This window comes from Biomphalaria glabrata, chromosome 13 (genome assembly GCF_947242115.1).
Source record: "Biomphalaria glabrata chromosome 13, xgBioGlab47.1, whole genome shotgun sequence".
Lineage (NCBI taxonomy): Eukaryota > Metazoa > Mollusca > Gastropoda > Planorbidae > Biomphalaria > Biomphalaria glabrata.
Genome location: NC_074723.1, coordinates 27,751,162 through 27,865,042, shown reverse-complemented (window position 1 = coordinate 27,865,042; position 113,881 = coordinate 27,751,162). Strand labels below are relative to the sequence as shown.

General features: G+C 34.1%; 5 protein-coding genes across 12 annotated transcripts in view; 3 read left to right on the top strand and 2 right to left on the bottom strand.

Annotated features, from left to right (window-relative positions):
- LOC106052924 (prostatic spermine-binding protein-like) overlaps positions 1-5,199 on the bottom strand; it is a 38,841-nt gene extending 33,642 nt beyond the window's left edge. The window contains exons 1-2 of one of the 2 annotated variants that reach the window (XM_056008652.1): positions 5,049-5,199; positions 2,741-3,201 (exon numbers count right to left, since the gene is read on the bottom strand). In XM_056008652.1, coding sequence (XP_055864627.1) covers positions 2,741-3,201; positions 5,049-5,082 — 495 coding nt within the window. In that variant the 5' untranslated portion in view covers positions 5,083-5,199. Of the gene's footprint in view, positions 1-2,740; positions 3,202-4,440; positions 4,591-5,048 lie in introns of those variants that run through there. The other variant, XM_056008653.1, reaches the window with a different exon arrangement.
- A 14,802-nt stretch (positions 5,200-20,001) lies between these two features.
- LOC106052925 (uncharacterized) lies at positions 20,002-39,111 on the top strand. 3 transcript variants are annotated; one of them, XM_056007652.1, is made up of 12 exons: positions 20,002-20,102; positions 22,257-22,524; positions 23,503-23,674; positions 24,357-24,453; positions 25,864-26,008; positions 27,746-27,902; positions 29,702-29,872; positions 30,027-30,167; positions 30,798-30,911; positions 31,863-31,941; positions 33,949-34,078; positions 34,935-39,111. In XM_056007652.1, exons 2-12 carry the CDS (start codon positions 22,390-22,392, stop codon positions 35,022-35,024), a joined length of 1,431 nt encoding a protein of 476 aa, XP_055863627.1. In that variant the 5' UTR covers positions 20,002-20,102; positions 22,257-22,389; the 3' UTR covers positions 35,025-39,111. The 3 variants fall into 3 exon arrangements, with proteins under 3 accessions (XP_055863627.1, XP_055863626.1, XP_055863628.1); XM_056007651.1 differs by having other exon boundaries at positions 20,031-20,135; XM_056007653.1 differs by lacking the exon at positions 20,002-20,102 and adding an exon at positions 20,186-20,203.
- Positions 39,112-40,154: 1,043 nt separating this feature from the next.
- LOC106052922 (uncharacterized) lies at positions 40,155-61,612 on the bottom strand. Of its 2 annotated transcripts, XR_008774253.1 has the most exons (10): positions 61,480-61,612; positions 56,819-56,892; positions 56,270-56,478; positions 55,369-55,566; positions 54,561-54,764; positions 52,902-53,085; positions 49,507-49,688; positions 47,517-47,731; positions 40,874-46,061; positions 40,155-40,814 (listed from the first exon to the last, which is right to left on the bottom strand). XR_008774253.1 is itself a non-coding variant. In XM_056007650.1 (9 exons), the coding sequence occupies exons 3-9, from the start codon at positions 56,453-56,455 to the stop codon at positions 45,791-45,793; spliced, it is 1,440 nt and encodes a 479-aa protein (XP_055863625.1). In that variant the 5' UTR covers positions 56,456-56,478; positions 56,819-56,892; positions 61,480-61,612; the 3' UTR covers positions 40,155-45,790. The 2 variants fall into 2 exon arrangements, 1 of the variants encoding a protein (XP_055863625.1); XM_056007650.1 differs by having other exon boundaries at positions 40,155-46,061.
- Positions 61,613-61,677: 65 nt separating this feature from the next.
- On the top strand, positions 61,678-72,387 carry LOC106052926 (uncharacterized). The gene is made up of 8 exons (XM_013208389.2): positions 61,678-62,145; positions 66,790-66,924; positions 67,516-67,631; positions 68,852-68,887; positions 69,579-69,620; positions 70,315-70,410; positions 70,973-71,119; positions 72,226-72,387. Exons 1-8 carry the CDS (start codon positions 62,094-62,096, stop codon positions 72,286-72,288), a joined length of 687 nt encoding a protein of 228 aa, XP_013063843.2. The 5' UTR covers positions 61,678-62,093; the 3' UTR covers positions 72,289-72,387.
- Positions 72,388-82,955: 10,568 nt separating this feature from the next.
- LOC106062789 (GRB10-interacting GYF protein 2-like) lies at positions 82,956-110,253 on the top strand. 4 transcript variants are annotated; one of them, XM_056007556.1, is made up of 31 exons: positions 82,956-82,987; positions 85,979-86,079; positions 86,381-86,603; positions 88,619-88,736; positions 89,069-89,156; positions 89,275-89,438; positions 89,528-89,662; positions 90,249-90,334; positions 91,543-91,599; positions 92,421-92,664; positions 93,084-93,310; positions 93,447-93,552; positions 94,101-94,202; positions 94,340-94,404; positions 94,898-95,073; positions 99,049-99,216; positions 99,538-99,668; positions 101,837-101,955; positions 102,372-102,536; positions 102,711-102,976; positions 103,600-103,723; positions 104,590-104,658; positions 104,857-104,976; positions 105,694-105,779; positions 106,512-106,626; positions 107,076-107,224; positions 107,331-107,445; positions 107,807-107,900; positions 108,023-108,069; positions 109,274-109,396; positions 109,653-110,253. In XM_056007556.1, exons 2-31 carry the CDS (start codon positions 86,054-86,056, stop codon positions 109,878-109,880), a joined length of 3,936 nt encoding a protein of 1,311 aa, XP_055863531.1. In that variant the 5' UTR covers positions 82,956-82,987; positions 85,979-86,053; the 3' UTR covers positions 109,881-110,253. The 4 variants fall into 4 exon arrangements, with proteins under 4 accessions (XP_055863531.1, XP_055863530.1, XP_055863529.1 ...); XM_056007555.1 differs by lacking the exon at positions 82,956-82,987 and adding an exon at positions 83,118-83,237; XM_056007554.1 differs by lacking the exon at positions 82,956-82,987 and adding an exon at positions 83,406-83,517.
- The last annotated feature ends 3,628 nt before the right edge of the window (positions 110,254-113,881 follow it).

The following is a 113,881-nucleotide window of genomic DNA, read 5'->3' as shown; positions in this document are numbered from 1 at the left end:
AGTACTAACTTATTAAATAAGTCATTATAAGTAGAAGTATTATAATGAATATTGTATAGATCTAGATTGACAAGATTACAGATAGATCTATGGATAGATCTCTAGTTTAGTAGATTAAGTATAGAGTATAGTATACGTATTACAGTATTATTAGATCTATGTCTTATGTCTATATCTAATAATCTAATAATTTAAAAAAAAATTAGTCTTTATTAATATCTAGACTTTTTTCTAATAAAAACTGACTATAGGCATAGCATAGGCTAGACTCGGCAATCTAGTCTCAAGATAGAATCTATACTATTACTAGATCTATTCGATTTATATATATATATATATATATCTAGACTAGAATTAGATTATAGATCTAAATATACTAATGGAGAGATGATATGAGGTGTTAGCTAATAGCGATGCACAAGAAACAAACCTAGGTTTTTCTAAACTCTAATACTTGGTATGTAATAGTAAAACAGCACCTACCTAAATAAATCGTAACTAGCAATCAAAAACCTATATTTATTGTAGTATATATAGGTCTGTAGTTGTATTTTATATAGCCTTCGTAACTTCTTCTATAGAGAAATGACTTTTGTAATTTTTTTTTACTGAAAATTGGGCTATTCGTCTGACAGATATATAATTTTTATGTTCAGCAACAAACCCTATTAATAGATATTAGATATAGACATATGACATAGATCTAATAATACTGTAATACATTTACCATACTCTATACTTAATCAACTAGACCAGAGATATATCTATAGATCAATCTATTATCTAGTCCATCTAGATCTATACAATATTCATTATAATACTTCTACTTATTTATAAAGTTAGAAGGCCTACTTAGATTTAGATGATTAGATCTATTATAGTTTATTAATAGATTTACTTTTCAATGCCTAGACCTAATATAATTGCTATTGATATCTAATGACAGATTTTTTTAAAAATTGTAATAGGCCTACTAGATCTAGGTCTAGACTCTACTTAAATTTAGTCTAAAATAATGACTGTCTAAGATTCTAGATGATTGAGACTTTCACATATAGATTTTGTTAATAATACGGCATGTCGGCTGAAAGTAAGCAGTATACAAAGTATACATATATAAAGTGATTTTTTTTTGTAAAAAAAAATAGGTGCTGGTACTCAGTGATAGATTGCCTAACTTTCAACTACTAATAAATTAACAATTAACGTTGAAATACAAGAAAAGTAATAATTTTTCCCGACATTGAAAAAAGATGCCGGTACCCCGTACCGATGAGTACCGTAACAAAAATATATGTATATCTCAATCTTCTTTCATTTAACTTTTTTTTTTTTGGGGGGGGGTGGAGTTATTGCTACTTAATACATTAATACCGGATCGATTCATATAGGGCCTAAGAATACAAGCAGGATCTCGAGCATTGGATAACTTTATATTTTAAATACAAAGTTTTATGGAAGAGGCAATATATTAGTTGTTTGAAGTTTGTAACTTCTTAAATTCAGGCTAAAAATATCGAAGCCTACATTTTTACACTCATTTCTAAACAATTAGAAGAGATGGACTGACTCATAGTGTAGCTTGTGTACATCTGCAAAAACACAAACTCTTTTTGTAATCTTATCAGTGAGACTTTCAAAACTATTAAAACTATTTTTAAAAAATATTTAGTGATTATTTTTACTGTATAATTCTATTATTATTCCTTTTTAGAATAAGGATAAAAACAAAAATTTGCCATATGACTTTGTCTAACAGAAAAAAAATGAAACTTACGTCTATTTTTTAGTTACCTAGTAATATAAAATATATTGAACTAACACGTACATTTATCATAATTGCGATTTTTCGTTTATGAACATAGCATTATTTAGGACCAATATTTTAAAAAGGCTGCTTGGAGAAATCAGGTATACCTATTAGGAGAAAAACCCTTTTCTGAAGAAAAATTTAAGAACCTAGAACAGACACAAAATAGACAGTGACATTCAAAACAAACTAATATTCAAAATTGATTAGAGTAACACATTTTTAACTAATCATTTAAAGTTTAAAATCACTACAATTTTTTTCAACAATATTTTGTGTATGAAATTGTGTATCGGAAAATGCCGGGTACTTGAAATAAGCTAGTCCTAAAAAAACAACACAGATCTTGGGTAAAATACTTATCATATAAAGTAATGTAAATGTGTAGTTTAACGCGCTAGTTTCAGGTCTTTTCTTTTTATAGCCTCTATCGGGTTTGATCACAACTACCCGTATTATTGTGCAGAATTTTTTTTTCTATCAGGCACACTTAAAATTATAGCATAATAATGTCAGTTTAATTTAAAGAGAGAACTTAAAAATGCAAAGATATATAAGGAAAAAAGCCACTTCCGGCCCAATACTTTTTAATCAAAGAAACGAAACGGACTAGTCCTTCAAACCCTATTGGCCCAACATCATACCGGAAGACGTATGGTCCTTTCAAGATAGATGTTTTCTCGTTCTCTAGCCAAATTTAAATCTTTCTTTTTTTTTTTTTTTTTTACTTTGAATAAATGTAACAGTCAAACTAGAGTTTACCCAATGTGGCCAGATAGCTGGTAATTATTTTCCTAAAAATGTACATTAACTGTCAAATTCTTAGGAGGAGTTATCCAGATCCGAGTCTAAGTTTTTCTATACAGGTTATTGAGACTATGAAATTGCAAGCTGAATAGAGGAATTGTAAAGAAGAATAGAAAAATTTACCTTGTAGTTGTATCGACAATCTTTCTTCTTATCTGGATCATCGTTGTCATCGTCGTCATCATCTTCGTCATCATCTTCGTCCTCATCTTCATCATCATCGTCGTCATCATCTTCGTCCTCATCTTCATCATCATCGTCGTCATCATCTTCGTCCTCATCTTCATCATCATCGTCGTCATCATCTTCGTCCTCATCTTCATCATCATCGTCGTCATCATCGTCGTCATCATCATCATCGTCGTCATCATCGTCGTCATCATCGTCGTCATCATCGTCGTCATCATCATCATCGTCGTCATCATCATCATCGTCGTCATCATCATCGTCGTCATCATCGTCGTCATCCCCGTACTCATCCTCGTACTCATCATCGTCGTCATCATCGTAGTCGTGTAGACAATGGACGCTGACAAGAGTGACCAATACTAACACAACAATGACTGCTTTCATGTTTAGCTTACCTAAAAAGACAGAAACAAGATGAACGCATATTGTATATGTAGGTGATAGTTGTTACAACCTAAATCAACGGTTTCGTCTCTCTGAAGAGAATGTCTCACAACTGACTCTGCTCTGTTTCAGTACCACTTGGCCTCCTTCCTTGCCTCCGCGACTCCATTTGAGTCAGGGCTTAAGAATCTTGCAAAAGCCCTGGACAGAAACCCTGCTGTTTTGTGTAGTGCATACATGTCACCATACAGGTCGAGAATTTTGGGTTTCCCAGACCTGTCTAGACGGAGATCAGCAAGTCTGGGGCAGTCAAACAGAATATGATACACGATTTCCTCTTCTTCCCCGCAGCGAATCAAAACATGGCCATAGCCGTGAGAAGTATGAGCCAATATGACAGTGGCCTGTCCTGCACTGTGCTATAATAGCTTGCTCAGACCTGGACAGCCTACACCAAGGGGAAGTGCGGTCAGGGCGCCTCATGCACTCCCAGACTCCACGGGCTTTTTGGGCTTGTCCCAGCACTCAAAACACTTTTCTGTTTCTATTTTTTGTAATCTAGCCAGAGCTTGACGAAAACTCAGTCTGCTTGGTTGGTGGTGTTAGCACTCTCTGGTGGGCCAAGGTAAAGGGCTTTGCAAACCCTGTAGTGCAGTCTTTTAGTCAGAGACCACAATAATCTGTGTTGCCCTAAAATATCCCTGGCCGAGTTGAGAGTCAATGAATTTAAAGTCTTAATAGACTGCCAAGGCCTCCGCATCATAACTGCAAACACTACCACATGGTCCAAAGAAATCCGATGAAATCCCTTGCTATGGTAGGAAAGTTCTCGCCCACACAGAAGGTTCTCCCATCTCCACACAGCTGATTTATACAAAGAAAAATCTTTGTAAAATTTTTGACATCTTTCCGATGTTCCTTCAGAATTGAAGATAATTTACTTCCTATAGTCCAAGCCTCCCGCAGGACGACGGGGAGCGGGTACCATCGATAAGTTTCGAATGACAGTCCAGCGTGAAAAACCGCACGAAACAGGCAGATACAATGTGAGATCAGCGGCGTTGCAAGCTCTTCCAGAGAGTGGCACTGTGAGCTGAAATCTGACTTAAGGCCATAGGCTCTGTATTTTCCTCAGAGTTGACTCATCTTTGGGTACAGCCGCTAGGCATCAGAGGTTGGAATGCACAGTTTTCATTCTAATTTGATCCTAGACTTATCTTAAATATAAGAAAAGATTTTTTTTAAAATACCTGACAGCAGAAGCTACCTAGGCATGTGTGGTGAGTGCCAGACGGGGAGTCACCTTTTGAAGATAATCAAAATTTCCCCTAATTCAATATAAATCTCTTGAGGCCACCAATGTATCGGTCTGCATGTCAAAAGCCGATGTCAGCTCTATTGGTTAGTCACGAACGTTTCCCATAGACAATCAACTTCAACTGGCAGTCTGCAGGCAGCACGAAATAGGTGAGAGATTCGTGGCTGAAAATGACTATCCAGTACTGAAAGAAACTTTGTTTCCAATACGACCAATCTGTCTACTAGTGTTATTTGTTTCCCTCCACCTGGATCTGTGTCAATTGAAATGTGTACAGAATCTCAAATAAAGTTGTTTGCATTCATGTCAATGTTTTCCAATAAATAAAACACAAACACAGGCGCACACACACACACACACACGCACACACACTCACACTCACACACTCACACACACACACTCACACACTCACACACACACACACTCACACACACACTCACTCACACACACACTCACTCACACACACTCACACACATACATTAGAGTGAGAACATTTTAACAAGTAGAAAAGAGATATATTTTAGAAAAAAAATGACATACTTCTTTTTGGTAGAGTAGTCTTGAAACTGAACATTCAGTCCGCAATAACTGGAAAGACTTCAGGTTTTTATACACGAAGAGATGACGTATAACGTGAACTGTCAATGTGTTACCATGATGTTTAAGTCAATCAGTATCTACAGTAAAAAAAAATAGTCTTCAACTCACAATTGATGACCAGCATATTAGTAGCGCACAAATTAGCCAATGATATGGAATTTTTTATCATCTATATTTAGACAGATGTCAGATTAGATAGATAGATATATAGATAGATATATAGATATATATATAGATAGATAGATAGATAGATAGATAGATAGATAGATAGATAGATAGATAGATAGATAGATAGATAGATAGATATATATATATAGATAGATAGATAGATAGATAGATAGATAGATAGATAGATAGATAGATAGATAGATAGATAGATAGATAGATAGATAGATAGATAGATAGATAGATAGATAGATAGAATTGATCATCGGCGTAGCCCGGGAATTGGGGTTAAACCCTCCCAAGCACACACCGAAAAGAAATCCTCACTGCGGTTTGAAGTAGAATTTTGTGACTGATTTTTTGCTTTAATTTTTTTTGGTAAAATTTTAATATTAAACCATCATTTGCCCCAGAACAACCAAGGGGGTGTGTATTGACTTAAAAATCCCCTTCCAGGATATTTTTGCGGTTAAAACTCCCCCTCTTCTATAAAAAAAAAACAAAAAAATAAGGCAAACGACAATCCCACAATTCCAAGAGCATAGCCAGTGGGATTTGGAGTTTAAACCCCCTCCGAATTTTTTTCTATAAAACCCCCTCTTCAATATAAGACTAAAGAATACATCAGTCACCAGATTCTATGAGCGTAGCCAAGAGGGGTTTGCGTTTAAAAACCCCTTCAAATGGCTTCATGTTAAACCCCATCCAGAGGGTTTTGAGTTAAAATTCCCACCAGCGGGGTTATTAACTACAAACCACCATCTTCAATATTTCAGTTGGTTTTGAGCTAAAAATCCCCCTACAGATATTATTCTAAAACAAACTACAGTCACTAAATTCTATGAGCGTAGCTAATAGAGGTTTTGAGTTTGTTTAAAAAAAAAAAACTCCAGAGATTTTTTAGTTTACCCCCCCCCCCCCAACAAATGGTTTTGACGATAAACCTTCCGTTTTCGATATAGAATCTAAAGCAAACTACAGTCACCAAACTACAGTCACCAAACTACAGTCACCAAACTACAGTCACCAAACTACAGTCACCAAACTCCAAAAGAATAGCCAAGATAGGTTACACATTTCTACAAGTCGCTTTGCTCCATTATTAAAGTGCAGTGAATTGCATGGATGTCGCCAGCCGAAATGGAAAAAAACAAACTTTAGCTCAACAAAGACGTTAAGACGGATTTTAGGAGTCAGCTATAGAGATCGGATCTTAACTAAAGGAAATCCTATGCTGAACTGGGAGTCGACTACTTAGTGAGGTTGTGGCAAAGTGTCGCATGAGGTTTGCGGGACATGCCTCTGACAAAATGAAATGCGCATAGTAAGAGCTGCGATGACATGGAAGCCAATACGAGGAAAGTGCAAAAAGGGACGTCCTCGTATAACTTGGCGCCACACTCTCATGGAGGACCTCAGAACAGTGGATACCAGGTGGGAGGAGGCTTCAGACATTGCCAGTGGGAGGATCTATATCCTAAGTAAGAAAAGAGATTCTGTTTTTGAACTAAAACTTTTTAATAGCATGATAATGCACTGTATATACCTCAGAATATGCTTTTTTTTTTTGTTTTAGATACCAAAAATAGTGCCTTGCGGCGGGGCCACGAACTTCGCTGGGGGAGATCACAGCGCTCCCCCACACTCATTGCTGACAAGGGCGGGGTGTCTATAGTTTTTTTTTACTAACACCATAAAGATCCTATTCTAGGGTACAATAAACGACTTCCGAAAGAAAAAAATCCCCCCCCCCCCAAAAAAAAAACGCTCCCCGAAAAAAAATCCTGGCTACGCCATTGCTGGGTGGTTTTGTCATCGTGGACTATACACTACAGTAAACTGGGGGCAGGGAAGGTGTTGATTTTTTTTTCTTCTAGTTTGTTGTCCTAATGCTCTTATCTACATAGGCCTAACTTATAAGTCTACAAAAGTCTATTATCTACGCCCATGCAGGATTGTCTTGCCATCATGGACTAAACAGTACGCTGGGCAGGAAGATTGTGGATTATTTTTTTTTCAAGAGTTGGTCATCCTAATACTCTTATCTACATAAGGCCTTGCTTATAAGTCTAATAAAGTCTATTATCTATTATATGCTGCGGCGTCATCTAAGGTTTAAGCTATAAAAAGGATGTACTTGATGTTCTTGCAGCTAATAAATTATTGATTGCCGCACATGACTTGATTATAATCACTAAATATGGACCTAACACGCTTATCAGATTCCCACTATAAACAAACAGAAATGAAAAACCACCAAGAGACTTTAAACACATGACTTTAAACAACCCCATCATTTGGCATAGAAGCTTTTGGTTAAAAAAATGGTTAACAACATTTATAATGCTGCTACTTTCAAGTATTGGCTCCATCACTTCTACCAGCTTCTTACTTTACCAATCCTTCTTCGAATACAGACTGTGACTAAATAGTTTTTAATTGCATTTTGTTTACGGAATCTTTTAAACGCGAGTAAAAAAATGCTTCTGGAAATACAGCAACAGAAATATGGGAACATTTTAAGTCCACCATACAAAAGACTTCCCTGGACTTCTTAAGAAGAAAAATAAAATTACAAAACCAAATGATTGGTTCGACTCTAAATCATCTGTACCAGGAGTAGACTGGCTATATAGGCATTTTGGCAAATGCCCGGTGAGCCGGTACTCAAATGGGCCTAAAGGGTCTCAAGCATCGGCGTAGCCAGGGGAGGGGGGTTGGGGTTCAACCCCCCCCCCCGAAATGAAATCCCCCCTGCGGGGGGGGGGCGGAATTAAGTGACTGATTTTTGCTTTCATTTTGTTTATTTTAGGTGAGATTTTAATACTAAATCATCACTTAACACAGCACAGCCGATGGGATTTTGAGTTAAAAACCTTCTACCAGGGGAATTTGAATTTAAAACCCCCTACCAGGGGCTTTGAGTTTAAAAACCCCTATAAACAAAACCAAAAAAATGCAAACGACAATTCCAAATTCCAAGAAAACAGCTAAGGAAGATTTTAACTTTAAAACCGCCTCCAAAAATTACAATAAACCCCCTCTCAATATAAAAAAAAGCAAATTACACACTCACAATTCTATGAGCGTAGCCTAAGGGGTTTTAAGTTTAACCCCCCCCCCCCTCCAGTTGGAGTTTGAAGCTAAAAAGTACCTATTCAATATTTTTAAAAAATCTAATTACACACTATAAAATCTATGAGCGTAGCCAAAGGGGGTTTGAGTTTAAAACCCCCTGCCAGCGGGGTTTGAAGCTGAAAACTAGATCTTCAATATTTAAAAAAAAAGCAAATTACGCATTCAAAATGCTATGAGCGTAGCCAAAGGGGGTTTTGAGTTTAAATCCCCCTCCTCCAGATGGCTTTTTCTTTAATTTAAAACCCTCCAGATGGTTTTGAGTTTAAAATTCCCCTACAGAGCTTTTTGAGTTGGAAACCTCTCTCTTCAATATTATTTTAAAGCAAACTACAGTCACCAAATTCTATGATCGTAGCTAAATGGGGTTTTGAATTTAAAAAAAAAAAAAAACTCCTGAGATTTTTTAGTTTAAAACCCCTCAACAGATGATTTTGACGATAAAACTTTCCTTTTCGATATAAAATATAAAGCGAAATACAGGCATGTAATTCCAAGAGCGTATTTAAGAGATGTTACAAATTTCTACCAGTGACTTAGGCTCCATTAATAAAGTGTGAATAGTCCTATGCCGAAATTGAAAAACACTAAATGTGGCTCAACAAAGATGGCTAAGACAGATTTTAGGAGTCCGTTATAGAGATCGGGTCTAAATCAAATAAATCATATTGCCGAACCGGGAGTCGAACCCTTAGTAAGGTTGTGACAGAGCGTCGCATGAGGTTTTGCGGGACATGTTCTCCGACAAAATGAATTACGCATAATAAGAGTTGCGGAAACAGCCTGCCGGAAAATGCGCCGAACGGCGCGAGAGGGTCTAAGCCAGTAAGAATAGCACATAAGGTTTTTGAAATAAAACTTTTTAATAGCAAGATAATGCACTGTAGACACCTCAGAATATGCATTTTGTTGGCTTTCAATACCAGAAATAGTGCTAAGCGGCGCTCCCCCAGACCCCCTTGCTAGCAAGGGCGGGGAGTCTACAAGTTTTCCACTAATTCCAGGAAAAACCTATTCTAGGGCACAATAAACGTCTTCCGAAAGGGTTAGAATGTAATAAAGATTAATTATGTACAGACACTTATATATGTATAATTTTTTTCCGCGGATTCCCCCCCCCCCAAATCCCCCCCCCCGAAAAAAAATCCTGGCTACGCCCATGGTCTCATGAATGCCACTATGGCACACATAAAATAATTAAAGGTTTTATAATATTCTCTTATAAAAGGGGCTATATGAGCGTCAAGTTAAATACATATTTTACAGACTACCATGTAATACTAATTTAATCTAACACATTTTCAAAAATAATGTAATAGCATACATCCGTAGGCTTCATCCATTAGGGCCAACAAACATAGCGATTCGAAAGCTACACGAGTCTTATATTTCTTTTTAAAGATATAGAGCATGCATACAGTTATCGATACGTCATGAAAAACATAATGATTTTGATAACAGATAGGCATATAATTGGAGGCCCATCATATGATATACAATTTACGAAATGTTCTGTATAGAAATGCCTGGTCCGATTTTGATATCCAGTCTGCCCCTGATTTGTACTAGCAAATGTCATCAGAGCATAGAGAGTTGCACTCGCTACGTAGAAGGCGAAACCTACCCAACGCCACCTGTTAAATCTGAAAGAAGCAAGAGCCACTGTTCAAAGGACAGCAAGGATCTGTGCCAATGCCAATAATTACTGGGTAGAGCTCAGTGAAAATATTCAGCTCGAAGCTCAAGTGTGCAACGTAAGAGGGATGTATGAAGGAATAAAAAAGGCTGTCGGACCCTCCCAAAACAAGTCAGCACCTCTCAAATTAACCACTGGGGAAATTATCACAGACAAGTGCCAACAAATGTACAGATGAGTTGAACATTACTCTAAACTCTACGCCACAACAAGCGCAGTCTCTGCCTCAGCCCTTATGGCTATCATACAATTTCCCACAATGAATGATCTAGACGAAGTACCCACCCTAATAGACAACATGGCTGCCGGTATAGCAAAAGGATGCGATGTTATCCCCCCAAATCTAAAACAATTCAAACCTACACTAAGCCAATCTCTACACGAACTGCTCTGCAAATGTTGGCAAGAAGGTGCTGTGCCACAAGACCTGCGGGATGTACCCTGTACAAGAACAAATTTGACAGAAGCGAATGCAACAATTACAGGGGAATTTCCCTCCTAAGTATTGTAGGTTTTGCTCAAGTGATACTTGCCAGGCTACAAAAACTTGCTGATCGGGTCTATCCAGAATTACAATGCGGTTTTTGATAAGGGAGATTCATAATAGACATGATTTTCTTCATCCGTCAACTCAGGAAAAGTGCAGAGAGCAAATGATGTCTTTGTACATTGCATTCATTAACCTGACTAAGGCCTTTGATCTAGTCAGCAGAGATGGCTTCTTTGAAATTTTACAGATAATACGCTGTCCACTCAAGCTGCTAAATGTTATTGTCTCCTTTTACCAAAATATGATGGGTACTGTGCAGTTCAACGGTGCCTGCTCCGAAAGTTTCAGTATAAACAGTGGAGTTAAACAAGGATGTGTCCAGATAGAAAAAGTTAGGAAACTGAAAGGTTCTTATGTAATTACCTGCAAAATGACAAACTTCTAAAAAAAAAAACAACTCCTGGCCCCAACTCTCTTTGGAATACTATTTTCACTGCTAATCTATCTCCATTCCAGGTTTGATGGCAAACTCCTAAATATTGCTAGACTGATTGCCAAAACTAAAATCAGAACCACTCTCGTAAGAGATATGCTCTTCGCTGAGGATGTAGTGGTAGAGGCACACACACAAGAGGAGCTTCAGTCACTAATGTCCCGCTTCTCTCAGGGCAGTAAAGAGTGTGGCTTAACAATTAGCACGAAGAAAATAAATGTTATGGGACCACCTGCTACAGCACCACCCTCCATCCTTATATACGATAACAAGCTAGATATCGTACTCCACAATTCAAGATGCCCTGTTTTTAGAAGAGGAGATTTTAAAAAAACGCATTGACTCAGGTCAAGAGTTTGGGAAAACCTGAAGCTCACTACAGTGACCGAAATGGAAGTCTACAAGGCATGCGTTCTGAGTAAGCTACTGTATGGCAGTAAGTCGGGGTCACCTACTCAAAGCAAGAGAGAAAACTAAACTCATTCCGTTCGCAATGTCTCTGAAGGATCTCATGGAAAGAGTGTGCAATACTGAGATCCTTGCGGGTGGAGGACAATCGGATCCCGAAAGTCATTCTCTACGGACAACTCACGACTGGCTCAAGAAAAACTGTTTGCCCCACCTCCGTAATATGGATGTAATCAAACGGGACCTCAAATCAGTGAACATCAATACTGACCATTGGGAAGACATAGCCCTTGACCGCACTAGATAGAGAGAGACTGGCCAAGAAAGCTATGGACAGCGAAAAAACATGGGCCTCAGCTCTGGAAGAAAAACGTAACATGCGCAAAATGGCCAGCTCCGCTACCATCAAAGCGAAAGCCACCTTAACCTACGATATTTGTGGACAGGAGTGTCTCTCTGAAATAGGGCTCCACAGCCACATGAAAAAAATGTTTGAGATGAACCATAGTCGCTCTACGACTGGAGGAGGCCAACGAATAATAAGATTACTACACGCTCATATCTCCATATTATGTTGTATCATGCCTTCGTCATTTGTCGTTGTCTGCCGGACTAACAATATAATAACATCGGCTAAACTTTCGATGCGTAAAAGTGTTGTTGTTGTTGTTGTTGTTGTTTATTGTTGGAGATAGGGTAGTGGTTTTTGATAATTTTTAATTCATATCTTCTGATATTCTTGCTAAAAAATATTGAAAGCTGTCTTTTTATCTACCTGAGTGGACTACTTCGGCGGCTTATTCTGAGTTTTCTAACCTTGTTTTTTCAATAGGTTTGATGCACCAGACTGTTTATTTATCTATGCATTTTGCACAGATTTTTGTCTTTTTTTTGTCAAGACATAGATCTTCTTATAAGAACTGCACTGTGTCTCATATGACAAAATATATGGACGGCAAGACATAAAAGACCTAACATTTTACTTTAAACCTGATGTAGAAATCCAACGTTTCAAACTGTGAATTTTAAAGTCTGTTTCTACCTTCAATTGTTTTAGACACACATATATGGCATTTAAAAGTAAACAGTCTATATGTGACACAGACAAAAGCATTGATAGTGGAGGACAAATGGGTAGCGGCTCGAAGGTATCCCTTTCGAAGGATCTTTACATGCTTCAGATGTTCCTTTAGAATTGAAGATTATTACATACTGGCCCGAATTTCCCGACCAGTGTGCCAACTCCGATTACGCTACTAATTAAGAAGATGATTGCCTTCAATTTAATCATATCATTATAATAAGCATTATTTTGTCTTTTTTTAAAGAGCTGATATTAACTAACTACTCACACTAATCTTGTACAAGGAGGGCCTGCTTTGAGTATGTGGAGACCCTGATGCAATATGTTTGTGGAGAACCCTATACTTTTTCGAAAGCTTTAATTTAAAAAATACACATATTTGATTAATAATAATATTAATATCTAAAAGCAGAAGAAGAAATAAACAGAATACCTCTAAATTTAATCTTGTTTCCTCTTTAAAAATAATTAAATTATTTAATATGCATTAGTTCTTTTTTTTTAATGTGTATTTTGTATATTTGGTGGGAAGCGTGGTCGAGAGGCTAAGTGCGCTTGAACTTGGCTTGGCTCGGGCAGAGTTGTGTTTACTGAGCACCTAAAGGCAGCACGGAAAACCAACTCCTAGATACCCCCTCTCCCCCCCCCCCCCACCGGTCCACAAATGAGATTGGACCAAAAGCGCTCTGAGCATGCTATAAGCATGAAAGTAGCGCTATATAAAAGCTATAATAATAATTTTTGAATTAGTAGAGGTTTCAACACAGTGTTGACGCTCTGTCGTAAACTGGGAGCAGCTTTTGTATATTACGAGCACGCTACAATGGACACTTCTTAACCACAACAAATTTGCCACCGTAATCTAGTTCCTTCTGTCTCAGATTATGGTCATTTTGCACCCAGTTTAATCACTGGTTTAATTTCTTTTTGAGTGATATTACTAAACAAGCCGATTCGGGAGAGGCCAAGTTTGCAACAGTTTATGCAAATGAACGCTCCTTTTTTTTTTTTTAGGGTTATCTGATAGGGCAACTTTTTTCTTATTCCCTTGTCTATGTCAGATTTACTCCTTAAGCTCTCGGCGAGGTTCGTACCAGCACGAAAAGTCAGGGTAGGACTTGCTATATGGGCTTTCGGGCAAATGCCGGGTGGGCCGGTAGGGCCACAAAAAGGGTGGCATGAATACCAGTAAATTGTTTTAAGATTTTAAAATATTCTCTTTAAAAGCAACACTTTGAGCGTCGTGATTAAAAAAAAACAATACATCTTATTGACTTTTAAGTATAATACTAGTCTAAAGCATTATCGTAAATACCCTACATCCAGTTCTTCTAGTAGACGTCAGTTCCTTATACATAATAAACGATAAACAAGAAACTTATGGATCGGCGTTAGTGAGAATATATTCGGATGAATCTATAAAAGGACCAACAACAACGTTCCAAGTCCTATTGTTGACACATCCAGTCACATACGAATTGATTGGGTGGAGTTGTCATATGATCTGAGTTGGCCCAGCTACGAAGTCCTTTATAAATTACAATCTTGAACAGTGTAGCAATACGTTAATCAAAATGCTAAAGAAACAAAGAAGAAGGAGCAGTAAATAAGATACAATGCCGATTCTATGATAGCGCTTATCGGATTGTTTCAAAATCATCGAATAAATTATTCATATAGATAATTATTTTCAATACATTTTTAAACTTGACACAATGCTCTTGAGGACAGGTATAATTAGATGCCCATCATGTGGTATGAAATTTGTGGGCCGGATTGTACCCGGGCTGATTTAGTCCGCCATTGCGAACAGTATATATCTAAGCTGTCGGATCTAGCGCGATTTCCTCCTACAAACTTTTATAATATCTGTTGTCCTCAGATCTCACTTGCAGGCATCTCTTTACGTTACTTTTGTACGTTTCTTGGATGTTCTTATATATTTTCCATCTGGCATGTAGGCGACATGTCCAAGCCAGTCAAGCAAAAAGCAGAGATGCCGTGTATATAGTTCAGTTACAAAAGGTCCAGATTTGAAACGTAATGTCTCAATAAGAGGCACTTCATGCTGTTTAATTAATGCTTTTGGTGCAATTGACTCTCACTGCAATTAAGAAGAGTGCTCACTTTAAAGGCTTGAAGATTAGCATTTTGTTTACCTTGATTAGGTTAGTATTTTCCCAGACATGCTTAGAACAAAGCAGTTACAGTGGCATCTTATTGTTAAAGCATTGTTAAAGGCTTATGTAAGAGATGTACTAAAAAGGACAGCAGATCTTGTGAGAACGAATTTATCCTGAGTCGCATTATGGTTTTAGGGCAAGTAGATCTACAACAGATGTGATTTTCCCCTTGCTATAGCTACAAGAGAAGAATAGAGAATATTTTATTTTATATTTAGCTTTATCGTCTTTGAACTTGTTCGCAAAAGTTTTATGTTTGCAAGAGAAAATAAAATATCCAATTCAGATAAAGAAACTAGTGTCACCTTTTTATGAAAGCATGCAGGTCATTGTAGGCCTATAGCTTGACTATTCCGCCTCTATGCCATTGTCCATCGAGTATGGAGTAAAATTAAGGTATCTTCTTTCCTGTTGTAGTCGACAGCGCTTTTAAATCCATGGAAGATCGAGTATATATAGATCTAATGAATTTCTCTTGGCTTTACGAAAAGACGGCGTATTTAAATAGCTGCTTTTTGTCGAGGATGCAGCACTCATTTTCCACTGCAAGAAGGATTGCCAAGGCAGGTAAATGCTTTGACAAACAGCATGCCAAGTGTCAGCCTTACATTAAGTCTCACCAAGACTGAAATTCTGGCCCAACACGTCGCAGAAGTAGCAGTGGTAAGTATTGGAAATCACACTATTACAGTACTGCAGAAATTTACCTAGCTGGTATCAACTATTGCCAGAAACCTACATTTAGACCAGTGATTCCCAAAGTGTTCTATATAGACCCCCAGGGGTCTACAAGGACTTTCGAGGGTTCTACGGAAGTGAAAAATAAATAGGGGGTCTATGATAAGATAGTGTATTTTATTTAAGCATGACTTTAAATTTCAGTTTCTATGAACGATTTGTACCTTAGTTAATCCTTTGAATGTTAACCCTGTTAGTCGAATGATTTTTTTATTTTCAAATTTTAACATCTTATTTTAATTAGCTTAATTTTGTCTACGTAAAATGAATCTTGTACATGGCCGAGTCTAAAAAGAACTGTGTTGGTTATTAGAAATTCGGCTTCATTTTTCTTTGTGAAACAAACATTGGCATTTGTGCTTTTTATGCTATAAAGTTTAAAGTGATGTCTCTATGAAACCATTAAATCTGGAACATCACTGACTTTCGAACACTTTAAGTTCAGAATAGACCCACACTAGAACAAATGTTTGATTAGACATCACAAAAAAGACGTGAGCATCTTACAATACTTTATCAAACTCAAGAAAAATACACTATAAGCCAGCCATTGAAGAGGTTTAAAAACATGTTTTACATATTCCTAAATCTGATACTATGATCACTGTCACAGCTTTCCTATTATATATAGCTCTCTGACAACTACCTTCTTAATGCGTCTAGGTGTCCCGCGGTTCCGCTGTATTTATGGAATAAAACAATTAAACAACTAGATCAATACAGAAACTTTAATGATCTTTACGGCATATCCCACACAAGCTGGACTCTCTCTTACTTTCTGACAACAGACACACTTCCGGTCACTCGCGCATTTGTAAAAATAGATTATACATACATACACGCATTCATCCGTGACATCTCGCCCCTCCTAAAATTATAATCAATTTTTACAAAGATACCTAAATAACGCGATTATAAAACAAGTATAAAACATTAAAACACAATACAACAAAAATGTTTATTCGATAGGCCACAAAGGATCTGGGTATGCCACACAGGCGTTTATGTAGTCAAAAAGACTTGAACATAGTCTCAAAGATCTTGATCTAGTCACACAAACTTCGAGGTAGTCACATAGGTTTCAATGTAGTCACACAGACTTCAATGTAGTCACACACACTTCAATGTAATAGACACACAATCTATATTTAAGACACACAGTCTTAGTATAAGACACACAGTCTTAGTAGAAGACACAGTCTTAGTAGAAGACACACAGTATTGTGAAACAAAGTCTAAAGTGCTGAAGACACAAAGCCTTTGATCAAGCAACACATGCTTGTAAGAAGCAAAAAGACTTATCTCTATGATAAGCGTGACAGAATGTCCGCTACGACGTTTCCTTTACCCGGAATATGCTGCACTTCGAATTGAAAATCCTGAAGCATCAGTGCCCAGCGAGTTACCCTAGAATTCACCGACTTTTGTGTGTTTAAACAGCGTAAGGGTGCGTGAACTGTGCGGAGTACGAATCTTCTGCCCAACAGGTATCTGGCCAACTTGGTTACTGCCCAAACAACTGCTAAGCACTCTCTTTCTACGATGCTGTATCGTTGTTCTTCTGAAGACAACTTTCTACTGTCGTGCATAACGGAATGTAGAATGCCCTGTGATTCCTGTGCTAAGCATCCCCCGATAGCAACAGCGGATGCATCAGTAGCTAGTATGAATTCCTTCTGGCAGTCAGGTAGACGCAGGATCGGTTTCTCAGCAAATGCCTTCTTTATCTTCTGCAGCGATAATTCACAGTCATGTGACCATCTGATCACATTGGGTGCTCCCTTTCTGGTTTCTGATTGCTTTAAAGTTAATACAGATAGTAATGATCCTGTAATGATTCATTTTCGTCCTTCTCTGATTCATTAAATATCCCACAACTGAAACGAACTACTTCAGCATTACTTTCCTGTGGCTTTCCACCAAACTCAACATGTTGATGTGAAAAGTTTTCAGTTTTCCTCTCATGTTGATTTGGTAATCTACTGCAGTTATCTTTTTGACTTCTTGAAATGGCCCTTACCACTGAACAATCAATTTACTGTCTTTCCATGGGACTAGTACATACACAAGGCTTCCTCCTTGAAGTTTTCGAAGAGTTTTATTTCTGTTAACAATTGTTTTGTCTCTAGCTAACTGTGACTCTAATGCTTACTTGGCCAGTTGACATGTTGTTACCACTTTCTCTAATGCTTACTTTGCCAGTTGACATGTTGTTACCACTTTCTCTAATGCTTACTTTGCCAGTTGACATGTTGTTACCACTTTCTCTAATGCTTACTTTACAAGTTGACATGTTGTTACCACTTTCTCTAATGCTTACTTTACAAGTTGACATGTTGTTACCACTTTCTCTAATGCTTACTTTGCCAGTTGACATGTTGTTACCACTTTCTCTAATGCTTACTTTACAAGTTGACATGTTGTTACCACTTTCTCTAATGCTTACTTTACAAGTTGACATGTTGTTACCACTTTCTCTAATGCTTACTTTACAAGTTGACATGTTGTTACCACTTTCTCTAATGCTTACTTTACAAGTTGACATGTTGTTACCACTTTCTCTAATGCTTACTTTACAAGTTGACATGTTGTTACCACTTTCTCTCGGAGCTCGACGACATGTTGCTAGCTGGTTCTAGATTCATTATCAAGATTTTCTTTTGTCAACAAATCTTTCAACAAACTAAGTGGACCTTTCGGGTTTGCTCCATACAAGAATTCAAACGGTGAAAATCCTGTACTTTCTTGAGGAACTTCTCGGTAAGCAAAGAGAACTGCTGGGATGTACATGTCCCAGTCTGCTGGTCTGTCTAGTGCTGCTTTGCCTAATAATCCCGTCAAAGTCCCGTTCCACCTCTCGCAAACCGCATTGCTCTGGGGCCTGTAAGGCGTTGTGAAGATTTGACGAATCTCTAACTGTTTCAGAAACTGGTGTGTTAACTCGGATGTAAACTGAGTCCCTTGGTCACTTAGAATTTCTTCAAGGAATCCTAAGCGAGAGAAAATGTTGAACAACTCATGAGTTACATTTTCTGCAGTTATTGTGTTTAAAGCTTAACCAAGTTTGGTCCTCCTTTTGTTTCAATGCATAACTGGAGGATACATCTGACTCTGGCTGTTCGATCTGACTATGTAGGATCGGTTGTCCCATGTTATCTATCACACCAGATTTGTAATTTCTGACATTGCCACCTGTAGCTATCTGTGATGGCAGGCTCAGTTATGCCAGTTACGTTTCCTAGAATCAAGTCAGTTGCAGGTCTCTCCAACACACATGATTCAACTTTTCCAGATAAAAATGGCGTATCTGTGTCAATGACAGCTGTAGGATATTCTTCAATAGTTCCTTTTTTTTTTTTTTTTGTTGTTGTTGTTTAGTCAATTCGTGTAATATATATTACATTTTATTTTGCTTCATTTTATATGGATTAGAAATATGTAAGAAAAACACATTTGAAGTTAATGAATTTTCAAAAAATTTCAGGGGTCTACCGAAAACCGGAAAACATGGCAAAGGGTCTACGAGATGAAAAAAGTTTGGGAACCTCTGATTTAGACAATGAGGTGACAAAAAAAAAAAAAAAAGAATTGGAAAAGCTTCTGCAGAGATGGTTGTTAATAATTTGATTTAAAGTAGTGTTGCTAAAAAATGTAAAAAAACAAAATGTTCAAAAAAAAAAAAAAGGTAAAAATGTATGAAACTTTAAAAATGTTGAGACTTCCATAATCATTTTATTGATATTGTAGTAATTGAGCGTTTATTTCCCTTATATAAGTTTTTTTTTTTTTTGTGGGGTGGGGATTTAAAGTATTTTTTTTTTTACAATATCTCTATTTAAGTCAGAAACAGATGACCTTTACATTATCTGCCCTATAGACTACAAAGTCTGAAAGGGAAACTTTACTTCTTTTTTTTTCTTTTTTTACTATTTAAGTGGCTTTTTTTTTTTTTTTGACGGACACCTGCACGGCCTACAGATAATATGGGGGAGTTTTCCCCAGTGTGCTTGGCCTTTGGCCTCGCTTTTAACCCAATAGCGTCTTCAGATAGGCCTACAACTTTACAATTGTCATCGATAATATGTGGTAGCTGAAAATGCTAGAAAAATTTACATCTGCTTGGATCTTTCCCAGACAGAAACTTTATTCAGACAGGAAGATGGTGGTATTGGAAGCAATCTTCCATAGGTCTGGGGTTCAACTCAACTCCTATGGCTATTGCGAAAAAGTTCTATCTTAGCCTATATTATACAGACGTTACTTCAAAAAAGAAGATGATTACGTCCTATGCGTCTTGCATCTTATCATACATGTTAATCAATGACTTTAATTCTGCCAAGTCACAGACACAAACTAGACTCTAAATCTAAGCAGCCAATATTCTTCATAGACCAACATAGCTCGTATACCTAGGCCTAGACATACCGGTAAATAATCTAGGCTATATAGTTAGTTGTTTTTTGTTTTCTTTTTTTCAAAGGCATCCTGGCAGTATCTACGGAAGTAAACAAAACGCTTTGTTTTGTATAAACAAAGATGGCGACAATGTGAATGAAGAAATCTTGATCTAATTAATCTAATTCATAGACCAGACGCAGTGATGTAATTTTAAACTTAAACTATTCTCTACTAAAAGTTAGACAATATATAGTTATCTAGATCTAGTTGTTCTACTAATCTACTGCAAAGTCAAAGTCGACAAAGTAAATCTCCGATTATCTAGTCTACTCAACTCAGTTTACTCAGGACTGTCTAGTAGATCTATAAATATAATCATAATACTACTATACTTCAAAATATCATCTGTATTAGAAATGTATTAAATGAATAAACAAAAAACACAAACATTCAACACACATCTAATCATGCAAACATAAAATAAGTCTAAAAGTCTGTGTAGAAGTCACAATCCCAGTGACCTAATTTTGGTAGAATAAGTGTGTTCATATTTTTATTTTTTGTGTTCCTATTTATGCATTATTCGAAAACATCTTAATGATTTCATGTGAGGGGCTATGCCTGGGGATCTTAAAATTTAGTTAAAATGTTCATATAGAATTAAAATCTGAACTTATTGATGCCTAAATATAGTGACTGTCTGAAATAAATTATGGTGTCCGGAATCAAATAATCTGGGTCAAATATGTCTGAATTAAATGAAAACACATGGCCACTTTGACTTTAATATAATAACAAATATAGGTTAGGGGTACAAATATAAGTAGTCATCCTTATTCTCCTTAAACTAAAGAAGATTCTGATACTTCATTTTCTTTTCTATGTCAAACCATTGTCAAAAAATGAGATGTCAAAGTCAAACTTTGAAATTTTGGCCTGTAGGCTGTAGGCGTCCGAATAGCATAAACTACTCTAGATCTAGTATAGATTGTATAGAATAGTATAGATCTAGATAGATAGTGACTTTTTAGTGTCCTAGAAATTTTAGTCATATTATGATATATTCTATTTTATTTTTCTTAGTTGAACATCTAGATCTAGTTGAGTAGAAAATCTATATAATTTTATTATAATTAAATCTATCTTCATAGAGTCTATACAGTCTATCATCTTATTTTATATAATACAGACATTACTTCAAAAAAGAAGATGATTAGATCTATGACTACGTCCTACGCATCATGTATATATAGTCATGCATGTTAACCAATCATGACCAATGACTTAAATTCTGCTAAGTCACTGGTTTTCCTGGTTGGCTCAGGCAACCCATTCCATGCTCTAATAGAACTAGGGAAGAAGGAGCATTTGTACAAATGTGTCCTAGCATATATGGAACTAGGAAGCTGCCTTTATCTAGTTATAGTCAATATCTATATAGATTCTAGACTATCTAGACTTAGCAATTTTAAATTTTAAAATATTATATCCTATACTCTCAAGCGAGCAATTCTTGTATGTATATATATTTAAATAATATATATATATATATAATTTATTTTGAAAACGGCTCTAACGCCATAATGAATATACTAATAGCAATATTAAATTATTAAATGTCTGAACTTAACTATTAGTGAAGTTACACTGCAAATACTTTCTTCCAGCCAATAATAGTCTAATGGTTTTACGCAAAAGATGCAATTTAAAACGACATGACAGGAGCTGTGGTGTTTCTAGGTTGAAAAAGGACTTAAGAGACTTTCTATTTTATCACCTAATATAATTACATTTAGATTCAACAGATTACAAAAGCAACTCTTCAGATTGGTAGTCTTTACCCGTTCGTTCCATTTTCGTAAATTTTTAAAAATGTGATTCATTTTCAAGACATGAGTAAAGTTTACTTCATCTGCCCTGTGACCTGCTAAAACTGGAATGTAACTTTGCTTAAATTTAGTTTTTCATATGCCTGCTAATGCTATGCTGTTCTTGTTATTGCTGACTCCTTCTATAAAGACAATGCTAGAGTTTTAGGATGTTATTAAAACTTATTCATCATTTTAGATTTTAGAATACTATATTTGTGAATCTTTGTTGACATTGTTTATATGAGTAGCTTGAATGATTCCCCTTGACTAAGGGAGTATTGTGATGTTATATGTCATGTGTGTTAACACAGTGTGTAAATAAATTCACTCATGAATCTGGCGTTATAGTTTTGACGTTGTTTATGGTTATCAAGTGCAGCCTTTATAGTTTAACAATCTTCTCACAAAATGCCAGTAAATACATGCTCTATTGCCCTTTGTTATTGTAGGTATCTAATAAATACTCTATTGCCCTTTGTCATTGCAGGTATCTACTTCCAACCATGATGGCTGTGTCTGCTTCATTTCTTAGTGTCATGCATTTGTATGAATCAAAATATTCTTTGTGATAATGACTTAGACCTGCTCTTATAAATAACCATCTAAAGAAGAAAGACACAATGGAAGGTGACACTGTTGACAACGTTCAAGTTGTAATAGTGGACCCATCCAGAGTGAAAAAGTTAGGGAGTGGTGATAATTTGGATAACAATGAAACAGATGGAGGATCCCATGGACCAGATGATGCTGAGATGGTAAGAAATTCTATTTACAGTTTGGTTATAATGAATAATTTCTATAATTATGACTATTATACTGAATAGGAAAATATGTCCAGTTCAAGTATTATTTATGTTAAAAAATTGGTTAAATTTTAGGACAATGTCTCCAGTGCAGGAGATTCTTTTCCTTGTTTTACTTTTGTCAAAACATTATTTGAAAATTGTTGTTTACATCAAACATTAAACATTTAATTTGGTGGATTGCTGGCTTTTTGGACTGAAGGATGCAATAGCCAAAAAAAAAGAACTTTTATTATTCAAGGGCCAAAAAACTGTATAGTTCTGTAACCTTTCTCTGGGCTAAATATAGTTAGAAGATTGAGTAAGTTAGAAGATTTACTAAGTTATAAGACTGAGTAAGCTAGAAGACTTCGAAGAAATAGTTGAAATTATTAAGAGAGGAAGAGTCTACAGAGAAAGGTTGAACACAACTTCATGGTTTCTATAGCACGAACAAGAAAAAGGAGGGAAAAAATCTTCAGTGAGTGTAGTTCAAGATTGAGATTTGATTTTCCCTGACTGTAGTTCGGAATGTTATAGGTTAGCTGTTTGTTCTCTAAATATCTTTAAAAATAAAATAGACTGTAGATCAGTGTGTTAGAAGCTAGATTGTTTTTTCCTATCAGGTAAATATAGTTACATAAGTGTGACTCAAAGTGGTTTTAGATTGACATCAACAGTTAGGAGAAAAAAAATGCACAGGATATGCCCACATAGAGGGCAATCATAAAGAAGGAGCTACTGGATTGCAGATGTGTTAACACACCACAAGCAGGAAATGAATAAGTATCAGGGTGGACCTCTTAAATCCCATGGGAAGCCTGGAATTGAAAGGACATCTGTGAGATGTAAAATACCACCCCTCTCTTGTAAGTACATAGAGAAAAGTTTACTGATTTTATAATAATCATGTCTTAGTATTTGATAAAAATTGTTCTTTTTCTTATGTAGCACCTGCTCTCCCCTAAAGAAGAAATTCACCATTTGCATACTGACAACTCCAGAGAAGATCTAATTGGCCTTGCTCCAAAACGGCTTTGTCATGGCCAGTACTCAGAAATGCCATCACCACAGCACACTGTAAGGATGATGGAAGTAGAACCTGTTGAAGGAAGGGAATCAAGTAAGAACTGTGGAAATGGAATACATGTGCCATCTTTCTCTTAAAAGTTCAAATGTGTCCAGCCCACTCCCCTAAGCTAACCTAAATCACAAGCCATTTTTTTTGTAAGTGCAAGACTTTCTCAAATCATTAGCACTGATGCCATACAAAAAAGGAAATCTGAAAATGCTCTAGTTGATCTTTTAGTTTAATCTTTTTTAGTAGTGTATTCAGAAATAAATGCACCCAAGTGAAATAAAATCAAAGATTCTGACTTTTCCAAGTCAAATAAAATCAAAGATTCTGACTTTATCTAAGTCAATAAAATCAAAGATTTTGCCTTTAATTATAGAATTGAGATTAAAGCCATTACTTATTAGTAGTTCTTTTGATTATTTCTAATTGTCAGCCTGATGGCATATATATTTGATTCTTCCATTTTTCTAGCTAGTTATTCAAATATTCCATTATAATTATATCAATTTAGTACTTAACTTTATTATCATTTCTATTTGTGGTGTGGTTTACAATTCCAAGGTCTTCTTAATATTTTAAAATTAAACCATTAAGTATATTTGAGATCAACATCAAGATTAGATCAGACCAAAATGAAACATTAGAATGTTTTCTTGTGTGAAACAAATTTCTTTTTTTATTTCATTTCTTTTTTTTTTTTCTTATTCCATGATTTTGTGTCATACAGATATCAGTTTGAGCTGGAAAATGCCTTTGCATAAATTTAGTTCCAAAAAATCTGATAATCTTGGAGTTGAAATACAAAATGCTCCCAAAGGCATCAAGTAAGTGTCACTTTTTATCATCAAAATGTTATTTTTAGTGGTGAAACATCATATATTATAAACATACTATCAGTGCATGTCAGCATTAATATACAAACTGAACTCTGGAACAAAATGATCAAACTCATGCAGATTATTATGGTAGGATGAAAAGATATTGACTTACCACTTTGGCTTTTCTTCTTTCAGTACATGGGAAATGAAATAAAACGTTGCTTGTAAAGGTCAAATAGTACTGTCGGTTACAGAAATCTACTTGATCCAACTAGTTGTTGACATTTACTGTCTTCCTGTTTGTAACTAGTGCCAGTGAAATAAAAAGTTGATGACTAGTATTGAGGGGATTTTCAATGATGAAGACAATAGATTTTAGCAAAAGAAGATGGATTTTAATGAATTCTTTCCCTGCCTTTGACACAACATTTTTTGATTCACAGAAACCAAAGAAAAAAATCCATGGAAATATATTCTGAAAACTTAAATTAGCAAATCCAATAAGAATAATCACAAAAGTTTAAATCACATAAATGTAATTGTCAAGCCAAACTAGTAACATCAATGAAACAAACCAACTGTACTCTCTTTGACATCAGTATGTGCCCCAGACGTTTATTATTTACAAGCCTAGTGTCAACCAGATAACTCTCACGGAGACACTGTTGATCTAGTTATTTCTGGAGCGCAATGATGTCATAAGCAATTTTTTTGTAAATCAAATTTCTCATAATCAATTATGTCGTCCTAGCTACATTTTCAATACCGGTACTAGATTATGCCCCTTCATTCTGGCCTATTCTGATCCATGACATTGAGAAAGTATATTTGTTGTTGTTCTTTTGTATTTGCTGTTGTTAAAAGAAATTTTCTTTGTATTGAATCAAATCAATAAAATGTAGTTTGATAACAAGGCAATATTCTTGAGTATGACCATACACAATTCATTGTTAACAGATGATTTTTTGAGTTGAATCATATGGAGCCAAGACACTATTCATTGTTAACAGGAGATTTTTTGAGTTGAATCAAATGAAGTCAAGGCACTATTTGTTGTTAAAAGAAGATTTTTTGAGTTGAATTGAATGTAGTCAAGACACTATTCTGCCCTTCATGTATCTCCAGTTAGTTGCCCACAAAAAAAAAATGTCTACTATTTGAAGTCATTTCAAATCAATAAATTAATTCAGGAGCTGCCCTCTTGTTTCCATCTCCTCTCTTATCTCATTGGTTTGCTGATCCATTGGTTTGTGCTTTTGAATGAAGGCCATGGGCATGGGAGACTTGAAATAGTCAGCACAAGGTTTTGTTTTTGTATTTAGCCACTGCTGTTCTTAGCATTCCAAAGGAAGTTGTGCATTGAAACTTTACTTTATAACCAAATTGTCTTTAATTTAGTTGTGGCTTAACTTGCAGAGCATTTTACAAACGTCAAGATGAGCTAATACAAGCTTATGAAAACATGGCTACAGACTCCAAGATAGATGTTTTGTCTAGGGAAGCTCCAGCTCCTGGAGTTATCGTCACTCGACTGTCACAGATATCATTTGCTGCCAATTTGGTATGTCTTGTAGAAAAATGTTCATAAAATTTTTGTTTTCATCCCACATTTGTTTGATGGTGTCATATCAAGTCACAGAAGAAAAAAAACAGAAGTAAAATTTAAATCTATCTTTGTATTTTCTTAGAGGGGAAATTCAATATTCAATAAATTGTTGAATATTGTAAAGATGAAATCTAAATTCGCAAATGATAACATTGTACTTAACATGTCTTAATTAATGAGAATAAAATCATTGAATAAGGAAGAAATATTTTAGTAGTGTTTTAATGTAATAGATATAAGTCAAGACATCCAAAATTCTTTTTTTTTTTCACTACATGTAAAACGTTGTGCTTGTCCTATGCAGTGGCATCACTAGGGGTCGGTGTCACCCAGTGCGTTAAAAAATGAAATGCGATAAAAACTTTCATTGGTTTCTTTCTTTGTTCTTTTTGTTGAACCATAATAAATAGAATTAATTACCAACATTCATTGAATGCCTCATACAAGCCTTAAATGATTGTCAATTAAAAGAAACTATTGAATCAATTTTTCACAAAAAAAAAAGTTTTACTTTAACTCTTTCTCTCCGTAATTATTTTCCATGATCATTTTTCTCATTTATAGTTCACTTACCTGTTATGATTAAACTTCTATAACTTTTCTGTCAGAAATTATTTATTTAGTATAGAATTGAAGGAAAATTCATGCTCTTATTATATAATATAAATGAATGTTTATAAAAACCAAAGATTAATTTAATGTGGTCAAATCAACGATGGTATCATCAATTAGGAGAGAAAGAGTTAATGATAAAACATCACATTGATGTGATCATTTAATATTTAAAAGTTGTTAATAATGTTGTTTATGCTTTAGTAGTACTCAAATATGGAATAGCTACACTGCTGCTGCAAATACATCTATTATTTTCTACTACATAAACACATTTGCACATCTCTTTCTGCATTTAATGTTTTGGACACACACACACACAAATACATGTAGACAGAATACAGTGAAATATTTCAAGAAATAGAGTATGTATATTAAGTAGTCATACATATGTATGTAGCTACAGTTACCTATATTTTGTAAGTTTCTAAGTTTTGACAAAGTGCATGTTTTGTTCCACTTGGGGGTTTGAACCCTAGTGGGTGTCACCTGGTGCGAGCCGCTCCCCCCTAGTGAAACCACTGGTACTGTGTATATTTTTTAATGTGAAATGTTTGAACTTTTATTTGACTAAGAAGTTTTCAAATGTTTTCTAAGGATAACTTTGTTAATTAAAAAAAAAAAAAAAATGTTAGCACCTTTTTGTCTTGCCTACAAAAGCCATACCTTAGTATTGGCATTTGTTTTACCAAATTAGTCAATATGAACATTTTCACCACTGAAATTTCTTCTAGTAATTTCTTTAACTCAACATCCCATTTTTATATTTTTTTACAATTTCTTTAGTTAATTTATATTAATGATTGCTTTGTTTTTTTAAAGGTATTTTTTCTTATTTGTATCTGTGATTTGGTTTAACTAAAACTAATATTCTTAGTACATATTTTTATAAATGAATCTTACAGTAGACTGGTAATTAATTAATATTCAAATATATATATATTCATATTTCATATTAGATCTTAACACTTTTCTTACTCCTATTCCTATGTAATGAAGTGTGATGTTTACCTGTTATTTTAAAACTTAATCAGTTCCTATTCCTAATTAATGAAGTGTGATGTGTGATTTCCCTGCAAGGCACTGATGATTGCTAAAGCTGTTGCTGTTGGCATGTCCAATTCAATGTCTATCATATCCAGCCTTGTAGACTCTGTTGTGGACCTGTTGTCAGGACTGATCATTTGGTGGACCACTCATGCTATCAAAAAAAGCAGCATTTATGTCTATCCTGTTGGTAAGCTAGTCTGAACAATAATATAAGTTAGTTGGAAAAATAATCTTAACTGTCTGTTATGTAAAGTACTGGTATAAATACTAGCATTCTGTTATGTAAAGTACTGGTATAGATACTAGCAGTCTGTTATGTAAAGTACTGGTATAAATACTAGCAGTCTGTTATGTAAAGTACTGGTATGAATACTACCAGTCTGTTATGTAAAGTACTAATATAGATACTAGCAGTCTGTTATGTAAAGTATTGATATAAATACTAGCAGTCTGTTATGTAAAGTACTGGTATAGATACTGGCAGTCTGTTATTTAAAGTACTGGTATAAATACTAGCAGTCTGTTATGTTAAGTACTGGTATAAATACTAGCAGTCTGTTATGTTAAGTACTGGTAGTCTGTTATGTAAAGTACTGGTATAAATACTAGCAGTCTGTTATGTAATGTACTGATATAGATACTAGCAGTCTGTTATGTAAAGTACTGGCAGTCTGTTATGTAAAGTACTGATATAAATACTAGCAGTCTGTTATGTAAAGTACTGGTATAGATACTACCAGTCTGTTAAGTAAAGTACTGGTATGAATACTAGCAGTCTGTTAAGTAAAGTACTGGTATAGATACTAGCAGTCTGTTAAGTAAAGTACTGGTATAGATACTAGCAGTCTGTTAAGTAAAGTACTGGTATAGATACTAGCAGTCTGTTAAGTAAAGTACTGGTATAGATACTAGCAGTCTGTTAAGTAAAGTACTGGTATAGATACTAGCAGTCTGTTAAGTAAAGTACTGGTATAGATACTAGCAGTCTGTTAAGTAAAGTACTGGTATAGATACTAGCAGTCTGTTAAGTAAAGTACTGGTATAGATACTAGCAGTCTGTTAAGTAAAGTACTGGTATAGATACTAGCAGTCTGTTAAGTAAAGTACTGGTATAGATACTAGCAGTCTGTTAAGTAAAGTACTGGTATAGATACTAGCAGTCTGTTAAGTAAAGTACTGGTATAGATACTAGCAGTCTGTTAAGTAAAGTACTGGTATAGATACTAGCAGTCTGTTATGTAAAGTACTGGTATAGATACTAGCAGTCTGTTAAGTAAAGTACTGGTATAGATACTAGCAGTCTGTTAAGTAAAGTACTGGTATAGATACTAGCAGTCTGTTAAGTAAAGTACTGGTATAAATAAGGTAAGCAAAAAACAAAGTTTGAAAACTGTAACTTTACATATCACTAATATTTAATCAATTGTAAGCACTTGATGTTATATCAATCAATCATACCTTTTTTTTTTTTTTTTTTTTTTTTTTACAAGTTGCTTTTTAAGAACAAAAATCCATCAATTATATCTCTATTTTTAAAAGTTTCTTTAATTAAAACAATCGCTGAAGATAACATAAGTTTATGATTAAAATTTCTAATGGTAATGTCCTAGATTCCAAAGATTAAAGAGTAGTCTTTCACATAGCTATGCTAACCCAGTTGCAGCCTGCCTATATCTGAATGATAAAACATTTATTGGCAGTAGTGATTGTCAATATTTTGAATTAATTTAATAAAATTGAAACAATTGTAAGGTTTTTGTGGAAAACATCTACTGTTTATTGTAAAAAAAAAAAAAAAAAGTAAAAATACATTATAGCAATTGATTCTATCTGCATATAGTATTTCTGTATTGACCATGTAGAAATAACATTATCTTTGTTTTACATTGTATTACAAGTTTTTTTTTTTTTTTTTTCATTTTAATTTTAGTAAAGTTTAATTTAATACTTAGTTGAAAATCCAAAGTAATTTTTTTTCATTTACAGGTAGGTCACGCCTGGAACCAGTAGCAATCATTATATTGTCTGTCATTATGTCTTTGGCATCACTGGAAGTTTTGATCTCTTCTATCAAGAAAATAGTTGGCTTCAGCAGTAGCCTAGATGACATTGCTGTCTTTGACGTACCAACTTTGATCATTTCTTGTAGTATTATAGGTTGGTATTCAACTTGTATCTCTCATGGTCCTTATTACTATGTATCGCTGCTACACCCTTGCTAGTGGTATATTTGATTGATTGATGTTAATCTAAGACACTCTATCCCCAATAGAGCCCAAGCTGATAGTATCTGTTTCTTTTTGTTCACCAGTGACCAAGTTTGTATTAGCGCTTTCATTTTATCTTATCATGAAAAAAAAGAAGATACAGTCTGACCCTGTGGATGCATTAATTCAAGATCATCGTAATGACACCGTTTCAAATCTAGTTGCCATTGTTTGTGGATATCTGGGTGAGTGTTATTTGCTTCAGATTGTGTGTGTGTTTGTTAGGTAAAGTTCATTATCTAAGCCAAAGTTCATCTCAAATTATTTATAATACATTTCTTCAATAATAAATATCTACACTTCTTAAAGCATAATGAACATTAATGGTTGTAGAGTGCCTGACATCCCAGTAATGGCTAAAGATTTATAATTGGTTATTGTACTTACCCAGCTTCAAGACTTAAAGCTTTTGATTACAGTTATCAATTAGTGAAGCATGTCATTTATTTTCATAAATGTGTATGTGAATCTGTGTAATACTGTACAATATAAGTTATGCAGCCTTACGAACCTTAAAATGATTTTGATCAGGAATCAAGCATTTTATTTTTTCAGAACTAGCACTTCTAAACAAGTGTATACAGAGCATGGGAATATTTCTTTAGGACATTATTACATTACTCTTTATTTATCAGTGAGATCCACTGCATTTTAAACACAACTTTTAAGGATACTAAACACCACAATAACTTGTCCAGTGAGAACTATGGTGTTTTACATTTTTCTAATCTTTCTGACATAAATGAGTCTTATGTAGAATCGATACAGTACTTAACTTCTTGTAATGTAGTTATACTTAACTCTATTCTCCCCAGGATCCCGCCAGTTTGCTAACGAAGTAGGCTCACTAAATGTTGCTTACATAGATCCTGCTGGCGCCATTGTCATTGGATTGTACATTATTATAAGCTGGTGGAAAACAGGGATAGGTAGGCCACTTTTAAGTTATCAAAACAAAAAATAGAAATCACTTTCATGGTGAATGTATGCATGTAATACTAAGCTCTCATGTCTTCTGGCCAGGGAGAACTTGAGTTGAATATTATCCTATCTAGATACTAAATAAAAATGTTCAAATGTAATCTATTGGCCATGGCAGCTGAGTGGTATAATGCTTGAGGGGTCTTGACTTCAAATCCCTGTAAAGACTGGGATTTTAACTTCCAGATACCCCTAAATCCCTGACATAAGTTTTGAAAGTAATGGTGGTTGGTCAGTGTGCTGGCCTCATGATATCCTTGTTAATCATTGGCTATAGAAAGAGATGAGCTCTACACCCTCTCCTCCATAGGTCTGAAAGTGGTACCTCTACCTTTTTTTTTTTTTTTTTTTTTTTTTTTTTTTACTTTTACTTTATCTATATATAATAGAATTTACTTTTATAAAAATGTCCATTCTTCAAGTTTCATTCTCAAAATGGCTTTGTATTTGAATTCTTCAAGTTTCATTCTCAAATTGGCTTTGTATTTGCATTCTTCAAGCTTCATTCTCAAATTGGCTTTGTATTTGAATTCTTCAAGCTTCATTCTCAAATTGGCTTTGTATTTGAATTCTTCAATTTTCATTCTCGAATTGGCTTTGTATTTGAAGTCTTCATTCTCAAATTGGCTTTGTATTTTAATTCTTCAAGCTTCATTCTCAAATTGGCTTTGTATTTGAATTCTTCAAGCTTCATTCTCAAATTGGCTTTGTATTTGAATTCCTCCCCCAGCTTTTTATGAATCTCTTTAAGTCTCTCAGCATGTCTACTATTTTACTGACAGATTCTCAACACTTATGAGCAGTCTCTTGTTGACATACAAAGTCACACTTTCTTTTGTCCTGTGTGTGAAACAAAAGTCTTGAAATGAACTCCTTGTTATTTGTTTGCTTTTTTACAGCTCAGCTAAAGATGGTAGTGGGCTACACAGCTAATCCTGATTTCTTGAGTCAAATCACCTGGATCTCATTGAATCACAGGTAATACACATTCTAGATGCCTTATAGACAGCATGATCTGAAAGCAAGCTACTTTACTTTACCTAGAGCTCAAAGCTTATATCAACTCAATCTGTCTATCTAGGTGGAATCTTTTACACATTATTTCTCCCACTTCCCATTCTCAGATCAAGTTGAAACTCTGCACAATTATTCATTGTCAATGAAAACACATGAATCAATAAAAAAAACAAAACCTATTAGTTAACCCTTAAAATGCGTTTGGTAATTGAGCCTCTAAACATCAGAATTGTAATTCTATTTTGTATGCACTGAGTGTAAATCAGCTCAGCACTTTAAGGGTTAATCAATTACTCGTAATTAATTAATTTTGTTTTATATAGAAGATATACTAAGCTAAGGGGAGATGAGCCTTGTATAGAGATTTAGGTTGTTAGCTAAACATTTAAAACTACCAATAGTCTATCAAATGTACTATTTTTGCGGTATGTGACGTTATGGCGCCACCGTTTTGGCGCAAGATATAATTTGATGATAATTTAATAAGCACGTAGCGTTTATAACGTATTTATAGCGTATTTATTTCACTCTACCATAATATTGTATGTATAGTATGAATTCTAACACCATCCAGCGAATTGTTTTTTTTTTAAATATAAAGGTTTTGCTTATTTCATGTATATAGGCCTATAATAAGTCAGATTCGTGAATGGTAATGATATGCTATCCCCTCCCCTTTATTTATATGTGAGTTCTGCAAATCGCACTGGATGACATTTTTTTATTTTTTTCCAAAAGAAAATTTTTTTATTTGATATTAGTATAATACTTTCATATAACAAAAAACATGTTAACATCTAAAGCTTTATTACGCTGAATGATGACAATAACTCCACACATAGTTAAGATTAAACTCTAATGTGAATCCACCAATTTAAACTAACACTTGGGGCAACAATAGATAGAAACAAATTCATGACACTAAGATACTTTGAATAGATATATTTTGAGAAATTGGGTAGGGGAGATTTGGGTGACACATCTCGCATTGACCCAGGTATAGTTAAACAAAAGAAGATAAGACCAGCACCGAGCACTCGTCATTAGCGTCATGCATCTGGCAATCATCTCCTTCGGACTGGTTATTACCTGTGACACCTATCCCGCCCCACTCTCTTCTGCGCACAAGAAAATGATGTGAAACATAAACACACATTTACATGTAGTAAATGATAAGTCACATTGATTAATGGACTTGTTTTAGCTCACATAAAAAAAAGGCTTTCAGAGCAGATATAAAAATAATTACTCAAATATCATATATAATGTACGAAAGCTACTAATGTTTTTTGCTTAAAAATGTGTTTAAAAATGTATAACAAACAGATTTTTCCACTATTTTATACAGAGACAAACAAAATATATATTCTACCCCACCCCCGCTCCCACGAAAAAAAGTCTTAATAACTTAATAATTTTGACTATTTCATGCATGCATACTGTGAAGTATGGATGGCAGCCTGGTGTTGTGTAATGTTAGAGATTTAACAGTAATTAAATAACAAACTTAAATACCAAAAATAGCTGGCACAAATATTTCTTCTTCTGTATGTGAAAAATATGTCTTAACACTAAAACTCATACAAAACAGAGATATGCATAATTCTTTTAAAAGAAGTAATACAATAAACGTACATAATGTATTTCGCGCCAAAACGTCCCTTGCGCCAAAACGACCTTCGTGCCAAAAACGACGTCCTGCTTCACTGTTTTTGTAAGTATTTGAATAGCTCAGTGACTAGCACATCTGCTTTCCATCATGGAGGCATGAGAGTTTGAATTCAATCTCGAGCAACTTAAAAAAAACAAATTCTACTGAAGAGGCAGCCATTCACAACTGGTTTACAGAAAAGATTGGACCATAGTGCATTGAGCAAATTTATTATTGTTAGTCTATATCTATCCCAAGAATTGTTGCAATTTTGTTTTTATTTACTTGTTTTACTTGATGTTGGGTTTGTTCCCTAGTGCCAAGATTCTATGTATAGACACAGTGAGAGCTTTCCACTTTGGTTCCAAGTTTTTGGTAGAAGTAGATATTGTCCTGCAGGAAGACACTGTACTGCTGGAGTCTCATAACATTGGAGAAAGTTTGCAGGTACTTTATGCATGCTTATATGACCTTCTATTTTTATAAGTATTTGACTAGCTCAGTGGCTAGCACATCTGCTTTCCATCATGAAATTTTTTTCTATTTTGTCCTGGTTGAGACTTATAAATGATGAGACATAAATGACATGTAGATTTCCTTTACCTATCCCTTAGACTGTTGGACCCTTGTGGCTCCATGCAAGATTCGTTGACCGTCTTTCTCCATCCCTCTCTGTCTTTGGCCTTAGTAAGAACCTCTTTCAATGGCAGGCCTGTCCATGCAGATATTTACTTAAAACAAAAAAACAGAACTATTTAGACTTCTATTAATCTTATAAACCAAGTAGTTATCTTACAATTTAAGCCATTTCTGAGGAATACACATATGCACACACACTATAAGTAAATATTAAACTTTATAAATAATTCATTTTAATAATAATAAAAAAAATTATAATCTTTATTGTCCTTAAGGAAATTTGTCTTACAATTTGTGCATTACACCAAACAAAACATTATAACTATAAAAAAAACAAAATGTACATTCACAACAGACTCACTCATAATTTACATGTGAAAAGTTTATATCAGATTGTTTCTATCTAATGATTTGATTGCCAGGGGAACAAAAGAGTTTTGTGTCTGTTTGTCTTTGCTATTGGTGTCTTGTATCTCTTTTGTGATGGTAAAGTCACAGAATCCTGACCCAGAGGGTGATTTTCTATTTCTAGAATCTTTTTAGCTTTTTTATACATGTGTTAATAATAGTCTTGACTTTGGAAACATAACACTAAGAAATATGATTTTAGTGACTAAGGAAAAAAAAAAATTTAAACAGAATTTAACATGTGTGATCATTTTAGCAAAAACTTGAAAGCCTACCTCAAGTGGAGCGAGCGTTTGTACATGTGGACTATGAAGTGAGCCATAGACCTCAGGATGAACACAGATGAGCTGGGAGTTCTGTCCCCTGGACTTGGATACAAGTCAAGCTGTCTTTAGTTTTAGTCAACCCTGTAGTACAGATGTGTAGTTATTGTTGAATTGTTGTCTGTGGTTTTTCCTATAGTACATTAGCCTGGTAATCAACATTTAGCTGCACACTTAGTCCTAACATTATTTAACACTCTCTGTTGACTGTTGACGTTGTTGCTTTAACCTTTGAACTAATAAGTAAGTATTTGAACCCTCGAAACATTATTTTATTTGAACATACCCATTGCTTTTTATTTTATAACATTGTTTTGTATGAGAACCAAAAGAGGTAAATTTGTTGTTCTTTATTTGACTTTTACTTTTTATTTCAAGCAATATTTTTTTTTGACACATATACACTTTGATTGCACAAGGCTTTAATCCAAACTATTGTACAAGTGTTTTGCCTTTATTTTGTACTTGTTACTTATTGCCTTTTACCTTGACCCATTATTGGATGTAAGGATAACTATCTTTGTATTTCCAGAGTTCCCTTCCTGTGCTATCATTTACAACTAGTTCCAATAATCTACATTTAAAGCTTCTATTTAAATGAGTTGATAGATTATATCTATTGTAGCATTCAGTTATTCAGATTAAGTAAAGTAAAAACAATTCCCCTTTAAATTATAAATTATAGCTTTTATATAGCACTACTTTCATGCTTATATCATGCTCAGAGTGCTTTGGTCCAATCTCATTTGTGAACTAGTGGAGGGAGGGGGTATCTGGGAGAAGATTTTCCATGCTGCCTTTAGGTGCTCAGTAAACACAACTCTGCTAGAGTTGATTGTGGAACTTCGAGCCCCCTTTATAGGTAGTTCAAGCGTACTTGGCCTCTTGACCACGCTTCCCACCTTTTGATCTATTGGGTAGAATGATGTTAAAGTTATGTTTCTTTGGCCAACAGTTTTTTCACGAGCAGGGTGTCATGTGGCCAACACAACTCATGGGTGCCCTAAAAAATTCAGAAACTCAAAATCCCAGTCTTAACCAAGATTTGAACCCAGGACTCCAAGTTTGGAAGCCAAGCTCTTAACCACTCAGCCACCTCACCCCCTATTCTGTCAGTAAGCCATAGTAGAATTTGTTGCAATACAATGTTGTCCCCCCCAAATGGTTTGTCACCTCCCTTGGATCCTCTCCTTTCCTCTCCATAATGTTTTGTTGTTATGACTTGAACCCAAACTCTGTATGATTATAATTACTGCCTTCTGTTCCCCTGACATTCCAAACTGTTGGCTCTTGTTCTACTCCTGCTAATTGTGTCTCAAAATTGGAAAAAAAAAATGTTCTTTTATACCATTATTAAATTGTTCACATGTGACCAGATTTGTTGAGCATGTATTCTTATCCCTTTTTCTCTTTCCTCTGTCAATAGGGCGAAAACAAAAATGCAGCCTAAGTTTGACAAATAACATACAAGATATTCTGATAGAAAAATAGTTTGGTATGATTGAAGATAATAGAATGTAGTGTATGCAATGCAAACAATATATTTGTAATTAATTCATCATTAACAAAGAGCACTTTAGCAAAGTGATCAAGTATGTCTTTGTTATATGTAAAATTGGTAAGTCAACTGACTTTCTTGGGTAAACAAGAATTGGCTCTAATGCTGAGACAGTAGCAAAGGTCAATCACTAAGAGCAGCAGTCTTCTGTAACTGTTATGGTGTTTATCAAACAAAAATGTCACCATAACTAAAATTATCATATTTACAGTGTGCAACCTGTAGAATCCACCATTTTGTCAGTGTCTTTTATTGACAAATTTCTAAAAAGAAAAGATTCTTGTAGACAACAATATGTCATATATGAGTACAGTAACAATTTTAAGCAATAAGCAATGTTTTGTATGTATATATATCTACAATGGTATTTTCTTAAGAAAAGTTTTTATATATATTTTATTATACAAAGACCTAAATACAATGCAGTAATTTTTTTAAAAATGTATTCTTTGTCATTTTCATGACGAGTTTGACAAATTTTGTGGATATGTCCATTTTTACAAGAACTGATAATAGGTCATATTATATCAATTACTTCGTTATAAAGCATCTGCTTTTCCTTTTTGCTCTTTACTTGATGTTTCCAAATTAAGAAAATATCATCTGTTATACATTCTCTTCTCATTCCTACAAAAAAAAAAATTTAAAGTTGAAAAATATTTTGGTAAAAATGGCATCTTTTTATGCATATTGATTTAAACATCATGATTGTTTTATTGCTAACTAGACACTGTTTCAGTCACTTGTTCAGAAGTGAACTCATTATCTGTGATAGTAATTTTTTTTATTTCACTACTAATAGAGAAGCAGTGACTGTCCTGACCTATTTATTTTGTTACTCAGCAAGATTTGTTTGCCTCAACATATAGGAGAAAGATAAACATCTATTATTGAAACAAACATTTTTAAAAGTGATTTTCATACATTTTATTGCCATCTTTTACATCATTTTATGTGTTAAAAATTTTTTTTCTTGGATATGCAATCTCTTTTACACATATATTTTGTATAAAATAAATAAATGTTCTGAGATAGTTATTCTATTGTTCCATTTGTTTGCCTTTAGTAATTGGGTACTTGTTATACAGGACTAACAAACTATTTTGTTCAAACTTTTTGTTTTCATCACAATGTCAAGAAGAATAAAACACATTTACACGAGTGAATAAAAAAACAGACATTCATTTTTTAGAAAATGAAAACAACACAAAAGTGTTCAGTATATGTACACATTTTAATGTTATGAATGAATCTCCAAAATAAATTCTTTTGTGATGATCAAAAGCCTTCAAAATACTTTCTTGTATTGTCAACACATTTATGAATACATCAGTTTTAGAAACGATTGACTAGTTCACTTTTTAGTGTTGGAGAGTTTATTTTGTGATATTTTACTTTCCATTTTGTTCTGATCATGCTTCATTATTTTATTTTCATGTGCACAGAAGGGTTGGACAGAAAGATAACAGCCTGTAGTTTAAAACAGTAGCTTCAAACTAGTTTGTTTAAACAAATTTCTTATGAAAACAAAATCTGTTTTAAAAAAATGCATTTAATTTGAACATTTAATGAACTTACTGATCTGTAAAAATGTTCAACATTTAAGTATTCCAGAAATATGAGAAACAGAACTCAAATCTATAAACTACATCTATTACGTGCTATAAAAAGTTTTTAAAATAAAATAAACTACATCTATTACGTGCTATAAAAAGTTCCTTATTTTTTAAATAAAATAAACTACATCTATTACGTGCTATAAAAAGTTCCTTATTTTTAAAATAAAATAAACTACATCTATTACGTGCTATAAAAAGTTCCTTATTTTTTAAATAAAATAAACTACATCTATTAAGTGCTATAAGTTCATTATTTTTTAAATAATTTCTTTTAACTGAGTAAATTAAACTCTGTGGTCCATCTCAGGAAATGTTATTGTAAAACTTACTTTCTGATCTTACAGTTTTTTCTACACTTTTCATTGTAAGCCATTATGAAATATGTTCATTGAATTGACACTTCATTTTATTTTGAACAAAAAAGTGTGCTACAAAAAGTAATTAAGCTACCTACAGTGCTAGTTTTGATGCTAACATTCTCCTAGAATTCAGCTTGAGAGTTTCATTCCTTTTTACAAAAAACTAGCAGATTTAAATAGATATCAACAATCTCTTTGTTCTTTATTAGTTTGTGAGGTTTCATTTGGGCATCAGAGGACATGATCCTTGTTTTCAATGCACTTTTTTTCTTTCTTAGTCAGCTAGCTCTTATTTCCCAATGTAAACAAATTATGTTTTTCTTTCTTAGTCAGCTAGCTCTTATTTCCCAATGTAAACAAATTTTTTCTTTCTTAGTCAGCTAGCTCTTATTTCCCAATTTATACAAATTATTTTATCATTTTACTCAGTATGCTATTTATTGTATTGTGAAAATGTTTGTAATGGAATTATTCTTTGTTTATATTTACACTAATCCCCTTCACTGACCATTTTACGCCAGCTCAATCTCATCACTATTTTGAATGTTTAGAAATAAATAATGTGTTTGTTATACTTAATCTGTTGTTTTTTTCCTTCAATATATTAATATATTATATCTACCTAGTTTATAATCATTATTTTTCTATTAAATATGTATCAGACTGTAATTGGGTGTTTCTTATGGTTTTAAAAAAAAATCCTTGCATTTCAAGTTTTTGATCATGTTTGTTTCGTCTGTTAGTGAAAAGGACTTCTGAGTCTATATGGAATATCCATAGGAAAAAGGGTTAGCCCATTCTCCTCTAGAAAGACCCTATTACCTCAATAAATCAGGCTTATCAATACTCTATATGACAGCATGGAACAAATGACAGGAACAGTACACTATTAGTGGCATTGCACTATGTACAAAATGAGATCAGCAGCAAAAGGTTGGTTAGATGGAGCATATAGATTTTACCCAAGCAATAGACACTAAGTTGACCAAGTCTTATAAAACTTACTAATTTATTACACCTACTAAGTTGATTGAGGTTTTCTCAAACTTTATTCATTGGATCTTTCAATGATGACAATGTTTCAATATCAATTTCAATTCCTTGTGAATTTGTAAAATAAATGTGGAAATAGGCAAAAGTTTAGGGTTTCTTCTAGATTTAACAACAATTTTATATTTTTGCATTTTTTTTTTTTTACATATTTCAAGCTTGCAAGATTATTAATAAGATGTTAACAAAAATATTCCATCTCCTAAATTACAGAATAAATTTCAGACATTACTTCAGAAATGTTGATCATTGTCATTGGTTTTCTTCAGTGATTTAGATAAGAAGTTCCTTCCTGTGAATGATATTCATGAATGTAAAGTCTGATGTCCTAACAACTGGGATGAAATCTGAAGTCAAATTAATATAAATAGAAAGAAATATAAATAATTAAAAATCAATTTATAAATCTCACTTAACCTGATTTAAATCAAAATAGCAGCCATAGCCAGTAATTAACAATTAGTGGTTTTTTTTAATTCATACGCTATAAAGAAAAAAAAATGGTTTTCAGATTAAAAGTTTTCCATTTGATTCAATTAATATTCTGTTGAAAACAACAAAGCACAATATGACTTGATTATTTATTATGACACAGGCCAGAGTTAATAACAACAATTGTAATTCATACAATTATTTCATTAAAAACACAACCAAATATCAAATTATATTGAAGCACAGCTCCAACAACAGATTAGAAAAGAAAGTAGTTTATACAAACTAATCTTGGGATAGAATGTTCCACCTTGCCTTCATACTCAGTGTACAGGGCAGAAAAAAAAAACTGTTACTGCTAAATAGGGGAGAGAATGAGCCAGTGAGACTTCTTATCCTTCCTTACTCAGTGGGGAATAAAAAATATCTAGACTCTGGGAAGTGAAGGGGAAAAAGTTTGGATGAAAAAAAAAATGTTCATAAAATAAAATGTTTATAGCTGACATGAACATTGGTAGTGCTGCCCTTATCAAAGAAACAGTTCAAATCTGTTAATTGTATAACATTGGAGTAAAGTCAAACTTTGGTGAAACAAGACATAATAAAAGCAAAATCTAATATAAAACCCTATACACTCAAGGTAAACATACAGCTTTACATTCCTATCAACAACACATGGGCATAGGGAAAACCTTGCAAGTAGAGGGAGCAACAATGAAAGTAGGGTCCAAGCTTTGATAACACATTCAGAAAGAAAGCAGAAAGTTCACTAGCCCAGGTTGAGCCTATCTAGACCTAGTGGGACAAGGTTGAGCCTATCTAGACCTAGTGTGACAAGGTTAGCCTATCTAGACCTAGTGTGACAAGGTTGAGCCTATCTAGACCTAGTGGGACAAGGTTGAGCCTATCTAGACCTAGTGTGACAAGGTTATCCTATCTAGACCTAGTGTGACAAGGTTGAGCCTATCTAGACCTATTGGGAGAAGGTTCAGCTTATGTAGACCTAGTGGGACAAGGTTGAGCCTATCTAGATCAAGTGGGACAAGCTGGAGCCTATCTAGACCAAGTGTGACAAGCTTGAGCCTATCTAGACCAAGTGTGACAAGCTTGAGCCTATCTAGATCAAGTGGGACAAGCTGGAGCCTATCTAGACCAAGTGTGACAAGCTTGAGCCTATCTAGACCTAATGGGACACTGCCTCTAGGATTAGTTGCTGCCTCATAATGTTGTCTTCTGAGATTTGAAGAGCTACACCAACTGTATATTGGAAACATGTTTCACTCAATTTCATAATAAAATACAGAAATGAATCCTTGAAAACAAACAGCTGTGTATGTGAAGGAATGATACAAAAATGAGTACAGAATGACCTGCTCTTTATTAGAATCTTACTTCTGTTAGTGTAAGTGTGTCAAATATCCACTTTCATTTAAACTTATAAAATTGTTTTTAGTTTGCTTGTGGTGAAGGTGGGGATGAGGGAGGAATACAAATGAAAAAAAAAATGCTTTTCTAACACAAATTTCAGGTGAACACTAGGTATTCTATTACAGGTGTATTCAAATGTACCCAAAAAATCACAATAAAAAAAAGAATGAAGAAGTTTAAAATATTAATTCCTAGAAGAAACCATGCACAAGTAGTATACAAGAAAGTATAAATTGTCATTTTTACATTAAAAGAATTTTCTAATGAGTACCATCCCTTAAAAAAAAGTTTCATCAAAAGTATAAGACAGTGCTCAAAGTTTACACAAAACTATTTAACAAGGAAACTGTTCAACTGCATAACATCACATGACTGAAAATATGACAATATCAGCAACAAAATCAAAGTAAAACTAAGAATTATGTCGTTTAGTTTTAAAATCCATCAAGTTTTATAACAACAAAGTTGAAGCAGAAAGGCATTCATGCTGTCAGCTGTCTCTCAGATGTCTCCCTAGTTTGTAGCATCACATTCATAATACACGTGTGTAGCATCACATTCATGATACACATGTGTAGCATCACATTCATAATACACATGTGTAGCATCACATTCATGATACACATGTGTAGCATCACATTCATAATACACATGTGTAGCATCACATTTATGATACACGTGTAGCATTATATTCATGATAGACTCATGTAGCATCATATTCGTGATAAGACTCATGTAGGATCACATTCATGATTGACTCATGTAACATCACATTCATGAAAAGGCTGTTAACCATAAGATATGGATGTAACTCGGTGGTAGTTCTCATTCATTGTGCCACAAAAATATCACATTCACAGCAGAGCTATAAGAAACAGCAGAATACTTTGTTTTTTTCTAATGTCAGTCAAAGAGCTCATAGTAACTTTATATGACAGAATTTTTAAAAAATAATGTAGAGTCGATCTATCATTCAATATAAAAATGTTTATTATTAGAAGCCCACAGCCTAAGAGTAACTTCCTTAACCAGAATCAAGAGCATGAAATAGAAGATTTTCAAAATATCTAATGCAAGATTAACTTTATGGAATGATTTTGAGTCAAATAATGCATTTATTTTTCCCTGAGAAAGAAAGGATGATGATATTTTATTAGAGACTCATTACAGTATCTAATTATAAGATCAGACAAAAGTCTTTGAAAACATCAGTATGTGCCCAACAAATGATTTTAGTTGAGCTTATTTTGTCTCTGGAAAACACAAAAATAGATGAAGGCTTCAAAGTCAAATTTGTGACTGCAAGGCAAAAAGTGCCTGGCTAAGATTATCAATAAGAGTTTAGAAATAAGTATACAATGTATATTTGAACTTCAGAACAAGAGAGCTTCTCAAGCACCATGAGAGTTGCTGTCTCACAGCAAGTCTTCAAGTGATCATGTCTTATGAGGGAGAGGGATGAGAAGCTACTTTCTTTTTCTCCTAACACACGCATGCACCAGCTCACACATACTGAATTATAAAGTAAAGTAGAAAAGATAAAAAGATACATTAGAGCAAAAAAAAACAACACAAATTATTTATTAGTAACTTGAGCAAGACATTTTGGCACCAAAAATAGTTTGAACACAGCCATTTTGGCACTGAATATTTTGTCTCTAAATGCTTACACTAGAATCAAATGTCCAATATTTTCATAAAAAGAGTAATATGTGTTTATGTTGTGCATGTGTACAAATGTTTGTCTGTAGGAATTTTTGTATTATGACTATAGTCTAGAAATCCTCACTTCCCTTGAAATAAAATAGTCCTTATTTAAAAACCTAAAACTTGATTTCAGGATCTTTGGGCGCCTCTGAAGCCACCCAGCCCTAATGGGACCTGACATTAGATGGAGAAAAGTAAAGGCGGTTGGTCGTTGTGCTGGCCACATGACACCCTTGTTAATCATTGGCCAAAGAAACAGATGAACTTTTACATCATCTCTCTATAGACCACAAGGTCTGAAAAAGAAACTATAGTGGTCAAAAATGTTTTCTTTAGAAAAATAAGGATTGTTTTTTATCAGTTTTTTAAAATATCACTCTAATGTTTACCCCCAAAATGGCTGACCCCCAAACATTCTGAGCCAAAGCAGTATATCTCAATGTGTTTTTATATACACACTACATTTGTAGTAAAAAAAAAAAAGTCAATTGCCATTTATGCAAAGTCTAAAAGACTACCAGAGCCATGAAATTCATAAATAAAATATATATCGAATACAGAAATAAAAACAAAATTACAAATACCCATAATGTTTCATTATACCTCAACCATTTCTCCAGTCAGGTTGATCATTAAATGTCACAAGTTAACCTTTTCCTTTGCCAAACAAAGTACATTGATTAGCTGCTCACGATTTTGATGTATATCTGCAAGCTATGTATATTTGTACAAAATGTAATTCCTAACCTTTGGTTGAATGAGTATTTATAACATATCAACAGTATGTTATAAATTATTGAGATTCATATAACTGATGTTTATTGCAAATAAATAGGGGCTGAGCCCTGGAATTTGAAAAAAAATATCAAGAAACATAAAAAAAATTTTAAACAATATTTTCCTGGGTTTTACAAAAATATTTTTAAAATGTACTTTTAAAATAATATTCACAGAAAAAAAAACAACAGATTTTTCTTTTACATTTTGTTTTTAAAATACAGCATAGAAAACAACATTTCATTTTTTCATTTGAAGCCCCAAATTTTAAAAATGTAATTTCTGTCTTTTTGTTTATTGACAACTTATGGACATTTCTTCAGGAATGAAGATCATTACATCAGTCAAAACCTCTTCGATGATTGCAGAGGTTGAACTCAGATGACAGTCCAAAGCGCATACCACATTACAAGGCAGCCACACTTACTTTGTGTGTGTGGGTATCATGCAGATAAATTTCATAATACTAATATTTTTTGTTGAAGTCAAATTCAAAACCTAACAATCTGTAAACCAAGAAAAATTTAAATCCAATTTACAATGTTTAATTTACTTTCCAATGCAAATAGAGATATAATATTCCAAACATAGTATCAATATCTAAGGGTCACCAGCCTGGCAGAGCCTGCGGCGCTACTGATCCCAAACTGTATTGGATATTCCGTTCCTTTGGTCTCATCAGCTGCGCAGAGAGGGGGGAACTGCTGTGTGGGCGACATAGTTCTGACCATAGACAATGCCCAGGCTTTCATCTTGCTATCGAGATGAACCATAGTCGTTTCATGACTGAAGAAGGCCGACGACGAGTATCAATACAAAGTGTAAAAAAATATCATAAAATCATACATCAATGTTTATCCCATTAAGCTGTGTGATTGTCCTTTCCTTTGTTTCAGAAAAACAATGTAGTGACTGTGTCAATGTCAAACCAGAATACATTTTTACTACAACAAAATCTCAACAATGTAGTGACTGTGTCAATGTCAAACCAGAATACATTTCTACTACAACAAAATCTCAACAATATAGTGACTGTGTCAATGTCAAACCTTTCTACTACAACATCTCAACAATGTAGTGACTGTGTCAATGTCAAACCTTTCTACTACAACATCTCAACAATGTAGTGACTGTGTCAATGTCAAACCTTTCTACTACAACAACATCTCAACAATGTAGTGACTGTGTCAATGTCAAACCTTTCTACTACAACATCTCAACAATGTAGTGACTGTGTCAATGTCAAACCTTTCTACTACAACAACATCTCAACAATGTAGTGACTGTGTCAATGTCAAACCTTTCTACTACAACATCTCAACAATGTAGTGACTGTGTCAATGTCAAACCTTTCTACTACAACAACATCTCAACAATGTAGTGACTGTGTCAATGTCAAACCTTTCTACTACAACATCTCAACAATGTAGTGACTGTGTCAATGTCAAACCTTTCTACTACAACAACATCTCAACAATGTAGTGACTGTGTAAATGTCAAACCTTTTTACTACAATATCTCAATAGTGTAGTGACTTGTTTTGTTAAATGTTTTACATAATTCGGATGTTCCTTCAGAGTTGAAGATAGTTTACTTCCTAGTCCAAACCTCCCGCAGGACGACGGGGGATGGGAGCAGGCAGGGTTTGAACCCTCGACCGTCGATAAATCCGAACAACAGTCCAGCGCGCAAACCGCATGATCTGGCAGCCTGGTAAAATATATATCGAATACAGAAATAAAAACAAAATTACAAATACCCATAATGTTTCATTATACCTCAACCAATTCTCTAGTCAGGTTGATCATTAAATGTCACAATTAACCTTTTCCTTTGCCAAACAATGTCAAACCTTTCTACTACAACAACATCTCATCCATATCTTCCTCCCCTTCTGGTGGCTGGGCAGGGCTCTTCTGATACTTTTTGATATATTCAATATATCTTGGGTTAGGTATCAGATCTTTCAGTGGCACCTGCCTCAAGCTGTCAAACATGGAGAAGCCAAATCTTTGAAGCACAAGCTCATTTTGGACTGTCTGTGAGAGATTGCGGCATGGGATACCTTGCCACTCCAACTTGCAAGAGCGGAAGTGTAGGAAGTGTACAAGTGTACTGGGTATAACATAGCTGTAGACAAACAAGAGAGTCTCATTAGTGATTAACAAGAAGCAATTTTCAGTAAAGATGTGTAGTTAGTAAATAGTTTATATAACCTTCCAGAAGTATTCAACATGCTTGTAAGATTCAAGCATTATTCTACATTGTTTATAGTAGCAAATTACAATATCTAAAGTATTATGCTCTTGGTTGTGAAAATTTATAGTCGCTAAATAAAGTAAAAGCTTCTATTAGATTCAAATATTATATGTTAACTTACATTAGAAAACTTGCTCCTGATTATAAAGAGATTTATGATATCATGTGCTTGTCATTAACACTTCTTTACCAATAGTGTGAGTACAAAATATATTACCCCCAAATAATTTTGTCATGCCTCAAGAGTATCAAAATGATCATTATCTTTATACATGACACAGTTTCTGGAGGCATTTCTTTTTTATAATTGTTATCATCACTGAACACATACAATTATTTACTAAATTTCTACATTAGAAGAGATATTACTATCAAATCAGGTTAGCCTTACTAATAGTTAATCAACCAGGCGCTTATTATATCAAATCCTGTTCCATAATCTTAATGTTTTTCTGTTTATTATATTTAGACCAAATTCAGACCAAAGAACATGAGAGAAAAAGGAACCACAAGTTCACTCTTAATAGCTGGCAGGGTGTTGGGATCCATCAGCATCTTTAACTTTTCAACAAAATGAAGTCCAGCATAAATATGAATGCCTGGGCTCACAAACAACTCCTGTTGATCATGATTAAAATGAACAAATATTTAACATTATTTGCTTCCGAAAATTCAACATTTGATCACAACTGAAATCTTTGAAGTCCTAGCTTTAAATGCTAATATTTTGTCTCCTTATTCCATTTCCGATGCCCAAACACCAAGATTTCATCAGAACACTTTGTAAGCATTAAGCCTCTTGCCTTCCTAACTCAACTACCGAAATGAGACTTGACATTCTAGCTGAAAAATTTGTTATATAAATCATTTCAATCAACAAGCATTAACATTATTCAGCATCAATTGTTTTGTTTTGAAAGTTTATTCCTACTCTTTCAGAAATGATTATTACATCCTAGCCCAAACCTCCTGCAGAATGCAGGGAATGAAGACAAGCAGGGTTTGAACTCGGGAGAATAGTGACGACAGCTACTTCAACACTTTAGTACAATATACTCATGATCTTGTCTAACAAGCTTTACTATGTTATGCGATGAATGTATAGAATTAGTCAAACTTTCACTCCTGCTGAACTTCCTGTCATGTGACTTGTGACCATTGTTCATACTCCATTCACTTCTTGCATGTTTGTGCACTTAAATCTGAGCAATCTCTAATAGAGTTCAACATGTTCACAATTTTGAACTGTTACAAAGTCGATGGACTTGGAATAGTTTAGATTCAAGGTTATTCACTGATTTTAAGATAGCATAAAATTGAACTTACGTTTTGAAACCTTTCTTTGGTATATTTTCATGCGTAGAAGCTAGCCAGGTGTGCTTAGGAAGATAGATCCACTTGCGACAATATGGAGCTATGTAAGTCCCAGAGTTAAACTGCCAGTGGTAAAGTCCTCCAGCTTTTACTTTGGCCCATTCAGGTGGCATGAGAATAGGATCCAGTCTGAACCCACTACCATCTGAGAAATTCAGCATCATCTCCTGAAGTCAAGAAATATTTACAAATAGTAAAACAATGACATTAAAAAGTGTCTCAATTCTGTCTCAAATGTTTAATCCTGAGCTAAACAAATCTAAGAAAGTCTTCAAAATAACATCTGAGAGTTTTAGAACAGGTTCTTTATTTAAGTGACATTAACTCTTGTTTGTCTGACAAGAAACAGAGATAATGTCAAGTGCTGTGGAATGTTACATTGTAAGACTTTTGTTTTTCCTGAGAAAAATCCAAAAATTAAATTTCTTATTAAATGTAGAAAGAAAAAAAAAGTATAATTTTTAATAACCACTAATTTTTTAATGTCAAGGTAATAAGTAAAGTTAAAATTGGCATAACAAAAAAAATAATATTTTTTTTTTTACAATATTTTGATAATAATAAGCAAATAAACTATTCAACTTTCTCTGTTATAAACATGAACATTAAATTAAATAAAATTAATTAAATTAAATTAATATAAAAAGCCTCTTAAAAACAGAGTATTCCAGAAATATATATATACAGTGCTTTTTTTTGTAAAAAAAAATAGTTGTCTGGTACTCAGTGATGGATTGCCTAACTTTCAACTACTAATAAATTAATAATAAACGTTAAAATACAAGAAAAGTAATAATTTTTTTCCCCACGTTAAAAAAGGCGCCAATAAGCCATACCAGTGCATACTATCACAAAAAAATACTGTATATATATATATATATATATACCCACATAATGGACATTTACTTTATACATTTTGAAAAACTAAATTTGATGTTTTTTAAAACATGTTTTCAATTGGTTTGAATGTCCAAAATGAAGGTTCACATTGAAATACAAAAATAAGAGCTAGAGCCAGACAGAGTCTGGGAAAAGAGAACTGAAATAGACCCATGGAACATGTTTTGTCTGTATCGAATGTGGCAAAATATGCACATCACAGCTAGGTTCACATAGCCACTTAAAATATTACACTTCAGACTTGAGTGACTTTAAACAAGTTTTGGAAAATAAAAATTGTATTGAACAGATTACAATGTTTATAATTAATATAATATAGCAAGTGAAAAAGCCCAACATGGCTTAGATGTTTTTGTGCCATTAATCATAGCTAGATATCAACACTAGAATGGACTGAATATGATTTTTTAGGTATGTATGTAAATGATAGCATTATGTTTCTGAATCATTCTCTCGCTCATTCTTCAGCCAAGATTTTAAATTTTACCATGTGGCCAACAAAGGCACGGTGGCTGAGCGGTAAAGTGCTTGGCTTCCAAACAGGGAGTCCCGGGTTCAAATCCTGGTGAAGACTGGGATTTTTAATTTCAGGATCTTTGGGCGCCTCTGAGTCCACCCAGCTCTAATGGGTACCTGACATTTGTTGGGGAAAAGTAAAGGTGGTTGGCCATTATGCTGGTCACATGACACCCTCATTAACCATAGGCCACAAAAACAGAGGACCTTTACATCATCTGCCCTATAAACCACAAGGTCTGAAAGGGGCACTTTATATAGCCAACACCCAACATAAAAATTATGTTGTTGTTTTTTAAGAGATAATGGTTTAAACAAAAAAAAAGGATTATATGTTTCCATATGGAATACATTAAAAACCTAGATCTATTAACTTTTAATAAACCAACATTAAAACAATTTTTTTTTATGAATGTCAAGGAAAAGAATTTTGTATGCATCCTATGGACATTATTCTTGGACCATGTGAATTATTTTCTGAGTCTTTACAACTTCCCATTTTTTTGTGCTCCTAAGATGTTCCTACCTGAATGATCCAGTTTAAAGTTCCATAGGGAGCTATGGGAACAGGAAACTCATCAAAGTCAATGGTCATCACATAATCATAGCCCCCAAGCCTGAACTGGCAGTCTCTCACCAGGAGGGTTTTATCCTGTCTGGCTTGGCGTGTCTGTGAGTTGTCATCAGTAAAGTTGATTTCAGTGATACCTTCACATAAAGAAACAAAAAGGATGATTAGCTAGGCTTATAACAAAAAGGATTAATCAAAAAAATGTTTTACTATGTGCTAATTAGTAACACACCACTCCTTTTTGCTGTACAGTCATTTTTACTCTGTGCATGACAGAAGAATTGGCTTTAGATATAATTATAAGTGAATGTTAATTGCGGAGCTCAATACTAACATTTTCATTGTATGCCATATTTTATGTTTTGTTACCCTCACTTGTCATTGTTAGCCATCATAAACATTCAAACAACCAAGAGAGACAATCAGTAGCCATCACAAACATTCAAACAACCAAGTGAGAGGCAATCAGTAACCATCACAAACAACCAAGTGAGAGACAATCAGTAGCCATCACAAACAACCAAGTGAGAGGCAATCAGTAGCCATCACAAACAACCAAGTGAGAGGCAATCAGTAGCCATCACAAACAACCAAGTGAGAGGCAATCAGTAGCCATCACAAACAACCAAGTGAGAGACAATCAGTAGCCATCACAAACAACCAAGTGAGAGGCAATCAGTAGCCATCACAAACAACCAAGTGAGAGACAATCAGTAGCCATCACAAACAACCAAGTGAGAGACAATCAGTAGCCATCACAAACAAGTGAGAGGCAATCAGTAGCCATCACAAACAACCAAGTGAGAGACAATCAGTAGCCATCACAAACAACCAAGTGAGAGGCAATCAGTAGCCATCACAAACAACCAAGTGAGAGACAATCAGTAGCCATCACAAACAACCAAGTGAGAGACAATCAGTAGCCATCACAAACATTCAAACAACCAAGTGAGAGGCAATCAGTAACCATCACAAACAACCAAGTGAGAGGCAATCAGTAACCATCACAAACAACCAAGTGAGAGACAATCAGTAACCATCACAAACAACCAAGTGAGAGACAATCAGTAGCCATCACAAACAACCAAGTGAGAGGCAATCAGTAGCCATCACAAACAACCAAGTGAGAGGCAATCAGTAACCATCACAAACAACCAAGTGAGAGGCAATCAGTAGCCATCACAAACAACCAAGTGAGAGGCAATCAGTAACCATCACAAACAACCAAGTGAGAGGCAATCAGTAGCCATCACAAACAACCAAGTGAGAGGCAATCAGTAGCCATCACAAACAACCAAGTGAGAGGCAATCAGTAACCATCACAAACAACCAAGTGAGAGGCAATCAGTAGCCATCACAAACAACCAAGTGAGAGGCAATCAGTAACCATCACAAACAACCAAGTGAGAGGCAATCAGTAGCCATCACAAACAACCAAGTGAGAGGCAATCAGTAGCCATCACAAACAACCAAGTGAGAGGCAATCAGTAACCATCACAAACAACCAAGTGAGAGGCAATCAGTAGCCATCACAAACAACCAAGTGAGAGGCAATCAGTAACCATCACAAACAACCAAGTGAGAGGCAATCAGTAGCCATCACAAACAACCAAGTGAGAGGCAATCAGTAGCCATCACAAACATTCAAACAACCAAGTGAGAGACAATCAGTAGCCATCACAAACATTCAAACAACCAAGTGAGAGACAATCAGTAGCCATCACAAACAACCAAGAGAGACAATAAGTAGCCATCACAAACATTCAAACAACCAAGTGAGAGACAATCAGTAGCCATCAAATACATTCAAACAATTAAACAAATACAATTACCAGACATTCTACAGTTCAGATGAATCTGATTTGCTTAAAGAAAAGTGTAGCCAGACTCTTTTGTACTCTGTTACTAGTGAAAGAATAATGCTTGTGGAATAAAATGCTCAGAAAGACACATAAATCAAGTCCTATGATAGAACAAAACAAGTGCACCTTCTTCCCTAGTTCCATACAACATGGAATGGGTTACCTGATCAGTCAGGCAAACCAATGACTAAGCAGAGTTTAACTCTCTTATTTGCATGCACAACTAGATTAACTCTTGAAAACTGAAATTTTTTTCTCATTCTGCCAGAATTATTATTTTTTCACAAAATTTTTATCACATATGCCTATTTATAAATGTTTTACTGTTTTTTCTGTTTGTTAAAACATAGACTTGTTATATAAAACTTTGTTGGAAATCCAATGTACTACAAATAATTTATACTTCAGTGTTATAAATAGTCGCTGGAAAAAAATAATTGGTAATATTAGAGATGAAAAAAAAACGGTACTTGATTACTTCTAAAAATTGTCTTATCCAAGAAAACAAAATTTTCTTAAAGTCCTGATTCATTATTATTGAATTAAATACAGAAAAAAACTAACACTGTCCAGCTTGATCAATATTTAGACTTTTAGTGATCCTTTTAGTAGGGCCTTGCTGGGGTAATGCCCCTATCCTTTATTAGATTTAGGGGTGTCTAAATGTAGACCTATTTCACTATCAGACTCGCCTGAATCTGAAGGCTGAAAATCACTTTCAGAGCTTCCAGGACAACTTTCTAAGCCACTCATGTCACTAGTATTCAAATCTAAAAAGCTATTTAGAGCCTGATCAGCAGTAAAACAGTGAGGAGGCCTAGAACTAGACAAGGAACAAGAAGGCTAATCAGCCATGACGCAAACAAATGAAAAAGTTATTAGTCACTTATGCTAAAAAAAATATTTAATAATAAAAACAACTTAGATCCACAAAGTTTCAGAAGGAAAAAAATTTCAAAACGGCCACTCTAGCGTTCCCATAAACCCTTAAAGCACTTAAAAACATGGATTAGAAAAGAAAAAAGCGCTTAAAACATGAATTTGAAAAGAAAAAGTGTAAACAGGAAAAAGGTGATCTGATGCTGATAGCATGGCTCGAGGGACTGGGTGAAGAATTAGCACGGTTATAATTATCTTCTCTTTTAAAGCAGCATCTATAATTTATCAAATTAAAATAAATTTTCATTACATCTTTGATAGACAGAAGCTTTAATTTGTGCACAAAGAAGAAAAGAAATGCCTATAGATCCAGAAGGATTCTAGGGTGGCCAAAGGTGGTGAGTTAATTGGAGGTAAGCATGAAATAGAAGATTTACCTTACTACCTATGAGCAACCAAATAAAATTTTTAAAGTACTTAGACAAAGTAATAAATAAATTAAAACTGTATAAATCTATTCTAAACATTTTGGTCTATGTATTAACACTTTTTTTTTTACTTTTAGATAAGCAAAATAAACAAAATGAATGGCAAATTATACAAGCCTACCTTTGATACTCCTTGGCTTGTAACTGATTAATTCTAAAAATCCTGTGCTGATGTAATACTTGAAAACATTCATTGAGTCAGGATGGAGGCTGTTGTAGAAAGTTAAAACTTTGCTGACACCAACAAGCTTCATGTACTCAAACCATTCAACAAGACGAACTGGGTCAAGCCTAGAATAAGCTACCTGTTCAATACATAATGTTTTTCATGGTAGAAAGTCATACCAATAATAGGAATCACATAATAATCTAACATCAAAGTTATACTTTTTTTCTTACAATACAATACTGCTGTATCAAACTGATTTTTAATTATTTGAACTTAATCTCTGCAATTTTGGGTTGTTGTTTTTTTAAAGTTGAACTTTTCTTTGTATCCAGCTGTCCAATATCAAAGTGCACTTTGACTTATGCTACTAGGAACAACATTTCACAGTGACCTCCTTGTTCTACTTAACAAAGTAATATGGAGGTCGCAGGTTGATTTTTAACATCTTTTTAATGTGTGTTGTCCACACAAACAATGTTAGAATTAACTAAAAGAATCAACTTTAAAAAATACATATTTGTATTTCATTGAGCTAAAAATGGGGAAATGCTTTAAGTGCATTAAAATAAGTAAATATATATTTCAAAATAAATGATCACAGCATTAACTTGCTGTTTAAAATAAACTACATTTCTAAATCAATATTATTATTATTGTGTGCTGTATTTTGGGGCAAAGCCATACAAGCTTTTAGAAACAAATGTCAGCTGTGTATGGAATACAGCATTTATCTTATTCATAACCATAGCATAACTATGGAAAGACCAGTGTGTCATTTATACCTCCTATCGCTCGCTGTGTGGTTCTGAAATGTACATTGGAAAGCTTTATGAACATCTCATTATAAATCTCAAGAAAACAAATAGTACTGATGTGGCAGTAAATTTTTATATACCAGTAATCAATGGTGACAAGTAAGCAACTAACAAAGTACCTATGCAGCAGAGAAGCTTTTATATACCAGTAATCAATGGTGACAAGTAAGCAACTAACAAAGTACCCATGCAGCAGAGAGGCTTTTATATACTGTGATAAGTAAGTAAGCAACTAAACAACTGGAGAAGGATTGTCTCAAGGATTGTCTGATGAGCAACAACTTTATGTACTGGTACTTTACAGCAAGGCACACTTTGCACATGCAGGGTATATTAGGGTGGGAGTTGTACTATTTGGTTGCTACTTATTTTGTAATATTGTTCTGTGGGTTATATTTATTAGAGAGAGAGTAAAGTTCTTTTTGAGATATTACTATCTATAAGGGCATTTTATACATATGTCTCAAATTACACAAATATAAATTAAAAATTCTTTCGTTACCTTAGTAATTAAAATTTTTTAAACTATTAAATAAAACAAACTTCTAACCCATGTTTAAATATTTGTTAATATATATATATATATATATATATTATATATATATATATATATATATATATATATGGCTCATTATGTCTCAGAAGATAATGGATGCACCCAGGTGAGTTAATATGGTAATGTATTAAAATTTATTAAATACTATAGATATATGATGTAAAATGCATAATTGTAAAAAATATTTCCTTTGCGAAAAAAAGCTTGTAATGACTATTAAAAAAATGCTAAAATCCTTACCTTAGTGCATACAGCTAGTTCAAATGATCTAGGTACTGGATACACAATCTTAAGAGATGATGACATATTCTGTGTGCAACTCTCAGGTGCAAATGAAACAAAGTTGAACAAACTATTACTGCCCATGGGAGTCAAACAAGAAAACACTGCATTCTGGAAATTTACTATAAACCTTAAATCTATGTAGTCAAGTGCAGCAGGAACCTAATGAAAGGAAATTAATGTATGACATAACACATAGAAACTTCAATTTTATACGAAAAAAAACAACAAAGAAGCCCAATAGTAGTTAAACTTATTTTTTCATTGGGTTTTCTTTAAAGGTATTATTCATCAATACATCAATAGCCCAGTAAAAGCTTTTCTTAAGCAAGATACAATCACTTTTAGAGATAAAAAAAAAAACAACAGTATTGTGAAAGCAAAAGAGCCCTAGTCTAATGGAAGAAAGAAATAAAATAGTCAACACTAGCACCCCAAAAAGCTAAAGCTTCCCTTTCAGACCTTGTGATCTATAGAGTAGATGATGTAAAGGTCATCTGTTTCTGTAGCCTACAGTTTACGGGGGTGTCATGTGACCAGCACAACAATCAACCACCTCTACTTTTCCCCAACTAATGTTAGGTACCCATTAGAGCTGTGTGGACTCAGAGGCACCCAAAGATCCCAAAATTGAAAACTCCCAGTCTTCAACAGAATTCGAACCCAGGACCCCGGTTCAGAAGCCAAGCACTTTACAGCTCAGCTACTGCGCCTCCTAGCACCCCAAACAGGTAAATGAAAATAAAAATGTAACGTCCAGTCTTACTTGTTCAACATCACTTGATTCTAGAGAGTTTCTAAAACAGCACACAAAGTTTCTATTGGATGTATGTTGCAAGAAACCAATCAAAACTATACGGTTCTCTGATTTGTTCAAGTGGTGTAGATCTTTGATGGCACTCATTATTTCAATGCTGCGACCTTGGATCCATGCACCATAGCCTTCATCAACCACAGGAGGAACCTGGAAGCAAAGAGTTCAAACACTAATGTTATCTCTTGAGACCTGAAACTCTACAGAGCAGATCTTAGTAGAGAGTTTATTGTTTCTATAATTCTATAACAGTTCAAAAGACTCATTATAGCTGACAGAATGACCAAACAACTGAATTCTCCCAAAGTGATATAATTGATAAACTTAAGATGAATCCAAAGTAAAAATCCACAATTTTAATATAATTTAAACCACAAATGTTTTAATTAATAGCTAAGAGCACTAACACCCAAAGCTATAAATAGTAGTAGAAAGTAGAATATAATTTTAAAATAAATTTTAATCCTAATTTGTAACAGGATTTAGTTTCCCTTGACGACTTTATGGTCTATAGGGCAGATGATCTGTTTCTGTGGCCTACGGTTTACAAGGGTGTCATGTGGCCAGCACAACGACCAACTGCCTTTACTTTCCCCAACTAATTTCAGGTATCCATTAGAGCTGGGTGGACTCAGAGGCAAAGATCTAAAAATTTAAAATCCCAGTCTTAACTAGGATTCATACCTGGGACCCCCAGGTTAGAAGCCAAGTGCTTTACCGCTCAGCCACCGCGCCTCCGTAACAAGATTTATACCACAACTATTTCAATTATCTGCTAAATGCACTAATGCCCAAATCTATAAATAGTAGTAGAAAGTAGAATATTGTTTTATTTTAATATAGATTTTTTTACCTCAGAATTTGTCAAAGATACTCGTTCCTGAACACCTGTTCTTATATCTAAGAATTTAGGCTTCCCATTTCGCTTGCTGATTGGGGTTGTCAGCAGCAGATAGCCCAGAATATAAACAAGAACTAGTGCCACAAAAACACTCAACAAATTTCGTAAAGAAAAACAATAATATACTGTTCTCCTCATTATTAACTTGATAGCATTGAAACCTAGGAACAAAAAATAAAATAGACAAGATATTTGTAGACCTCATATATGAACAAGAAATTGATAGATGTCAAATTAAAATTTAAAATGTTTTTTATTTGAAAACAAAATATAAAAAAATACACTAAAAATATTTTTTCTTTGAATTTGTAAAATTACAGTGCTGAATATTTGACATTGTTTTAAATTAAACTTTACTAATGATACTTGAAATAATTATTAAAAACTCTGGTAAAAATCTTTAACAGAAAAATGGTGAGTATTAACATGTGTTTCAAGTATGTAAAGCTTTCTAAGTATATGAAATATTGGTTTCACCTCCCTATAACATGAATGATTTACCTAATAAGCTTTAGTTCTAAAAGAGTCAATTATGTATTCAAAGTTCAATTTAACTGAAGTCATGACTTACAATCCTGAAAAAAAAAAACAAGTAAGAGATTAAAAGAATGAATTACTCAAAAAGATAGTAACTAAAATCTAGAGTTCACTTTGCAAGGGATTACCCATTAATTTTTTCACAGACATTTTCTAATTCTCTAATGAATTACAGACATTTCATTATATTTTAGAACCAATGCACCAAAAATGTTAAACTAAAAATACAAATAAATTATTTCAGACATATTTATATCACAACTACTCAATCTTTTAAACATATTATTATAACCTAAAAAATATTTTACATTCTCAGACTGCTAGCATTATAGTGCACCACACTTCCCTACCCCACCCACCCAACACTACTCATGAGTTTTCTTAACCTCCATCTTCCCTAACACACACTTTTTTGTACTTGCATTCTTCAGTGGATAGTCCTGCATTATAACATCTTCCAACACAAATAATTGGCATCTTTCAATGAAATGACACGGAGACACCCCAGCGAAACAAATAATATTCCTTTTTTTTTTTAACCCTTGAATTCAAGAAGCGCTTAAAGAAAGTTAGATATGAACCTTCGGTGAAAAAAAAACAAAAAACAGTCTTGTTGAGGCCTTTCTCTTGCAAGTTAGGAGGTCTGGGGGAGTGCTGTAAGCATTTTCCCAACGTCAAAAGCGTTTTCTTGTATTCTTCACTGCAGAAATGCGTTCTCCTGATATCTACAGCTCATTTTTAATCAGTGGAGTTCGGGGCAAAGCTCCAACGCCAAAAGCGTTTTCTTGCATTCATCACTGCAGATTCTGACATTTGTTACAATATGAAGAGATTATATGGAGGTCTGCTTGAAGTGCTGCCTGCATTTGATCAGCTCGCTTCCTGGTTGACAGAGGACAATATCATTGGCATAAAGCAGCTTACGTGTCCGCAGTGAGCTGGGCAAATCATTGAGGTGGCCAAAATACCAGAAGGGGAGTGACATAATATACAATTTATATATTAATTCAACTAATTTTGTTCACAAACTATAATTTTTCCATAAAGTAGGATGCCCCCCCCCCCTCTCAACTCAAAGAGTTTAGGTGGGAAGGGCAGTAATAGGCTAACAGGGGAACGACATAATATAAAGATTGGTTAAAATATCAATAACAAGTTTTAATCATATAGATAATTGATTCTGTTAGCAAGCTGTGATTTCTACAAATAAATTGGACTGCCCCCCCCCCCCACTTGAACGTTGTTGTTTTTTTTTTGTTTTTTTTTTTTTTTTGGGGGGGGGGGGGGGGGGGGGGTCGATGCCATGGCCCCCTCCCAGCCCCACCAAATCGAGCAACATACTAGAGGGGGGGGGCAAAATAATCTAAAATTAGGTTGAAATATAAATAATTAGTATATATTATTAACATAAGTAATAAATTCGTATACAAATTGTCTGAATTCTATACTAAAATTCATCTTGCTTTTGCATCGTATTTCACTTTGCTTTTCATCTGTCGTTCGTTCGAGTAATGTCTCTGCATTGTCAGCTACCGATGGTTTCAATAGTTTGGGATAAGTTGGAAGGATATCCCTGAGTCTTCTACTCATCAGCAGTTGTGATGGTGAACGGCAGTCCTCTTATCGGAGTATTTCTATACTCGAGCATAGCGAGATATGGATCTATCCCACTTTTTATGCTTTAAATTCTTTTATTTTCGCACAAAACATAAACAACCAACAATGGCGTAATATCATATAATATTAGCACAGAATCTTCATCATGCAGTGGAAAATTAAGAATTTTTTGCCTATCTGAAATTCTGGTCAAAACTCCTGCGCCCAATTAATATAGTTCAGAAGAAACTACAAGTCTGGACTGCACATACGGGAAGCTGCTGAAGAAATTAGTACTCTTTCATGTTTTTTCTGCAAAATGATGAGAAACTGACAAAAACCCAATCCATCGAAAACGCAAAAGAAGGTAGTGAATACTATGGATTCCCTGTAATCAAAACAACCAGAAGAAAGAAAAGACTTGATGAGATGTTGAGTTCTAATGTAGGACTGTCAATAGAGCTGCAATTCAAAGGTGTTGCGACAGAAGTGCTGGACAGATTTCATATGGAGATGAAGGGCAGATTCCAAAGGCTGGAAAGAAAATGGATACCTTTGGGTTTCTTCTTGAACCAAGACACCTGTTAGATGAAGACACGCTTATGACAAACTGTGCTACTTTTCCTGTTTGTAGGATGAAATAAATGGCAAATCGCTTTTTCAATGATGCACGAGCACTTTTCATCAACAAACCAGTAATACAATCACCAATAGACATATTGAGGAAACAGGTTTCATATGGTAATTACGTGTGCTCAAACCTTGCAACCTCCTCCAAATGCCGCTAACTCAGGCCACTTCCATTACATCATGTGAGAGATCATTCTCAAACCTGAAGTTCATCAAAAACTATCTCAGGAGTACAATGACACAAGAAAGGCTTATCATGGCTTTAATGTCAGTGAAGTCACAAATACTAGAAAGTATCGATGTAGATGATCTTATAGATTTCTTTGCTGCATATAATGCACAACATGAAGCGATATCAATTGAGATTTGTCACTTGTGCATTACTTAACAAATAAACAATGGTATTATTCATTAAAAGAGTTAGTTTACTGATATACTGAACCAATTTGATTTTGGGCTTATATATTTTTGCGTAAATTATCTCATGTCATATGTCGAAGTCAAAATTCAAGGGGCCCCCAAAGAGGTCAATCCCCCCGGGCCCCCAAATCCCTAGTTATGCCCCTGTATATAGTATATCTCTATACTTATAGCACAATATAAGGAGTATGTAGTGACCTCTCCATTGCTGGGGGAAAGCCTGGGCGGTAAATTTGCGAGTGCTGGGCTGCCCACACATCAGCACCCGCCTCTCTTCCATACTGACCGGGTCCAAAGGGATGGCGAGCCATCACAATTTGGGGACAGGTGGCTGCAGGAGTTTGCCAGAGAGCAGTAGTCTTACTACTGTCCCCCCGCCTACGGGGCTCCAGGACCGGATTTTCTGTTAGGGTTTACTCCCTTAGCCTTAGACCTTACAGGGACACACACACAAGGCAGTGCGGCTATTGACCTATAGCTAGGGGTTTGGTTTGTGGGCAACAGGGCGTGTCCGCACGCCGACGGGCCATGCCTGCCTCACATCTTGGGGCCAAACCTCCTCCGAGACCCTTGCAGTTTAGCCTGAGGCTTCGCAGCCTCAGTTTCCATCTGCCACCACGAGGAGGTACTGCATAGGACTTGCTGTGGAGAGGCTATGTACTGGCAAGAGAGACTTACAAAGTTGCTCCCCTTTCACAAATGCTAGCCAGCGGTGGCAACAAGTTAAGCTACCACACTAGACGCTTCACACAGCCATTGGACAGCCTGGTGATTTTATATGCCCAACCTGTGATCGCAGCTGTGTATCAAGGATTGGCCTCTTTAGTCACACAAGAAGTTGCAAAGGGAAAAGATCGTCTCACGAGACGTAAAATGCCACAGAAGGAGTATGTATGTAGCTATATATACATATTATAAATATTCTTTATTTATACTTTTTATAGTAAACAACACCAGTTTGACCAGGCGGATACCTAAAATGTTCCTACCACAACTGGAGGACTCTAAAAATATATTTAAATTTCCTATTTTTATAGAGACATAGACTGACCTAGATTTAGATCTAATATTATATATTATAGATCTAGAATCTAGATCTACCGATCTTCTAATTCTAGATCTATATTTGGTTACCCTATGTTCTACTACATTTAACATTATTATTTGATGCTATGGCTATAGTTATACTATAGTATATGACTAGTCTATATCCAATTTAGGCAATATATATGTATAGAGTCTAATAAATTAAATAAATGGTGGGTGCCTGGTCGTGCGGTTTGCACGCTGGACTGTCGTTCGGACTTATCGATGGTCCCGGGTTCAAACCCTGCCCGCTCCCATCCCCCGTCGTCCTGCGGGAGGTTTGGACTAGGAAGTAATTATCTTCAACTCTGAAGGAACATCCGAAATAAGTAAAACATTTTCAAATAAATTGTATTGCTTAAAATTTTATAAAATTTTTATCTGTACAAAAATTTTACACGTCAATCATCATTTTTTGATAGAGATAATACTAATAGATTTATCAGCCTATTCAAGTTCAAGTCTATTGACTATGTCTATTGTCAATCTGGACATTCTCAATCTCAGTCCAGTGAATCATTTCATAATCATAATGATAATGAATTCTTAGACTCTAGATTCTATCTATATAATTATAACCTAATAATTTACTTATTTAGTCTAATACTAATACTATTTCTAGATCTAATTGTGACTTTATTACTTTTAATATATTTTATATTTTATTGTCATGTATCACATACACATCACATTCACAATGACAGTGTACTGAGTGTAATTCAGTGTATTTTGATTGTATTATGTATTATCTAATTAAATTATGATAATCAATATTATAAATCATGATTATGAATTGAATTATTGATGTCATTTATTTAACTTTACTACAAACTAAAAATCTAGATCTACTATTTATAGATCTAGATCATCGATGATTTTAATTGAATTCTCACTAGAATAATCTAGATCAATGTGTAATCTGTAACTGTAAATCAATCTGAAGTCTACAATCTAGATTCTAGAGATCTATAGAAGAATGCGAATGTCTTAAAGACGGCATGAGAAAAGAGAGAAATATTGTAAAAATAGACCGAGATTAGGGTCTACTTTTATATCTAGATCTCTAGACTAAATAAGGAACCAAATGAATCTAGAATCTAGATCTATAGTTAGATATATATAGATCTATAGGTTTTCATGTTAATAATAATTTGCGATGGTAGAGCTTTTGGGTGCAGGTTTATGAGGCTGTGGGGTACTACTGGAGCACCGAAAGAACCTGCTAGGGCGTGGGCGGCATAATATCGCCTATTACCGTAAAGTCGTCAAAGTCTTGACGAGAAATGAAATGACCAGTCACCAAGACCAAGAGTCTAAATTCTAAATACTAGAGTCTAGATCTAGATCTAGATTATAAAAAAAAAAAAACACTTTAGTCTTTACATACTCATACTAAATCTAGATTCTAGATCTAAAGAGCTGAAAAGTACCCAGATAAATAGATTAGATCTATAATAGTATAAAATAGTCTGGAGTTGGAGAGTCGTAGAGAGATCTAGACTAGAGTATGGCCAATATAAAGGATGAGCCCCTGCCCCTGGATATAATATTAGTATTTGGTATTTGAATCTAGGTCTAGTATCAAGATCTAGTGTAGATCTTCTTTATGACTTTAAAGAATATAATTTTATTATTCTATATTTTATATATAGTTTATAGATCTTTAATATATATGGGAAAGGACCAAATCCAATGGCGAAGGTTTTTGTGCCAGATTTTAGTTTAGAATTTATAATTCCGCAATGGTTAAACTTATTGAAAAAATGAAAACATCTGCGGACTCCTCAGCTATTGAGCGATAAAACTAAATTTGACTCAGCTAACGCAATTTTCGCGGGAGTCATAATGAGCGAAAGGCCGTAAAAATAGCGAAATAGCATGTTTAAATATAGGTATTATGCTTTAATTAGTTCTATCATCTAACTTCTTCCATGAAGCGTTATAACTATTGTCCTCCTTGTGGTATTAGGCCTAAATTTGTTTTCACTTTCCTCGTGGTCCACATCTCCCTTCTCTGCTTGGAACTGATGTCTATGTAGCCTACGAAACTTGCGATCAAATATTTTTTTTAAAGAAAGAAAGAAACTACAAAATTCTATCTCGCCTCCTCCCTATAGGCTAGTCCACGTCGTTTTACTCTCCATTTCATAAACTCTCGTTACTGCGTCTATTTTTTTAAGAACAAATGTTCAGTGCACTTAAAAATCACCATCAACTTGACCCCCCCCCCCACACACACACACACACGCTGATTGACCCAAAGGCAGATCCTGAATGCGATGGATTGATGATGTATGGAGGCAGATCTACAATAGCTTGGGTTTCGGGCATGGAGACGAAAGGCTGAGGAGAGATCTTGTAATTTTATACATGTATATTATATGGTAATTCTTATATTTATTACTAAATATATAGTTTGAGTTTTTTCCGCTCCTGAAATAGAATATTTTCTCCTGGAAAACTCTTGGAAATCTCATGAAATCCTAATCTCAGAATGGTGGGGGAACCCTGTGAAAATGAATTCTGCACTTCTTTTAAACATTTATACACATATTAATTAGTACCAAGAGGTTAACCAGCCAGTTTAAAAAAAGGAGGACGGCAAAACAGAGGTCCCGCCTCCCCCCCGTGAAAGCGCTGTTAAGATCAACTGAAGCGTCATTTCACCCTCACTGGCATAGAGGAAAGTAACTGCCAGCATATGACCTCTGATAGACTGTTGGAGAGCTGCGAGTCAAACATTTTAGACAAAAAGAAAATGCGGGAAAATATGCTGGTCGCAACTTGGCATATACATGTGAAACACGTACTGCACTCATCCTTAATCTTCGAAATCGAAGACATTGGGTTAAGGTTAAAAAAATAGGCCTATTATTTTAATATTTCAGTTTACAAACAATAAGAATAGATAAGACAAAAAGAAAAACAGATTATATCAGTCATTAAATTATCATTAATGGCTTTTTAAGCTTATAGGTTCGCTGAATAGGTTTTGAGTTAAAAGGTCATTTTGAGCCAACACCCCATAATATTTTTTTTTTTCAACGGAATGAATAGCCTAGCTATTCTAGATAACTATTTCCTTATCTATTTAGAAGTATAATATGCAATTTTTTTTCGTCCGATATATATTGGTGCTTTAAAATTGCCTTAAGTTGGACCTATTCTTGTTTATCCGGAAACGTTTTGACAATGAAATTTCCATACATGTCAACTTTGACCTTCAGCTATGCTTTATTGTATGAGGAAAACAAAAGTGAATATGTGGGAAATGTAGAAAAATAGAGTCTTTGTAATACCATTTTATTAGTTCTGCAATTACTTTTGAAATAAATAAGAATGGATAAAAATTACGGGGAGGTGTTCGCTTTATATGCCATTTCGCTGATGGGCCTTTCCTATATATTAGGCTCTATATTTCTATTATAAATATATATATATAGATTATAATTATAGTATCATTATAGATAGATCTATATTATAATATATATTATATTTTATTATATATAATTTAAATATATATTATATTATATTATTGTATATTTGTATATATATACTAATATAGTATATATAGATCATCTATAATTGTATAATGTATAATAAATTATATTGATATATATATATATATATATATATAATATATATATTCATTTATTTATTATTTAGAGAAAGAATGGTAATTAGTGTTTCTATATCTCTGAGTATATCATAGTCTATATTGTCCACACTGGCTTCCAGCAGAACATGTTTATTTGTGATGTAGTCTTGTCAAAATATTGGTATTGGGGATGACACATGCCAAAGCTGAGTAATCATCTATGGCGAGCTTATTTTAGAAGAGGATGGCAGATCCAGGGGATGGTAGGGGGCATTCCCCCCATTCAGCCGACACACCCCTCCCTTACACCCTCCCAAAAGGAGTGTGGACATATTTAAGTAGAGAAATCACACAATGCTAATAATATATATATTGTGGGAAGCATGGTCGAGAGGCCGAGTACGCTTGAACTTGGCTTGGCTTGGCTACCTAGAAAGGGGCTCGAGGTTTGACACCCGACTCAGGCAGAGTTGTGTTTACTGAGCGCCTAAAGGCAGCAAGGAAAACCAACTCCTAGATACCCCCTACTATTCCACAAATGAGATTGGACCAAAAGCGCTATAAGCATGAAAGTAGCGCTATATAAAAGCTATAATAATATAATAATAATATTACTAATTATTTATATTTAAAAACCAATTTCTTAGATTATGCCAAACCCCCCCCCCCCCCTCTAGATTGTTGGACAATTTTGGGGGGTGGGGTGACAATTAAATTAATCCTGCTCTCCCCCCACTCTTAAGCCTTCAAAAAGGGGGGGGGGGTGCGATCCTTTTTTTTTTTATTAGCTACATATTTATATGATATATTAGCTGCTTATAGTGATACTTTAACCAAAAATAAATATTTTGTCCCCCCACCTTTCTGATATGTTGTCTGATTGGGTGCCGTGATTACATCTACCTTTTGAGGGGGGGGGTCCAATTTTTTTGCAGAAATCATAGTTTGTGAACAAAATTAGTTGAACATTTATATATTTTATAAAAATATTTTATATAAATAAATAAAATAAAATATTTTTTTTTATATATTATGTCACACCACACTCTAATCTCAAATAAAATCATTAGTAAATATAAAATGAAAGAGTGTGGTCAGTACCAGAAGGAACCCCCCCCCCCCCCCCTCACCAGACAGACCAATACTTTTTCTTTTGTATTATATTATAAATAGTGAAGAAATTAATTTTTTTTAATAAACAATTTGTCACTAATATACGTTATATATATAATATATGCTATGTATATTAAGTTCTTGTATCGAGTTGCCCCTAGTTTTTTTATGTCATATGCCTTCATTAGCAATAATTATAAAATGGATAGAGGCTCTTATATTATTAATTGTTTTTACTCTACCGCCCCATCCCTTTTTACAATGAAAACTTGACTGTTAAAACAGAATAGAAGTAAAAAAAGACAGTGTCTATGTTATTGCACATGAATTTGTCATAATTTTAATCTGAGATTTTTCTATTGCAAAAATACTTCTGACTAAAACTCACAATTTATACTTGAATCCTAAAATAAATAATAATTTAAAAATTTAGAGTAGAATCTAATTGGTCTCTTTAAATTCTCCTCCCTCTTCCAAAATTTGTGTGTGTGTGCAGAGCTTTTAATTTATAGTTCTGTAACAAAAAGAAGTTAAAAAAATTAATAATTTTCAAATATTATTTTTCGAAGACATTTTTTTATCGACCCTCAAAACCTAAATTTAAATCAACTTTATCAAGATCACGAAGATAATATTACGATCAAATATGCCTAATAAAGATATACTTATGCTTCTTGTGTTTTTATTTTCATATAAATTTCAATATCAGCCCTTATTCCCACATTACTTTATTTTACTTAATTTGACCTGCCTCTGTCTTGCAGCGCTCCCCCAGACCTTCTTCTAGCTGTCAAGAGATGGTTCACTAACGATTTGTTGTTGTTTTTTTTTGCCAAAGGTTGTGCATGTGTGTGTGTGTGTATTTTAGGGTTAGGGTTTTTGTACCACGCACTTAAATTCAAAAACAGAAATGGAAAAGTGGTTTGAGTGCTGGGACAAGTCCCAAAAAGAAAGCCCCTGGAATCTGGGAGCACATGAGGCGCCCTGACCACGCTTCCCCTTGGTGGAGGCTGCCCAGGCCTGAGCAAGCTATTATAGAAAAGTGCAGGACAGCCCACTGTCCTGTTGGTTCATATTTCTAACAATTATGGCAAAATTTTGATTCACGGTGCCCCCGCTCTATGGAAAAAGAGGAAACTGTGCCTCATAATCTGTTTGACTGCCCCAGACTTGCTGATCTCCGTCTCGACTGGTCTGAGAAACCAAAAATTCTCAACCTGTATGGTGACATGTATGCACTACACAAGACAGCAGGGTTTCTGGATTTGAGCCTTTAAAGCCCTCACTCAAATGGAGTGTGATGATGATAATGATGATGATGATACTTAAATTCCACTGAGCAATCATTATAGCCTTGTACCACAAAACTTTTGAAAGATCTTTGGAATGATTTTTTCTTTTACATTCTTATTATATATTTTTTATCTTTAAACTTTTTTACTTTTTTTTTTTTTGTTCTTTTTTATTAAAATTTTTTTTTTATTCATTTCAGGTCAAAAGAAAATTCCTATTCATCTTGAATTAAGTTCGGATGATGAATCAAAATTTATTACAGTTGAACATTTATCCAACAAAGTTTATAAGGAGACAAAAGTTGAGCCCTCTTGTCAAAAGTTGATATATAAAGGTAATTAAGCAAAAAATAAATTAAGAATTTAAAAGTAAGTTATAAAATAAGTTTTAGAATTGTTTGTACCTAGAACAACAAAAAATTGAAATCAACATTCTGTGGTTTTACTAATACCAAAGGAGACATCATTTTTTGTATTTTCCTCAAATTTAAACTGTTTTAATTTTAAAAACCAATTACTGATAACATCCTTATTGTGCTTAATTAAAATCAACTTAAATGACAGACATAATATTTACTTTGAAAAAAACAACACCAATTTAATGTAAGAATAGACATGAGGATAGTATTTCGATTACTAGTTAGCTGATTTTTTTTTTTTTTACTATTTAATGTAATAGCAGTGTACATGATTATAGAAACAGATGACCTTTAAATCTCATCTGCTCTTTAGATTTCAAGTTCTGAAAGGGGTAATTTATATATATATATTAATTTAATATATTTATTTTATTTTTTTTATTTTTTTTTATTTCTCTATTTTTTATTTAAATGTTTACAGTTTCCTAAGAGAACAAGAAATTCAAATAGACAAATCATAAATGCTTATTGACCTGAATGTTTATTAATTTGTTTTTGTTTTGTCAGGGAAAGCTTTGTTTAAAACAGATGATACTAACAGCCTTAAAGAACCAATTTCAGCTTTTGGTATTCACAATGGGGACAGAATAATGCTACTTGCTCGAAAGCTGGAACCAGCTGATGTAATGCTTTATTTTATTTATTTTTTTTGGAATGGTATTTCACTTAAGTACTATCTCATGCATTTTCATCTATATATTTGTACTGTATAATCCAGATCATTCAAATTTGCATAAATCCAAATTCTGCTTAATTTTAGAATTTTCTTCATTTCATTTTCTTCTTTGTTCTTATTGAAAAAAAGTGCTATTGGCTATGATGTTAAGATGTAGGTCAAGATAGCTAATCCAAAAATATTTTGTAAGCAAATGTAGCTTGGCACACAAATTTAAATACTAGTGGCTTCATTTTATTAACAAATTTGCGCAGGATTTCTATATCAATGTAGTTATATACAAAATCACAAAATATGAAGAGATTTTAAATTATCTCTCAGCTCATTCAAATTAAGTTGTTCTCACAGACAGACAGACAAAGTCAGTTGATTTAAGCTTTGTAAAAATCCCAACACATTCACTTTCTAGAGAAGTAAGGGTATTATCTTATTTATTTTTTTCTATTGTTGTTCAAACTCTTTTGATAGAAATCTACTTCCTGTTCCCTGTGACTTAAAATTAAGCAGATTCTAATTTATTCATAACAACTCCTAGTGGTGGGTGAAGGATAATATGACTTCATTTATTGCTATCAATTAATTAAACAGAAAGACTAGATGTTAAATTAATGAGTATTGTTATGACATGATTAGGATTTAGTTATTTGTTTCGGGAATAAGGGGAAAGTTTTACTTAGCGACAAGTGACGTGATAGATCTTTAAAAAACAAGAACTCTCTAAGTGACGCTAGAAGGAAGACGCTTCTTGTAGAGTAGTAGACTTGAGTACAATAGAATAGATACAGATTTACGGACATAGCTGACAGCAGACGATTCCCTTCTTGATTATTAAATATCGTTATAGAACAACATCAGCGTCGACTGCATATTTGATTGTTTCAGCCTTTCGCCGGTGTTACTGAATTAGTTGTGTTCAGCGTTACTTCCAGTCAGATCTACACTAGACAGATTGCCAAGCATCAACACCGCGCTTAACAGTATAAAAACATACATATTGATACTTTGATAATATAACATAATATGGAAATCAATATATGTATCCAAATAGAAATATTTTCTACCTTTTAACAATATAAGTTTAATAAGTAATTAAAGTGTGATAAACATTTATCTGAGAATGCTTACAACTTTTTTCTAAGCTCTTGTATTTAAATGTTTTGTAAATAGGCAACAGAAAAACCTTCTCAAGCTAAAAAGAAAAAGGTAATATTTTTTTACTTTTGATCTGTTCGTATATTTTAGTTCAAAAAGGTCTTTTTTTACTTTTTTAATGTAAAAAACAAAGAAAGAAAGAACTTTGTTCAGAATTCAGAAATAACTTTATATAAAGATGAAATTAAAAAAAGAAATTATTTCTTTTGCTTTGTTTTTATAACAGTGTATTAAAGTATTTACTAACAAAAAATAATGTGCAGCCATTATGGCAATACATTTTTTTGTTTTAACAATATATAGCCTAGCAATTAGAAAGAAAAATAAAATTGTGTCAAAACTGTCCAAGTTATGAGTTTTATTATTCAAATTCATTGACAATAAGTTGTTTTATCAGTCTACCATGGAATATACACATATTAGAACAAAGTAATAACAGCTTGGTGTCAACAAATAAATGTTTGAATTACTACCAGATTTCAAAACTATGGATGGAAATACATGATTCAAGCAGGAACAAAAAAGAAGAGTTTTCTTTAGAATTTCAATGATTCTAGTATTGACTTGAAAGATTTATTTTGATGCAATGTTATATTTGATCTTTATGCTCTAGAAATTTAGTACCTTAAAAAAAAAAATAATTAAATTCCCTGTTGATAAAAAATCTGTACCTTCTTTGTAAACTTTCATACTATTTGTTGGCTTTAGATATTGTTAATTTGTTTTTCTTTTTTATTTGTAGGACAGTGAAGTTACTGATCAACAACTAAATGAAGTTGATAATGTATGTATTGTTGTTTTACACTCAAGGTGAACTTTGTCAGTTATGTTCAGCTATATCACTGACAGTGCTTAATGACTAAACTTGAATAAAAAAATTATTAGGAATCATGAGAGAACAAATGTTTGTTGATATAGATATACTGATATATATATATATATATATATATATATATATATATATATATATATATATATATATATATATATATATATATATATATATATATATATATATATAAAGCAATTCTAAGATCAAATCGACATTGCTTTCAATGATAAAAAAAACAACCAATAAGATCGTTATATGTATTTTTTTTTTTATAATTTATTCAATTCAGTAACAGGTAACTACTTAGTCAGTAACTAGTTCGAATTGTTGATTTGACTCTCAAAACAATTGTTTAAAATTTAACTATATTTTGTGTTCTACCCAAATTATATTTTAAAGAATTATCACTAGTCTGGGCTAAATTATGAGAAGTGAAGCTTACAATATGGTTGTTTTGATATGATATACTTGTGTAACAAAATAAATGTACTAAAGCATTGATGCTTAGAGAATCATTGGGTGAGTCTAGATTGATTGACAAGCTGATCATAGGGTTATATCATTCAACAACACATTTTTTTACAGCATTTATGAATAGTTTTAGTAACAGCTGAATACAACCTTTTTTTTTCTCTTCTAAATCCAGACCACATTACAGCAAAGGTTAGAAGATGTTCAAAGTGAAGTGGAAAAGATCTGCTTGCGGTGTGATGAGTTAGTTAAAGACTCTCGAAGAATCTCTGTAGGTTTGGTACCCATAATTTCTTTTCATTAGAAAAGCCTTATGATAATCCGTATATATCAACAGTCCAATACATCAATTGATCTCATCAGCTGAATTATATAAAATAATTATTTAAAAAAATGATTTCATATTCTTTTTCCTTCCTTTATTTTATATCTAGGTAAAATATTTAGTGGGCGATGTGGCTGAGTGGTTAAGCGATTGGGTTCCAGACCTGGGGTCCTGGATTCAAATCTTGGTGAAGACTGGTATTTTGAATTTCAGGATTTTTAGGGCGCCCCTGAGTCCAATCAACTCTAATGGGTACTTGACTTTAGTTGGGGAAAGTAAAGCAGTTGGTCATTGTGCTGGCCACATGACACCCTGCTCTGCTCATTAACCATTGGCCATATAATCAGATGACCTTAACATCATCTACCCCATAGATCCCAAGGTCTGAAAGGGAAACTTTACTTTTAGTATATTTATTAGAAAAAACAAATATCTACATCATGTCAGAATTCTTACAACACTTTGTTCACATTATTAGTTTTACTTTGCTTTGTTGTATTTTGCACAGGAATCTCTAGCCTTGAAGTCTTGCAAAAGATCATTTGTTCTACTGCATGAAGATTCTATGAAGCTTTTAGAACGGGTTGATGCTATACACTCTAGTAATAATGAAGAGGCCAGAAAACTCAAAAAGAGTATTGTTGGCTCACTGCAGGTATTTAACATCACATTAATACACTTTTCAACACAGATAAATGATAGTTGTCAATAATACCAGTTAATTTTGTAAATTTTATCTTCTGTAAAATATGGCATATCTGATGATGCTCTCTAGGTAAAAAATAAATTATATATGATAAATACATAGCAATTACATCTATTACTATATACAGACATTTTGTAATAGTGATCCTTTTAATTATATCTTTAAGTGAAACCTTATCTTGTGCATTGAAAGTCTCCTGATATAGGATCACATTATTATATATTTCAATGATAGTTATGCAGATTTTTTAGAAATTGATTTATTTGGCATAAACAACCATTAGTTGCACAAAGACCTTCCTTTAGGGAACAGTACCAGGAAAAAGAAGAAGAGGAGGATGGGAAGAATGAACAGGCCTGTCAGTGAATGAAATAGTATCCAAGGCAAAGGCCAAAGAGGAATGCAGAAAAGTGGTTGACAGATCTTGTGTAATGCCCCAACGGTCCAACATACTAAGAAATAGATACTATGAAAAAAGATGAAGTTGCTCAAAGCATATCAAGACAGTGCCTTTTTTTCCCTCCTATTTTGCAAAGCAAACTTTGTGTAATTGCAATGGCTATATGACACCCTTATTCACCATTGGCCACTGAAATAGGGATTTTTGCTTCATCAGCTACAAAATGAAATGAAAGAAAGGTCATTACTCTAGGTGTCTATTTAATAATGAAATACAAGCTAGATATATTGTCTTGTTCCTGAAAGATGTATAAAAAATTTAAAAAAGACCATTTACACCCATTAAACCATGTTACATCAAATTTGGATGATAAGTGTTAGAATTGAAAGATTTAAAAACTCCTATATTCCTCTTTGTAAGGATGTTTTAAGGTCATTTGTCATCACCAAAAGTACATAGAAACCTAATTCATTGAAGTGATGGTTGTGTGTGTGTATATTTTATGTGTGAATGTTGTTATAGTAGTAATGCTGAGGTGAACAAAAATCATACTGATTTCCGTTTGTTTAGAGTTTAGACCAATATTATCTTTCTTCATTTGAATGATTATATTTTTTTTTCTCTTAATTAGTTTTTTTTCTCTTAATTCTTTTAGGTTCAGCTAGATATATGTGAGAAAGAAATTGGAGATTTATCACAAAAATTGCTCGATGACTAGAAAAATCAAGTAGATTAAATATTGCTTTATCTTAGTATTCCCTTAGGAATAATTAGAATTTTAGAATTTAAACAATAAAATTGTTTTAAACACATTATATATTATTATATATTCCTTTTTACTTAGTATTAGTCTGTTGTCAGTCATTTAAAATTTTGTTGTTGTTGTTGTTGTTGAATGAAAAGTTTTGTTTCATTTAAAGAAAATTCACACCCAACACTTTCATTTTTCACTACCATATTTTTTTTTATGCAATTTAATAGAAGCCTTTTTATTTTTGGTTGTTATGGGTTGTTTTTTTTTTTTGTTGTTGTTTTTTTTTAAACTATGTATTACTGGTTTACCGGTGGTGATGCATACGCCGCTATTTTGCAGAGCTGGCCTTAGGCCACTGTAACCTATGCGACCGCAGTGGGCCTTCACTTTCATAGGATCTGTGCTAATTCTAGGTGTATAAATTATTAAATTAAACCATTTTGTAACTTATACAGATTTCCCATGGCCTCCTGTCAATTTACCAGGAGCTCGTGGAAAACTCATGACATTGCAAAATATATGAAAAAGTCCTGGAAATATCTGTAAATTATTAAAATCTTTTGAAAACTCATACAAATCTCCCGAAATAATAAGACAAAAATTGTCATTCAATATGGAAAATGCCAATCCTATGCAGGATAAAAAAAAAAAGGCATTATGCAATACCCGTAATTGTGTAATCTAGTAAAAGAAGCTTCTCGCACCTCAAACTAATGAAGAATTACTTGAGGTCCGCAATTCTTGTAGATAGATTGAAACATTTGGTAATTCTTGCTATTGAGCGTGATCTATGTAGGAAACAGAATTCTTATGATATACTGTATGACTTTGCTACACGCTCGTGTAGTAATTCTGTGCGTAGTAAAGAATGAATAAAATGCAAAGACGAATATATTTTCTATTACAAACTTAATTTTCACTTATTATCCGTATCCCTACCCAAACTGGGCCCCGTAAAATCTGTTTCGCATTGGGCCCAACAATGATTAAGTCTCGCCCTGCTATTTAGTGATGGGTGAATGCAGGGTAGATTACTTGTTTTCTTTCCATGACTTCTTGGTCACAATGGTTAAGTCCTGCTCTGCTATTTAGTGACAGGTGAATAATACTTGTTCTCCGCCCCGCCCCCCTTTTTTTTTCGCCTCTAAAATTATGTGGGGTAACTCCAGTCCGTCCGAAATAAAAGAGTGATCTTTCCATTATTTAGTGTCCAAACTCTTGAGCCATGAAGAGAATTATATATATAGATAGGTATTTGCATTTTCAGTCAAGCTTTTACAAACATTTTTTTATCAATGGTGTATTTAAGTCACAGAGTCTTAAGATTAAATTATTTAATAGTCATTTTGTACAAGGAAAAATCACTTTTGAAAATGTTAATTACGATTGAGACCCAAACTTATCCATGTCTCAGGCCTTACCATTGGCCAAGAGAATTCACACCGGTGAGTAGTATTATTGTTTAGTTACCACCCATGACTTACCTCCTCTTAGTTTAATACATTTCCTATATAAAACAGAATTAATTAATTACTACTAATTAATTGATTTTTTTAAATTCATCTGTTGTCATCGAGCTTGAGTTAGAGAGACTAATTTGATGATGATTTGAGTGTATTTAAAAGTACATGGCCAAAATCTGTCCTTGTCATTCATTAGATTATTATTTTATTTAGCAGGCAACTTAACATTTGTTTAATATAAAATATAATGATAAGTGAATATAATATAAAGACAATGATTAATGATAAAACACTTCTAAATGTGTTGACTTGGGGCATGTGTTACCAGATGTCCGGCAAATAGAGGACATGTCCTCCATCTGGCTTTTATTGTAAGTAAAAAAAAAATGTCCTGCTTCTGCATTTTATCAACCAATCGAATTGAATGCTCCATTGTCGTCTACTTTAAGCACAGAAACTCCTTGTCATAAATCATGTAGACCTGTGAAGCAGAAGCAGTTCAATAAATGAGATGTAGATGTGAAGGATGTCCAATAAATCATTGTCTGACCACTACTGAAACTTGAAAGATTTTGCAGGGCAGAAAGACAAACTTGTTCATGACCAGTGGTGCTCACATATTCAATGTTGTGTGTGTGTACTTACTTGGAGCTTCTTGAGATCTGCTTACTTTTAGTGGCCCCTGAAAGGGGAGTAGCCGCTAGTAGTGTTCTTAGAAAGAGAAGAGCGCGGGCCGTTACGATTCAATGTAACAGATATAAAGAGTACACGGCCTAAAAAGTAAATAAAGTTGGAGCGTTAAAATGCGGTCAGTTTTATCGGAAGTGCCAAAAAAAAAAAAACGGGAAAATATGAAGGTGTATGTGTGAAGAGACCTTATAAATTAAAACGTGTGAGAGCAGTGTAGGTGCAGACAAAAAAGTGGAGGTGTGTATGTTTTCAGTGTAACGACGAGAAAGGAGGGCGGATGTTTATGGTCAACGAGCGACTCGTTTGGTGCTTTAAGAGTGCCGGTATCCTGGCTCCATTGCAGGCCGGGTTTAGAGCAGGCTTGAGACCGATAGACCAGGTCACTTTTATTCGCACGGGAGGTGGCCGATGGGTTACAGAGGTCCGAGACCACATATTCAGTATTTATAGACCTACAACAGGCGGACGACCACGTGTGGAAATCAGGCCTCTATCTAAATCTTAGAGCCACTGGTGTGCACGGAAGAACAAACACATTTATCTGGGAGGAGCACACGAACAAAGTTCCAGCACTCCCTAAGTAGGCCAAAACAACTACGAAATGGCATGCCTCAGGGTTCTGTCCTAACTTGCACACTTTTCATGACCTATCTAATTTTCTAAATGATCTGCCCAGCTCACCGCGGTCAAAGACACTGCTATATGCTGATGACATTGTCCTCCGGGAAGAAAGCTGGCCAACTGCAGGCATCATTATAAGCAGACCTCCATACCATCTCCTTGTACTGCGCCAAAACGACCCGGTTCCTGTTCAGCCTGGGGATCGACTTTCGGACCCATTCGAGCTCCAACTCTGTAGGTTGCGACTCCAAAGTGAAAATACGTCCAAATAGGCCTATCTGGGGATCGCCCTAAATGGAAAAGCTGGTAATGCAGCATCACATCCAGGACGTTGAAAGAAAATCTTCGGATAAGTTGGTGTTACTCAGAAAGTTGGCCAGCACAAAGTGGGGTGTCAAATTTAAAGCTGATATGCCACGCGCACTTCACCGAATGAGTACAGCTACACTATCAAAGTATACGCTAGTAAGACGGCTCTCGAATCCCTCGACCGGGTGCTGATCCAGGCCCTAACGTTTAGCCTATATGCCCAACAAACTCGTCAGAAAACATGGCTCTCTTAACCTACATTTAGAGATCCTACATTTAAGGAAAGAGAAGGCGGTACTGATTGCGTACGAGCGCTATTAAAGGAGAGACTCGCGACCACCCAGATCCATATTAGTTAGGCAGTGGGGAGAAAAGAACCGCATTAAAATGCAGTGATTTGTACACATTGCAGCCAATTTGTCAAAGGAAGCTGGGCTCTCCTTTGACCGGGTACTAGCTATAAACCTGACCCTTATAGAGCCGGCATTTAACACCAGCCATCCTTAAAAAGATGACACCAATCACACTAAAATCCTATCCATCAGATGCCATCTTCTGCTACGCAGCTACACCGATGGGTCAGTGTTGAGGGACTCCGATAGATCCGGGTACGGGGCCCTAATAGTCAATTTGGACAGGACAAGCTCTCAGATCCATGCTCCATGGACGCTGAACTTACAAGAATAAGTTCGAGGCTATTAGAGCCCGACTGTCCAACAAAGAAACCAGCGCGACCACTTTCGTACTTGTAACTGACTCTTGCTCCAGTCTCTTAACAATGGGTGGCGGCAGGGGATGGTCACCCGTAATAGAAGAGGTCGGCGCCGCACGTGTCGTTTTGATGCCCTCACATAGCGGCGTAACTGGGGGGGGGGGGCAATAAAGCGGCCTCGCAAGAGAGGGCGCGTTGGCAGCTAAGTATCTCGAAGCACTAAGCACGTTTCTACAGGCAACGAGGTTGAACGAGCACTCATTTCTGAGGAGGAATCCGAGAGGGCCCGTGGTGTCTGGCAACATATGCGACACCCAGATCGCAACGATCCGTAGTGGTGGCTGAGGAGGTCAGGTCAGGCAATCATTGCGCAGTGTAGGACGGAACACAGTCCTGCTGGAGCATACTTTGCCCGGTTCGGTCCGAACTATGATTCCCGAAGCCGTCACTGTGGAGAGAGCGTCGAAACAGTGTCGCATATCTTGTACGAGTGTCCCCCAGCTAAGGGAGTTAAAGGGAGGGGGGGGGCATGTCTGAACAGTCACTCGGCTTGGATAGGGGCTCTGAGGTTTTACGCCGGATGGCACAGTTTCATACCAGAGTAGTAAGGGAGAACTAGTCCTTCCTGCTCTGTTCCGAATCGGAGTTCATCTCAGGTGAAACCACAAACTGGTCTGTCATAATGGATGTTAATATAAGTCACGTGGGTGGTAGTTGAAGTTGTAAATGAATGTTGAATGGTGTAAGGTTGCAGAATGCGAATGTCGTGTAATGCTGGGTTCTTGCTTCCTGAAGTACTCTTGACACGTGACAAGACAAATACTATAAACTGACCCAAGTCCGTTTCAGCAGACAAACATGAAGTTTATTTACAACACAATAATAATAATACTGCACTCCTTGTTAGTGCTACAAGTCAAGAAATAATGAACAATCCTATCCGCATAACAGCGGTATCAAATGTATCCAATATATGTTAGTTACAAATCACGTCCGCATCTCAGCGGGTAACACTGTGCAGAAATATAGATCAACTAATACATGTCTCAAAAAAAACACTGGCAACAACTGCCCACAAGTTACTTTCTAACTGAAATTACTACCGACTTTTCTAAGTCGCTACTGTCCATCCCGGACCAAAATATACTTGACCACTCGGTCCAAAGAATACCACTTGACTTCACTTGTCTGCTTGACTTGACTGACTGAACTCTAAGTCTAACTTTATTCATTCTACTTCCTGTTTTCTACATCAGGAATTCCACGTGTCTTTTAAACTCTTAACATGACGTGAACTTTAGATCATGCAATGTCAACTAAGACTGTGACAGAAGTAAGAAGAGGCGTGACATAGCAAGTTTGATTGAAAGGGGAATTAAGAGTTATTTGATCAAGAATTGTATAAGCCATACATCGGCTTAGTAGTTCTAGCTGTTTTGGAGTTTGAGCTACAAACCAACGATCGACCGAGAAACAACAAAGGGGGGGGGGGTCCAGAGAGAGAGAGAACGGAGTCCCCACATCCCCATTCAACGTAACAGGCACTACAATTCAAGGGCTAAAAGGTAGGAGTAGCTGAGCGTGCGATCTGCTGACATATGTAACAGATCAGCGTTCTATTCAGCTGTCAGCTATGTCAAAGGACGAGGGACAGTGCTGGTATGAACTCTCTACGTGTAAATCACCCGTGATAAAGTTATGGGATCATCAGGGGCGAATGTAACACTTGAAATGTTAGCTAGTCCCGTGATCGTGATTGCTCTCACCTTATATTTTGTAAAAAAAAAAAAAAAAAAGTACCTATCTTAACTTAACAGACTTTACTGTACGGTGTAGATCTAATAGGTCTGCTAGTCACATTTTCCGAAAGAATGTATTTTTTGTTTAGACCTAGTAGATTAAACTCTTTCTCTCCTAACTGATGATACCAGCGTTGATTCCACCAGAATGTGGTAAATAATTACGGAGAGAAAGAGTTAACAAACTTTAGACATGTATGTTTACAATGCTTCTATCAACTCAATCTGTCTGTCTGTCTGGTGAAAAAGTTTGATCACGTTACTTCTCTCACACCTTATCTCGGATCAAGTTCAAATTTTGCACAATAATCTCCAGTATCCGACAAAAAAAGAATCTTTTTTCTTTCTTAAATTAACTAATTAGTTAACAATTAATTTTATTTTTTTTTTTGGTGGTATCGAAACAAGGGAAAGAAATCGTACTTGACAGGTGTGGTTGTTTAAGGTGAATTAGTCCCCCCTGAGGATGGAAATATTTTTTTTAAAGTCTATTTGCCGATTCCCCAAATGCTGCATGGGCGTAGCCAGGATTTTTTTTCGGGGAGGGTTTTGGGGGGAGGGGGGATTCCGACCTCCCCCCACCCCCGCCGCGGAAAAAATTATATATATATATATATATGTGTGTGTGTACATAATTAATCTTTATTACATTCTGACGTTTATTGTTTATTGTAGACTCCCCGCCCTTGCTAGCAAGGAGGTTTGGGGGAGTTCGCAGCGCTCCCCCAGCGCGGGGGAAAGCCTCGCCGCCGAGCACTATTTCTGGTATTGAAAGCCAACAAAATGCATATTCTGAGGTATCTACAGTGCATTATCTTGCTATTAAAAAGTTTTATTTCAAAAACCTAATGTGCTATTCTTACTGACTTAGACCCTCACGCGCCGTTCGGCGCATTTTCCGGCAAACTGTTTCCGCAACTCTTATTATGCGTAATTCATTTTGTCGGAAAATATGTCCCGCAAAACCTCATGCGACCCTCTGTCACAACCTTACTAAGGATTCGACTCCCAGTTCGGCATATGATTTCTTTGATTTAGACCCGATCTCTATGACTGACTCCTAAAATCTGTCTTAGCCATCTTTGTTGAGACACATTTAATGATTTTCAATTTCGGCAGAAGACTATTCACACTTTATTAATGGAGCCCAAGCCACTGGTAGAAATTTGTAACCTTTCTTGACTACGCTCTAGGAATTACATGCCTGTATTTCGCTATAGATTTTATATAGAAAAGGAAAGTTTTTTCGTCAAATCATCTGTTGAGGGGGTTTAAACTAAAAAATCTCTGGGTTTTTTTTTTGTTGTTTGTTTTGTTTTTAATTCAAAACCCCATTTAGCTACGATCATAGAATTTGGTGACTGTAGTTTGCTTTAAAATAATATTGAAGAGAGAGGTTTTCAACTCTAAACGCTCTGTAGGGGAATTTAAAACTCAAAACTATCTGGAGGGGTTTTAAACTTTAAAGAAAAAGCCATCTGGAGGAGGGGAATTTAAACTCAAAACCCCTTTGGCTATGCTCATAGATTTTTAGTGTGTAATTTGCTTTTTTTTATATATTGAAGAGGTACTTTTTAGCTTCAAACCCCAACTGGAAAAGGATGGGGGGGGGGGGGTTTAAACTCAAAAACCCCTTTGGCTACGCTCATAGAATTTTAAGTGTGTAATTTGCTTTTTTTATATTGAAGATGGGGTTTATCGTAAATTTTGGATGGGGTTTTTAAATCAAAATCTTCCTCAACTGTGCTGTTGGAATTTGGGGATTGTTGTTTGCATTTTTTTTTTTGTTTTATAGAAGAGGGGGATTTAACTGCAAAAACCTCTGGTAGGGGGGTTAAAATTCAAAACCCCCTGTAGGGGGTTTTAAACTCAAAATCCCCTGATAGGGGTTTTTAAATCTCAAAACCCCCTGGTAGGGGGATTTAAACTCAAAACCCCCTGATAGAGGGTTTTTAACTCAAAACTGCCTCGGCTGTGCTGTGGTAAGTGATGATTTAGTATTAAAATCTCACCTAAAATAAACACAATGAAAGCAAAAATCAGTCACTTAATTCCGTCCCCACCCCACTGCGGAGGGGGGGGGGATTTTCATTTCGGGGGGGGGGGGGTTGAACCCCAAGAACCCCCCCCCCGGCTACGCCCATGAAATGCTGTGTTATGTATTTCTGAGTATCAGCATCTATTTTAGTAGCCGAACTTGTTCTAACTCACAAAGAGAAGAAATCGAGTATAACTTCTCCATGCTATTAACCATTCTTGTTTACAAAGCCATTTTCAGTCATGCAAACAATTTCTCAACTCAATCATTAAGAAAACATTGCCACTATTGTAGGCCTATAAATTGGTATGAAAAGAAGTTGTACGTATGTCTACTTCCCATGTCTTCACATATTAGCGAGAAAGTTGTGCATATTAAAAAACAACAACAGCATAGTTAATGAGTTGCAGCTCGTATCCCCTTCAAACTCTTCCCGTTCCCCCGGGGGGTACACGTACTCCACTTTGGGAAATACTGGTCTAGATTACTCTAGATCTATTACAAATTTAATTGGATGACCGATCCAAACTAATTTATACCATTACACTTAATTAATACAAGCTTTGTCTTTTGTTGTTGTTGTTATTTTTAAATTATTTTCTTAGATGCTTATGTTTTTCTTGTTTATATATATAGGCCTATATATATATATATATATATATATATATATATATATATATATATATATATATATATAGTCCTATTGAATTCAATTTGTTTTTTAATTTACTCGAGTGAATCTAAAGCGGAACTTTCAATTTTAAAATTAGTATTTCTTGATGTTATGTGGCAATACCATTTACAGCAGTCAGTTTGGTGTGTGTGTGTGTGTTGGGGGGGGGGTAATTCAAGTAAAAAATCTATGTGGGAAAAGACGATGTGTGGGTTTGCAAAAAAAAAAAGGGGGGGCGGGGGGGGGGGGTCCGGAGAATGAGAAAGAAGGCAGGGGCGGCCTTAGCAGTGCGCGGGGCCCTGGGCGAATGTCAAATGCGGGGCCCTGAGCCGTAAGGAAAGACTATGTATATTGTACCATGTCACTCTAACGGGATAGTCCGCCTCTAACGCTGAAGTACTGCCCTATTATTGGCCTTGTAATTACAAAAACTCAAATGTTCTCCACCTTCTGGATCTGATACGTCCACAAAACGCTCTGTAAAACACACCTGCTCTTTGTGGCTAATATCAAGAGTGCAGTCAAGGATGACGGAAAAATATATTATGCCATCAGGTACATATATATATATAAGCTTGTTTTGAATCATATATCCGTGAGCCTCGGCGTTCTTAATTTATTGAAGAGAGAAAACTTCTTGGCTCAAATTTGTCAAGCATCTCAACCAAGCCTAAATATGACCGTTGTTTGGCGCATAAAGTTTCTCTGTTCTCCCACGAAATGCATTTTTTTTTTGGAATGTAAGCTACTGAACAATCATTGCTATCATTTTCGATAATACTGCCAACGTAGTTTTTCTTTTCTACTTTGTTCTAGCATCAAGTCATTCATTGCGCTACTATTGGACATTCTCAGAGCTTAATCCATCCACGCTGACACATGCTTATAAGTATGGATGGCTGCCTGGCCGTGCGAAATGCGAGCTGGACTGTTGTTCATTTGTCTCGATGGGCCCGGATTCGTACTATGCTTGCTGCCATCCCCCGTCGTCATGCGAAAGATTTGAACTAGGAAGTAGATTGTCTTCAACGCTGAAACATTTAATACATTTTACAAACATTTGAACGTGATTTACAGAAACCTCGTGCTGCTGAATTTTATTACCAAGTTTCCAGTCGCAGCAGCGTTCGTTTGCTAATTAGCCTCCAGTAGCTCTCGTGCTAAACAACTTTAGTCTTTGGTATAAGAACAAAGTGTCTATAGGAGCTACAGTTGTCCATTGACTTTCGAAGATACGAATTTATAATGAAAAAAAAAAAACAACGTCTCTATTTGTTTTGTTGTTGTTTTTTTCAACTGAAACACGAGTTTTCACACGGCCACGGCCACCCAATGTATATGTACAGTAGCCTATTGGAGAAAAAATGAATACGTTATCGTCAAACTTTCTGGATGCTGATTGCCGAAATAACTATACGAGCTAGGCCACAGTACTAAACAAGGAGTCCTTCTCACACACCCTCGTCCCTTTTTCTCTATGTAGGACTAAAGTAACAGTATATTTAGGCCTACTGTATACGTATCAATTCTTTTTATACTGTAATGCGACATAATAGTACTGTATGGCTCTTTTTGGTTGCTTCCAGCTAGGCCTACGTGCTTTTTTTTTTTTTAATGCCATGGTGAACTGTTAAACAGTGATAGCCGCTAAATATACAGACCATAAGATGCTATCTTTGTCGCAACTGAGCGGTATTTCGAAACCAAAAATGTCGTGTTAAAGAGCTTACATGGTAATTGGTATAAGGCCTATATAGATGCCAGGAAATATTGAGCGTAGTTTATGAGAACTGGTCTGGTTTTCAAACCTGACGGTGACATGGGAGTCTCTTATCACGGGGCACCTCTCAGGCGCAGGGTACCCCTCAGGTGCGCGGCGTGGGGCAGTTGCCACACTTGCCACTCCCTAATGCCGCTACCGAGAGAAGGCTTAGGCAGCTAAGACATAGCAGGGCCGTTCCAATTCAAAGTAAAAGATGTTAGAATTCACGGGCTGAAAGGGTTGAAATGCGAACTGTAGGTTATGCTAGTAATCATACGAACTATCATGTCTATCTAGACACTAATGGTAATTATTATAATCTATAAATACTTTATATTTTAGAATTTTGTTTACTGACTTCTAGATCTAGATTAGGCCTAGATCTATATGCTATTAAATTTAAAGTGCAGTTTCTAAATCTAGATACCCTTTTACAAACAAGCTAAATCCTATACTCTAGATATCTAATCTAGATAATCATAACGACTAATTTTATATTCTAAGCAATTGTGAAATAAGATCTAAACTTAAAACTTAATCGCCGAAAATAAAAAAAAATGTTATTCCACACCGAGTTTTTACGATACCTCTGTATGGTAATAAAATATTTTCCTTTTAATTAAAATTATTTTAAATTGGTACATTATCCCATCTTTATTAAATAATTAGAGCTAGAATATGTTATTTTTCGCTTAATGTAATCATATAAAATTTACTAATAGAAGTGAAAGATAACAATCCTTTAGGCTAGATATAGTTTTGTCTACATTATAAACATTCTCTACATTATCTAAGGTCTATCGGCCATCTTTGATGTGAGCTGTCGTGTCGATTCGTGTGCCCAGGGTAAACTTGCAAAAATTGTAAATTATTCAGTTTGTTTGTTATCGGACTACATCTAATTTTATATTTTTGAGAGAATTATTATTGTCCAAACTATAGGCCTAAAAAAAAAAGCCAAAATTTTATTTAGTCTATTTATTTTTATTTATGAAAGGTCTGGCATATTTTTAACTGATCGTCTTTATTTAACTAATAAGGGCCAAGTGACACATTACTTTCTTGGTCAATCAGATTACACACATCTTTTGATTTCTGTTAGTAAGCCTGGATCTAGTCTAGATAGGTCTCTAAATTGCCTACATTTTATTTTAGAGTATAACCTAAATCTAAATATCACTCAAATATTTTACCAAGTAACTTATTTTGAGAGCTGAAGTTTGTTTTGTGGGTGTGTTTTGGATTTTATTTCATGAAATCTTCAGAAATGATTTCATTGTGTGTTGCCATATTGTATGCTAAAATAGAGCTGACCGACTTTTTAGACTATTAATATTATTGTCATTTTACTAGTCTAGTAACTAGATCTAGATTCTATATCTAGATTCTAGACTGAGTCTGAAGTATGAGACATGAGCACAATAAATAATCATCTCTAGAGATCTAATCTCTTTCTCTGTCTCTCTCACTCTATAAACTCTAACTCTAAGTGACTAAAGTAAGTGTATATAAGTATATATAATAAATAGATCTAACTATAATATGAATGATATATATATCTACTCTCTTTGAGATTAATTAATTTGATACATGTATCAGAATGTATCTAGATCTAAATAAAAAATAAAAAAAAAGAATGTAGATCTACTTGTCAAAGTATTGAATTTAGTTCTAGATCTAGATCTAGAGCTTGATTTAGATTTTAGATCTAGAAGTTATAATAATATTAATTTATTTATATATAATTTACCTAGATGGATAATATACAATTATTAATAAATTATTAAATCCATTATGTAGCCATGTAGATCTAGAGACCTAGATATTATCTAGATAGGATTAAATATAGTCTGACCTATAATTTGAAAATTTGGTAAAAAGATCAGTTCTAAAAACAATTTTTAAAAAAAATGTGTAGAATCAACTTTATATATATATTGTTATAATATATGTATTAGTTATTGAGTGTTTCTCCAATACTTGTGACAAATAGGTACACACATAGTAGTATTGGTTCACTAAAATGTCTATCATTATCATAGTATATCTCAAAAAATTCTAATTAAAATGTCACAATTTTCATTTCAGTGCACTTAGAAATGGTTGTTTAAAATTTACATTAATTTATTATTGTTTGTGATGCTTCATGGGACACTGAACAAGTCTTGATCTAGTTTCTAGATTGTTAGGGCTAGTGTACATTTAAATCTACTCTATATTTCAATTTAAATGTAAATCTAGTTCTAAATCTTGTTCTTAGTGCGTTGAAAGTCTGAAAGATGCACCTTTTAGTCCAAGATTAGGTTGTGTTTAAGGCAGTTATCTCTACTATAGGCCTATTGTTAAAGGATTGCTGAACACACACACTCAAAGGCCTACTAGTAGACTAAAAAAAATTGGTGTCCTTTGTGTAACATCCACAACATCTTATGATATAATAGACATGTTATGATGAATGCTTGAACTCTTATTGAGATATTGCAGCAAATAAAAGCCTGTATATATATTTATAATGAAAGTATAGCATACACATTCTATTCTCTTATAAAAAAAATCTTATAGTTGAAAAACTTTGACCAGTAGTGTTACAGGTGCTACAGTGTCCCATTTTTTAAAACTGAGCGCAAACATAACTTAAGTGCTCAAAAACTTACATTTCTCTATCTACCTGCTTAATACAATAGAAAAATTCAAATTGTGCTAGAAAACAAATAAACAGTTAGTTGTTCTATAATTGTCCCAGTGATGACCTACATGCAAAGTGGTTACCAACTTAACCAGCACTGCACATATTCCAATTCATTTTTCTTAAGTGCATTAGCTGAAGAAGTAAATAAATACACTAGAAATGAAACCTTTAATTTTTAGCCTAATGTGACACTTTTTATCGTTGGTACACTTATATACATGATAATTTGTAGCTTTCTGACTTGCTCAGCGGTTTCTAAAAAGAATGTTAGTTTTATGATTAACTCCTAATGCTGTACTATGCGATAGAAAGTTATTTAAACATTTGTATAAGAAGAGCTCAGGTCTTGTCCAGAACAAGAACATGTATAATCTTAGTGAAATTTTAAAATAAATTTTTACAAATGTGTCAATAATGCAGCCAACCATATCTCTTTTTGCTTATTGTGCTAATATGTTTATATGTTTTGTGAGAAAGTAATTAACAGGAAGTGAGGCAATAAAAAAAGATAGTCTTCTATGTCTACTTGTATAAACACAAAGTCTCTGTGAATGTGATAACAACTTTCAAAGGAAGGATGTGCTAATATGTTTATATTGCGTCATTGTTTGTTGTGAATGTTTTATGAAAAAGTAGGATGTTACGTAATTAAAAAAGATAGTCTTCTATGTCTACTTGTATAAACACAAAGTCTCTTATTATTATTGTTATTATTAATTAATGTCTACAGTAATTTTATTTACTTATCTGTGACAGCAGAACACTTATAAAGAAGTTAAACAAATAACCAGAAGTAGGAGTGAATGGGTTAAGCTAGAAAACATTGGAAGGCCTTATTATTTAAAATACACATCATTTGACTCATATTAAATTTCACATTTTTGTTTCTTCCTTTCAGTGTTTCTATCCTAAGTTGCTACAGTTGACTGTATTTCTCTAAAGTAAAAAAAAAGATATATATATATAAATTAAAATGGCACTTAAATTTGGTCCACAATGGTAAGTAAAGTTTTTATAAATATTATGACTATTCTATTGACTCCGAAGTGGTCAAGATTTTATTCCATGTTATTTAATGGTGCTTATTTTAATTGCTTTTACAAAGTGTCTTTTTAACAAAGAAATTTTAATCAAGTAAGAATTGTTTTCGTAACAAATTATACTTCACTTAGGTTCTATGGTATACTATAAAAATCTAGTTTAATATTAAATACCTTTTATCACATTTGTTCTTAAAGAATGTCTAACAAAAAATTGTTAAGACACATCTTAATATGTTTGAATGTTGATTAATCTAAAGGTTAAGAGACCTCTCAGATGGGGGAACTAACACCTCCCAACCCTCAACTCCTACTGCTAGTGTCAAGTTTAAACTGGCAGACTACCGTTATGGAAGAGAAGAGATGCTGGCACTATTCAATGAGCATAGCACCCCTCCCGACCAAGTCCGGAAACACCTATCCATTTTTTCCAAAGAAATTCAGAAACCTATAACAATGTTGCCTCTAACAGAAGATGAACAGGTAAAAATAAATAAAGATAATTGTATATTACTGTGTGATGATGGCAATGGTGTAAAGTTTATAAAATAGAAAACAACTTTTCATATTTGGTTTTGTTGATTTATAATAATTTAAATTTTCTGTCTTTAATATTTTGATAACTTGTTTTGGAAGAAATTAATTAAAAAGTGATTTATGAGACTATTTATTACTTTAAAAAAATACTTAGGTTCAATTTTGCTTTCATTTTTTTTTTTTCGAAAACCATAGCTATGACAGTATACATTGGTTAAATTACTTGGTTTCAGATTTAAAATGTTTTTTAATGACTTTGAGACGAATTAACTTTTATATACATGTGTAAATAGTGAACTGTTTTCTACAAACGAATTATCCTAGCTATCAGTGAATCAGAGTTTACACGGATGGCTCATCCCATAAAGCCACCACAAATGGAGGAGCTAGAATACTCATTGAATGGCCAGATTGAGAAAAACTAAAAAAATCCATTGCAACTGGAGAGCTCTCTGACAGCCACAGAGCAGAAAGGGAAGCACAAGTACCCCACTCAGTTAGATTGTCTTTCTAACCGATGCGAAAACAACCCTCCAAAGCTTGCAAACTCTGATTCCTCTTATATAAAAAGTCTCGGGACGGCACTTACAAAGCTCAACAGCAAAAAAAATGTTATTCAATGGATACCAGCTCATATACAACTAGAAGGAAATGAGAAGGCTGACACACTTGTCAAAAGTGGAAGAATAAACTCACATTTAAACTCTGCACTCTATCCAGAAGAAATGAAGAAATTAATTGTAAATAAAATAAATGAGAAATGGACGAGCTCTCATCCAAATCACAAGAAAGATGATGCTTATTATAAACTATCCCAAGATCAACGTTAAATCTTTCGACTCAGGACCGGACCGGACTCAACAGAATGCTCAAAATTGGAACCAGTGAAATCTGTTCATATGGAGTGTCACCAGAGAATGCCGAACATGTCCTCTAAAACTGCTTTCTTTACCAAGAGGCCCGTACAAGACACTGGCCCCAAAACACCCCAATAGAAAGAAAACTATATGGAGAGCTCCCTGATTTGGAAACCACTGCGCAGTTCATCTCATTTATTGGTCTAGTCATCTGAACACTCCAACATTAAAAAATGAGAACAAAGAAGAAGAAGAGATATACATGTGTATTACCAATAGTCTCAAAGTATTGTATATCTATTAATTAACTAATTCAGAGATGAACATTTAAATATAAAAAAAGATGTTATTCAAGCATATAACCTTATTTTTTTTTATTTCTAAGCGTTACTGAAATAAGAATTCCTAATTACTTTGAAACTCCAGTTCAGATATTTTGAGTTTTGCAAATGTTTTAATGTAAGTGTAGACCTGCTTAAGATGATTGACAATCTGTCAAAATAAGTTTGAATTTGTTAGTAAATATTGTCTGACCATGCTATAGGTCTTATAAATAAAAACAACTGAAAATCCATTGAAATGAAGAAAAAAATTGCAAGAAGACAGTGAATATGATACAAGTTTCTATAAAGAAATCAGTGACATTAGTTAGACTGGCAATTGCTGGGGATGTATTGCATGCATTATAGTCTATATGTTTCGACATTGCCAGTATCGAAAAATTAGTTTAGTTGCTTACTTGTCACACTTGATATTTTGGTGATTTAAAGATTCTTTGACGCATTGGTACTGTTTGTTTTCTTAAGGTTTATATTGAATGCTCATTAAAGCGTACCAATGTACATTTTACCACCACAAAGGGAACTAGAGGAGGTATAAAGACCCAACAGTATGTCAATTATGCTATGTTTATGAGTAAAAATTAATTTTGCATACCCAGCACAGCTGCCAATAACCCCCTGGCTATGTGTGAACTACAGTATTTTTGATACGCAAATCCTTTTTTTTATTGTTGTTATTGTTGAAGGTAAATTGATATTTAATTATTTAACTAGAAAAAGAAACTTTTTGAAATAGTAAAGAGTTCTTATGCTTGTATTGCAGCGTCTTATCTCACAAGGTTTTAACAGTACTGTGGTACTCCGAGCTGCTAGTCGAGGTTCTGGACCACCAATTCGTTCAAGCAGAGGTGGAGGAACTTCTGACCGTGGTAGAGGGAGAGGTGAGTACTTAAAGCAATGTATACTTTACTGAGATCTACATCTAGTTTCTGTTTTTGTTCTTTTCTGTTTTATTTTCTGTTTTCTTTTATTCTTAGCAATGTGTAATGAAATGAGCATTTAGAAAAAAATATTTTAAACACTGTGAGTAATCTATATACATGTAAAATAATTACAGTTGAAGTTGAGCATATGATGCATATGATTTAAAATTTAGAATTATATTTTTTTTAACAATATTCTTTAGATAATCTAAGAATTTTTATTTTGTAGGGGAGAGGAGTATCTTTATTGAAGAACCATTCATTAGTTAATTTAATTATTATTACTTCAGGACGTGGTCGGGGGGAGGGCTACATTTCTAGAACTGAAAATGGAGATGTAGGCTACAGCAGGTCGACACAAGATGGCTGGGAACAGGTGTAAGTGTTTAAAACTAACCAATTATATAAATATAAGTTCCAAAAAGTTGTTTGAAGTAATGATATATTATATAAAAAACAACATCATTACTGATAATATTACACATTTTCTTTGAAGGGGCAGAAAGTTTGAAAGAAGTTATTCCCGGGGCTATGATGACATAGGTCCCAAACGTGAGTATATTAGGTCATCAAGTGATAACTGGAGGGACAAGAAGTTTGAAGATGACGAGGAGGATGAAGAAGGTGGAACTGGCTGGAGAAACAATCGAGAAAGATGGGGTATGTGTTTCACATAGTGTCTGTGTGGCATGTATCAGCTACTGCTTAAAAGCCTATGCAACCATATATTTAAAATGTTTCCTTTGCAGGTTCATCTACTAGAGCCAATTGGCGAGAAGGTCAGAGAGACAACTATGAAATAGACAGAAGACCAATACACCAGAGGGGTTTTGATCAGGAGTCCAGGGGTGTTCAAAGAGCAAACGAAAATTACGACAATGAAGGTGACATTGAATTATCACACTAGTATTAGTTCTGTTGACAACTTATTAAATGGGTGGCCAACTGTATATTACCGCTGTCGTTCCCCTTCCAGTTATGTGTAAATGATGTGCATAGCAAGTTTTTGTGACTAGAGACAATTCCAGATACCATTTCCCTTTTCAAACATTATCAGTAGACATGTCTGGGAACTTAACTGTTTATCTATATTTATAAATAATACATGGCTACAAATTAAAACTTTGATGTAATAATGTAGTGAAGACAATTTTACTAGAAATAAATATATAAGGAACATTATATATATATATATATTATCTCTTTTAATATTTCTTTATAAGACATTAGTTTACTGTATAACATATACAATTTATATAATTTAATAATAATAAGAAGAAACTTAAGACTTTTTGCTCTAGTTTGTATGTCATGTCTGGAATGAAGCAATAAGATGTGTATGTCTGACTAGTACATAAGGTTTCAGGTTGGCTTGAGAATATAAAATAATAAAATTAGAAAAAATTAAAATCTGTGTCTATTTCAGGTTTGTTCTAAAATTCCCAATACTATACTTATGGCTATTTGTAGGTGATGTGCCAGAATGGGTTGCAGATGATGTTGGTGATGACCCAGGCACATTTGACTCCAGTGGAGCATTTGTTTCTACAAGACAAGTGAGTGTTATCATGAATTGGTAGACATTCTTTCAAATTATTACAAGCTTATCCTTGTGCTGATCAAGTCATTCATATTAATTAAAGATTTGAACAGGTCTAAAGTTATTTTTTTGGTGGGGCTGATAATTGCTTCTTGCTTGCATATCAAATCATTAATATTTGTGCATGAGGCCTCAGCCATTAAGTGTCATTTTATTCTCTGTGTGGTTATAAATTAAACTCTTCAATTCATTCACCACAGATCTTCATGTTTCCATCATTTCTTTTACAGCACTCATGATCGGAGTATTTATCCTTGTTCTTAGTATAGATCTCAGCTATCTCCATGTAATGTGCTTGCTCACTACTAGAATAAATGTCTTCTCTTTCTTAAAGCTTTGCATTGGAGATTGTTTGGCCAGACAATTCAAATATTTGTCTCAAAACACTTATTTTGTAAAGCATTCAGCTTATGTCCCCATCTCTTTTTAATGGTTTGCCAGTATGGTGTTATTTAGATTTCTGTATGTTTCTTAGTTTATCAAAAGATGATCTTGTTTTCCATATTATATTTATCATCTTTTTGTTGCAGTCTTCATCCCATTGAATCCTATTTTCAGTGTAATACATTTCTTGACATCTCTTCTAGTAGTTTATGAATGTTGACATTGTATTAATAGGAGAGAATCAGAAGTTTTCAGTTGCATCTTTTGGACAGGCACAAATTTGGGCTTCCATAGAAAATTAATTTTGTATATATTCCGTTGAAAAAAAAAAGGCTGTAAAGAAAGTTTTTTTTTATTTGATGTTTAATACAGTTCTCATTGATGAAGGAAAACATGTATAACACAGGTTTAAACACACAGATATTTTTTATATTATTTATTTGTTAATTTTTGTAACAGTTACATTTCAATATCAAATTGTATTACTACTTTATACAAGTTGCTTAGGCCTAGGTCTTCCCACACTATTTGGAGGCAGACTGTCTCCATTGAAATTGAACGCCAGATTATATGCCAATGTCTGGCATCTCTGTACCTATGGAGGCCATGATTAGGTCTTTCCACACCATTGGGAGGCAGACTGTCTCCATTGAAATTGAACACCAGATTATATGCCAATGTCTGGCATCTCTGTACTTTTGGAGTCCATGATTAGGTCTTTAGAGATCACTATACATTTTAAATGTTATTGAAATGCTATTTTCTTCTTTACTCAAACAGGGTAAAAAATATATAGAAATCAGAAGAGAGCCCCCACCCCCAGAAGACAGTGCTAAAGTAAGTTAACATTTACAGAAACTTAATTTTTGTAAAAAGATGAAACTAAAAATGAAAAAAAAAATCTTTGTTAAAAGAATTTCACTTTAAAATTAAGGATCATAACATTCAAATATTAATTTATTATATTTATATATAGTGAAATACAAAAATGTATAATTTGGTAATCATGGGCCTCTTCCCGAGCGACTTATTGGTTATCCATCATTATAATTCACAGTTTTTCTATTTGATAGTGATAAGATACTGATGAATAGAATGTATTAAGTTTTTTTTTTACTATTCTTCCTATTACTTTGCATTATCTTCATGGGTTCAAAAAGCTACTAAAGCTACTAACTGGTTGGAAACTGCTTAAACAGGTGTTTTGAAAACAGCTTTTCCTAAAAATTTCAGGGTTTATTTATATCTTTTGGAAAACAATAACTACCTAAATGGCCACACAATGAAAACTCTGGTTTGACCATTCATTAATAAATTTTCAAAATATAATCTTCAAATTAAGGTTGGTTTTTTTTTTTAAACACTGTTTTATTGGGAATTCCTACACTTGACTCAAATGTTTTTTTTTTGTATTAAGTAAAGAGTTGAATAAATAAATAGATGTACATGAACATTTTGTGCACCGTATTATGAACAAATCTTTAGCTGGTCTGTCAATAAAAGAAAACTGGATTGTGCAAAGCTCACTGGAATGGCTTCTTGCAAAAATGAAGCATTACAAGAAATACATTGAGAAATGACAGACCAGCATCAGCTTCATAAAGAGGATTGATTTTTATTTCTTCTGTTTCATGTTTACCATTTGATTTGTTTCTCAGAATAACAATCCATCACATACTCCAGAAGAAAGAACAAAAAACAGTGAGGTATCAAAAAACAGTAGTGAGAAGTCTCCACCTGCTCCGAGCAATAAGTCGGTGTATGTTCCACCCAATGCTCGTAATGGCAATGGGGACTCGAATGATTCTAAAGAAATTCTTGGTAAACAGAATGATGACAAAGGGGAAACAAATTCACACTCAGAAACACAGATCTCATTTACTGCTGGACATTCGAATAAAGGTATCAATTTTACTAAACATCTGTTAATCAATATGTAATGCATTTATTCAGAGAAAAATTTTGGTGTAAAAAAAAAAGTTATGCCATTGACAAAGAGGTCTGTAATTTTTAGTTACTGTGTATGAATCTGAGCTAATATTATCATTAAAAAAAAAAATTCATTATAATTATCTTTAAGATTATCTTACTTACTGTGCCACAGTATTTTCCTTTGTATTTTATTTTTGATAGTTCTAATATTGTTTAGCTTATTCCTAGCTTGACAGGAGTGCTCTACCTAACACTGATAGTTACCTTGCCATATAGCTTGAAATGCATATTAGTTGAGAAATCAGCAATGTCAAACTTGATAGATAATGTTCATAAATGTGTGTTCCATTAACAAATTTTGCATCTGAAAATTTTTTTTTTATACAAAGGTGATGGTGATTCAGGGTTTGCAATCCCCAACCCAGAACTTGTGAAAGAAACAAGGTTACCTCCCGGTCAAAACATCCCTTACACCCCTGTTCCCCCTACACAGTCCCAGTTAGGTGACACCCCTGTTCCACAACCCCCCACTAACAGTACTAGATTACTTGAGATGGACAGGCTACAGCTAGAAAAGTCTTTGCAGAATTTTGTAGCAGAAATGACTGCAGGAGCTGTAAGTGAAATAAATCTTGGTATCTATGAAATGAGTTGTAGAGTAGTATTTACATTTGACATAATGATGGAAACTTTGTGTAGAAATGTTTCTCACATAATTTACTTACAATAATTTACTTGTAAATTGATTTCAGGAAAGAAGAGCTAAGGGTTTGATGGAAACATCTCTACCAGTGAACCCACCCAACAGTGAAGATGCTAACAAATGGTTTTATAAAGATCCCCAAGGAGAAGTTCAAGGCACGAATTGTTTCAAATCTATACTGACATTCTTTCTTTTTTTTTTCAACCCTGTCTAGCCTAAGTATTTTGTATACTGCATTTTGTTGAAGCAAGGCTCAAATGTTGATTTTGAATTCACGATACACATAAAATAAAAGTCATAATAATTCTGTATGCATTAATTTGGCAAAGGAAACAATAATATGAAAGACACATTAATTTGTTTTTAAAATAAATTAATTCACTACATTCCAAATAAATATTTTTTTATAATGCCAGATGTTTATAATATCTGAGTGGTAGCACTTATATAATCAAAATTATGTCATGCATTTAGAAAAATGTTTACATTGGTAACAGACCTCATAATTATGTTAAAAAATTCAAATTTTCTATTTGTTAAAATTCTTGTCTGGCTTAGACACTAGTCTTTTTGACTAATTGGTTAATTTCCTAAAAATATCTGTATGTTATGCTGTTAGGAGTCCTTAAGGTCACTATGTTATTTGTGTTGCATAAGTTACTTGCATTTGAAAATTATTGTTTCTATTGTCTTGCATGATCAGGTCCTTTCACAAATGAAGAGATGGCTCAGTGGTTTAGTGCTGGCTACTTTACGATGAGTTTGATAGTAAAACGAGGCTGTGATGACTCATACAAACCTTTAGGTAAGGAGTTTTATACAAGCAGTCAAGCACTACTTTTTGAAGTGCATTATTTATAGTTATTGTTTTTCTTGTTCTTAATAACTAAATGAAGATGCTTATGATGACATGGAAAAACTTGTATTTCACTAATGTTTTAGGTGAACTTATCAAGCGTTATGGTAGGGTACCATTCTTGCCAGGTCCTCCTCTACCACCTTTGATTGTAAGTGACCTTTTTTTGTTTTCTGTTATACTAAAAATTAAAGTCCTAGTTAGACATGGACTAATGAACCCAGCTGTTTTATATTTAGACAATTGAGATATGTCATTAAAAGTACTTGCATGCAGGGACTATTTGAAACCAATCACAGCCGCATAACGCTTAATATGTCAGGGATTTTGAATATAATTGAAATTTCTGTAGAACCACATTTCTAGGGTTTTAATACTTTTACTTCTGATTAATGTATCAGTTTTAAATAACATGTTTTGTTGAATATAGAAAGACAGGTCTTAGTCTGTTACAACTGAGTTTCAGTATGTTAGTGCAACTGTTATATCTTGAGATGCTAAAAAAACTTGTCAGAAAATTAAATCCCTGTGTAGATTCCTTGTCAGGATAAATTAAAATACCAGCGTACATCTATCTAAAATTATTTAATTAAATTTTTGTGTGGAATTACATGTTCATAAGTACATTTTGATTGATTTTTCAGACTGGCAACATGCCAGCAGAACCAACTGTCTCATCTACACCACCATTAGCAGTACCACCTCTGGTGCCCCCTATGTCTGCTCCATTGTTAGGTCAACCTCTGGTGAATGTTGCAGATCCTCACATAGTCCAACAAATGTTTCTACAGCAAGAGTTTATCAAACAGACATACTTAAGGTAACCTTCTCATTCAGTGTTGTTTTTTTTTTACTTTAAGGGGGTCATCTACCTTGAAAACTTTTTTTTTTGTTTTTAACATTTTAGACTTTTTAATGTATTCAAATGATGTATTTGACCATAGGAACACATAATATGCCTTTAAAAAATATTTTTTTAACGAAATTCAACTTTTTTTCATCATAAGGGGGTGTCGAGGGGTCAAATCATCTCATTTCTAAGAATGAGTTTCTGAAATAACCATTACAGCTACAGGTCTGAAATTTGGTATATTGATAGGCACCCTATCTCCTTACAGGATGACAGAGAGACATTTTGAAAAATGTATATAGATTTTTTTTTATAAATTTTTAAATTTTACCCTCTTCTGCGGACAGCGTTTTCAGCCATTGTAACCAATTAAAATGTCTTTTACTCTTTTTCTGTAAACATTTTATGACATTTTCTTCTGTCATCCTGTGCTAAGACCATATTTAAACATGTATACCAAATATTATTATAATTGGCTTGATAGTTTTTGAGAAAAGTGATTCTTAAGAATACATACCCATGTAAAATTTACATTTTGAGAAAAATCAAAATTAAAGTTTCAATGAGTGAGAAAAACAAGATATGTATGTATATTGATCAAAAAGATGTTTTATTTAGCTCATGTAACATTTAGGAATAGAAGCAAACACAAAATTGATTAAAATATTGTTAAAATTTATTATAAATGGCTTCCCCACAAAACACCCCCCCCCCCCCTCCGGCGCAAAAAAAAAAATTGACCCGGAGACAAAATAAGTCCAAATTTACTTTTCAGACATTAATGTAAGCCCCAAAACAACTAAAAATCAAGATAAAGTATCCCTTAATTATAAATACATGCAAATAATAAGTAAATAAATAGTTAAAATATAATTAATACCGGGTATATGAATGTGGTTTACACAAGAATTTTTTCAAAGTAAAAAAAAAAAAATTACCTACACCAGTTCAAATAATTTGAAATCTAGTCTTTCTCAGGTTTCAGGCCTGCATTTTTTCATAAGCACCTAATGTTATTTGTACTCATACTAGTGGTATGATAAGAGTACACACAATAATATATCCAGTAAAGAATGGCACCAGTATTTAAAAATAAATGCAACTTGTATATTTTAGGTGGCTGAATAATTGTAGAGTGCAGTGCCTTTATAGTAGATAGTCCTTCATTGTAATATGATATGGCTTTTTATATATATAGCCATTGAACTGATAATGCACATATGTATGCTGTGCAGTATAAATGTTATAGATGGTAAGAAATGCTGATATAATGTGACATGGCGAGACTGAAGCTCATTGCATGTGTACAGCTACAACGACAGAAAAACTCTGGTCCTTATTTATGTTGAAACAGTAGCTGATGATAAAGTGGTTCACCAGGAACCATGCAGTGCTTGATGATGAATCTTGTAATGAAATAAGTTAGGTAGAACTTTATAATGATGTAAGAGTCTTTGTAGCTGGAGGTGGTGGTCAACGACAGTATCCAACGAGAAGAATCCCAGGTTGTTAGCATGATATAGATCAAGGTCTATAAAGTGGACATTATTGCTATACATGTCATAAGCAGTATGTGATGTGGTGTTTGATTATGAATTACTTCTATGTCACACTGCAGTATTTAGGCAGCTTTCAGACAGGGTAGATGGTTGACGAGGTACTAGTATGTGCTGATGTTTTCTTCCAAGAGGAAGGGTCAGTGTACTGCAAGTGTTGTTTTGATCTGTTGATATAAAGAAAATGAAAATATTAATTAAATATTATGAAAATATTCAAATGATATGTATAGCAGTAGTGTTATTTACTCAATATATAATCAAGAACTAAAAAGAATGATAGAAAAAAATGAATGGACAAAACTTTTTTTTTCTTACCTACAATTCCGAAAGTGTGTAGATCTGTCTATATCCTTGTAACAGATTAGGTAGATCATTACTTCTAATTGTAGTCAGGAGAACCTGAGACTGGAAATAAAAGGAAAAAGTTAATGTATGCATGTCATTGTAGCCCAGTAAAATTTAGATCTAGAAATCTAGTAAATAAATCTACACTAGCAGGACTCTCTTATTACTCATTTATTCACTACTCAGACTATTTATTCTTGAGTCATCAAAGTTATTTTAGATCTAGAATTAGAAAAAGCAACAACTAGATCTAGACTATATTAGATGTATAGATCTAGATCTAATCTATTCTAGAATCTGATCATCTCTTCTGCAGTGGATACGATCTTACTGCTCATGAAATGGAGATCTAGATCTAGAATCTAGCTAGACTAAAGTAGACAAGATAGATGATAGATCTATATAGATCTAAAACGAAATCAAGTTTCTAGATCTATTTTATAGAACTAGATCAATCCAAATACTAAGGTATCTATGAATCTAGCTCTAGATCTACTAGATCTATCTAGGGTAGCCTTAGAGTGCCTTAGACAGACTAGCCTAGCGGCCTAGCCCCAAGTCTAAGTGTAGTACCTAAAACTAGATCTAGTACGACCTAAACACTGAATGTGTGCTTGTCCGACCCCTAGATCTATGTTTTTATGATATTGCTATATCTAGATCTATAAAAATATTAGCAAACATGTACTTACTGTAAATAATAATGGCAAAGATAGCATACAATATCCAAAAGGGTCTTCTATCGATTCACAGACGCCATCATTGTTGCTGTAAACATCGGAACCACATGGCCGGAAGGAACCAATCAAAATCGTTTATTTCATAAATACACATCATGATCCAATCGGATTTGAATAGAGACACGTGTAGTTGTCTAGTTTGAACTAGTTTCAAGGCTATGGTTATTTTTAGAAGAATGAGTCATAGAAATGGACTTGTAGAGCTGACCGTAAGCTTTAAAAAGACACCAGACATGACCCAGTTTTATGGCGGGCTACGCGGTAATCGGCATCGTAAAACGGCGATTTTTTCAACATTTAGAGCAAAATTAGCTTACCCCTACCCCTTTCAAACTCATTTTTTACATTAAAATACCTTTATTTTAGTGATTTTAGCTAAACTATATCGTTTATAAGATATTATTCTAACATAATATGCAACTTTTGAAAAATCGATTTTTTTAATGAAAAATGATTATTTTTGACCCGTTGACCCCCTTAAAGTCATTAACATTTTTAAACAGTTATGAATGCTATACTAAATATTCAGTTTATTTTCTTAGAAGACTAAGGCAGATACTTCTTATAACCTAAATCCTTTATTCAAGATGTACTAGAGATATACACTTCCATTTGACTGTAAAACTTATACATGACGATACATACTCTCTGTCCTTTCATCATAAACTCTTAACAAGGACATTTTAGCCATACAAAATGTGCTTTAACCCATTAACTCCTGTTACTTTTACATTCTATGCCCAAAACAGTCTGGAACATTGGGACAATGTTATTATTTCCTAAACTTCCCTATAAGAAGAGCTCATCATGTCTCGTTTAGAGTGAAAATAAGGGCATGTTTTTTAGAGAGAAAACTGGATGTATATCACATTTTAATCAATTTTTTAAGAATTTTTAGAATAAACAGGCCCAGTAGACCCAATGTATAACTACCCATCTGGTAAAATGAGTATATAGCAAGCTCTTTTATATTTCGAAAGTATTAAAAGTATTTTTTTTTTAACATAATCTATTTTTTAAAACTTTATTTATTTAGTAAAAGCTCTTAAAACTATATATTAAAAAAAATATTTTTAAAATTCAGAGTTACCCCTCTTTGCTTAGAGAATTTTTCAGACCGGAAATATGAGCTATTGGGTTTAATACAGGTTAACACTGCAACGTGTTCATAATTAATAATAATTATTGGTACAGCAGTGTCAAATAGAATTTGTATATAACCTATTGTCCATTACCCATGTCTTAAGTTGTCACACCATTACATTGTATAACATGTTATCACCTGCATGATTTTGTTGCAGAAAGTTGCAGCAACTTCAGCAACTTCAAGATCCTGAAAGTTTCAAAAATCTGACACCAGAACATATTCCTATGCAGTTGTTGATGCAGGCCAATCCATTGCTAATGCAGCACCAGTTACTTCTTCAACAGCAGCAACAAGAGCATTCACTAGCTACAGCAGCAGCCTTGTAAGTCATACCTATATTCAACTTTTTGAAGGTGCTACCAATTTAGATGGGAGATATTGTTGGCAAAGTCGTAGATCACTGGACACCAACCTGAGGCTTTAGAATTTACATTTTCTTGTCGCAATACAACAAAAGATAAATCTGTTTCATTTTGTTTTGAATAAATTTTACAACTTATGAAGTAAAAAAAAATATTTTTTTAGAAGGGTTTGGGTTAGGTATAAAGTTACTACAAACAGGACATACATATTAACTTGTTCATTTGAAATAAGAACTTTTCAATTACAATGTAGTGAACAAGTTTTTGTTTGTCATTGTTAGTTCTGGAGATGACAGCCCCGCAGTCTTCCCTCACAGTTCATCACTAAACTCTTCAACAGCAAACACAATAGCTCCAAGTAACATTGAAAATGAACCAGCATGGCCTTCTAGTATGTCTCAGATTATACCAGGTTCGTTTCTAAACTTACTCTGAATCTTGCTTGATTCTAAAAGTACATTAAATACATCTTGAGTTTAGAATGTCTTGTTTGCTTACTGTTTGATGGAAGTTGGACAAATATCAAAACACTTCAAATAGGAGTTATGTACCAGAATGTAGTAAGGTTGTGTGGTGAAACATTTTTCAAAGCTTTTGTACATAATCAAAAACAAATTCAAGGTCTTATCATGTTAGGTTAAAATTACTTCAAAATGTATGTTTGTTGGTCTGATAATGGATACTATCTTTTTTAATAATACTTACATTAATGCATATCAGTGCTCAAAATTTGTGATTAACCTTTAAAGAATAAACATTCTTTGTACAAAAAAAAACAAAACAACAGAAGCCTTATAGTTAAAAAGGTAATGCCTTCTGAAATATAAGTACTATCTTCTGGTTAAAACATAGGTCATGTCTTTTTGTTAAAACATAGTTCATGCCTTTTTGTTAAAACATAGGTCATGTCTTTTTGTTAGAACATAGGTCATGCCTTTTTGTTACAACATAGGTCATGTCTTTTTGTTAAAACATAGGTCATGTCTTTTTGTTAGAACATAGGTCATGCCTTTTTGTTACAACATAGGTCATGTCTTTTTGTTAGAACATAGGTCATGTCTTTTTGTTAAAACATAGGTCATGCCTTTTTGTTAAAACATAGGTCATGCCTTTTTGTTAGAACATAGGTCATGCCTTTTTGTTAAAACATAGGTCATGTCTTTTTGTTAAAACATAGGTCATGTCTTTTTGTTAGAACATAGGTCATGTCTTTTTGTTAAAACATAGGTCATGTCTTTTTGTTAAAACATAGGTCATGTCTTTTTGTTAGAACATAGGTCATGCCTTTTTGTTAAAACATAGGTCATGCCTTTTTGTTAAAACATAGGTCATGTCTTTTTGTTAGAACATAGGTCATGTCTTTTTGTTAAATCATAGGTAATGCAGTCATCCCTTCCATCGCGTAGGACGTAATCATCTTCTTTTTTGAAGTAACGTCTGTATTATATAAGATAAGAAGATCCCGCAATATGCGAAACTGTCCCGCAAAATCCTCAAAAAAGCTCTCATGTTCCTCCATTCTGCATTCGCGATTTTTTGTTCGCCAAGTGTGAATTCCGACAACAACAAAAAAATTGCATTTTTTTCATTATTTATTAATAATGCAAAATGAAAATACTGAATGCAAAATAAAATATATATGTAGGTTTGTGTTTATTGTTTACATTTCATCTCCTCCCGGACCCGGTGTGTCCAAATTTACAAAGATATATGGTTGAGCTAGGTCTAGATCTAGAGTATTCTAGAGTCTAGATGTAGATGTAGATTTATGTAGTGTGAGTACACAGATCTAGTAGTCTAGATTCTAGATCCATTCTTAGAATCTAGTAAGCGCTAATAAGCCAAATGCTCCATTCAAATCCCTTTCCTGATAATGGATCCAGTCAATCCAGATCTAGTCTAGTAGATCAAACTCAACTAGAACTGGTTATTTACTTATTATTGGTTTCTAAGAAAAGGATTTAAATAAAAAAAAATGTTATTAAGATCTAGATCTATTACTAAAATACTTAGGCTAAGTCTAAATTACTTTCTAGTTTCTAGATCTAGAATCCAGAAATAGGACACAGAAATAGACTTAGATTTTAGATCTAATTAAATAGTAGAAATAGAAGATGATAGCTAGATTTCTAGATGTAATAAATTTACTATTTCGTTCTTAATGTCCGTAGATCTAGAATCTAGAGATAAATATTTAGATCTACATCTATAATATAATTATTATAATCTGTGTCCTTTTAGACTTGTTAGATCTAAATTCTAAATTATTCTAGAGCCAGAACTTGAGAAAATTTAGAACATAGGTCATGTCTTTGTGTTAAAACATAGGTCATATCTTTTTGTTAGAACATTGGTTATGTCTTGTTAAAACATAGGTGTTTCAACAAAGTAAAAAAAGAAATGTAATGAATTAATAAGAAATCAAAATTGTGTATTAAATCTTTAAAGAGACTTTGTCATTGTACTAACAAATAATTCAATAGAGAGAATGCCAAAGAATTAGTCATAGTTTTATGTAATGATTAATAATCTATGTTTACAAATGTTCATTTGATTAGCTTCTCTTTCCCTCTCTGTCAGGTATTTGGCCAATACAACCAACACAGATTCCAGCCCAACAACCAGCTTCCTTATGGGACACTGATGGGAATAATGTCATACCTCCTGCATATTTAGCACAGATAGAGAAATTGAGAAGGGTGATTTCATCTTTATCATTCATGACACAGTTAAACATTTTTTCTTAAATAGCTTAAATGTATAGTGTTTATGATTCTGGGGACATAAGACCCATTCTATCTTCACCCATAGATAAGTCTACTGATTTGAAAAGTTACTTTTTGGCAACCTGAATGGTCTAGTCGATGCATCTGGTCGCTAATAAGCGTTTGGGCTGAGTCCGAGATCCGTGGTTCAATTTTATCAATATTTCACCTAATTTCTTCAGCTTCTTTTAATAACTGTTGTATCCTAATGCTGCTATTATATATGTCATGTCTATTCATGATTTGTTTCAACACAACATGTTCAAACTCCATTTAGGTCTCTTTTGTGTAGATTTATTTTTAGGGTAATCTTACCTTTTGAAAACAATTATCATATGCCCCCCCTCCAGGATAGAGAAGAAGAAAGGTTAAAAGAAGAAGAAAAAGCAAGAGAAGAGGAACTACAGAGAAAAAAAGAAGAATTATTAAGACAACAGGAAGAATTAGAGAGACAGAGAGAACAGATGAGAAGAGAAAAAGAAGAACTAGAAAGACAAAAACAAATAGAGATACAGGTAGCCTATCAAAAAAAAAAAAAACAACAGATTTTAAAATATTTGTGCAAATAGTTTTCTATGTTCACACATTCAATGACTTATGCTATTTATAATCTTTTTTAGTCAAGTATTTAAAGTAAAAAACAACCATATTAATCATATTGATTTTTTAAAATATCTTTTTCTCGATAGAAAATTGAAGAAGCTCGTCGACAGGAAGAAGAAAAGATTAAATTAGAAATAGAGAGACAAAACAGAGAAAAGGAAGAAGAAGAAAGACGTCTCCATGAAATGGCCAAGAGACAACTGGAGGCTGAACGAAAAAGGGAGAAGGAACTTGAGAAACAGGAAAAGAAAAGAAGGAAAGAAGAAGAGAAAAGATTAGAAGAAGAGAGAAAGAGATCTGCTTTGGCTGCAGAGAAAATTGTTGCTCAGTATGAGCAAATTAAAGAATCTAGGTAAATAGAAGTGAAAAATGTCTAGGTATGAAGCTGATTGCTTAAAATAGGATAGTATGAAGTACAGAATTAGAACACTGAATAAGGCACCCCTTTCAGACCATGCAGTCTGTAAAGCTTACCTGTTTCTATAGCTGACAATTAGAAGGGTGTCATATTGCCAACACAATGAACAAACACCTTTACTGCCCAGAGATATGTCAGGTACCTACCTTGTTAGAATTCTGATTTTCTTATTAGTTTGACAAGATAAGCCATAGTGTTTGAACATTGATTAGCAGAATACTTGGACAGAATTAACTACAACACTGATGACTACAAACTTCAACAGTACTAATTGAGGGTTTGAAAGCTAGCATTCTTGTTTCAGATTTTAGGAAATACACAAATTTTATGGGTACTTTTGGTACTTGACATGTCTTTGGTAGAGTCAATCTGACTGGTCTATGTAGTGAGCACATTTTACTTCAATCTTTCCAGAGATCATTGGGTTTTAAGATGCATACTTTTAACATTTTCTTTACTTCAGGCAGACTAGACAAGTGTCAAGTTAGCAATCAACTAAGTGTATAAATGAACTTTATTGTGTTTGTAATTGTCTCTCCACTTTCAATGTCCTATAGGAAAAAAGCAGAAGAAGAAGCAAAGAGACAACAGCAAGAACTGGAGAGGCTTCAAAGAGAAGAAAGACTGCAGAGAGAAACTGCAGAGAAGGAAAGGTTACTTTTAGAGGCACAGAGAAAGCAGGTAGGTTATAAAACTATGCTATATAATCTTTCATGTTTTATTGCATTGAATTTAAATGTTAGTTATTTCTTAAATTCTAAATGTTTGAAAATCACCCCATTGAAGTCATTTATTTTGTAAAAGGACAGTATCTGATCTATGTCAAAACAGTCAATCAATGAATATGCTAGTGACAGTGTTGTGAAGTTTCACTTAATGTTTATATAATGTACAAGTCAGAAAGTGGTCACTGGCATATAAAATGATTGATGATCTTGATCTGCTTCAGAAAATTTCTTGGCAAATCAATTGCACTAATAGATACTTGACTAATGTCAGGCTGAGTGGCACTGCTTGGCTAACCTCTCTAGAGGGGCTCTAGTTTGACTCTCCCACATCTTCACAAAACAGTTTGGACTATAGTTTCTAAGATGTGCTATACAAAAGGATTATATATATATATTTTGTGCTGGCAAGATCTAATGGACCAAATAGTTAACATTTTTGTGAAGCATGCTTGCCATCTCTCTGGAATGGATAAATTCCACATTCAGACTATGAGAAAAAACTTTCCCACCCACCTTTCACTTAAAAAAAACAAAACTTGAAGAAACTGAATTTAGTACCCACTTAAAATATCTTGGAGAGCATTCATGCCATTGCCACCTTGGAAACTGCAGTTCGAGATATAGTTCTAGTAGACAGCAGGGAGTAAACAGGAGGTGAGTGTAATAAATGTGCCTCACTACCCATGCTGCATTGAAATAAGTCTCATAAGCTGGATGTACCTGAGAACTTCTATATCTGACCCACAGTCCCCTGATCCTCATCAATAATCATGTGATACATGACTACAAGTAATTATTTGATTTGAATATTTTCACTAGAATGAAGCTTTAAGACAACAAGAATTGAAAAAATTACAGCAACAAAAAGATCAGCTGGCCAACATACAGGTATGGAGAACTATGGGTGAAGTAATTATATGGAGTTTTGTTTTTGTATAATGCTTACATAATATTCATATTTTAAGTTGTAATGCAGACTTCAAGATTATTTTTCTAATAAATATAAAAAAGAGATTTGATATTCTTGACTAAAAAATGTGTCTAATTGTATTTTTTTTTTTTTTTTTTTTTTTGTGGATTGACTAGTTACCAGCGTCCACCAAATGGGCAGCTGTTCAACAAACTTCCCCCATGTATCCAACACAATCTAAATCCCTCACAGAAATACAAGAAGAAGCTAGACAGGAGGAGGAAAGACTTCGGGAGGTTAGAAATAACATTATTTATTTTACACTGTTTTTATTTGGCTTTCATATGTTATTACATTTTATATGCTATAAATATTATGCATTGATAGTGCTGAAGATGATCATACTGTTGTAAACATACAAACTGGTTACTGAGTTCCAGTTGATCAAGAATAAAATAGTTAACATTGATTGCAGTTGGACTCATCTCATCTCTCCCTGTTGCCCCATCTGGTGTATAGGCCACCAACCAGCTTTCTCCAGGCATCTCTGTTCTGAGCCAGTCTCTCAAACTGTTCCCATCTGTTTCCAAAATGGGGTGCCATGTATTCTTGGGTTGTCCTTTCTTTCTCTGAGGGTTCCTGGCGTGGGCTTCCTATGTAATGTTGGATGCAGGCTTGCAAAGATTGTTATGACTATTTAAACTAACTTTGATATGATTGATTTGTTGGATATATCAGGTTTTTGGTAAAACTTATTGAAAATCCATTCATTACCCTAATTTAGAGCTCTCTGGGCATATATGTAAATATTGAAAATAGCCAAAATTAAACATATACTTGTTCACAAAGTTTTGAATGTATTAAAAATAGAATATAATATAGTGTTTACTGAACACCATAGGGCTGCATGGTAACCAAGATGTCCCCTCATGTGCTGAGAGCATTCTAAAGGGGCATGGAGAGACTTTCTGTAGAAACAATAATAATAATAATGTATTTCTTGAATTCTACAGCAACAGATCCAGATGCAAAGAATACAAGAGCAATTTTCAGCCAACCAAAGTCAACAACAAACTCAGAAGTCTTGGGCTACATCAAGGTGAGCAATGTCATCATCAGCATCAAAACATTTTGTGTGAGATCTTGACAGATCCTCCCTGTGATTTGTCTAACCACTTTAGGTCAAGAAAATTAGACATTCCTGACCTAGTAAACTGTATGAGTCATCTGACCTGGTCATGATTTCAACAAGACACCAACAGATCAACTGTATTTATTTATCAAAGTTGATCTAATTATGAAAATCTAAGCTAAAAAAAATGCTGTCTCAAGGCTCTTCTTTTTTTTTTTAATTTAGATTTCTTAGCTATACAAAGAAAAAAAAGGGGCAAAATTTTGATTGCACTAAAATTTAAAAATTTCAGTATATGGATACATCTAACATTAAATAAAAACAAAAGTTAATTCAAGTTAAGTCAGTATAAAAACAAAGACTATGTCTCCTTTATTTCAGCTAATTGTCAGACTTACAAATGCTTTAATAATTATTTTATCCTTTAACTGACATCTAGTAGTGAATTATTATTTTTTAAATAATTCTTGCTTACTGTCACAAATCCCTCCTGTAAACTATACACATTGTAAATATTAAGATCAATTTATGAAATATTTTCCCCAAATAATTTATGCTTTCAAGCTGTTATAATGTTTGTGACTTCAACATTAGAGAATCTTCAAAATATATACATTTATTTGTACAAAAGTTCTATGAACTCTATTGCTATCATTTAATCATCAGTATATTAATCTCTCTTAAAAAATTGTTTTGCAGTAGCCAAGCTTTGCCTGTCAAAGGTTTATCTTTGCTGCATATTCAACAACAGGAAGCAGAAAAAGCCAAAAAATCTGAGAAAGAAAAAACTAATAATAATGCCTATACAGCTAAGGTAGTATTTATTGTCTAGTCAGTCTAGTTTTATATGAATAAATATATATAAACTTTTCTTTACATAGAAGGCAGGCATAGTACTTGTAATCACAACAAATTTCCGTAAGGATCAATAAGGCAGTCTTAGTTTTACTATTACATTTATATTAATTATCTACTGTTTAACATATTTATATATATTTGTGTGTTTTACATTTATGATAGTAATTTCATTGGTCTAAGATTTAACTCCTTCTGCCCTAATGTAAGATGTATTAATGAATAAAAGCATTAACTGCATTTTTATCATACATTAAAATGTTCATTGATATTATCTGGGAAAAAATCTGACATATCTATAAAGTTTCCTTATGTCAGTCTTGAAAAGCAAATAAATTTGTTTGTTTTGTTTATTCAACCTAGTAAAACTTTAAAAATGAATTGTTGTATATGCTCTTGACTTGGCAGGTAGCCCAATCTATTCCTCCCACATGGACAGGTTCTACTGGTACTTGGACATCTAGTCAACCTGTCTGGAACACTGCTCTTTCTAACACTGCTGGCTTCTGGGATTCTGTGACTGCTCCAGCTGTCAAGAAAACAACTGCTAAAGAAAGGTACTTATGTGTGAGACAAAGTAAGCTAGTGCAGTGAGATGAGATTGACTGTCACTTAGCTCTTGTAATTAGGATGCCTAAAGAGCTTTGCTAATCTGTTTGACAGTGGTGAGTTCCCAGCCTTGAAAACTGCTCCAGTCCAGCAGTTGAAGAAAACCAATATGAAGGAAGTGAAGGCCACCAATGTCAAGGCACCAGTGACCAAGTTCAAGAAGGAGGAGGTAATTAGATCTGGGAGCATTAATTGACTTGGTGTTGCATACCACTGTTATCAAGAAATGGTTTCACTGATATGATTGTTTCTAACACCCATTCCATATAAGTGAGAAATACATTATGTCAAGAAGTAGCTGATAGGGAAAAGCATGATATTAGCATATTAAGTGAAAGAAAGAAGTTTTTATATCTACTTCAAAAGTAATATACATCAAGAAAAAACACCATTTTAATAAGGAGGAAACAAAAGTATAATATATTCAAAGAAATAAAATTACAATTATTTTATTTTATTAAACAAAAAAATATTTTTTTTTAATATATTATATTATTGACTTGATTCTATTTCATGAACTCTGTTGCTAGGAGACTGTACAGAAGCTCTTTCAACACAGGCAGCAGGATGATTTTAGTCAGTGGGTAACAGAACGTGTTGTTCAGTTCTCAGTTTCTATTGATGGTGAGTAGACATCCTGTCTTTATTGGTTGTGAGAGCAAGTTTTTGTTTCAAATATTTTGATGTCAATGTGGCACTTGTCTACCACTGGTGACCTTTTTTATTTTGTGTGTGTGTCTCCACAGTTCCCACATTTGTGTCTTTCATTGTTGAGGTGGAGAGCCCTGATGAGGTAAGCCAACTACTTCATTGTGCTACATAGATGCAACATACATAGATGTTTGACTGGTATTAGTAAAAGAGACAAGATACCTGAACTGGCTGACATGTTGACCAAAGCGAGAATAAAGCATGATCTCCCTTGTCTATGATACTGTCAGCCTATGTGTCTTAGTTGTATGTTTATTCAAATATAAATTGATTATCCTCAACTCCCTAACCTCTAAGTTACCTAACACTTATTCCTAGCACCTTAATCCAATTCTTTCAAGTAAAGACTATAGACTAGACTGCCTTGTCATAGGGACTGTCATTCAAACTTCTTAATGGTCCCTGGTTCATACTGCCAACTTCCCTCGTCCTTTGGTAGGTTTGGACTAGGAAGTAAATTATCTTCAACTCTGAAGGAACATCTGAAACATGTAAAACATTTTTTATAACCTAGCTGTTATGCATGGTTGTTGACTTGTAGCACCAAACTCTGCAGGCAGACAACTAAACTGCTGTATGCATAAAATATTCTAATTTCTAAAAACTTGAAATAACTTGTGTGAACAATACTATATAGAACTTTTATTACAATATAGACAAAGCAAATTTAGTTAAAATGAAATAAATGTAGTAAATTTCAATAATAATATAAAATGATATTCTGTACAAAATCTAACTCACTTTTTTTTTTTATAACTCTGGCAGTCTAGAGTCATCTGCTCTACCTAAAACCATTGAAGATAATGCAGCTTATTTTGCATCATTCACACTGCATCGCTAACCTATTCCCACCAATTGAAACACACACACTCTATAATGCTAACCCAACCCTAATTCTAGTAATTCTACAGAAAAAGCAAATACTGAAAAGGTCACACAAGGGAGATTATCTAGTGCTGGTCCTTAAAAAATAAAATGCTGTATTTTCTATAGCAATATATGGTAGCAGTGAATTAAAAAATGAATACCGTATTTAAAAAAGCTATTTTTCTTGGGATAAAACAAATTATGTATTTGTGATCTGTATTTGTTTATATGAATTCTTAAAATAATATAGAAACTTGTTTCCAGGTATCTAGTTTCTTGTACTAATATCCTTGACTTTCTAATCATCTGCAGTAATTCTTTATGTTGTTTATGTTATGTCATGTACGTGTTCCTAGCCTACATACTTGAAAGAGTTGCTATTGTCTGTTGAAGGTGACACTTTCTGATGTTCTAACTAGGTTCAAGACTACATCAAAACATATTTAGGTGATAATAAGGAGTCCAGAGAGTTTGCCAAGAAGTTTGTGGACAAGAGAAACAAGTTCCGCAACCAAGCAAGATTGGTTAGGCAGCAAGAGGAGGTAAAACTCTTGTAGCCTCACTGGCCTTTACATTACAAAGCTTTGATGTATTTGTAGATCTATCTGGGATGAAGAGTTCTCTGTTTTTTGTTTTTTTTTTGCTACTTTAGATATTCACTGAACAATTTATACATTTGTTTTATTTTTTAATAAGATTTCATTGCTTTCTGGAAACTCATGATATATCATCAAACATTATTTGTGGCCTTTTAAGACTTCAAAGAGTAGTGTATTATTTTTTTTTTATTCCTAACAGGACAGTATCTGGGGCCCTGCACCAGCTATCAATCCTCACAACCAGATCAGAGGCAGCGGCAACCCAAACAACATCAACACAGAGGGCAGAGAAAGCACCACAAGCAAAGCCAAGAACCGGAAAAAAAAACAGAAGATGCAGAAGCTGGATGGTAGCAAGCTGGGCTTTACAGTGCAGGCTGACCCCAACCGCAAGAACGCTGCCGGGGAATTTGAAGTTATTGAATGACCTACTTAACATGGTCATAAAAAGAAAAAAAAAGCTATGTGATACTTTAGGACCAGATCTTCTAATGATATTCTGATGTTGAGGAGGGCTTTTTTTTTGTCATTGTTTTTTTTTTTTTTCTCTTTTAAAAATATTTGCTTTTAAATTCATCTGCCATGCTGTAAGATTGTTTTAAGGGGAAGTCAATCTGTTCTATAGTTGATTTTAATACTCTGCAGTCTTGAGTTTATGCAAATAAATCTGTCCCCCCCTAACTCCCAGTGATTTTAAACTGAGCTGATAGACTGACAATGTTTACATCTAGTGTTTAGTTCCACTTTGACTTGACCAGTGTGCCAATGGAATCCATTAAATGAGGTGATGTAATACTACACATCTTTGTCTTGGTTGTATGTTTTATCAGGGGCTAGTAAACATTTTCTTTTTTGGCAGAGTACCCTATTAAAATTTACCAATTTATTAATCTCTTTCTTAAAACAAAAACAAACAAAACTATTTCAACAAAAAAAGTTTAATTTAGCTTTTATATTTCATGTACGGTACATTTTAAACACAATAACAGCATTCCAGTACAGGATGGAAAGATTTAGTAGAAATATGATGTCATCTATCAAACACTAAGTTGTTATGATGTCATCTATCAAACACTAAGTTGTTTTGATGTCATCTATCAAACACTAAGTTGTTTTGATGTCATCTATCAAACACTAAGTTGTTATGATGTCATCTATCAAACACTAAGTTGTGATGATGTCATCTCTCAAACACTAATCTCTCTCCCTTTCAACACTCCAGTACATGATAAAGCAGAAATAAATCCCAGTTTCCATTCTCCCTACGTCTGATGAGGACAAAGGAATTGTCTATTTAGTTTATGATTGTACAAAATGCATGACATCAAAGACTAGCTGTGTATAGGCATACTTTGTAAAGGCATATAAATATCTAGGCGTTATCATCAACAACAAGCTTTCATGGGAAGACCACCTTGGAACTCTGACAAAGAAAACAGCCCAGCGACTCTTTTTTCTATACAAACTCAATAGCTTTAAACTAAACTAGAAGATCCTTGAGACTTTTTACGGCGGGACTATACAAAATCTGCTAACATACGGAATAATTTGTTGGCAAGGCAACGCCTCATCTAAACTGTTGCGACGTCTAGAAAACATCATAAAAAAAAAAGCATAAAAAATTACACTCACAACATTAACACGTTTAAAGGAACTTTTTGAACCAAAGTGCCTAAGAAAAATCGAAAAAATCTTGGAAGACGACGGCCACCAGCTCCATCAGAACTACGTCAGGTCGTCGCGAAGTGGGCGACTGCTGTCAATCAAAACAAGAACAGAGCGGTACAAAAACTCGTTCGTACCTCACTTGTTCAGACTCTATCACCGCCACTCATTGATCAGGGAACATGAAATGCACCAAGATACCTATGTGTAGTCGCTGAATGAACGCTGAATGTTGTCTGTTGTATTTGTGTGTATTTTTCTGTTGTGTTGTCTTTATATGAGAAAAGAGTCCTTGTAATCACAACAAATTTCCGTAAGGATCAATAAAGCAGTCTTAGTCTTTGGACTACCGGTACTAGACAAAAACGGCTTTATTGATCACTACCAAAAACTAAAACTTATGGCCATATCGCAAGGTCCCCAGGGTTCGCTAAGACATTCCTTCAGGCAACAAAACCAGGAAAGAAAAGGAAGCAGACATAAACAGTGTTGGGAAGACAAGAATGGATGGGCCTGCCATTGAAAGAGAATATATTCAGGCTAATTTCAGAAAAGAAAGATGGTCTATAAATCATGTTTGGTGCCCTAATGGTTCAACACACAAAGAATTGTGATAATAATGAATTATTTTTTTTTTATTTACAAAGGTTATATCAACTCAATCTGGTAAAATGTTTGTACACGTTATTTCTCCCACACCCAATCTCGGATCAAGTTGAAATATTGCATAATTATTTCTTGTACCTGACAAAACAAGAATCGATTTTTAAAAAATTAGCTATTATTAATTGTTTGGTATCGAACAAGGGAAAGAAATTGTACTTGACATGTGGTGGTAAAGTTGAATTAGTCCCCTTTATACTTTACATAAAAGCTAGATAATAGAGAGATAACTTTTGTAATAACCCCCATCTCTTCAAACACTGTTCATAACTGGTCCAGACTAGTGATTTATTTATTATTCCTTAGTCCCCGGGCATGCTACACTGCCTCATTGTAATGCCCGGGTGGAAATGATCGTAAGAGGAAACGATTAGGCTAGAGGGTAGCAAAACAAGACTCCCGTGGGGGTGCCTAAGGGGGTGCGAGAGCATCCTCATTGCACTGTCCATTCTTTTATGTCGTCTTCCATCGCTTTCTCTGTCTGCCTCTTCTTTTTCCCTGTACTGTTCCCTGAAGGAAGGTATTTGTGAGCCCCGAAGATCTTGTAATATGGCAATAGAAATTTAGTTTGCATTTTTTTTTACACTACCGGTAGTTAGTAGGTCTTGGTTGGGTCCAATCGCTGTAGTAATCCTGTCTATAATCTCTTCGTTTGTGATACGGTCTTTAAATGGGATACCTTGGATCTTTATGTAGCATCTCAATTCCATTGCTAGAATCCTTCTCTCTAGCTCTGCAGTCAGCGTGTAAGACTCACAAGCATATAAGAATGTGGCCATGACCAGGGGGCGAGTCAGTCTGATTTTGGTGCCGAGGGCTATGCATTTCTCGATCAATATTATTTTAAGTTTTGAAAGTGCTGCTGTGGCCTGTGCAATTCGGGCCAGTAGTTCAGGTTTCGTCTGAGACATTAGCTCCAAGGTTTTTGAAACCACGGACACTTGTCAGCTTTCCAATGCTGATGCTCCTTTTAAAGCCCTGTTGGCAATTGGTCATAATTAAGAGTAATTTCGGCATTTAGATATGTTTCTGTCCCTTCTAGGCCGTCTATGTCATTCGCGAAGCGCAAGTTAGTAATTCTTCTTCTTCCAATGCTTACAGTACCTTCATAGCACTCGAGAGCATCTTCCATTATCCTTTCAAGGAAGATATTGAAGAGTGTTGGTGAGAGTAGGCAGCCTTGTCTTACTCCAACTGTGGTTTTAAACCAGTCCCCAATGTTATTGTTTAAGTACACCGCACTGGTGGCATCCTTATAGAGGTTCTGGATAACTTTAATTATGTTATTATTTATGTTGTGCCTTTCCATTGTCGCCCAGAGTGCCCCATGGCATACTAGATCGAAAGCTTTCTTGAAATCAATAAAGACATGGAAAAGATTCTGTTGGCATAGGAGGTGTTTTTATTGATTAAGCTAAATGCATGACATTGCGCTAACCAAAAAATAATGACACAGATTTATTATTGTTGGTATAAATCCATTATTACAAACTTAATTCCATGACTGATCCAAACTAATTGATATAATTACACTTAATATAAGCTATGTTTTTTAAAAAAATATTTTATTTTTTCAATTCCAAACACCATTCCCCAGAAGAGAACGGGCACACCACACAGAGAAGTTTCTTTTAGACTACAGCAATACCAAAGCCAGCAACCTTTCACTTTTGGGTTTAAACAAATTCGTTTGTAAATAGAAGAATGAAAGTATTTCTTTTTATAATACACCGGTACATGTTAGAACATTCCTGAACGGATGTTTGTAGATAGAACACTGTCTTTTGCCTTGGATAAAGCCTCTTTCAGTGGCAGCCTCATCCATTCTTTTATGTCATCTTCCATCGCTTTCTCTGTCTGCCTCTTCTTCTTTTTCCTGGTACTGTTCCCTGAAGCTACTGTTGAAATAGCGTTTTAACTGAACAACGCCCAGTTAACAAAACCGACACTCTTCATTCACTCTTGAGTTAGATAGTTCTTACGTCACTAATCTGAAGATATTTCAAAGTAAAGTAGCAAAACAATTAAGCCTAAACCGTACGGAACCATCATTTACAAATACAAAGCCGAATAAAATAAACCACATGAAATGCGTAAGAC

What these genes read in the sequence shown, in the direction of transcription:
- LOC106052925 (XM_056007652.1), top strand. Translation starts at nt 22,390, where the DNA reads ATGGAAGGTGACACTGTTGACAACGTTCAAGTTGTAATAGTGGACCCA. An exon ending in AATGCTCCCAAAGGCATCAA is followed by an intron (nt 24,454 to 25,863) that starts GTAAGTGTCACT and finishes CTTAACTTGCAG; the next exon opens with AGCATTTTACAAACGTCAAG. An exon ending in CATTTATGTCTATCCTGTTG is followed by an intron (nt 27,903 to 29,701) that starts GTAAGCTAGTCT and finishes TTTCATTTACAG; the next exon opens with GTAGGTCACGCCTGGAACCA.
- LOC106052922 (XM_056007650.1), bottom strand. Translation starts at nt 56,455, where the DNA reads ATGAGGAGAACAGTATATTATTGTTTTTCTTTACGAAATTTGTTGAGT. An exon ending in TATCTTTGACAAATTCTGAG is followed by an intron (nt 55,567 to 56,269) that starts GTAAAAAAATCT and finishes CTTTGCTTCCAG; the next exon opens with GTTCCTCCTGTGGTTGATGA. An exon ending in CTTTAAACTGGATCATTCAG is followed by an intron (nt 47,732 to 49,506) that starts GTAGGAACATCT and finishes TCTTGACTTCAG; the next exon opens with GAGATGATGCTGAATTTCTC.
- LOC106052926 (XM_013208389.2), top strand. Translation starts at nt 62,094, where the DNA reads ATGGCCAATATAAAGGATGAGCCCCTGCCCCTGGATATAATATTAGTA. An exon ending in TCAAAAGTTGATATATAAAG is followed by an intron (nt 66,925 to 67,515) that starts GTAATTAAGCAA and finishes TTGTTTTGTCAG; the next exon opens with GGAAAGCTTTGTTTAAAACA. An exon ending in AACTAAATGAAGTTGATAAT is followed by an intron (nt 69,621 to 70,314) that starts GTATGTATTGTT and finishes TTCTAAATCCAG; the next exon opens with ACCACATTACAGCAAAGGTT.
- LOC106062789 (XM_056007556.1), top strand. Translation starts at nt 86,054, where the DNA reads ATGGCACTTAAATTTGGTCCACAATG. An exon ending in CCCCAGAAGACAGTGCTAAA is followed by an intron (nt 91,600 to 92,420) that starts GTAAGTTAACAT and finishes TTTGTTTCTCAG; the next exon opens with AATAACAATCCATCACATAC. An exon ending in AAAACAACTGCTAAAGAAAG is followed by an intron (nt 107,225 to 107,330) that starts GTACTTATGTGT and finishes TCTGTTTGACAG; the next exon opens with TGGTGAGTTCCCAGCCTTGA.